Source organism: Nyctibius grandis, chromosome 2, assembly GCF_013368605.1.
Source record: "Nyctibius grandis isolate bNycGra1 chromosome 2, bNycGra1.pri, whole genome shotgun sequence".
Taxonomy (NCBI): domain Eukaryota; kingdom Metazoa; phylum Chordata; class Aves; order Nyctibiiformes; family Nyctibiidae; genus Nyctibius; species Nyctibius grandis.
In genome coordinates, this window is record NC_090659.1 from 19,170,173 (window position 1) to 19,314,351 (window position 144,179).

The 144,179-nt window shown below is 44.8% G+C and overlaps 1 protein-coding gene across 1 annotated transcript; it reads left to right on the forward strand.

Annotated features, from left to right (window-relative positions):
• The first annotated feature begins 28,088 nt into the window (after nucleotides 1–28,088).
• Nucleotides 28,089–86,001, forward strand: HUNK (hormonally up-regulated Neu-associated kinase). Its single transcript, XM_068395184.1, has 11 exons — nucleotides 28,089–28,355; nucleotides 47,572–47,864; nucleotides 56,849–56,904; nucleotides 62,430–62,565; nucleotides 64,423–64,550; nucleotides 70,077–70,212; nucleotides 76,074–76,242; nucleotides 77,357–77,440; nucleotides 81,471–81,502; nucleotides 82,805–83,001; nucleotides 85,358–86,001. Exons 1-11 carry the CDS (start codon nucleotides 28,089–28,091, stop codon nucleotides 85,999–86,001), a joined length of 2,142 nt encoding a protein of 713 aa, XP_068251285.1.
• The last annotated feature ends 58,178 nt before the right edge of the window (nucleotides 86,002–144,179 follow it).

A 144,179-nucleotide genomic window follows, 5' to 3' on the forward strand; every position in this document is an offset into this window, starting at 1 on the left:
CCTGTAGGGGGAAAAATTACTGTAAGTGTATCCCAGTGTGTTTCAAAATTGTCTAGTACAAGTGCTGGTAGCTGCAGTGCCTTGGTGCTCAACGGGCTAGCTGTGTTAGTGCTTACCTTGCTGTGCTAAGCTCCATGCCCATTCCTCTACCAAGCTGAGGTCTGGTGTGGTTGTGTCTGTGCTGTAATAAGGTCCTGGTTCCACATGCAGTGTAGACAAATCCTTGGGGTCTGTAGAATTATCCCTGGCAACTTTTGTTCATTGAGATTAAATTCTGATTCCTCAGGGGCTGAATGTTAGGATTTGGGTGTGGGAAAAGGTGAAGTAGGTTAATTACTGCAGCTTTAGACTTAAGTCTGGGTTTTACTAGGCTGTGGCTTTTCTGTTCGAAGCAGGTCTGCTTCATCAAGAGAATATGCTCAGTAATTTTGAAGTAAAATTTGACGTTGCTTCTATTGTATTATGCTACTTATAGAGAGAGGAGACAATAGTATAATTTCTTAACGAAAAGCACGTTCTTTTCATTATGCTTTTGTCAGTTTTAGATTTGCAGGTACTTGAGCTCGCACGGGTTTATTGTTTAAAGTTGCTTTTATAACAACATTAGGCATTGTATAAATATATGGTGTATGATACCCAGCATTATGTTATATATTTGTACAATATAAAGGCTGGTCCTTGCCTCAAAGACCATGCAATCCAGTGTGGCTCATAAAGCATTTAATATCATTCTTATTGTTTATGTAATATGTATTTAAAAATATCGTTCCATATTATTCTATATGTCTTATATTTAAGAGCTTTGACTTGTGTTGGTGCACGGGTTTAGTTTGTTCAGCTTGCTTACTTTTGTTTCTGACAGATGGGCAATAAATGGGCACGCCAATGTATGGAAATTGCTGTTGAGAACAAATCATGGTTACTTGATGTAATGATTCTTTTTGTACCAGCTGATGAAATACATGTGCAAGTCTTATTCAAGCTTGTTGAAATCTGAAATGGTTTTGAATTCACTATAGTTCTTGTCACTTTATACATAACGAAATACAAGTTTAACTGAATTTCAGTTAGCTTAAGCATTTAAAGAGTTATACATAATGATATGTCTGTCATTTTTTTCTTGCGGTAGCATTAAGTCTTCATCTCTGAAGATGTTAAGAATCCTAAATTTTGCTCAGTCTCCTAAATTATTAGCATTTGTGCATCATTATTGACAAAGAAAATGATTGGCAACAGTCATCCATAAAAATGTCACACTCCCTGTTCCTTGATTATCTGTGTCTGCCTATCAGTGTTTCTCTGACTCATTTGATAAGGATTGGTTATCACTTGCACATTATCACTCTGTAATTTACTGGTGTAATTTAGATTGCGGGGCAACTTTTTTTTACTAGAATTTCCTGGAATCCTGTGTTCTATAGAAAGCAAAACTGTTTTTTCTGCAATGTTCAGTATATTGCTGTGGTTTTATCTTCTTTATTAAAATAATACTGTGTATGTCTACCATGATATGTAAATATTTGCAATGTGATTGGCCCTCCGGATAGCCCTACCTCACATTACAAGGAGGGATTTACTTATTGTTCTCTAAATGTTGGCATCAAATACAGGCCACGCTAAAATCAGATCCCTGAAATCAACAGTCTTTGAGGGAAGAGTTTGTCTTTCCCTCCCTGTTTGTACTCTGGCAGGATTAAACTTGTAGGCCTGGCACCGTGGTTCTGTACTTGAAAGTTAAACCAATGCTTATGGATGCTGATATGTTCTTTTACTGATTGTAAAGTCAGGTATCACTGACAGGTAGACTGTAGTGGAACTGTGCTTTGAAAGCCTTTTGGAAACTTCATAGGACAGGGAGTGTTTTGCCTGCCTGCTTAGTGGAGTGAATCAGTGGGCAGAAGCTTTGGACAGAGCTAACTTTCAATTTGATTGTAAGTTCCACTGTAAGTAGACCGGTATAGTTTAAGGTCGTGGGTTCTAACCTGGAAAACCTTGTGAAGTTTAACAACTGGTCACCTTAGAGGTTGTCTCTTTTCCTTTGCACTGTTGGAGTGATATAAGTGACCGAAGTAAAACAAGGTGATTCTGTGGGCAGCCTTCTGATGCCGACAGCTGGATCTGATGTTTGCACTCAAGATATTCTAGCTGTGGGGCTTTCCTTTGCGTTCTCAATGAATACCAAGGTTTGAGCCTGATGTAAAATACTTCTTTCTGGTCAGGGGGTTACTTTTGAACTACTTATTGAGGCAAGTGGGAACGGGGCACTTTAGGGATTCCATCTGTTGAGCATTTAGATTTTTATGCCTTGCCATAATGTTACTACTGTAGACTTGGCTTTAGTGTTAAAAAAATACTTCTTTTTTTTTTCTACTGCTGATGTGACAGTATCTAAAACTGCTGTTGATGGATATCTAAACACTAAGGGTGTGGCTTGTCTGTATCTGATGTTTAGTGTAACCGTTTATTTTAATATTTTGCAGACAGGAAGAAGCCTCTGCCTTTAACAAAATATCTTGGATAACCATGTGGAAGTGGGACTGCCCACTAATCCCCTGCCTCCAATGGATCTTGAATATTAACCCAGTATTTACAGAGATTCCAAATCATGCAGCAAGATAATAAGGAGCTCACTTTGCAAGATCTCTGTGCAACTCTTCATTAAGTGAATGGAGGTTTTGCACTTGGAAGCTTATGGGATAGAATATGAACTTGGTAGAAGAGAAGCCGCTGTTCAGGTTTACTGTGCAATCTAGACCTGCTTTTGCCAGTAAACACATGAGAACACACTTCCTACTTTGCTCCTCCATAGTTACCTCACCATCCTCTTTTGGTCTGATGTGGAGGTTGGCAAGGTTATGAGACTAGACAAGGTTTTATTGTAGGTGCAAGCCTGAAGATCAATGTATGGCAGAAATTATTTCCTTCTCTTGTAATACTGTGGTACTGCTGTTCCTGCTGTCCGTCAGAGGCACAGAGACTGCTGAGAGCTAACAGCTATTAAATAAAGACTAATTCTTTTGAGAAATTCAGTGTTTAACTGTGGCTTAAGAGATAATGTGAACACATGGAATTTAGGACACAGAGCAAGGAAACATACAGAAATACGTATTATATGTGATTGATAGTTAATTGTCTAGCACATTACAGGGTTTATAAGAACAACTAACAAATGTGTTGGCATAATCACATTAGAATTAATTATTCAATGCTTTAGAAAACCTGCACAATAGAAAGCAACTTGTTTTTCTTAATTAGGAATCAGAAAAGACGGTTTTAGTGAATCATTTATCTGGGAAAAAAAAAAAAAGCCTGCAATTCTAAGGCAGCTACCATTCTGAGTTTGAGTCAATTTCCAGGCATGTGTGTAAGGCAATAGCAATAAAAATTTTAGAAACGTAGAACTGTTCACTAGTTGTACAACCTCTGTCTCTTTCTGGTAACTCTGTGATCCTAGTTCTTTATCCCCTTTCTTGTTAGGTATTTTAAAACAAAGTATTTAATTTTGGATTCAATGAAATTTGACTTCAGAGGGTTTTTTCCCACCCCTTCCATAAGTGAGGTGAGAAGAGGCAAAAAACTTTGTGTCAAACAGGTTAGGAATTATGTTTCTTGTTTTCTGTGTTTGCTTATTTATTTAGGAGAAGAAAAATCAGATTACACAGTCAACAGAAGCAGAAAACACTCTTTATGAAACCAGCTTTCAGCTTACTGTGTTTCTTGTGAGTAAAGCCTGGGAATATTCACCTCTTCCAGCACTGATACCTATTTTGCAAAATCAGTTCTAAATAGGTTCAAACTCTGATGTCCTTATTTATGTTCTATGCTTCTGAATTTCAGTGAGAGAAAGCTCCTACAGGTTTCAGTGGGTTTTGGTGATAAGTTATCACAGACCTCAGTTCCTCTGATCTGTACTTTGTACTCAGTTCCTTTACTCTGTACTTAACCTCCTACTGGCATCAGTAGGTCAGAAGCATTGGGGGCTTTGTCCTTCATGATTATCACAAAACCCATCAAGCTCACGTTAGGCCTCAAAAGAGTTTGTGCCAAACATCTTGCACAGAAACAATAAATAGCCGGCTCCCTATTGTTCCTTTTAGCTTCTCTCCTTCCCTCTCCATATTATCTAGGGCAAAAGGAGTTCTGGATTTTAAAGTCATTTATATTTGTGTATAATATGTTTGCAGTAACCAAACCTGTGGAACTTGTGTTAAAGTGGCTTGTTTTATATTGTCTATGTCAGGCATTCAAAAATATGTTCTGTCCTTTTTTCCTCCCCCGTAATGAGTGAGACTTAGAAATCACCAAGAACAGTAGATGTGTTTTGTAATTATTTGCTTTCTAACTCTTGGAAGTTGGCTTTTTTTGGTGTTTCTTCCTCACACTGATGAGAAAGTTAAATTTTTTTTTTTTAACATCAGGTGTTCATGTAGTCATCATGTAGTCACTACTTCAGAAGATAGGATTTTAAGGCAGCTAAGTGTTATGGGGCGCAATAAAATTCTAGGTACTAGCAGTGATACTTGATTTACTATAGGATGTAAACACAAAGTGCTTAAGACTAAGAAGGAATATGTAACTAATTAACTTTTAAGCATTTTTGGTTTTGCAATATACTGGTAAAAATTTCTAGTCAGATTATACTTGAGGGAGGAGAAAGAAATCCTGTGCGAGAGACAACAATTCTTTGGGCTGAGTTTGTAAAATGTGGCAAAAGGTAGGCATCTCAGTCTTCATGGGTGGACAGATTGCTGAGATTCACTTGATTCAGGTGCATATTTTCAGTAGGGTGCTGTGTTGATGCTGCAGCCCAACAGGGCTGTACAGGGGTGACAAATGTCAGGCTCTCGACATTCTACTAAAGTGCCCTAAGAGGGATTTGAGCACTTTTCCTTGGTACTATTGAGAAATACCGGTGGCACAATCCTCATTTGTAGCATCTATTTAGCTTTTCAGGTTTCAGCATGTTGATCTTGGGAACACAGGATAAGAAGGACTTTCTGGGCCACTGGCTGCAGCTGCTTGCAACTGAGGCAAATGACATTATCTGATTAAGATGCACCTAAAAGCAGAGCTTTGTGTCTTATCTTTCCCCATATGTGACTGCTCTGAACTTTAGGAAGAAGCTTTCACCTTCCAGATGAAATTTCTTCACATTAAATCTGTAGGCACGTGTTCTTTGTCCACTACTATCTCTGGAGCAAATGTTTTTTCACAGGCTTTACTACTTAGACTTAAAACCGGTTGTGTTTTGTTTTGTTTTTTACCACTTCTCTTACAGTCTCTGTTGTGGCCAGAAGATGGCACTTATGTACGCACTAAGAAGGGGTAAATGCAGCTAATATAATTTATCTTTGCTGAAATTGCGTTTGTGGAATGGCAGTAAATATCTTGAGCAAACGATAACTCACAGGATAAAAGATAACTTTGATCTCGTAGCACATGAGGGGCACAGATTCAAGAACAAAGTCTGGGGACTTGTTACTCTACATAGAAACTCTTTTATTTCTTTATTCAGTAATAAGGGTCTGATACGCCCCTGAATTCAGAAGGCAACCATCAAACAAAAATCCTGTGGGGTTTTTTTTTTGAGAGGAATAATCTAAAAGGAGTTTCTAACACTTTATTCCAGCTGAGATTTTGTGTTACACGTTAAGGCCTGGTCTAAAGATTTTTCACTGAAATAGCTTTATCACCTATGTTTTTTGTACTTCTTCTTGCCCTTCCTCCCCAAATTATGGTATTTATGTCCTTCATGGAGACTGAGTTGTACTGTTCTCTAGCATAACTAACTTCCCGTACCCATTTGTGATGAGCCATCCCAACATGAACTTTGTCAAACATCAGAGGCATTGCTCTAAACTAGTCTTGTTAAAACAATACAGCTCTTCCGTGTAGCCGCATTCAAAGGGATGGAGCTCTGAACTTGCACGTAAGAGATTGAGGGGGGAGGATATAAAGTGGCTGCAATTCATCTAAGCAGTTTCCCAAGGCTCTCAGCATATTTTTGTGCAGGTCATGGGGCCCACCTAAATTGGAGCAGAAACTGGAGTGGTTTGTCTGGCCTGCTGTGCATGGTAGGTAGTGCTGCCTAAAATCCCTGGACTCGTGCCTGTGGCACTCTCATGGGGTTGGGATGCAGCCTTCCTATAGCCCTGCTCTTCGAATAAACCTTTTATCAGGGTCTGCCAGGGGCTTGATAACGTTGTCAGTTATTACACCAACAGCCACAGTCACTGACCCTCATGACCTTCTGTCCCTGTCACCTGTCATTGCCCACAGCCTTCTTCCCACTACAGTTTTTTATTACTGATTTATTTTTCAGGATTCACTTCTAGACCTTTTGCTTTGCTCTCTATAAAAGCAGTAAGCATTCTAGTGGAGAGTGCCAGCTTGCATCCAGACTTCCCCAGCCTGTGAATCCTGTTTCAGTCAGAAAACTAAGTGTGAGAACAACTTGAAAACCTGTTCACCTGTGTTTTCATCAGAAAATCATCATATATTTTTTTAATATATATATGTATATGTATATACACCCACACACATGCATACTGCACCATGGCCACTAACAGATTATTTTCTACATTACATGCAGAAGGATTCTTGCAGAGGATGGTTCATCCCCTGGCTCTGGTGGTAGTTTTTTGTGATTCAAGACCAAATTAAGCCATATCAAACCCAAGCCCAGTCTTTGAAGGTCCAAGTACTAAGCCCCTAAGAGATCCAAAGGGCTACTGGGCTTTGTGAAGTCTGAAGACTGCAATCAACAGTCTGGGAAGGGAAAGCAGTTGGAAAATACCTCTGGTGTGGATTGTATGCCAATGTCAAATACGTGACCACTGGCAGGAGATAAAAGACTGTGAGCTGTGAAGGGAGGAAGAACTGCAAGGGGCACTAGGGGTGGGCTGGCTGGCTGTGTCCGAACTGGCCGAGGGGAGGCTGCAGTGTAAGTGCTGGAGTCCTGGCTCGCTGATGGTCCAGAACAGGGTCTTAGCTGGAATGAGGCACAGTTGTTATCCAGACTGCGTGCTTTCACTTATTTTTTTTTGTGGGGAAACCAGGTCTCAGTAGTTCTTTGACTGGATGGCTGTAGGTGCTTGGCAGTGAGATGTAAGCCTTCTGCTGCTGTTTTGCACTGTCTGACTGCATGGGTCATAGGCTTCAAGCAGCTCTTGCCAGTGTGAGTGTACCTGCTACTAAATACGTGTGTAATATCATGCCTTCTTTGACCAGGAACTGTTAGCTCAACTGTTGAACACTTCATTTGCAAAACTCACTGGGTTGGTTGGGTTTTCTTTTTTTTTTTTTGGCAAAGTAGAAATACTGTCATTTCAAATATAAATAATTAGCAAAACAGACCCTGCCAAAATAACTGTCACTCTGCATGTGTGAATCTTCCTCTCCTTAAAGAGAGAAAACAAGATGTATGATGGGTACGTTGTTTCACGTGCTACTCTAAAAAACTCAAGTACTCTGAAGAAAAGGGTGTTGTAAGAGCCCCAGCTGCATGTAACTGAGATCTGGACATAAGGTACTGTGGGAGTTGGGAGACCTGGCTTCTTTTTGTAGCTGGCTTACAGCATCCTTGTGTTGCTGCTTAGCCACTTGGCTATGGCCCCTTTCTGTAAGATGTGGGTGATGGGTGCCTCTCAGGAGTCATCACTGCTCACTTTGAGGTCCCAGGTGGATTAGCATTTATGAAGCAAGTAAAGGACTTTAAGCAGTCCGTTGCAAAACAAGAGGACATGAAACATCAATGCATATCAGTTTGTATTTGACTTTGCTTAATATCTCATGAGTTATGTTTATATTTCATTAGGTAGAGAAAAACAGCTTCTGAACCCATTAACTGAAATAAAGTCTATCAAAATAGCAATATACTGTTAAGGTGAAATTTTCAGCTAATTGCATAGCCTCCTACAAAACGTATGTAGGTTGTTTTAACTTACACAAAAAAATTCCATTGTGTGCATATGAAGTTAGTGCTCACTCATGCAGGGTGCTCATCAGTCAGGTCTGCAGAGGGAAGCCCTATGTTCTTCTGCAGAAAAGCAGTAGACTGACTGGTGTCAGCATAAATTCCTTCAGTGTGTCACATAGCACACCTAGGTGTCCTGTCACCATGGCTGAGGGGGAAATTCAGCCTAGGTATTTTGCTGAGACAACCAGAAGGTTCTAGTTAGGAAGGTGGTTTGTTTGTTGCTGAAGCTCCTAAAATAGTTGAAGAGCACTCTTGAAACACTACTGTGGATATAGGGTGATACTTGGTTACTTTGTGGAGGTACTGTAGTACCCAGGCCTGAGCAGTAGCACGTTAAGCACTCAAGCACAGTAATGCCTGCAGGGTGCTAGAAACTCTGGAGGATGCCCTTCAGCTGTGCTTGCTGTTCACAGTGATGGCAGACTTTACTTCTGATGGCAGTCTCAAGGCTATTGTCAAAAAGCAGCAGAGACTTACAAATGCAAAAGCATTTCCCAAAGCCACAAAAGCACTCGGAAGACTGTGTGCCACAGAAGTCCAGGTCTGTGTATGGGGAGGCAAGACAGGCATCTAGGTAAGGGACCCTTGTCATATGTTCTAGTGCCACCCACCTGCTAATACTGCCTACAGCTCCACATGCAGTGTGGAAGTGAGACAGTGGCTGCAGAGTCCCTCCATCACCCTCCTAGAATCATAGAATCATTTAGGTTGGAAAAGACCTTTAAGATCATCAAGTCCAACCAAAAACCTAACACTGCTAAGTCCACAACTAAACCATGTCCCTAAGCACCACATCTACACATCTTTTAAATACCTCCAGGGATGGTGACTCCACCGCTTCCCTGGGCAGCCTGTTCCGCTGCTTGACAACCCTTTCAGTGAAGAAATTTTTCCTGATATCCACTCTAAACCTTCCCTGGCACAACTTGAGGCCATTTCTTCTTGTCCTATCACTTGTTACCTGGGAGAAGAGACTAACACCCACCTCGCTACAACCTCCTTTCAGGTAGTTGTAGAGAGCAATGAGGTCTCCCCTGAGCCTCCTTTTCTCCAGACTAAACAACCCCAGTTCCCTCAGCTGCTCCTCATAGGACTTGTTCTCCAGACCCTTCACCAGCTTCGTTGCCCTTCTCTGGACTCTCTCCAGCACCTCAATATCTTTCTTGTAGTGAGGGGCCCAAAACTGAACACAGTATTCCAGGTATGGCCTCACCAGTGCCGAGTACAAGGGGACAATCGCTTCCCTAGTCCTGCTGGCCACACTATTTCTGATACAAGCCAGGATGCTGTTGACCTTCTTGGCCATCTGGGCTCACTGCTGGCTCATATTCAGCCAGCTGTCAACCAACACCCCCAGGTCCTTTTCCACCAGGCAGCTTTCCAGCCATTCTTCCCCTGTAGAGCCTGTATCGGTGCATGGGGTTGTTGTGACTCAAGTGCAGGACCCAACACTTGTTGAACCTCATACTGTTGGCCTCTGCCCATGGATCCAGCCTGTCCAGATCCCTCTGCAGAGCCTTCCTACCCTCAAGCAGATCAACACTCCTGCCCAACTTGGTGTCATCTGTGAACTTACTGAGGGTGCACTCGATCCCCTAGTCCAGACCATCGATAAAGATATTAAAGAGAACTGGCCCCAATACTGAGCCCTGGGGAACACCGCTTCTGGGTGCAGCCCAGCTCATCCCATGGTTGTGGGTGCACATGGTGTTCAGCCCCAAACCTTCCCCCATCTCATGGAAGGAGAGAAGTAATTTGGGATTTTCAGGATTTTAATTTTTAATTTCCTGTTAAAAAGCGCAGTGTTCCTCTCTGTTATCCTGTTCTTCTGCAGACTCATTATATATTTGTACTCCCTTGCCTTCTGAGAGCTTGCCATGGTGCTCTAGTCTGGTAATATTTGGGTTTCTGCACTCGCTCTGCTGTTGCTATGCGACCAACCACCAACAGCAACTTGCTTGACCCTTTCTTCGGATTATATTAATATGCAGGAATTAGTGCCAGCTGTAGTTGGTGATGTGTCCATTTGCAACCAACCTTCTCCTCCTTGCCTACCTCTTGCCTCTGATATTGCCTGAAGTGAGTTACTGGATATTGTTTGGTATTGGGTAGCATGTAAGAAGTGAATATTGACAAAAACAGGACTTAAGTAAGTGCCATGAGGTCGTCCTCACTTGCTGAAAACATAAAAACACTCAAGGACAGAAAATAACAGTGTGGACAAAGATTTGTGTGATGAGCCCTTACATGCAAATGAAAGTTAGAAGGCCAAGTCAAAAAAAAAATCTTTGGGACAGTAGATGGCCAATTCAAACACGTGAAATCTGCGTGTGTTTTTGTGGCATGTAAGGAAACCTTTCTGGGTAAAGGTTAAACTCTCTGGCCATCCTTTTGGTGGTAGCACAGTCCTCAAGATGGATTTTCAGAGGTGGAAGTAGCACTTAGGCAGTTGATTCCTATTGAATGTCAATGGCAATTTAGTACCTGATGGCTGTACCTGCCTTTGAAAAGGCTCTTTCATAGCAGAGGGACTTTTTTTGTTTGTTTTTGTTGTTTTTCAGTTGTTTGGGTTTTTTTTTTTCCAAACCAGAACAGTGTTTTGGGAAAGCAGTGGTTGGCATTGTAGTGACAGGAACCACTGAGTGCCCCGTGAGTCAGCTACCTTCCCTCCCCAGCACTGCCACACATCTTGAGCAAAGCGGTTTGGGTGGCATTTCCAAGTGGGTTCCAGCTTGTGGCATCTTTTTTCAGGCCATTGTCTATATCCTTTCTACTCCTAGAGGTGCCATTTGGACTCTGGAGTATGACTAAGGGGTTTCTGTAAGGAGCATTCTTAATGTATTAGCTGAAGTGAATTATTTATTTGAGATCAGTGCATTGTTTTCTGTTGACATACCATGTAAGCGGGTGTATAAATAGAAGCATAATACGTAAAACATGTCATCCTAAAGTTAAACCAGAATAAATTGATAACTCTGTCTTTTAATTTTAATATATTTGCAAAGTCTCTAGTGGTAAGTTAGCTGCAGCCACAGTGCCTTCATTAGTGTGATCCTTGTCCTGCACGTGTGGATACATGTGTTTAATTTTCCTAATGTTTACATGCCTGGGGATTTGTGTGTGATGAGAAACATACGTTGCAAAGATATTTTCCAATATATTCATTACTTTATTCTGTTTTCCTGTAATTAATCTATATCCACAAATATGAGATATGTTATAAAATATAGGTAAGTTTATAGTGGATTCTAGGAAAAATATCTTGTCGTAAGCATACAGGTATAGCTGGGAACATATTAATGTTGAATACTTGTAGTTCTAAATAAGATTTTTATTTAGATATTTTACTCAAATGTAGCAATTGAGACATACTTCATAAGTCATTATTTCTGACATTTTGGAAAGATTCTTAGAACTGTTCTGTATTTTTGATATTATACTGTTTGGAAATCAACCAGCTGGAAATGAGATACTTTTGGCATAGACTGTGAAGATATGTGTATTATGCTTTGAATGACCCTGAAGTTTGTTAGCATTTTATTTAGAATACTAAGAAAATGAAGCTCATATAATTATGCTTTTTGTACACATTTTTGTGTTTTGGGGAAACTAGGATTTAATATGGTCATGGGATGATGTGTTTATGTATGTTGTTATTGATTAATTGATTGGATAAAACCTTGGCTCGAGAGTCCAAACCTTTAACCCCCTCAAGTAGTAATGCTTATATATAAAAATCATCCTGTTGTATCACTACAGTTACTTCTAAAAATAGACTTTTGTAAGAATGGACTAATTTTGAATATTATGCTTTAAATATATTTATGTATGGCTTTGCTCCACTTAAAACTACTTATTCTTTTTTTTTTTTTCAAGATAAAGATCTAATTTTTTCATGTCATTTCTTATCCTGTATTATTGTACTTTAGGGGACAGACTAAAGGAGTACTTATATCGTAACTGTAAGTGAGTCAGAATGTTGCAGTGCAATTAACAACACGGTATTTCATTATAATTTTCTTGCTATATAATCTTCACTGTCTGTCAGTCAATTGATTGGTTTTTCATACCCACTTTGACTGTCTGGCACAGTAAAACACTTTGCTATTTATGCGAGGCGCTTGCAGGATTATTGGCATCAGAAGGAAGCTGACGATGAGAAGTATGACTGGACACTCATCACACTCTCTTTTCCTGCTCCATCTCTGGTCCTTCAAGGGCCAGCAAGCAGCTGGAAGCGCCTTGGGTCCTGCAACTGAACACTCCTGCAAAATCAGGCTTGTTACTGATGGCTCATACGAGAGCAGCAATTTTAAGCCGTGACAGTCTCCATTCTGAAAGGTTAGGAAAGTCACACAATATAGTGTGGGTACGGGAAAGGTCTGCCTTGGAAAAATAGGATGTGCCTTATGCTGTATGGAGCCATCCATAGTTTTCTCTTTGTAAATCGTTTATCTCTTTGCTACCCACTCAGCTAACACTTTTCCATGCTCTGATGGTTTGTTTTACAGAAGTCACTGCATCTAAGGAGTTGTGAAATTTCAATTACTTGAACAAGAGTGTGAGCAGCCAATTTGCCAGGCCCTTCCCAATGCCATACAGTATGTATGTAAGTAAAGAGAAGAAGGGCACAAGGTCATCAGAGGTTAGATCTCTTATTTTCCATAAATGAGATCGATAACCCTAATTGAAAGGTAGGTGAAGCAACTGAGCCATTGTCACTTCTCTAATATTTTGTTCCAAATTACACTCAGAAGCTCAACACCTTTGTAATGAGTAAACCAAGAATTTTTGCATTTTGACTGTGTACCTAATCACTAGGTATTTAAATATATCCCTGTATTCATCACATAAACACAGCTTTGTCCCATTTGTCCTTCACCCTTCCATGTTTTGCAGCTTCTTCTCATCTTCATTATAAGTCTGCTTCTCTCTCCCTTTGCATTTCCTAATGACAAGCTTCTGACTGGTCCTTCAGTCATCTTCCATGGTAAGGGAAGCTGGGTTTGTCAAGAGATAAAATATTTTATTAGATCACAGAATCACAGAATGTCAGGGATTGGAAGGGACCTCGAAAGATCATCTAGTCCAATCCCCCTGCCGGAGCAGGATTGCCTAGACCATATCACACAGGAACGCGTCCAGGCGGGTTTTGAATGTCTCCAGAGAAGGAGACTCCACAACCTCTCTGGGCAGCCTGTTCCAGTGTTCAGTCACCCTTACAGTAAAGAAGTTTTTCCTCAAATTTAAGTGGAACCTCCTGTGCTCCAGCTTGCACCCATTGCCCCTTGTCCTGTCAAGGGATGTCACTGAGAAGAGCCTGGCTCCATCCTCTTGACACTTGCCCTTTCCATATTTATAAACATTAATGAGGTCACCCCTCAGTCTCCTCTTCTCTAAGCCAAAGAGACCCAGCTCCCTCAGCCTCTCCTCATAAGGGAGATGTTCCACTCCCTTAATCATCTTCGTGGCTCTGCGCTGGACTCTCTCTAGCAGTTCCCTGTCCTTCTTGAACTGAGGGGCCCAGAACTGGACACAATACTCCAGATGCGGCCTCACCAGGGCAGAGTAGAGGGGGAGGAGAACCTCTCTCGACCTGCTGACCACACCCCTTCTAATCCACCCCAGGATGCCATTGGCCTTCTTGGCCACAAGGGCACACTGCTGGCTCATGGTCATCCTGTTGTCCACTAGGACCCCCAGGTCCCTTTCCCCTATGCTGGTCTCCAACAGGTCTACCCCCAACTTGTACTGGTACATGGGGTTGTTCTTGCCCAGATGCAGGACTCTACACTTGCCCTTGTTATATTTCATTAAATTTCTCCCCGCCCAACTCTCCAGCCTGTCCAGGTCTCTCTGAATGGCTGCGCAGCCTTCCGGCACATCAGCCACTCCTCCCAGTTTTGTGTCATCAGCGAACTTGCTGACAGCGCACTCTAATCCCTCATCCAAGTCATTAATGAATATATTGAATAGAACTGGTCCCAGAACCGACCCTTGCGGAACTCCGCTAGACACAGACCTCCAACTGGACTCTGTCCCGCTGACCACTACTCTCTGGCTTCTTTCCTTCAGCCAGTTCACAATCCACCTCACTACCCGATCATCCAGACCACACTTCCCCAGATGAACAGATATAGCTGGAAAAAACTCCAGCCAAGCTAGTGAATGCTGATCAAACTGTATCAGCTAATTGAATAAAAGATAGCGTCTCTTGCTAAAAATGATACTTTGCTTCACCTTTCCACTCTCCTGTTCCAACAACATAACTTCCAATTCCGATGGCAAAACTTTCTCTCAGTTCTCCCTGGAGGATCTGGTTCATTACAGAAGAATAATTCTAGTTTATGGTTCGTAATGCCAGATGGGCTACTGCGATGCTCTAGCCCGCCTTCCTGTTTGACACACAGCATCAGGCTTCTTCCTGTTTGAAATACGATGTCTTTTAGAAAAACATCTGATTTTGATTTAAAGAATTCCAAAGAAGGAGACTTTGCCATAATGCCTCGCTGGGTTGCTGTGGTGGTTAATTACCCTCACTGTTAAAAATATGTGTCTTATTTTATAGCTTGAATTTGTCTAGATTCAGCTCCCAACCACTGGATCTCATTATAGCTTTGTCTGTGAGCCTGTGTTCATACTTAGACATACAGACTATGAGCAATCACCCCCTCCCTTTGCTAGGCATAAAAGGATCAAGTTCTTCCACTGTAAAGTGTATTGTTTAGTTCTTTCTTCACTCTCATAGCTCTTTCCTGAATTTTCTTCAGTTTACCAACTTACTCCTTTAATTGTGTAGAGCAGAACCAGATGCAGTTTTCCAGATGGCGTTACGGGAGAGCAGAATACTCTGATCATTTAGCAGCTTTTTCTTTACTCCTCCTAGTTTTTCCTTTGTGTATGTATTGATGGGCCATGTTTTAAATGGACTACGATGCTATTTTTGATAGGCAGAAATACCCACCCAGTGCCTCAGTCACATTATCTCTTTTGGCCATTTAAGTTAAGAGCAGACAGGGAGCAGTAGTGTCTGGAAGTGATACCAAAGCCAAGGTTTTCATGAGTAATTCCCCTTCCCTGCCAAATCTTTCACAATACTTAGCGTTCATCAGCCACGTGGATAAATCAGTGCTGATTCAGGGGAGAAAGCATGTGTTTGCTATAGAAACAGGTGCAGAAATGAATAAACCTGCTGGGTTTTGTAATGATCAACCTGATATCCTGACATATTCAACCACATCTTTGAGTGATGCTGTAATCATGTAAATACACAAACCCAGAACTGTTTTTTTTAGTCTGTATTTTTTTTCTCACTTTCTCTAGAAAGTCTACCAGGAAAAAATGTAAAAGCTTTATTTGGACCCAGCAGGAACTGGCTTCCAGTTTTCCACTGGAGGACTTACGAGGATGTGTTGACTGGAACCTCTCTGCAGAAAATTTGTAAATAGCACTTTCTACACCCAAAATGGATTTGGTCATTCCGTACATATTTAGGGCCTAATTTGTAAAACTTCCTCACTAGGACTAGTCTGATTTTGCTAAACAGGAGTGTTCATATGAACATGGGTTACCTGTGTAAACAAATGTTTGAGAGATCACATATGCTTAGGGCTAGACTAAATGAGCTGTACAACACTGACCTAAAAAAGCCAGAAACCAGAAGGGAAAGACAAAAAGAGCTAAGACTTATTTTCAAGCCAGCTTCATGATTTTTGGAGGCGTGAGTAATGATTTTTAGACGCTCGGATTAGCGCTACTGAAGGAGGGCCTCCATAGCACCGGCTCTGCAGGTGAGCTGGCTGAGGAATCAGATGGGAATGCAAAATCCAACCCTCACAGTGGTGTTGGGAGGATGGTTTTAGTCTGCAGCTTCAGGATCTTCATGTGGAGACAAGGCTGGAGCCAAACAAAACCCTTTCCAAAACTGTTACCTCAGTACACTTGAGGTTCAGGAGTTCAGGACTGCAGCAGGGGTGCCCAGGATTATGAAGATGGTTTGGACATCCCCTGTCTGGCGGTGGAGCCAGCTGCCCATTGTTGAGGGGGTTGAAAAGATGCATATGGTGGTGGTGCCAGATCTAGGGCATCTCGGACGCTTTATCCAGATCCCAGAGCTGCAGCAGGGGAGCATGGTGCAGTGCCAGCTGCTGAGCACCGTGTCCTGCTGAACCGGCTGCAGTTACGGCTGCCAGGCAGAGCACTGTTGAAGAAACGGCTGTTTTCTGCCAAGCTTGGTAGTCTGCCAGCAACTTTCCTTCTGCTGACACTGGCCAACTCCTATCCTCCCTCTCCCCAAGCATTTGAAGCAAGTCCTCCCCTGACATCACTGGGACCAGAGCCTGAGTGGCCGCAGCAGCAGCCAAAGTGGGAGCTGGGCAAAGAAACTCATCTCTGTACTGAGGACACCAGTAAGAGAAAGGGCAACAAAATCTTGTGGAAAATATTATTTCGCCAGCCTTTTTTTTCTTCTTTTGAGAGGGAAGTTGGAGACGTGGGCAAATGGTCTAAAGTATCAGTAGTCCCAGGGCTCCTACTGTTTTGTGTTCTTTGTCTGAACCAACATGATAGGGGACTTGGGCTTGTTGCTAATACTTCTCAGACTGAAAAATAAGCAAGAAAGAAAAAAATAACCTAGAGAGAAACAAAAAATAAATGGGAGCTAACATCCTTTCGAGTATGCAGTGAGCATTGTTCAGATGTCAGCTCGTTTTGGCCAAGTTCCCCGTGAGGGAGTTGGGGGTGGCTTCTGGAGGAGCTCCTGCTTGATGCCATGGCGTAGCAGCCTCAGGCACCCAAGCTAGAAGCTGGCATTTGAGGGTGTTGTGTAACTGTGTGGAAAGGGAACCATGCAACATTGAGAGATTTGCTTGTGGACACGGGTGGGATGCAAACGAGCTTTGGAAGGAAGGCTTTGCACAGTGTGTCCCCAAGCTCTTGGAAGGAAAACCAAAATAGTATGGTTGACCAAAACAAAATAAAATTCATACTGCAGGAAACTTTCAGGTAATTAATGAAATAATTACACAAGAATATTGTGTATGGGCTACACTATCGAGAGAGACTCCTTATGAAATACACAGTCCCTGCATACCATGTTTGTTTCCAGGCATCAGTTCCTGCATCGATTCTGATGCCATGAATCCGAGACCATCAGTTTGGACCAGTGAAACAGTGTAGCTTGGACTGCGGCTGCCCGAGGAATTTCCTCTCCTCCTCCTCTAAGCGCTATCTTGACAGCTGAGACCAGCCAGAGAGCTTTTGCTGACACACCCTGAATTTGAACATCTGGAGAGTGTAAGCTCTGCTTTCTTTGTGAAACATCCTCAGCTCAGGAATTTACTTCTCCCAGTGGCCTAGCAGAGCCCATGTCCATTGACCTTCAGGGCACAACGTAAGGCCCATCTGTTTTCTTAAATTTTTGCCTGAGGGTCTGGCAGGGAGGCTCATGGTTCACTCCTCCTGAGGGAGTGTGTGCAATATGAACAGTGGCCAGCCTGGTATGTATCTGGATTTTTAAACAACGTGTATGTGTCCAGGCTTTTACAGGGAAATTAAACAAAAACATGTTACCTTACAGGCACTTTACAATAAATAAATTTATTGAAATAAATAAATCCCTCAGATTTTGCTAACTGTGCTGTGAGGGTTCTTCATGCTTGAGCGAGAAAGTGATCTCTCCCAGGCAGTCTGTTCTTGATCCTGCAAAGAAAGTGTATCACAACTACTTCCGCAACAACAGACTGGCACATATTATATGCTCCGGATTAAACCAACACTGAATCATTAAGTAGAAAAAGCCCATGTAACAGAAAGTCCTTATTACCACTAAAAGAATTCAGGGTAACAAAGAAACACATTTCTTTTCTTTTTTAAGTTCAGTCCCGTTATCATTTCTTTTAAGCATGCAAAGGAAAAAACTGCAAGCCTGGCATCAAGCTGAGATACCTGTTGACTGACGTATCTATGGACTAAATGGAGGGTGGTACAGTAAACAGGTACTAATTAACTCACGGAGGCTTTTGTCATAGATATAAAGCCTGGTGGGAATCAGATGATGTCAAAAACCTGTTAGAAAGTACTCTAGATGAGAAAGGGATCATGGTATGTTCCAACCAAAGAGCTCTGACTCTGCATAATCATCTGTTTCCGCTTGAAATCGGATGCGTTCCTCCAAGCTGTCCCTCTGTTCACCTATGCTCGGCATGGCCCCCTGCTTCCTGTGCAGCAGCGTCACATCCTTCTTTACGTTGTTTCTGCTTCCACTGCTCATCCTCTACACCTGCTTCAGCCTTTCAGTGTTTGCAGAGCTCTAGAAGCAAGGATCAAAAGCCAGATCTTTGCCTTTTTACTTGCATGAGCTGTCCTACTAAAACATGAATCTCACAAATAAAGAAACTGGGAATCGGTCCCACGCTTACTTTCATGTTTGCAGAACGCCGTGCACCCCTTTCTTTTTGCAAGTTAAAAATAGTCCCATATACATTTTTATGCTAATTGTGATTTGTTAGAGATTTCAGATACCAAGTCCCATTTTGGTAAAACCACACAAACCAAATTAATAATTTAAAATTTAATTCATTTATTATTAAGCTAATACCACTTTGGAAATGTTTCAGGGCTATGCCAGGCCCTGAATGTATGCCAAAGCATTCACCTATAAAAAAATTGTGTGCTTCATAATTGGGTTTCCCAGCTCTGAATTTTTGATGTGGTTTCAATAGTTAGGGAAGTTGCATACAGAGACACGACTGCAGCAAGTTAACCATGATTTGCAAATGAGATTTGCAATAATCATGCAGCAAGTCTATTCGTATACAAAGGAAGACACTTGGAAAATTAATGTTTTCAGTTGCAAAGCACCAAGATGAATTTTCATAGCTTAGTACAGGACTGCATTCATTTCAAGATTTTTAATCCAATTAAATGTATAAGGGTTCCCAAATACTAATTACATTAAATATACTAAGAAGATTTGTATTTGTAGCAGTTTTATGATGAGATTTGTGTGCAACAGTTGGAATGATGTCTGGCTGAACTTCTTTATTGCTTTTCCTCGCCACACTATGAAATCGGGAAGATGTATCACTCTTTTTAGATTTTTCATAGGTGAAGCGTTCCCCAAGTTAACAGGCTACATATCTAGTATGCTATGAGCCTATGGGAACCTGTTTATTGACAGTATGGAGAGGAGTTATTACTCTGTGTCTATGAAGCACCGAGGAAGCCTGGGCCAGAGCTGAGATGTGCAGAGCTGCTCTATGTAACATCCAGGTAACTCAAGGTAAAGCCAGCCTGAGCTGAACCATAAGCGGGTGTTTGACACACACAGTGCTGCCGATTGTGCCCTGCGTGTCCGCTCCTGCTGTACACCTCTGTGCAGCAGTCTTTACATACCTTAAAGGAAGGAGCTCAGGTTGTCGGGTCGGAGCTGGAAGGAACAGGACCGACTTAGTCCCCACACGCATCTGGCTGATGAGGATAGACACCTTGCTGCTCTCGTCTGCGGAGGGAAAGTCTGCAGCAGCAGGGCTAAAGCAGAGCTACCAAAGACAGTGAGAGGTTCGACCTGAGCACTTCAGATCTTGTCCCTAAGTAGTCACCCTCCCATAGCCCAATATGTACAGAGTACTTATCTGCAACAGTTTTGTGATAGTGTAATGTGTACTTTTACCGCTGTAAAACTCCACTTTCCAACAATTCGTTCAGTCCTAAAAAATGATTTCAGGCTTGAGGTTGGACTCGATGATCTTAAAGGTCCTTTCCAACCAAAAGGATTCTATGATTCTATGTGAAAACATAGAAATCTTAGTTTAGGAGTGAAATCACTGAAAAGAAAATTGGCCTGGTTTAGGCCAAACCAGGACAGAATCCCTAGTTTGCTCACATTGTAGCATGGATGTAAACAAGGCGTTTGGAACATTTCTTGCAAGGAGGCATTTAAATAGCAGACTTTCTTTGACTGAAAAATCAGCGATTACTGTAGGTGCAAGCACACTGCAGACACGGGCGGATGGTGCTCAGCCTGCAGCAACAATGGGAAAATCACCAGTCTTGTATTATACTCTGTGGTACTGGGATATTTTCTGACTTATTGCCAAGAAAAAGGAGAAGAGTAAGGAGATACAATCTTACAGCTTGAGGGCATCTTGATTCTGAATTTCCACTGTGGCAGGTTACTTGCTTGAATGTTGTCTGGCGCAACATTTACAAGATAATTTGGATTAGCATCAGTCCCTACTCGAATGTAAAGCTTCATTTCAAGTACATGCTCATCTTCATTCTCATTATGCATTTAAATCACTCTTAGAGCACAATAACAGTGTGCCAACGTGACACCATGGAGTGACCCAAGAACTCCACTGAAGGGGCTTTGTCAGCATTTGTAATACCTCACACTTTTTTCTGCATGATACAGTAATTCCAGAGATTCACAAAAGTCTGATTTCGTTTTTCTTTACGTGTTATCCATCACTCATATCTAAAGGCTTTTGAAAATAAGAAGTATTTCACATAGGCATAATTATAAAATACTACTGTGTTCTCTCATATGTAAATGAAACTTAAATTCAAGATCCTAAATTTTATGACACCATGTGCTGCAAGGAGGGTTTCACAGCAGTTTAATTTAAATTGAAAAATTGAACTTCTTAATTAATGAAATGTGAAAAAGAATAACAACATTAGTACAGCACCCCCCTGCTGTTTACTTTTATATTAAATTCAATTTGGTTTATGATACCACCAAGTCATCCCATGCTCTCAATGTTTATATTGGCTGCAGAGAACTATATTACAGAAGCCACAGGGCAGAGAGCAAACTGGAGAGTTTGATGGGAGCATAGCAAAAGTAGAGCTTTTGATGCTCAGACAGTGACAGATAACCCTGTTGCCAACATATTTCTGTAAAAGTCATCAAATAGTTTCAATGCTTACTTACGTACTTTTGCATATATATATATATTCTGAATATTTTTCAGATAAAATTTGTTCAATATTTTTCAAAGACAAGTTTTAAACTTATGAAAGCTTAACTGTGGAAGTCCTCTTCCTGCAACAACTGCATTCATTCTCTGTGATTACAAGACTACATGGATCTAGAAATACCACTGTCAGCTGAATGGTATCTGCAGTACCCATATATAGGCATGTAAGTCATAACATTATCAGCTGATAGTGGACATCACTGTCTTACTGAAAGAGCTGTCTTCACTGCTCTCCATGTTGCAGTATAGGGGAGAAAGGGGCTGAACCAGGTACGTTATCTGTTACTGTGGAAGTGCCAGAAAACTGAGGTTCTTGTCAGTCTGAACTCAGACAGGGATTTAAACACTGAAAAAATAAAGTCTTATAAATTCTTTAAGAACAAATATAAATACATTCTCACTTCAAAAAATATAATAAACTCAACTGGTTTAAATTAATATCCCTGTAATATCTGAAACCCAAATATTACAAAACTAGACAGCTGTCAAAAAAAAAAACCAAACCGCAAAAAAAACCCAGTTATTTTAAAGCAGATCGAAATACCAAAGAGAGCATAAGCAATAACAGGATGACTTTTCTTTTTTTAACCTAAGATATCAGTGCTAAGTCAGGGTTTCTCCTACAACCTGACTGAAGTCAGCAGTTAACCATTGACTTCAAAAGCCCTGGTGATGTGGCAGGTAAATGGAGCTTACCCACTTTTAATCTGACCAGAACAGAATTTACTCGTTGCTCTCACGCAGCATAACTTAGAAGTTTACCTGCTTTTTCAGTTACCATCATACCATTGCAAAGAGCTGAGATTTCATCATTCCTTCACTCAAGAACCTTGTATCCCTTCAGAAGGACAAGTGAGAGCAATTAATGTGAATCACATACGCAGGTGAGACGTAAGGAGAATTCGAGCATCCCAGGCGACAGCCCCGTGCTTCCGTGAGAAGTGCTTGGAAAGCTGCCACCACCACCTGCACCAGAAAAAGCAACAGCATGGTAAGGCGAAACATTTTGCTGACGGGCTCTCAGGCTCACAAATGTTTCCTTAGCAGTGCCATGTTCTGCTGCTGGACCAGCATTTTCCAGTTCTGTCCCCAGCCACATCCTCCTTGGATGCGGTACTGTAGCCTGGGAACTCGGCTGTAGCATTTGACCCCTTGAAGGATTCAGCCCAGGTAGACCTTGACACTGGGGACAGGGCCCGGGGGCCTCAGACTTCCTCATGGCTGTAAAATTCCCACTCTGCAAGCCGATAACACGTTTTACTACAACATTTTACAGTGCTGAAGACGGCAAAGGACAATACTGTCAGGGTAACTCTGAATTTCTTTGCTTTCATGGGTTTAAATCAAACTCTAAATTATTTTTAGTAGCTTGTTATTACAGCTTTTGCAACCTGAAGACAGACTACTGCCTTTAATTCATTAGTAATTTCAACAGTTAATCAGAAAATGTCATTACCTAGAAAGACTGCAGCTCAAAATAAAGCACACTGGAGTTAAATTTAAATTAAAGCATGGACAGAAATGAATGCAGCCTTTGATCCCGCTTCCATCCAGACTGCACCCTGATGGGCACAGCTGGACAGGATAGAAATTGTGAGAAGGCAGCAGTCTCGCCTGTTTAAAAGGATACTGTCAACTCATTAAGTCCTCAAGTTAAGTCAATTTAAAAAAAAAATATTCACTGGGTTCTTTCAGAGCTCTCCTAATGTTTGCTGCAATGGCCATTTCTTGCCAGTTTTGTTTTGAGAGAGGTTGATTTTCAGGTGTTTGACCGAAAAACATACCGTTAACATCTGCTTAATCATCACAGTGGCCAAAACCATGTTTCTGTTAGCCGAGTGGGAGCTGTGAGCCTAAACAAAGGCACGTACCTCTGTCTGTCTGCCTGAGAGCATATTCCTTTGGGCAAGGGAAGGGTCCAGTTTGTTTTGCACTGGGTGAGGTTGCCCCCTTCCCCAGGTGGCACCAGCAGGGAAGCAGGCGATGGAGGCGCGTGGTCTCAGCTCACCTCTCCTACGCCAGTAAGAACTTACCGATGCTCATGCGCATCCCTTTTTGGGCATCCATACTTACAGACGCCGAGGCCGGTGTGGGGTGGCTGAGACAAGCTCTATAGCCAGGGAGCGGAGAATGCAGGCCTGTGCCTGCTAAGCATCTCTTGCTGTGTAGCACATATTGCCATTTAAACTATGAGCTGGTCTCCTGCTGCTAACTAACGCCGTTCTTTACCTTACAGCTCTTCCTGCCACGCTGTCGCTGTTGAAACAGGGCTACGCCTTTCCTCTGCGCTCCATCGCTGCCTATAAGGATTAGCCACAAGCTGCATCCAGGCGTGTCTTCCAGCATTTTCTTGGGCAGCCATGTTTCCTATTTCCTTGTTCCAGTTCCCTGCATAGGAGACAGAGACACTTGGGAATTCTTGCATTGTCTGCCTGAAACGTGTATTTGGTCCATTACAAGAACAGCTATATAGCAAGTACAGTTGCAAACCCTCTTAGCGTAGCCATATCTTTAAATAACATAGCATATATCCTCTCCACAACTGGAAAGCAATATGTACTTTTTATTCTTCCAATGTAACAGTCTGCACTACAGCTTTTTCTTTTTTTTTTAATCTTTTTTTTTTCCCATACAACTATATCGTTAAAAACCTCACATATATCATGCTGACCAGAGAAGTCTGTGATGTAGACCCAGGCTCACCACCGGACAATCTCGCCTTGCCGCTGTCCTGACCTGTGCAAGGATCGGGTCGCCTTCCCTGCAAACACAGGGGTGCTCCTGGCACCTTCCCACTTCCAGCTTTGATTTAGGAAACACCAATAAAGTTCTTTTCCGGACCGCTCAGATTCGTTGGGAGCCAGATTTATCAATCCCAGGTGATTCAGGAGGGCCAGGAAGGTCTGATAACAGGGATAATTTGAGGATGACATTGGCAGAGCACAGTGTGGTGCAGGGATACCTGCGCTGCCTCCCTGGGCACTTCTACTTATGTTTCTCTGGTGGCCAGGTCAGCAGAAGAGTTCTCTTAAACTTCCTGCACTTTAAAAGCTTGGATCGCCTCACCAACCCTGTTCATAGCCCAGCAGCAAAACCACGTTGCCACAGCATTGCACTGTGGGGGAGAGCGGGGGCAAGACCTGTTCTGCTGTTAGGGACGTGTCATGTTGAAGTGTACCCCAGCTATAAGGAGCACAACTTCAGCACAGCAGCCATCAGTTCAGGCAGAGTGTCATGGTCCTGTGTCCCTATGCCTTCCCACAGGGGACCGAACTGCTCCCAGGATAGCTTGGGCTGGTGGTAGGTTAGAGAACACACAGACTTTTATTTCAGGTGGCTGTGTACTGTAGTATTTGTAAATGTATCCAGAGCATGGGATGAGTGTATATTTTAAACCCAAAATATTATTTATTGGCTTTGGAACTTTCCCTTCTCCAGTTTCTGCCAACTGGGTCAATGCGGGATTTCTGTTTTGTTTGAAATTTCATCTGAAAACGTATATATCAAGTGTGGTGGTGTGAAGCTGGTCCCGGGTTCTCAGCAATGGAACCTCAGCTCTGTCTTTAAAGAATCACAGAATCACAGAATCAATCAGGTCGGAAGAAGACCTCCGGGATCATCGAGTCCAGCCATTGCCCTGACACCATCATGTCAACTAGACCGTGGCACTAAGTGCCATGTCCAGTCTTTTCTTAAACACATCCAGAGATGGTGACTCCACCACCTCCCTGGGCAGCCCGTTCCAATATCTAATGACCCTTTCTGAAAAGAAATTCTTCCTAATGTCCAACCTGAACCTCCCCTGGCGAAGCTTGAAGCTATGTCCTCTTGTCCTATCACTAGTTGCCTGGGAGAAGAGGCCAACTCCCACTCCGCTACAACCTCCCTTCAGGTAGTTGTAGATTGCAATAAGGTCACCTCTGAGCCTCCTCTTCTCCAGGCTAAACAACCCCAGCTCCCTCAGCTGTTCCTCATAGGTCATATCCTCCAGACCCTTCACCAGCTTGGTCGCCCTCCTCTGGACTCACTCCAACACCTCAACATCTTTCTTGAAGTGCGGGGCCCAGAACTGAACACAGTACTCAAGGTGCGGCCTCACCAGTGCCAAGTACAGAGGGACGATCACTTCCCTAGACCAGCTGGCTACACTATTCCTAATAGAGGCCAGGATGCCATTGGCCTTCTTGGCCACCTGGGCACACTGCTGGCTCATGTTTAGCCGGCTGTCGATCAGCACCCCCAGGTCTCTTTCCGCCGGGCCGCTTTCTAACCACTCTTCCCCCAGCCTGTAGCGCTGCATGGGGTTGTTGTGGCCGAAGTGTAAGACCCGGCACTTGTTCTTGTTGAACCTCATGCCATGGGTCTCAGCCCGTCTATCTAACCTGTCCAGATCCCTCTGTAGGGCCTTCCTACCCTCTAGCAGATCGACACTCCAACCCAGCTTGGTGTCATCTGCAAATTTACTGAGGGTGCACTCAATCCCTATGTCTAGATCATCTGTAAAGATATTGAACAGCCCCGGCCCCAGAACTGAGCCCTGGGGAACACCGCTAGTGACCGGCCGCCAGTTGGACTTTGCCCCATTCACCATCACCACTCTCTGGGCTCGGCCATCCAGCCAGTTTTTAACCCATCTAGCCACAGGGAATATATTTTGGAGGGGTCGGTAGAAGTTTCAGGGAGCTGAAGTTGGATGGTGGAAGGTCGCCAGCTAAGCTCCAGGAATCTGTGGTGCGCGTCTGCTTCCCCAGTTTTCCTTCCCTGTATGCCTCCACCTTGCAGTAAGGGCCTTCATCCCACACTCTTGCCAGCCATCATCTCCATACACCATGGACACCTCCTCCCTCCAACTCCTCTTCTTTTCTTCCCAGCAGACTAGATGCTTTCTTATCCCTCCTGAGCTGCGAGGAAAGAGACAGGATCCGGACAAGGACATCTCTTAAATGTGGAGCGAGACCGGCATGACTCAAGACACAACTGGGCCAAGAGGGCTGACAAGGTGTGTGGTGAAGGCTTGTACCCCAGCTGCACCCCAACCAGCCCCCTGGCCCCAGGCGTGGGGTCATCAGGAGTTGGCAGGGCTCAGCGCCTCCGGCAGCGATGCCTCATCCCACGCAGGCAGCCCGGAGCTCCTCGCCTCCAGCCTCGCTGGGCAGTTGCCCACCCTTTGCCAAAAGCCAGACCTGGGTATGTTTTAATCTGATTAACTATGGCTTGGGAAGCCTGGACTGACACGAGGGAGACTACAAATCGTTATCCATTATGATCAACACGGTAAAATCATGACATTGCTCAGCGCTGGCTTAAACTAGGAAGTTTACCAAAGCGGTGATGTCAAGGAAAGGTGGTGTGGAAGGAGCACATGGCTAAGCAACCCCTGTGCCAGCCAAAATCCAATTAGCAATGCAGCTAGACTGCTCCAGTGGAAGGGACCAGAGGGGTATAGTTCTCCCAGCAAAGGGATAGAAGTGGAGTCGAAACAGAAGCAAAGGCTGAACGGACAGCAGCGTGGTGTAAAATGGGCTTGACACTTCTAAGGAGTAAAAGAAGAGGTGAAGAAGAGGTGGTAGGGTGTGAGCGGGGAGAGCTGCGCTAGCCAGCCCTCTACTGGGAAAAACAGCTTCACATGGGCGGGAGTGTGCTTGCAGCAAAGCTCTAAGCTGGTTTTTATCAGGTACAACTGCATCTTTACGGGAGGTTTTGCTGACACAGCTCGCACGTGCTAGGGTGCGCGTGATTTCTTTTTTTTTCAAAGTATTAACTAACACAGCTACGCGGGCAAAACTTGAAAACGTAGATTAAGCTTAAAGAGAACTAGGGGTCCTTGATTACTTCCTTGCTGATACCATGCTAAAGATAGGTTTTAGGTTAAAATCCTTATGAGCCCTGAGGCATTTCAATGAATTAACTGTTCTATTAGATCTTCTACAGCATGAGCTGAAGGTTGCTAGTATCCCTGACCGTTGGAAACCCAAAGGAGGGCAGAGCATCCCTGCCCATGGGGAACTCACAGCAGGGTGGCTCTGCCAGCTCTGTCTCATCTCCCATCCCTGCTCTCCCTCGCCGTGCGCCTCCCGTTTGCCAGTGCAGCCTCCAGCTAGGTGGAAGGGGGCTGGGCGGTGAAAATGGCAATATACCCGTTTCTTCTCCCCCCTCCACGAGGTGGAGGAAGATCGGTAGGGCAATGACTGTCTCCTGGACGCAGCCTGAGGCGGATGGGTGCCCAGTTCGCCTCCTTTCTCCCGGTCCACCAAGCTCCGGAGAGCATTTGGGGGATGCAGACTGCGGGGGGCCGGGAAGCTCGGCCAGGAGCTCCGCGCTACAAATCAGGAGCAGGAGAGGCAGCAGGATGCCGCCGGCAGAGGAGAGCCGAGGGTCGGGAGGCATAAGATGGAGAAGCGGGTGGTGAACGAGGCGGGGAGCGGGACCGGAGCCCGCCGGCGCCGCCGGAGCAGCGGGAGCGGCGGGGCGGACGCGATCGCGTCGCGGTAGCACGTTTCCCCGACACGGGGGTGAGGAAGGCTCAGGCGTGCTGGGGAAGGGAGGTGGGGAAAAGCAGCACAAAAGATCTTCCCGGGCAGCAATAAAACAGAGCCACACGCAGAGTCACGGCGCTGCCCCTGGTTCCGTTCCAGAGAGGGATGCGCCGCCACCCCCGGTTTGGGGTTCCGGGCGGGGGGATGGAGGAGGGGCCAGGCGGATTTGAAAACACCCAGGCTGCCGGGTTTGGACCGCATCTGCTCCCGCCGCGTGCGAGCGGATTAAATTACCGCAAATTCAAACTGAATGAGCCCTTTTCCCCCCTCCCTTCGCCGGTCCCTCCCTCCCCCGGCCCCCTCCTCCCCGCTCGGCGCGGCAGCCTCACGCCTGCAGCCGCTGCCGGCGCGGGGCAGAGCAGCGGCGGGAGGAGGAGGGGAGGCGCCGGATCCAATGAGGGGCGGCAGCCCGGGGCACCGCGCCGCCGGCTCGCCCCAGCCCCAGCCCCCCGCCAGCCCCGCTCCGCCCCCCGGCCCCTCCGCCCCAGCCTGGCCGGCGGCGCTCTCCCGCGAGCAACTTTCCTGCCCGCCCGGTGACCGCCCCGCGGGCCGGGGACAGGCGGCGCGGCAGGGACAGCGGCAGGGCCGGGCATGCCGGCGGCGGCGGGCGACGGGCTCCTGAGCGAGCCGCCGGCGGTGGCGGGCAGCGGCGGCGGCGGGGAGGCGCGGAAGGCGGCGGCGGGCGCGGAGGGCAGTTTCCTGGCCGCCTGGCTGAGCGCGGCGGCGGCGGCGCCGCGGGAGCGGCTCCGCGACTTCCAGCACACCAAGCGGGTCGGCAACTACCTGATCGGCAGGAAGCTGGGAGAGGGATCCTTCGCCAAGGTCCGGGAGGGGCTGCACGTCCTCACCGGAGAGAAGGTACCGCGCCCGGACCGGGGCTGCCGGGCACCCCTCGGGGGGCTGCCGGCACCCCGGGGAGTTAGTGGAGGGGGGGGTGAGATGGGTGTGCTGGGTCTCTGTGAGCCCCCCGGAGGAGGGGGAGCCCCACGGAGGGACCGACCCGGGGGCGGTGCGGGGCTCCCCTCGGCGCCCGCCTCCCGACTTCCCCGCGGCTCTGCCGCACGCTGCGGGCGTGAAAGCGGCGCTTCCCCTTCGCACACTGAGATTTCCGTGGCTGGAAATTTGGTTTCCTCTTGAAATACTTCAGTTGCCTTGACCTACCTTTTTTTCTATTTTTTTTTTCCCCCAGTTTATTTTTTTTTTTTTTTTGGTCACAAATGTGTTTTTAATAGTGAGATTTGTACTGCTGAGGACCAGTCGCAGTGTGCAGCCTAGTCGCGACATTTAGCGTGTAGGTACATACAGGTCCTTCTTGCTCATCAAAGCGATGGGAGCTGCTGCGTGTGCCTGCAGGAGGGGGCACAGTTCAGCGATTAGAAGTTGTTGGTATCACTGCACGGCCAAAGATGCACCCTGGATGTTTTTTTTCCCAGGATGCTGGGAAGTCCGCGGGGAGGGTCTCTGCTTTTTGTTTATTATCCAGAACCCTTCAGTGGAGGTTTTTACCCATCAATCAGGGTATGTCACAGCGTTATAAAGAGTAGTAGGGGCTTGGCTGGGCAGTAAACAGAGCAAAGACAAGCCCGCTAAGACCCCCCGGTGAAGAGTTGTGCTGCTCTTGTCTGAGCTATCTGACTTCTGCCTCTGTTTTATCAGATCCTTAACAGAGAGCTACCCAAAGCGGGACGCCTTATGGTTACTGAAAGCTCCTTGGACCAGTGGAGCTAAGTACAGTGTAATTTCCTCCAGCTCTAGCCGCACTGTAAATGCGCTGCTGGTACGATTGCATCTTGGTAGCTTGCATTCCTGCGCTCTTGGATCTTTTTCTTTTCTTTTTCCATTCCAGTAAATTTATCACGGAGTGAAATTTAATATAGGGCTCTGAATTTCATCATGAGAAAAATGATAAGATTAGTGATTATTATCATATAGGAATGCAAAAAAAAATTTTTGCTCTCTTCTGTTACCAAGCGTATGCTTCTCCTTGGTAACAGATACATCCAATGATCCTCCAGTTGATAAAAGGCACATGCACACACACGTCCTTCCCACCTCCACGTTTTTGGATTGCTACATTTATCTCAGTCTGTTGAGAGGGGAAAAAATAAAAAGACCCACCACACGTGCCTCTGTCTCAGCTCCCAGGCCTGCTGCCTTCCCCCCCACCATGTCTTGAAAAACACACGCTGTGACAAAGTGACAAGCAGAAACTAGGAGAATCACACTTCCTTCCTGCTGAGCTGCGGTGTCCGTCTTTATGGAAGGGCATGATGATCTCTGAGCTCTGTCTGACCTGATCTTGTACCAGGGGATCAAAGGAAGCTCTTGCTGTCGACTTCAGTGGATGAAAGATCAGTTGCATAGTTTCAAATTGACTAATCAAAGGTCCAGCTTCCCAGAAAATCCACCTATTTAATTCCAGGTATTTATGGATAAGCAATCTGAGTTAATGGATAGGAGATAAGAGTAATTAATGATTTGCTTCAGGTGAGGTCCTATCTCAGCGAGGTTCCTCCCTCTAACCAGAGGGGTGAATGCTTTCCATCCCACGCGTGACCCCACGTGAGAATTTCGCCCCAAGTAGAGAGCTGGTGGACACTCAGCTCTTCTGGGCATATTCCTCTGCTGAGCTTTCACGTGGCCTCCAGCCAAAGGCAGCTGAAACGTGCCCAAACTGGCTCTGCTTCACAGCTGCCGGCAGCTCTGCCTACATGGAGCCCACCACGGGCGACTGAGCTCTGCCTGTGATATGAGGCAGGGAAGAAAAACATCTGCTTACCGGGGCTCCTTTCTTTCGGACCGCGAGGCTGTGTCGGAGAGGAGGCTGAGGCTGGCAAGGGTGGGAATGGGATCGGGAGTGAAAGCACGAGGCGGAGTGAGAGTGGGCACTGGTGGCAGCAGGTCACGGGAGGAGGATCTGTGGAAAGAGGACATTTTACATAAGAAATGGTTTATCTCCATGGCAAAGTACTTGCACAAGAGCATCCTGATACATGAAGGGCCAGATCCATTGATTAAGTTATACTTGTGCCTTCTGAGAAATCTCGGTGAGAAGCGGGCCAGACGCTGGAGAGTTAAGTACGACAGCACAAGCGTCTGAGCCCAGGTGACACCGATGCTCAGCACAGACCTCCTCCTCCAGACATCAGGTGCCCAAAGTCAGGCTGGAGTTAAGGAGCTGTCTGAGACATGGCATCAGTAACTGCATGTGACAGTTACCTTCTGTCATGTCTCCCTACCCACCTCCATCCCTAAACTTGTCTTGTGGGAAAATCCCCCAAGAGTGACACCATGCTCCTCCAGAGGCTGGAAGAGGAGATCGCTCCGTAAGGACCTGATGCTGTCCCTCTTTCCACGGGGTGAGCCAGAAATTGGCCGTGTATAGTCTTCCAGTCCTCTCTCTTGCAGAGGAAAAGTTAATCTGCAGGAGTGTGTAGTTAATACGCTCGCAAGTGGAGTTCAGCGAAGCAAAATGTGGAAACAAAGCAGTCTCCCATGGACAGCTAGCTGGATCAGTGTAATTGCTGCATTTTTCTAAGCTGATGTTTTATGAGCCTGTTATTCCGGGATTAGTGCCTGCATGTATTTTGAAAGCAAAAATAATTGACATCTGATTTTTGTCTTGTAAAGCCGTTGTTGAGCAAGGGCATTGCCTAAATTTCAATAAAATCGACATAATAGTATAAAGTAGGGGTCTTACTACTAATGTCTGGTAGCTGTTTTGGCAGAGCCCGGACCCTTATGGTCACTGAAATATCTAACTTCAGTAAGGGGGGCCCGAACAGACTTTGATTTGCAGCAGACTTTAGCAACTCTGGAGGAGTTAATGCGCATTATTGTTTCAGAAAATTGTGTGTTTAGAAATGAAATCTGTGGATTAATGAGTCCCCAGCTAGGCTCGCCTCCATCGCACTGACACAATGCATTGTACAGAATCAAGGCAGTGCGGAGCGGATGCCAAAAATCTGCCATTACCTCACCCTGAAATTGCTAGAAGCTAAAGAGGTCTTCAGGAGAGCATGAGATGTGATATACTGTGGGCCAAACGCTGGTTACTTTACCAGGTGCTTTGAGGGCAGTTTGATGGACGATGCCTTTTGAGTGACCTGTGTGGGACAGGAACCAGCAGCTCCTACGGGCACCTAAGCACAAGAGGGTGAGCTAAGGTGAGATTTTCAAACCTTCCCTATGAACGTCTTTAGCATTGGACTTTAAATCAAAATCTTTTATGGTACTTCTTGCGGTTTATGTTGCCGTAATGTCAGACATGTTATTATTTTCTGGGCTTGAAAAATGTTTGGTAGTGCCTTATGCAATTAAGTGTATTTTAGCTGAGCGCAGGAGAATGTTGAACAGATTATTCTTTCCATTGCTTTTGAATAAAAATATCGCAGCCTATAATCTGACATTTTGGGGTAAAAGGCTGACTTGTCAGATCAGCTCAGGCAGTCTTTATTGCTAATCCTAAGGAAGCATAGAAGAACAAGCCAATTTAGCTTTAAATTGCAGCTCTGAAACCCTGCTGAGTTAGCTGTATTCAGCTAACTTTGGGAGCCTGTGCACAATGTACTCTCAGATTGTTTCAAGCCTTCTGCATAGGGCTCAGAAGGGTCAATCGCTGGGCGACGGGAATCGGGCAAAGGCAGATATCACAAGATAATGATTTTTTGCGTTTTTAGGGAGCTGAGATTATATTGCCATCTCTGCGGTGAGGATGGTGTGAGGCTCTGTTACTAGACTGAGTAGGTTATGTTATTTCCTGCAGCCCTGATTTAATGTCCAAATGACTCCACAATGTGGAGTTACAATGTATTGACAATATATTTAGCCAAAGTTCTTATAAACAAACTTGAACTGAGATTACATTTCGCTACTTTTAGGTGTAATCTTTAACACTGCAAAAAAGAGTCATTGAGTCAAGTTGAATCTTGATTTCTCGTCCACCAAAAAATTTGTTTATTGTTTTCTTTGGCGCTATTGTTCAGCTCAAAAAAGGTATATTTTTAGTTATAGTTAGTCAAGTGGCTTTCTGCAAGAGCGGCTAAAAATACAACTTACCAGTTTCTTCTATGAAGGCAAAGCAATTAATGTTAAAAGTGGCCTTTTCACAGGAGAGTTCATGTTCAGAATGCATTTGTGTATTAAAGGGGTAAAAAAAAATAAGAAGAGGTGTATTTGGGCACCCTGGAGGTGCTGGGGTGGGTAGGTGGGCAGAGCAGCCTCCCTGCAGAGGGCTGGAAATGCCTCTTTCACCCCGCTGGGCCCTCCTCGAAGGAGGGAGGTGTTTCCGAAGGGCACCTGCACGGCTCTCGCCTGCTAGCGGCACATTGCACTGCGTGCATTGTGCAAAATTACACACCAGCGTAGCAGGTGTGTTTCTGTGTGAACTTCATGCCCTGCCTTTGCCTTCTGAAGCGCTTTTTGATGAGCACAGGGGGAGCGGTGCAGCTCCCAGCCTTTTCGGTAGGTGTGGAGCCACTGCCAGGGAGCCCACGTGAGGTGGAGCGGGGGTCAGGCAGGTTACGTGGCTGCTGTACATCAGCCAGGCCTCCTAAAATGCTTCCTGTGGCCAGGCACAGGCTGTCAGTTTAGGCAGCGTTGACGTAAGCGCGAGTACAGAGAAGTCCATATGCAGCGGTATCGGTCCCTGGTCCTGCACCCCACCTTCCCCATTGCAAGCCCCCTCCCACTGCCGACCCCTCTGTCCCCTTCTCGGGTAGGATTGAGGAGGCAGCTCTCGTCTCAGTCTGTTAGGACCTGTTACCCGAAGCAACGGCTGGAGCGACTCGTTTTGCACAATTTCTATCTTCTAGCAACCATTTAAGAGAATATAGGCAGGTAGATATGGACAACAGTGGTTCCAGTAGGCAACGGCAGATGCTAATGATGTATATGGATACACTTTCGTGTGACACAGTGTTGATTTTGCCTTCAGTAAATTCACTGTTTTCCTGTGTCTTCCACGATAGACTGCAGGGAATGGAGACTTGGTGGCTAAAGGCCTTTGGGTGTGTTGGCAGGTGAGATCTTGCCCTGTTCATGCCCTTGGTAACCATGCTTCCTGCTGCGACATCGCTGCTCTTCATCAGGGAAACCAGCACTGGTGGGGGCTTCCAATCAAGGGCCTCTGCGCCGGGACCTGCCGTTGTCAATCTTGTCCATATCTCAAGATCCAGGGTTGCCCAAATAGTAGTACTGGCTTAAAGCCTGGGGAATTTGGTATGTACTCATATATAGTTCTAGGATCTTTACCTTTGTCTGATTTCTGAGTTTTGGGGGCCATGGGTGTGTGTGGGGGGACCACTTTCAAACCATCTTGCCAACCACATGGGCCAGGAAGTTACTTCGTTGAAAACAGGACTTGAGTTTCTAAGGCGGTCACCGGTCTTTCAGTTCAACCCTTTCCTTTTTTCTGCCCCGATTATCGCGAGGTTGTAGGTAAAACTGTGAAACTTGGAATGTCTTCATTGATTTCAGTGGCTCAGAGGGTAAAGCCACAGGATCTTAATTTGAAATTTTATCTGTTATCTTATGTTCTTCCTCCAGTGATACTTGTATATCAGTTTCCTAGATGCATTTGTTCTCTCACTCTAAGTATTTAATTAGTAGTTCTCTTCTTACCTGTTTCTCTGCATATTTTAAAATTTAATCTCTATCCAAAAAAAGCTTGTTTTGAAAAGTGCTTAGTGCAAATCTGCACGGTGGCTTTCTCCCAGGATGCTGTTCCCTTTTATTAACAGCTGCCAACTGTTGCACCTGGATGATATGTCGCTCTTCATTATATGCACCAAGGGAGTGAAATGAGGGTGTTTCTGCAGCCTGAATTTTGACATTGCCTTGCTTCTAAGTGTTTGCTTTCGCAGCTTTGACACTATTCTTTTCACAGAGGTTTGTGTCTGCAGGTGCATAATTTGTATTGAAGCCACTAAACATATGGTTTTGTTAACATACGATACTTCAGAAAATTATTTGAAGGACGCTCTCATGTTGCAGTGGCATCAGTGAGGACTTGGCTGGAAGGAGGACCAGAAGATAGGTTGCCATGTCAGCATAGTGTTCCCCGATATGTGTTATGGAGCATGCAAGAATTTGAGCATAAGGCAGAATAAACGCCAAACAGCTGATGTGCACCGACCTGCTCAGTTTGCTATATGATCACCTGCTAACAGTTCGTTCATCTGGAGAATAACCAGTTGCATCAGGCACTTGTTATAAAGCCATGCTCTTCCCTCTAGCCCTTTTCTATGTTGCATACTTGGTGTAAGTGGGAATAGGCTTTAATAGGCGGGAAAGCCTGTTCATTAGTGCAGTCTATCTTCCAGGAAGATTGCTTTAATATTTTTCAGCTGTAGTTTGCAACTTGTTCTGCAATGAGCTGAATTCATGCACATGTGGCAGTTGCTTATCCTCTTGAGATAATCTGCTTTCAAGTTTACATTCAGCAGTTTTAAGGACGTCACTAACAGTGCATGTCAGCAATGTGCTGCTTTTCGTATAGACTTGTTATAATTTTAGTGGCATATGCAGGATGGAGGGAAGCCGAGTGTTTAGGTTGAATTGACACCAGGTGTAGCTCTTATGCGACACTCACATCTGGATCCTTGTATTTGTTCTTGCAAGTTTTGTAGTTTTAACATATTTAATGATGCCTAAAGCTGTGTGCCTGCTTTTGTAGGCATGTGTTACCTATAAATGTCTCGGTAATTAAAACACGTCTTGCTTTCTACATGTTGCAGTTTACCATATCTCCTTTTATACCAATGAGCTGGAGAATGCTACCGTAGCTTCATGCGTTTCAGCGGATGTAACACATTAGGCATCTTTGCCCCTCCGCCCTCTTTGCTTGCCTGCAGTCAGGAAAATGGAGGTTATTAATGAGCAGCACTTACTTTTCACAAGGATATAACCCCAGAAGGAAAGCAGTCGTGAGATGGTGTGACAAATCTGACAGCTCAATTGTAATAGTCTGTCTAAAATCCAAACTGTTGTGTTATATGAACAATAATATGAAATGAGCTGAGAGTTTGCGTGCTGACTACGCTACACTTCAAGGTTATGGAGAAGCATTGAAAACTGTCCAAAGCCAATGACTGATTAGATACCAGCCAGAAGAAAAATTAGGTGGATTTCTGTGTTGGTGCTCCCCTAGCAGCATGGGCTACAACCCATGAAGAGCCAAAAACCCGAACCTCTCCATTCTGTGGCTCTGTGAAACTTCTGCTGCTGTGCTTCCCCGATGGGTTGCCATGGTGGCTGATCTCCTGGAGGGTACGAATGTAGTGATGCCAGTGTCTTCAGTGGGGCTGATGGAGGTCGTGCTCATGAAGAGAACTGGGTAGGTTTGTCCAGTAAGCTTTACTGGAGTAAGAGAGAAGCTGCCATCACAAGCACGGCTCTGGGGCCCACGCAGGGTGGAGGTACCTGTTTCTAAGCCGATAAGGTGAATCCCTGCAAAACCTGTGTGTCAATCTGCGTTTAGGATCGGTGCTTGCAGGGAGCAGGATCAAACCTCAGCCTCACGCAAAGAGTCTGGGAGGAGTTACTGTGGTCCCTCAGGGAGACCACCATGAACAGAAAGCTGGTGCTGCCCTGACCAAAGTTTCCTTTTCTGTCAGTGCTTTGCTCTGCTATTGCACTGCTGAGCTCTAGGACCAACACCTTTAATGCTCGGCCCAACAGTGCTCTTCTCATTTGCAGTGCAAGATCAGTGCTACTAGTGCCATGAGAAAAATCATTGCAACAAAGGGAACTAAAAAAAGATAAGTTTTATATAATGAAGTTCCTTTGCTCTCTGCCTGTTGTGGAAGATGATTGTCATGGAAACATTTTTTTTTCAGAGAGTAAATATATTTTCTGTGAATAATGTCCACAGAGCTAAGGGAGAAAACATATTATTTATATATAAAAACTTCATTGGAGACACTGTTTTCCTGGCTCCCAACAGTTGTAAATGTTTTAGCTACTGTGTTTTAAAACACTACAATGGCGAGTATTACCTGGGCCTCAAAAGCAGTGGCTCTTGGGTTTTTGTTTGTTTGTTTTTTCTTCCTTAAAGCTATAAAGCTATATTGGTATTAAAGTGCTTTAAATCAGGGACACTTAGCCTTCTGTAGGTCCAGTTATGCATTTGATCACTAAAAAGGGGACTGTTTAATATGAAACACATTATGATCAGGAAAATGGGAAGCGGCATTAGCCACCAGGTTTCTCCTGTAGGGATGGGTGTTGGAGGGATGTCATTTGGTATCGCTTCTCTGCTTTTGCTTCTCCACGCGTAACCTGAGATCTTCATCCATCTCACTGTGACAGAAGACGTTTTCAGCATGAGGAAGGCAAATTATGGTTTATCAGAAGCAGCTGGACGGGATACGGTTCGCTTGCGACCGAAGCATCAACTGTGCCTTGCCATGCCTCAGCTCTGGTAGCTGCTTCTTGTCCTGACAGCCTATTAGGGCCACATCTGGGTGGAGAGAACCTCTGTTTTCCAGCAGCTGTAAGCTGGCCTCCTCCATGAGGGGCTGTAAGTAGCCATCAGCTTCCGTCGATGTGAAGTAAGGACCTTGCTAGTTTGAATGGGTTTTCCATCTGCCGCAGTGACTGCACGTCAGGCTCCCCGAGCGCTTGTGTGACAGGCCCTGAAAAATGTCTTTTCCTGTTAGCTGATCGTACCTGGAGTTCAAAGAGGTTTCATATTAAGTGCTGGGCGGTGTTTCAGCATGTCGGTCTTACCTTATGAACGGGGGTCAAAAAGCCCTTTTCTGAAAAACAGCTAATATTTAGAAAGTGATACTCGATGAATATTTTACATGCCGATGGCAAGGCAAACCCATCTGTCCCAGGCATTCAGAGACACGCTTTCTCCTTGCAGGGGATGTCTCCAGCCCGGAGGCTTTTTTTGACAAGCTCATAAGGATTTCTTTTGGAACTTCTTTAGTGCACCCTCAAGTATCTCTGCGTCTGGCTTTCTGCCGCCACTACTTCCATCAGTGTCTGCATAATCTCTCTTGACTTGTGTAGATATCTTTAGAGGCCAGGGAGGTAAAAATGTGCTCCTCTCCCTTGGGGGATGCAGTTATGGCTAGCCCATTAATTAGTTGACCAAGACAGCACTGAAAGGTCACTGGAATTGATTTCTTTCCACCAAAGGCAGGACAGATCCCTTCCATGACCCACTCAAGACAAGCCATGCGTTCCTTGCTGTGGATGGGGCTGTGCTGTAGCCGCGCAGGTTCCTGCTTCCCAGGCTGCCGGGCTGTGCTCTGACCCTGTGGCACCTGCGCGTTGTACAAATCTTGCTGCTTTGGACATATAGCACCAAAGAAAAATGTAATTTGTGGGGGTTTCTTTTCAGAGCGGCTGGGTAGGGGCAGAATTGCAGCACCCGCCTTGCCTCAAAACCATCTCCTACTGGTCACTGTGCTCTAGAGGTCTGGCCGTTTCAGGTGGCAGAGGTGCTAGCAGGTAAGAATATGTCTTTTTTTTCAGCTGTTTGAAAAGGGAGCGAAGCAGAAGATGAGAGGGAAGGGGGCAGCTGGCTATATGGAAACAGTGGAGCAGAAGTATGTCCAGGAAAGGATAACAATAGTTGCCCGTGAAGTATGGCATGAAGTTACCTGTAAATACGATGTGAAGTAAAAAGAATGTTGAAGAGAAATATGGCCAAGAACGGCTCTCCTCCAGTGAAGCTGAGCGCTCTGTGGAAATGGACCACATCGGACAAGGCATTAGTTGTGTGTTAAATCAGCAATTACCTCCGCTCTGTTTCCTTCCTTCCTGACTGAAGTAAGAGGAAAGGGGAGAAAGAACTGCAGAAGTAGGCGAAATGCCGTACCGCGTGGAAGAGCACTAAAGTAGAGCGCGAGGAAGCCCTGAGGAGTCCATGCACACAGCCTTGCAATATTGGCAGTCTTAAAACCTTCATGCGGTCTGCCCTTGCTCTTAGCATAGCAGGAGCAACCCTGTAGTATGTCCTTACAAACACCAGCGCCTTGACACGTGAAAACTCTGTCTCCCCTTGGAAACGCTAATTTGATTGTGCCGACACAGTTGGCAGCAGAGCCGTGGGTGAGTTGGGCTGTCTGCAGCAGCATCAATATTTGCATGACTCCTCGTGGCACTTCATGTCTTCTGCGCTGGGAAGCTCCAGCAAGGATGTCAGAGAGAGCTTGCAACATTTCCATCCCTTGATGTGACTGCTGACAGCTCCCAGAGTGTCTTGCCTAGGTCAGCCCCCATCCTCCTGTGTCGGGCCTTGTCCCTCGCCGCTCTCTGCAGGGACCAGAAACTCTTTGTGTATGTACAGGCACTGAAGCCCAAAGGGATCACAGCAGTCATCCAGCCTGACTTCCTATAGAAGACGAGCACCAGTATTCTCTTCAGGAGTATCTGTATCAATGTTTTGTTGAGCTATTGCATACTTTAAAGAGAGGGAGGAAAAATTCAAGATCTACATTCGTCTCTATAAGATAAGATGTTTCTAGTATTACTTCACCACACCTAAAAAAACATGGATCGCGTTTATACCCTGAGTTTGCCCAGTTTACCTTTTGGGAAGTTAATTTTTATTTTATTAGATTAAAGAGCTTTCTGCTATCAGAAATCTTTTCCTCGTGTAGGTACTTGCAGAAAATCATCAAGTCAGTGCTTAACATTCTCCTAATTAAATATTTTGAGCTTCAGTCACTTACTACAACAAACAGTTCTTGGACCTGAGACTGTTCCTGAAGCTCTTTTCAGAACTCTTTCCAGATTTTTAACATCATTTTTTAATTACTGGCACCAGAACTGGATATAGTAATCTAATAATAGTCCCCAGTGCCTTGGACAGGTGTAATTAATACCTTTTCTTACTTTAACAAATACATCCTGCTTATGCTTTGAGGGATTATGGTTAAGTTGGCTGTGGCATCAAGAGGGCTTATGTTCATTTGCTTATCTAAAGTACTCCTGAATCCTTTTCTGCATTGCTGGGTACTGTCGTCTTTGGGTTGTAGGTAATGGTGAGATTTTCTTTTTATCCCCTGGCGATTTTATTCTTTCCATTCAAGCTACCTTGAATCTGAAGTATTTGAGTGAGCATACTCAGAGCTACTTTCTTGTTTAGAAGAGTTTATATTTCTTCAGGGGCTGATTTCAAGCTTTCCTGACTGTGTCTAGTCTGCCAACAGAGAGAGTGGCCTCTTGCCTACTGAGACATTTATCCTGTACTCGTCTCTACAGCAGCTGGTTTTATGTATTGCTAAGCTCAAAACTCTTGGCTTATGCTGTCAGAGACTCAGAAAAAAGAGAATACTTTCACAGAAGTGACTCCTCTCTACCTTTTTTGATTGCTGATTTTACTAATGTCAGAGCAAATGCAAAAGAAAAACTATATATTCACCTGTCCTACAAAGAGCAGATACAAAAACTATTAAAGACTGAACATTGACACTCAAATGTGAAGCAAAGCGATAATACTGCTTGTTTAACATAAAATCTCAATGCATCTCTGATTGTGTAGCTCCTGAGCAGCCTTTTCACAGTGCATATACGTGCACACACATGCACGTTTAACTCAGCCTCTGTCTCCCCTATTCCATTCGTAGCAGGCATACAAGGCAAATATAAAAGATGTAAGATGGGCATCACTGAATGGTTGTCCTTTTCTATCCTTGATATATAGGACAGGCCTTATTCTTGTGGAAGAGTCTGCCTTTACACGTTGCTGTGGGTTTGGACGATTGCTGGCTTCCTTGAAGTGAATGGCTAAGCTGTAAGTGGAATGGTTAGCAAGTAGTTCCCTTTTTTGTGACACTCGGAAATGCTCTGTGGTTTTCTTTGAAAGCTCTTCTTGAAAGGTGAATAGGATGCTAATGTTTGTTAGGGAACTGGGAAGCCAAGCAGGACAGCTGAAAGGAGTCCCACCAAAAATGCTGCTCCAGGAGCCTCTTCAGACAGTTCCTCTGAATTGGGTGGTATGGGCCACGAGGTCGTTTGGCAAATGCCTAACATCAAGCATGTTACCTTTCCGACAGTTTCATTGTGTTCAGTCCCATGGAGAAAGTTAAGTTTGTGTTTCTGTGACAGTGTCTTGACTCATCCGTGTCTGACGGTCCTAATGGAGGAGCTGTGCTTTCTCTCTATCCTGAGTGGGACATGTGTGGTCCTTTCTGAAGGTGTACAATTTATTAACTTCTGATATGCGTTTGCTTGGATGATCCTTTTCTTTAATGGTTTATTTCTTAAGATATTGGAACTTGCTATATAAAAAAGTTATTCCTTTGCTGTATTGTAAAATTTGCTAAGCTGTAACAGCTAAAGAAAAGAATAAATGCTACCCAGTGAATAAAGTTGGCATTTTCTAATCCTTGGATTCAGTTGTGAAAAGCAACTTCTTATATGCCTGGCTGGTTGGTTGCCCAAACTGAGATACCCTTGAAGGGATTGCTTTCAGGACTGTGCTGACAATTGTGCAGGCTTCAAAGTTAGGTCTGTTTAATATGATTTGAATTGACCACCCAAAATCACCAGCCAGTTTTGAAAACTAAGCTCAGATTTTTGTGGTGAGAACAGTGGTAAATACAAAGCAAGCTGCAAGTGATACCAGACAGCTATCACTGAAAGGAAGGAAGAAAAGAAAATTAATTCATTGCTTGAGCCTTCTTGGGGACTTCAATAAAGAGCTGGAGATGGGCTTGCACTAACAATGGCTGTAGAATATCTACATGGTCTGGCTCTTTGTCTCGATCTTCTGGCTAAGCTTAAACCAGACCGTAAAGATTTGTGGGTTTAGGTGTAGAAGTCCAAGTCTCAGGCCTTCCCACCAACTGTCCCCCCAGCTGCAGCCTGTAGCCTGTGGCTCTGAACATCATCTGAAGGGTCAGAGTGCACCAGGCCTCCCATGGCCCTTGGCCCAGGATGGTGCTGAGAGTTGGCACTGCTGCCTGGCTTGGCATTGTCTCCAGCAGGTCTGCCAGAAGTAGACTCTGGCAAAAAAAGAGGAGGAGGGAAAAAACAAAAAAAGGAATAAAAAGAATAAAAAAAAGGCAGAGAGGTTGTCCCTCCAATAGTTTAATAGTCCCTTCTGTAGTTAAAGTTGCTTTTCTTGTGCTATGTTGGTCTCTTGGCCAAATCCCACAGTGCTTGCTGGATTCTTATTCAATCCAGTTTCCTCTCAATTCAGCTGGAGCTCCCTTTGGCAGAGCTCTGCAGGAACTGCCTTCCTGCTATTTAAAGTTAGGAGAGGATTTGAAGAAGGAAACGATTCAAGTGGTTGGGTAAGTGGGGAAAACTCTTTAAAAAGTCCTCAAAATGTCATACCCTGATTTTGCAAGGTCATGTGAAATCTTCTGTTCTCTGTAGTGTTAAACATGTTATAACATTATTTGGCAGGCGGGGCCATTACTATGAAGCTGTTCTTCTAGATGTTATTGCAAGCTTCTGATGTGAGTATTTTTCAAGACCTCTTGACTTTGACTCGGCAAACAGGCCATTGAGAAAACCCATTTTCTGGCAAACAGGAAGGCTTGCTGCCATTGAGGTGCTTCCTTCTGCCAAGAGAGAGCCTGTGCAAAGACATCTGATCTGGCAAGCAAGAAACGTGAGGCTTAACTCAGACCTTGGTTCCCCAGGTGCTAACATACCGTGTGACTGAAGTCACTGCAGGTCATATGGTTGTTACTTGTTTTTTATTCAGGTGGAATCATGATGTGTCTTGACTGGTCGAAGCTTGAGATTCACCAGGGAAAGCAAGGTAGAGTGATAGATGTTTTTACTGTAAAACCATGGCTTGAATAAAGCTCTTTGCCGCTTGGGGAGTGGGGGGGAACCACCAACCAAAAAAACAGAAACCCAATTGCCTTCCATCAGTTTTGTATGTAGTTGAAAATAGGTTCTACAGCAGGCTTGGATCCCCCCTTCCCACCAATATTGTTATGTTTTTGTGTTCAGCTTCATCCTGGTATCCAACATTTGGTTTCTCATCAGCAGTACACTGCAGGCATACTATGCCTTGAATTTCTTATTGAAGCACAACAGGAGTTGAAAAATACGTGTTTTCAAAGCAGACTTCCAGCACCGAGGAGTATTATGGAGGGTGAGCCCAAAGAAAAAAAATCTCTCAGTAAGACTGAGCCACAGTCTGACAAAACGACACTGCTGCAGAGCCGTCAGGCAATGATCTAACTAGACCTTTGCATGTCTGCTGGGTAAGCAAGCATCGTTCCCTCACTAACAAAAGCACTACTTCTTGACCCGTGATTTTTCCAAGTGTCACTGGCAGGGTTATAAATAGCCAGCAGAAGGGGAGGGGGAGAAGATGACTTTGACTTATGCGCACTGAGCACCTGGAGGTTCCTTCTGCCTGGCGCAGCAGACCTGTCACCAGCTCCCTGGGCTCGGTGTGCTGTCGGGGCGCTGATCTGAGGAGCTGCCCAATGCGAAATGTGCCTCTTGCACAGACATATGGATGCTACGCTGGGGCATGCTTATGATGTGTGTGAGCCACCTTCCATGCTTTGTTTCAATTTCATATGTTGAGGCATGACTGTTTACAAAGAGGATGCCACATGTGTTTTCTCTGGATGCAGCAGTGATCTAGCAACCAAAGCCCTGGCTCCCAGATTTCTCCAGGCAACGTTTTGTCCTTTAAACTGTCTCTTCTTGCTTTTTCTCAGGGCCTTGCTGTGACTGTTTTTGTGCAGTTTGGTGCCAGTCAGCCCCCCCCGCCTCTCTCTTGCAGATTCACAAACCCTCCTAAAACACTAGCTGGCAAAAATCCTCCGCCCGTGTGTGTCAGATGCGCGCCTTTGTTTGGGTGATGACACGTGCCTGTATTTGCTGATGGTGGTTTAGCTGCTTGGTTCTGTAAGCAATGTCACCATCTCCTCCAAGGATCTGTGGAGAAGTGTGGTGCTTGCACTTCCCCCTCACCTCCACTTCAGTACACTTTAGCCCAACCTGAACTATTTTAGTACGATGATCGAGAGAAGCAGCAATTGCTCATATGATGTGTCACACCATAAACTTCAGGAAAGTAATTCATTTCAACAGTGTAATTCTAGGACTCGGGAACCAAAAATATGGCCTATTACTCATCTTTGTATCTCATAACACAGAATAACCTAAACCATTTATTTATTTACACAGCAAAGGTTTAGCCAAAAACCAAGAGCTGAATGTCAAGAGCCACTGTTGCTACATATTCAGAGTAATTACTTGCTTTGTCATTTATTTTTTTTATTTCTGTGCCAAAATTGGCCAAGAATTTAAGTCAGGAGACAGGCATGATGTAGACACAGAGAGCCCCTGCTTGAAAGTTGTGAAAGCAAAACTGAATAATTGACATGTCTTGAGTAGGCTGTGAAAGCTCGAATGTGTTTATTTTATGGTTACCTAACATCTACAGTATTTTCTCTGCTGAATGCTTTTTCCTTCTGCATGAATGAAATTTTCAGGTGTACACACATCTACACTGTACAGGAGGCTGCATATATTAAATGCATCAGGGCACATTCGGTCTTCACTTACCTTAGTCTAACTCTGGATGAACTCAAAGTCAGGGATATTTAGCTAAGTCAGCCGTGGAGTACCTGAGTGCAGAGTTGGATCCCTAGATTTCCTCTATATGCTTCAGAGTAAATTGTAAATCAGAGGAAAATCCAAGAAACTCAAAGAAGCAAAAAAACCTCACGGGAGCTCTGCCTGAGACTGCTGACCTCTTTGCACAACTCTTGTACCGTGGGATGAATTTCATTTAAGAAAGCAAAGTGATTCTACAAGAAAGCAAAAGCAAAAAGAACTGTAGTGAGAGGGAAAGGGTGTTGACTAGGAGGGCAGGAGAATAAGTGAAAGGAATAGTAAGGAAGAAGACTCGTGAGGAACAGAGAGGAACAAAAGCTAGAAGCTATTGTGGAGAACATCCATTTGAAAGTTGATAGGCTGCTTGTCTGTTTGGGTCAACTACAGTTTTTTTTCTTTAGATATATAGAGGTTTCTTTAAAGACCCTGACTTTTGAATAGTCCCTGAGACGGAGAGGGGGGTCATCTGTATGAGATACTTCTGGGGTGCCCTGTGCTGCAGCACAGACCTAGGAGAGGACGCAAGATCCCACATATGTCTGATCCAGGAGCAAGCAACGTTGCACTGAAGCTAGTTTCCTGCCTGGTGTGGGAGATGCAAATCTGCCGTAGCCTTACCTGGTGTTTTACTCTTCTTTTTCCCCTATGCAAAGCTGTTGCCGAAAAAAAAACTGTTGTTTCCACCTTTGTCAGCTCTATCAGCTGTGCCATTGGATCTCTCAGACCCAATGCAAGGGGCTTTGAAGGGGGAAAGGTAGCTTGGAGTCGAGGGTGGGTCTGAAAGCAGCTTCGCTTGTCTGCTGGGATAGGTAGGGAGTCTGATCAAGTATCTGTCAAAATCAAGGAGAAAATTTGTCCTTAAGGCACAGAAAGCTAATTCTTTGTGACAGTGAAAAAGTCATCAAGTAGTCACATAGTTGGCTCTGTCTTCTGGGTTCAGGTGATTGACCTCATCTCCACAGCCGTGCTCAGCCTGGGCAACAGATGTGCACATGGGTAGTAATGTGCTTTTTTTTGGTCAATGAATTGGGGATGACTTACTGATATGGATAACAGATTACTGCTCCATACTGTTAATACTCCATGTTTTGTATCCTGCAGCTGCGGAAAATACTAGCTTTTTTTAAAAAAAAATTTTGCAGAGATTGTGTTGTGCTGCCACCAAACAATCTGGCATCTCATGGTTCTGTAACCCATGAATTTGTTTGTCCTCACCAGAATAACTTATGTGGTTTGCTGTCTAAATAATCCATGCAAGCCTCTGCGTTCGCAGTTCTATCACATTAGATGGAAGAATGTACTAATTTAAGACTGTTTCCTTGGTGAATCACCTGAGGCTTTCAAAAATGGTGAAGTTAGGCTCTGATTTACCTGTTGTTTTATCTTGCAACTAAATGATCTTTCTTTAATGTGACTAGTCAGGAATGTAGCTTCCAGGCATTTATGGTCCTGATGCTGCTCTGGGCTTCACCCAAGCAGCTATATCTTGTGTGTGGTGTTCAGACGTACCTCTTTATCAAGGGTATTTCATCAGAACGATCTTTTCGCAGCAGAAATGTATCCAGCTAATAACGTACTCAGCAATACTGACTTCTGGCTCTTAGGATGGACTATAAAGTCCCAACTCCTGTAGTTGTATTCTTAAATTCCTTTGCTGATAAAACCTGACTTTGATTCAAAGCGTTCATGTCAAAGGGTATGGATCTATTTTTGTTGTCATGTTTCCAGACCATATTTTTTGTGGCTTTTGTTCTCTAAAGGAAAACCAAAATGTTTGCTAGTTTAACCTTTCCCTTGCTTGCAGCAAAAAAATAAAGGTAAGGCTAGTCAGACTGGGAGCTGCCATGTGCTTGATATGTGCTTGGCACTTTCTCAAGCTAGGAAGGTGGCCAGATATGTTTTGAATAAGTTTGTCTCCCTGTTGCCGAAGCCCACCAGCCCGCAGTACTGTGGATTTGTCACGATGTAGTTGGCCATAGTTGAAAGTGAGTTTGCTGTGAGTAGTTAGTTTGTCGGCCGTGAGGAGGGATGTTGTACGAGCTGGAGATGGAGGGAAGCCTCTTGGGCTTGTGCTGCTGTCTGTGTGTTAAGGCTAGGGTAAATAGAACTGAGGTTTTCCCCACATTTTTTTATTCCTTCTCATTGTGGGAGTAAGGTAATACAGGAGATCCTCCAAGGCTAAATCAAGGCAGACAGCAAAGATGCAGGTTCAGCATCTTTGTGCCTCCGTCTGGGGGGACAGATGTGGCGTTTTCTGTGCGTCGTGTTGGACCTGTACCCATGCAAACAAGACTCTTTCGCATCATGTAAAATTCAGTGTCACGCAGGAATACCGAGCACCGTGTTTCCCCCCCACTCATCCTGACAAACAAGCAGCTGTCACTTGGGTAATGATGGGTGAGCTGTGAGGTCTGAGTGCGTGCGGTGAAGGACTTCCTTTGTTGCAGAGCTCTGAGGAAATGAGGAGCCCGGGAGGAGGATTTTGTGGTGCCTTTTGTTGCTCAGCCTGGCACAAGCTGTTAAATCTTTGTCTGGTGCAGATGACCTGGAAGTCTGCAGCACTCAATCTAAATAAGAAATCTCAATAAGTGGCTATAAATTTGAGGCAGAAAAAGGCAAATACTTTTATTGTGGCTATTTAGCGAATCCATTAAAACAATAAAAGGAACCAGATTCTTTAGGCATAGAACAGAGCGATATCCTAGCCAGTCCCATCCTTTTGTTCTCATGTGGCGTTCTGCACCAGCAATGAGAAGGAAGGCACTTGGATAGGCGCTAGCATGTGCAGTGTTGTAGATTGTGGTACAGAGTCTCCTTAGTTTTACTATGGACTTTCATGATGGGCTTCTGTTGACTTGGACAGCTGTGAGCAGATGTGCCACTGAGAACTTGCATTAAAATAAAAAAGTTTTGCCTTCTTGGATTTTGCGGAGTTGCTCAGTTCTAGAAGTCACAAGGGGATCATTTTTCATGTACATTTTAAAAGAAGAAAAAGAAGTGTGCCGAGATAGTGGTACCAAAAATGATTTGTTTTTCATAGTATGTTTTTAATTTGTTTAATCATGCAAAACTAACACCTGTCTATAGTTTAAGAAACTTATCATGGAAGCATATAATCTAAAGTCATATATCCAAAGCCAGGAAAAGCCAAAAATGACACTTAGAACTTACAAACACCAGCCTGAAGGCTTTCTGGGAAAACAGATAAAATAAATGCCCAGCATTAAGTGTGCTAAGTGTTTGGATATGGTTAATGAAGTTGTCTCCTCTCCTTTGTTACCTGTTTCCTTGCAATAACTTATTGTCTGTCATCATACAAGGGAATAAAGAAAGAAATTGTCGGTGGGGTTGGAAAAACAGCTATTTCTGTGACCTGGGCAGTTGTGCCTGAAACCGTGGTGTATCAGTTGAGACTGACATCCTTTTGATTTTTTTTTGGAGGTTATTTATACAAGATTAAAGCAATAAATCATCGGCGTGACCGCTAACAACGCCCTCTCTTCTGTTTTTTCATTAGGTGGCAGTGAAAGTAATTGACAAAAAAAGAGCCAAAAAGGATACCTATGTCACCAAGAATCTGCGACGGGAAGGGCAGATCCAACAAATGATCCGCCACCCGAATATTGCTCAGCTGCTGGATATACTGGAAACTGAAAACAGCTACTACCTTGTCATGGAGCTGTGCCCTGGTGGCAACTTGATGCACAAGATCTATGAGAAAAAAAGACTTGAGGAGCATGAAGCACGCAAATATATCCGGCAGCTTATCCTGGCAGTTGAACATCTTCACCGGGCAGGAGTAGTTCACAGGTAATCTTAAAAAACCTCTCTGGTAAAATTTATCTAAGAGCCTCTAAGTGGTATTTTGGCATTTATTTGTATAGTAAGGAGACTTCCTTATAAAAACGTATTCCTTACGGCTTTTTTCGCCGATCTTCATGATATTTTTTAGATGTTCATATTTTAGAAAGTATCTGCAGAAAGCACTTAAGTGTGTAGCTTCAGGTGAGCGCACGGGAGCCATGCTGACTCCATGTCCTTAAAGGTAAGCCTGTGCTTTGCAAAAGTAGGGCTCTTTCCCTGCAAGTAGCGCTATTTTGCCTCTTCAAAGCTCTGTACCAACATTAACTAATGAATCATTTCACTGTTTCTTTGAGGAGGTGGTTGTGTCTGTTGTTTTACTGGTGGAAATACAGTGGTGTAGGGAGATGAACTGATTTGCCCAAAGCCTTGCAGTGACACAGCTGGGATGAAGCCTGAATGGGACCATGGAAGTCCCTTGCTTCTGCTTCTCTGCTCTTTCCATTTGTTATATTGCCCTGACAGGACCTCACAAGTTTGAAAACTGTACAATGCAGTTTGGAAAAGTACAATGCAGAGTATGCAACCCTTCAGTTAATCTCTCAGTGTCATCTCAGGAGAGATCCAGAGCTGTTGCAATACATCACTTTCTTTCTTTAGGACCTTTGTTCAATCGGTGTATAAGCAGGATGTGGATCTCCTTGCAGGAGTATGCTGTGGAGTTAAAAGTTTACCTGGGCTCCAGGGAAAACAGGACAAGCTCATCAGAGAGAAGTCTGCAGAGGGTTGCTGAATAAGGAGTCGCTACCTCTGCCTGAAGTCCCTGAGCAGCAAGTAGAGGCTGGGAGAGTGCAGGTGGAGGTATCACATGGGATTGCCTGTCCTTCTACCTTTCTCCACTTAGGTGCTCTTGGCTGCTATAGAGACAGGAGGACGATGGGCTGGGTGCACCTTTGGTCTGTGCCAGTATGTCTCCTCTTCTGTTCTTAGGTGTATGTATAGGATATTGTCTAAGAAGGAGGCTCTGCTTTCTATATTTTGGCCAACTGGTGTTAAGTCTGGACTCCCACATACTTCCCGTATGATGCTGAGCAAGTTGTGTAGGCCCTATCTTCTTGGGTTATGTAGGCGTGTTGTAGGAGCTAGACACCTAAATACTTTTGGGGACCTGAGTCTTAATTTCCTCGGCTGCGCTGACTGTGTAGAAGATGGAGAGATATTGTATACACCCGTCCACAGGGCTGCTGTGCAGGCAGCTGGCAAACTGCCTGAAGGAAGCCCACAGCCAGCTTCTCCAGCTGTGCCCAGCTGTGTGCTGAGCTGCCTACCACTGTGCAACGCTGTTGGGTGCATCTGGCTTGGTGAAACTCTGTGCGCTCTGAAAACTGCTTTTTTTTTGTCTTGAATCTCTGCATGTTCCTTGTGATCCATTAGGGATAGGTTCTACATGCGCATACAGCCTCGGGTGTACTGAGGTCTTATATCAAGCTAAACATCTGGTACCACTGTAATATAAATATTTGAGCAGCCACCAGATCTATTCTGCAGGTTCTCTATCAGCAGCTAAACTGCTGACCTCTTTAAATTATTAATCCCACAGTTTGAGGCATGGAAAAGGAAGAAGTCTACTTATTGCTTTAAGGTATCAATTGATATCTGGTATGTACAGAGAAAGAGGAAGGAAAAAGGTCAAAGTTTCTGAGACGGACAGAGGAAAACTCGGCAGGAACAGATGAGCATGTTTAGCTTTTAACAGCAGTATCGAGTTCAGCAGCAGCAGCAGTTCCTCCCTCTGAAAAATCCACCCTCTGCACAGTGGCTGAAGTGCTTAGGGGGGTTGGTAGGCTTGGCTTTGATTCCCTTCTTTTTCAGAGAGGATTCAAATACACATTTTGTACAAAAATAGCTCATTCACTAGGTACAAGCTAGAATCAACAGGGTACTGTGGTGGGAAGAAGGCAAGGCTTTGAGGTCCAGAGAGAACGTGAGCCCGAGTTCCCATACGGATGCTGCACGCTCACAGCAGTTTTGGCCCTCACCCCTTCTTTTCCTTTGCTGTCTCTGAGGTGTAAGCGCAACTCACAGAGACTGAATCATGAGGGACCTTCATGAGCAGAGGGAGGAAGCAGCCCTGGAAATACTGACATGCTCTGCTGCAGCTGGCAGCTGAGCCTGTCCATCCAGCCCCGTGGCGTCTGGATTAATCCTTACCCACAAGGCAGCATACTCCATCCACTTCTATTTCTCAAATCATAGCACAGCACAGAGCTTGTTCTTGGGAGTCTTCTGTCCGGGTAATGAGCAGGTCCAATTCTACTTAAACTGATAAATGTGACAGAATCACAGGCAGTATATCTGCAAGCATATTCTCTAGCTCTAACCATCAGTGTCTTGACCTTATTTTGCAAGCAAAGTATGTAGAGCAATGCAGAGATGCAGGAAAACACACTGGTGGCATGATCTAGATTTATTCTTCTGGCTCTCTGTGAGCAAGAGAGGGAGAAAGAATAATAGTTACTCCAGGAGTTGTCCTTTCAGCATACTTGGGCTTTTGACCATGGCAACTCTAAAAACAGGACTACTCAATCGGCAACTGAAGAGGGGGCAAAAATAGTGCAGAAATCTAATTCATTCTCACCCTGGATGAAATGGCAATGTTCTGTTGTTGTTATTGTTGATATTTTTAAAGCAGGTAAAAATAACAGCACTTTCATCTGTGTGGTGATCTGTGGGTGTTCGCACTCACTGTGAGTGAAACAAAAGACGGTGTCCTAGGCCAGAAAGCAGTCTGCTGTTTGTCTCTCTCCAAATGCTTTCATCATTCCCATTGAATGGGGCAGGACATTGAAAAGTGCTCACTGACTATTGTATTACAAAAGAATCATTGGTTTTGTCTGCATTATTCAGGGAATAATATAGATGACTTACCCTGTTCTATAACTCAGGATGAAAAAAAGCCAGGTGAAATAAGTTGCATGAAATTTGCTTACATTATTTGATGAATATCACTCGGTATGCTTCATGACTTAAAATCAAGACTCTGATCTTTGGACAAGGGCTGGGACCCAGAACTCAATGGAAATGCTTCTGTTATGAGGCACTGATGTGTGAATGGCCTAAAATTAAAAAACTTCAAGAAACCTCATTTTATTTAGAGAGGTTAAAAAAACCTACAAACTCATGTTTGGCATATAGTTGGATTTTAAATTATAAATATTCTATCTGCTACGATGGATGAAGACTGCAAGTTCCTGAGTGCAGGAGCTACATCTTTGGTGAGGGGTGTCCAGGGTTCAGAACTCCTTGGCTGCTCGCTGAAAAAAAATGCCGCTATTCTATATATAATTTCGTGTAATCATTTGTGTTTCATTCCTTCTATCAGAAGAGCTGGTTGGTTGCTAAAAATATACTTGCAAGAAGCTCAGCTGTGAATCAGGTAGGAATATTTATCTTTCCCCCTGACAGAGGAAAACAAACCCAAATGGCAGTATCTGGTGAAGCTTTCTCTTTTCAGAAGGTGTTTACATAGGCCTTCATGCTGTCAAAAAGCAGGATGAACAATAAGCCCCTTGGGAGGGTAAGGACAACAGAGAAAATGAAGTGAAAGCCTTGGTGCTTGCCATTGCATCCCACAGGAAATTCTCAACAACCCTTTTAAAGTAATTTTAACAAAATTCAGTCCAATTCAGTGCAATTACTGTCAGGATGTCAAAGAAAAGAATTTAATAATGTATTGGTAGCTAAGATAGCTTTCTGTATTCCCCCTTTTTCTGTCTTTATGGCAGCATGTTCATACCTTCCACTGCCATTTTGTAATTAAAAGCAGATCAGGAGTTTGAAAGACACACACGAAAAAAAAAACCTGAGTTTTTGAGCGGAGTTTATATATTTTTCCATGGTCTCCTTCCCTAGCAGAGTAAGGTGGTGCCATATGATCCAGTTGCTCAGGGTGCTACAGGATTCCTGCCTTGGTACCTGCTACTTTGACGTGTTGGCTTTGATAACTTCCATCCTATTAATTTTAAGTGCCAGTACTCTGGCTGCTGATGCAATATTTATGACAGATCCTGCACTACAGAACAAAGTCTCCTTTTGAAGTGCAAAGCTGGTTTGTCTTTCTATTTTATGTCAGATTTCAAAATTACCTTTGGGCATTCTCTCTTGGAGTACTCTGCTGTAAACAAACTAAACATTGTTTTAGTGAAGACAATAGACTGAGTTCCTCTTTTTACAGAGGCAAATACATTGAATTCAGTGACATTGTGACTGATGATAGGAGAATCAGGCTCAGTAAATAATATTTTGATAACAAAGCCTTTGAAATGTATATTGACGTGATGATGAACCCAAATCTCTGCAACCCTTCCAGCTCACCTCTGGCTCTTGCATGGGGCTAGACAGTGGGCTTGCGGGTTGGTAGTTAAGGAGTGATTTTTTGTGGTGCTGTTCTGATTAAAAACAAGATGCAGGAGACAGCAGCCAACCACTGCTGCTTTGCAGCTGCTAGCTGATAGAACCTTCCTTCTCATCCCTCCTCCCCCAGACAAGAAATGAAGTGTGAAGTGCAAAAACTTCAGTTTTGCTGTCTGATGCCTGCAATGGCACTGAATAAGCTGCTTTTCTAAAGCACGCTGAGCTGACAGCTGAAGCCTGGGGTAGCTCACTCAGTGAAGCAGGCTCATGTTGTTTGGTGGAGTCACTGGCTGGAGTTGGGGTTTCCAAAGTGGTCTGTGAAGCTCTAAGCAAAGCCAGAGAAAAATCAGCCCCGTCAACAGGAGAACAAACTCCCAAACAAACCACCCCATGAAGCAAGCATATTTTCAAATACGGGGAGCAATGGCTGTATGCTGCTAGCTTCACACGCTGACAAGGCATAAATATATGCTGATTCTCCGCATTGTGGTAACACAGCTTGATCTTTCTTGAGTGTCTTCAGTATTCATAGATTTGACTAATGTGTACCATAGTTAGACACTCTCAACGTCATGGAACTAAGCCCTCAGAAAAAGGTAAAAGTTTTCGTTCCTCTGGTTAATTAATTAATTATTAAATTAGTTAAATAAATACTTCAGTGGTATTTAAGCAATGAGGGTGCACTCTGGTATGTTGAAGTTTTTCAGCAATGAATGCCAAAAATTTGCTTAAGGAGAAAAAAAAAATAATCCTTTAGTCCCATTTTTTGAGGCGCCAAGACAGTAAGGAACAAGATCAGATTTACCTCAGGAGGGAAACTGAAGGTCTCCAGCAGCTACGTTTCCTCTCCCCACCTCAACCCCACGCAGCATGGCACATGCTGCTCGGTGCATAAGGGAGTGATTGTCCAGCCTTTCCAGTCGCAAAGAATACGCGTCCAGCTCCAGCAACCCGTCAAGGAGTGCAGGCCACATGCATAATTGTGAGGAACCTCGAGTCTGCAGGGACCGGCATGTGTACCTGGTGTTCAGTGCTTTGGGTCTTCACATTGACTTCAGCAAGGGTTTCAAGTGCTGTGTGTGTCGTAGCTGGTAACTCGCATTCTCTCTTGCAGTTTCCAGCTATTAAAAACATGCAAAAATCTCTACTGGCCAGGAATAAATAAGGTGGTATGTTTGCTTTTATTTGTTAAACCATTTGTGGTATAGCGCATGAAATTCAGGGTTCCCTAACACTTTGGGGTCCAATGATGCTCTTTCTCCATTGCAATGAATTAATGTAAACATTCAAACAAAGCAGCAACTCAGATGAGCTCTCTCTTGTAGAAAATAATTTTTAAGTTTGGAATGGGACAGAACTGACATAGTAAAGCATTTAGGAACTTTGGGGAAATCGGTCCTGTCTCTCTGTAGGGTGAGCTGATACATAATTGGATTGCACCACTGCACTTTTTGTTAAAAAGAGGGTAATTGGTGCATTGTTTAAAGTCTCTTAAAGTATTCACTGAATAACCCTTCTGTCCTGACGACACGTATCTTGTCCAGACACGCAGGCTGTAGTTGCACTTCTGCTGTCCTGGCCATGGGTACCTGCCATCTCTGTGCCCCGCTGCCAGCCTGCTGCAGGCGATCAATGCTGCCCGGGGGTCCTGCCCAGTGCCCGGCCAAGGGTCCACATCTGTGTAGCAGCCAGTTTCTCCAACTGTGGCTTAGTCTGGGGATTTTTGGTTTCATTTCATACAGCTTTTGTTTCACGTTTCGAAGGCTGGTTTGCATGGAATCTTCTCGTTAGGTTGTATCAAGGAGTAACAACCATGTTGTTACACCTTGGTGTAACAGCAAAAAAAAGTGCTTTCATACGGACATGGGTTGACAAAAATGTGGTGCATATGGGCTGTTAGATCAGTTACCACTTACCGGCAAACCTGCTGAGAATAGACATATGGGTAAACATCTTTAATTAACCAGGTCTGATTGCACTCTATACTGAGGCTATATTTAAATTTTTATTTTTTTCCACTGATAACTTTAACATGTCCTGTAATATTTACCCTTAGGGGTTTTTTTTAACCTTGAATCCTTTTAAATATCTTTTCTTGTGTTTATTTTTAGCCCTCCTGTCACTCATTTATTATTCTAATTGCCTGCATGTCTTTTCTCCTCAACTTACAGTTTTCATCTCTCCATTCCCTTGCCTTTATTTTTAAAGTCTTACCTCTTCTTAATGTTTAATATACTCAGAGCTTCCTAATGGTCTTTCTCCTTGCTTTGAGACATTGTACTGAGCATTGCAGTGTATGACCCAAAGCTCCATGTGCTTCTGTTGATTTCAGTTTAGTGGGGGTTTTTTTTGGTGGTGGTTTTTTTTTGTTTTTATTTTTTTTTGCTCTTTCCCATACTGGTTTTTTGGCAGCCTCTCCTGTTAAATTCCTGGCCTCGATATCTTTCTGGAGGCTAATTGCACTGTCTGTGAAAACCTCCACCTGCGAGCCATAAAGATGCGAGATGTGAAGAAATAAGCCCTTTTTTGGCAGTAGGGGGAAGCAGAAGTGGGTTGATCCAGAGTCATCTGGCAGGGCATGTTGTCCTTGTACCAAGCCACTTCTCAGCATTGGTGGATGCCCTACAAGGGAAGCTCCTTTTGAAGGACGCAGGGTGGTGGGTCTGCAGAGCTGTCACGACACGTGGAGTCTCCCACGGATGAGGAGGGGGATGCTGTGGATGCCAGCCGGGCTCATGGGGTGCACAGCCTGAAGCCGGTGCTTGCCCTCAGAGCAGGAGCAGGGCTGGAGAGCGGGCTCTTTGTAGGCTGGGTCTTGGTCAAAATACGGCCAAGTGTGGTTACATCTCTGCTGTGATATTTGAAATTAGCTGTCACTTCCAATGTGTCTGGTTTCCTCAAGTCAACACACTGGGTTATTGCCAGAGGAAGCCCAGTGTTTGGCTGGGTGCTCTAGGAAAGCCTGGATATCGCCCCTGAATACCTCAAATTTGCAAAATACTCTCCTTCGATAGATTTATATAGTGTTTCCCCTGTTTCTTTTTACACATGAAGGAAGGAAAATCTGCAAGAAATGCTCACTGGGGTGTAGAAACATCTGTTCAATTTGGAGAAGGTCCTTGTGGGTGTGTTGATGAAGCGAGTGGCATCCTACCTGCAAGTAGTCTTCTGCCTCAGGTTGATTTGAAACACAGCATGGGCATAAAATGAATTGGAGGGGAATGTTTAAGAAAGGCTTAGAGTTGGTCACAGCTATTTTTCTTTCTTTCCCAGATCCTTACTTGTGAAAGTGCTTTGTTTGGTTGGTTTGCTTGTCGTATTTTATTAAGCCTTACATCTTCATCTGTAATAGAGGCATCCTTCATTCCTCCTTTTGCCTTACAAAGGCAAAATACCATGGATGTCACTGACTTCCCATAATTATAGCTGATGGCTTTATTATCCAGTTTTTTCCGAAGCGTGCTGGGAGAAGCATCACTGCCCATCTGAGCTATTGATATCCTGGCATGCTAATTGTTAGAAATATTTTATGTCTGGATGGGGGAAACATTCTGGTGATAAAGACACAGCAAACTGCTAGAAGTCATGGACAAGTTGTGTAGCAACCTAAATTATATTTTCATGTTATACTTAATGCTTAGTCTGTACAGTTTGGGGCTTTGGGGTGTTTTTGTGTGTGGTGGTGGGTAATCTCTAGGGTATTTTTCTTAAGTAGAACATGATTTAGGAAAGCACAACCACATTCTTAAATGATGAAAGGGCACATGTGAAGTGAACAATGTACTGACATACATGTCAGAAGAAGGGTTGGTCGTCTTGTAGACGGAGACCACTTTCATTTTACCCTCTCTCCTGAAACTGGTCCGGGCTCTGATCTGTGCAGTGGCTCTGTGGGGTCAGGCAGGGTGGCACGGTGGAGAAAGCACTAATGTGGCACTCAGAAAAACTGTGTGGCTTCTTCTCTCACAGATTTGTTACTGGTCTTCTGGATGACATTGGGCAAGTCATTTCATTCCCTCAGCCTCAGTTTTCACCTCTAGCGTATGAGAATACCAGTGCTGACCACCTCTGTAGGGCATTTGGATGCCTGATCCCCAGGGAAGGGTGATTCTGGTCTCCTGTATAGTCAGTAGCAGAGGACAGATGTTTGACTCTTCAGACCTCTGCAGAAGAAGGTTTATTCTTCAGCTGCGGCCAGTGAAGAGCCTTTGGTTGTGAAGAGTAATGAGAAAGTGACCTCCAATTCCAAAAACATATATTTGAAATGTTTCCAGTGTATAAGATCTCTGCAAACTTTTAAGTACGTGAGAAATTTGAAGAACCTGATTAATTACAGGATGTACTGACAAGTGTTTATAAAGTCATTTTGTGCCTGAAGAATAGGTGTGAAACTGTCTATGAAAGCACTGGTAATTTTGGAGAGGAGAATGCATGGGGCTTTCTGCTTTGGATGTGGAACTGTGTGTGCCACTTTCTTTATACACGTTATTATATATGAATCTTGTAAATACACTGATGAGAGTGATGGGAAGCTGCTTCATTATTTTGGAGGCTCACTCAAAATATTTTATTTCTTTCAGAGACTTGAAGATAGAAAATCTGTTGCTAGATGAAGACAACAATATCAAGCTTATTGGTATGAAATGAGTTTGACAATTCCAGTAATTAAAATTGGTAGTTTTATACAGAGAGTTTTTGAGACTTCATAATCCTCCATGTGACATGCTAGCATTGCTGCAGAGAGGAGCTGAGAGAGTATAGATAGCAATCAAGCTGTTCCTGACAGCATCTTGTGAAAAAAGTGTTCCGAATAATTCAGCTTTAACTGGGTATGGGCATAATCCTTCATCTTTTAACCAACAGCTTTCATATTCAAATTGGGAACTTTTTAAAGAATTAAAGAATTGACACCACAGAAGTAATTTATTTTATTATCTTGATAACTTTGTATTTACTAAGGGTTGGATTCTGCCCCCGTATGCATATGCTTACGCTGAAGTCAGTGGGAATTACACACATTTTTAGCAGCTGGCAAAATTTGCTCCTATATTTATATTCGTTAAATTTGCTTCCAGCACCCTATACCAAATTGGTTTAGAGGGATGTTAAAAAATAAAAAAGATCAGCGCTGGAGTCCTGATTGTATCTGGGTATCAGTTGTACCGAGCACTCGATTCATTCAAGTTGTACAGACATTGTAGATTAATCATTGGTGGGTATAGTCTCTCACTGCCTTTGCATAACTCCCATTAATGTTAATGTGGGCATTGAAAAGAAAACATGCCCTTCATAAAAAAAACCCCACACATCTGTTTATATTTATCTCCATGCCTACACTTTTGCCAACAGCAGTGTCTGTGGTTGCAGACTTAAAAACTCGACTGACTTTCTTTCTTCAAAAGGTTTCATCATCAGAAAAGTGATGAAAAACACAACATTCAGGTCAAATGGACACTCACCATAATGTATAAAGCACATATGTCTCCAGACAAACAAGAGGATGGTTAATGACATCTGAAATACTCAAAATTTACTTAGGGAGTTCAGTCTTTGGAAATACTACCACAACTTTTAGTCATTACTCTGTAGCAAATCAGCCGACTCTGGGAAAGTAATAGCAAAAGAGAACTCTGCATTACCTCAGCTACGGGTCAAGAGGATACTGATACGTTACCATGAATCATTCATCAGCAATGATGGATACCACCCATTATCTTGATTTAGCAGATAAGTGAGACCAGATGGTTTGCAACAGTGCTATATGAACATGTGATAGATCTAAAGAATTTCTATAACTTCCCTGTTATTGGGTGTTTGATTACACAACAGTATGTGAACTTGACATCCAAACCCAGACCTAATCAGATGATACATGTACAATTAAAACTCACATGCCAAAAACCGACTTCAGAACTGTTACTGCAGTTTCATTTGCTTCAGTTGCATACAAAGGTCTCCCCACAGTGGGTGGTGTGGGAAGAATAGAGAAAAGAGACAGTTCGATCTTCCATAGCTTCGCTAGCATTGAAATAAATTGTCCTCAGGTCTGCAGCCTGATGTTTTAAGCAAAGCAGATTGTACACAGTATGTATTTTAAAGCAAAGCAATTAAATCCCACCGTCCAGAAAAATAAAGGTTGTTTTATTAGTAATAATTTCACTGTAAGTAAAAACAGATTTAATATCACAGTCAGCTCATGCCGTATCTCACTAGCAACGCTGGTGATCTCTGGTGGTTCACCCTGAAGAAGCAGTGCCTCTGTCCTTCGTGTTCTGTCTGCTGTGCTTGCGGGGAAAGCTGGAGCGGGGGCTGCCAAAATCGGCCTCGGGTCCTTGGGCAACCTCTCCTCACCAACACCTCTTTTCCAGGTGGTAGCAGAAGCAGAACTTGAGCTGCTGTGCAGCTTTCCATTGCCACCAGGGTTTCCTAGGACAAGGAAAATTTTCCAGCAACCGTCAGTGGCTGGTGGAATAGACCAGATAAATTATGGACCAGAGAATTTACTCCTCTTCCTCTTCCCTGCCTGTTCCCTCACTCAGCTCATTCAGCTCTTAGTACAATATTTTATGTAGTGTGTCTTTCTAGAAACATGATGCATCAGTTGTATCATCACATAGTCCTGCCCAGGAAGGTTCTTCAGGAGTGAAGAACATGGTTTGAGGAATTATCTTTTCATGCTTGGGAGAAGAGATGTTTAAGCTACAAAACCAGCTCACATTAACTGCTTTGGGGTGGGAGCTTGGTCTCTGTGTCTTGTGCAGCAGCAAACACACTAGTACCTGAGAAATATGTTGCTCTTGTAATAACTGTGAAATGAAGAAAACCAACCATAAAGGAAGAAGAAAAGGTGAAATGAAGATTAAAAATGTACCAGCAAGTGACATTGAAAGTTCATGCATTTCAGTGAGAACTGAATCCCTTGAGTCCCTTTCTTCACCCAGGTGCTTAATGGCACCTTGCTTTTGTTATTCTTTTTAGCAACGTGACAAGGTTGTTTATAATATGTTCTTAGACAGTCTTATTAGAAGAATTCCCTTTGCTGTGTTAGGTGGACTTATTCCTAGCTGTGTGTTAAGTCTCAAGTCTAAGAACATCAGGACTGGAAAAGCTGGAAATAATTCACTCCTCTTCATCTACCAGCCCATGGTGGTAGGTGTCTGAGAAAGATGCTTTGAAAAGCCACGCAAAGGCCATGCGAAGTCCTTGTCATCCTGCTTAAGGACCTGTGGCACCAAAAGGACCCTGCCAATGTGCAGCTCTGCTGAGCTCTGTGGAGTTCTGCTGGTCAACCTTGCCCACAAGCTCAGTGCTAAGGCTTCTATTATTTAATAACTCTTTCCCTATTCCAACTGCCACAGCTTCAGAGATAGCCGTATATCCATAGCTTGATGCTGATTTTCTGGAGGCGTTAAAAGAGTAGTAGTGTAATGCAAGACTTCGATAGTACAAACAGTGGGGGTGGTGGAGTTTCCATGTCATAATATTTACATTGGAAAACCAAGTGTGGCCTTTGATCTGAATTCTGTAATTAGCTCGGCTTATTGAAAGGAAGCCTAAGACAGAGGCAGGAATGGCAGTGAAATTCTCAGTGCTGGTGGTAATACCATTCTTATAAAGATCAGCAGTGCATCCTTGATAAAAATCACACTGCAATCATGATGTGTTGCCACAGTGTTATCAACAATATTCTGATTTCTTTTGTGAAAAAATCCCTGTCCCCAATATGCATGTGTTTGTGCGCATTCTGCATTTCAACAGGCACTAGAAAAAAAAAAGCAGAGTACACCAGCCTAGATTAAATGCATGAGCTGAAAAAAGTGAATAAGATGTTGGTAGTTTAAGCAAATAAAATAATGAAAACTTCTACTAAAGTATGCCTTCATTGACAATGATAAAAGGATGCAAATTTACACCGTCCCAGAATATAGCCCTTATATACTTTGTTTGTAAAGCATTATATTACAGTCAAGTAATTTTGAGGTGGTATGACACAGTCAGGTAAAGACCCTGAATAATACCGTGTAGAGATATTATTTCTAGGAGTTTTAAAAAGTATTTTACAGTTGACATAACCCATCTCAGGCCATAGCTAATAAATACATTAATTAAGTAAACAGATCCTCTGAAGTGTTTGTATGAGCCCCACGGATAACACATATCTAACAGTGATGATTAAGCAGTGTCCAGAGACAATTGTTTTCCGTCGGAGTCAGGGAAATTCTCTTGATCCTTCCTTCCATTTTGACAATATTCTCCAGCAAAACCCCTTTCAGCCTCTTTGGATGTTTGAAAACAGTGATTCTTGTCTCTCTTGTGCTTTTCTCGCTCTCAGAGATGCAGCCAGTCGAGTGGAAAGCCCTGCGCAGTCATTTGGGCCCTCCAGCTCACATAGTCATCTTTATAATTGCATATTTTTTAAGCATTATTTTTTTTGCCTGCTTTTGTAAGGGAACAAGGCTTTTGTGACTGCCCTGTCAGGGCACATCTGATACCTTGAGAAACTCCTGTCTGATTTCAGCCAAATTTAACATGAGGTAAAAGCTAAAGGACAGGCCATTATTTCAAGTCTTATGCAAATAAGTAGGCAGATAAGGGAGAGAGACCCAAATTAATGTCTCTGTGGAGACAGAGTATTGCATGGGCTCAACGGTTGCCAGCTGTATTTGGCCTGCAAGATATGATGCTTTTAGCCCATCCAGGCAGGTGGGTAGCACACCCAGAAATACGCTGTTTTACGAGACACATGGATGCAAGACAAGTCTACAGGAAGAGGATGCAGCAGTCTGCTTCTCCTGACTGCCTCATTTTTGTATGACAGTTTTCGTTTTAAACACACAAGCATTCTGGGAATTTTTAAGACGACTGGATCAAGAAAAAGCAAGGAACAAAAGAGATGTCAGTGTTCTTAATAGCAGCATTTTTGTTGTTGCAGCTGTCATCAATAACAAGTTATTAATAAATGCAAACATCTTCGGTTGTGACCTCCCTAGATCTGCTACTCCTGGTTGTGTTGCCCTGCAGCTAAGGCCGTTCTCCAGCCTGTCATCTTTGCCCTTGTCATCCTCCTCCTTGCAAGCTTGTCTCACTTCTTCCCCTTATCACATCAAGTTGTTTGACTTCACTTTCAAGACCCTTTGCAACCTCTCCTCACCTTCTGTGTCAGCTGTGGTTTCATAATTGCTTTCTCCCAAGCCAAGTGTGGGCTACCACTAGACAGGGTGGGCTTGCGCTCCTCGGGCTGCACGTTGCCCCCAGCTGCTTCTGATGCGACTCTGTCTGCCTTTCTTTCCTTGCTTAGTGGTTTAATTTTTGAGATCCTTCCCTAAACCCAGCTCAGCCTGCAGCCATACCAGCACTGGAGCAGATGGGGGAGATTTTGGGAACACCCGTCTCGGCGCCAGCCTGGTCTTGGGTTGGCTGACAGCACTTGGGAAACTGCAGCCTCCCTCAGTGCAGAGAGGCTGCCTCTTGTCTCCGATCAGCTCATGGTGCCAGCCTTTGCCAGTCCGTTGTTGTTATTGCCAGCAAAAGAGTGTCAGATACACCCAAGGGGCCAGAAATACAATAATTCAAGGCAGAAGTCGGGGAGGGGGGAGCCAAATCAGCACATTCCCCTTCTTGCCTCAAGACCTCCCTGTGTTATTTCAGAGCTGAAATGCTGACTCTGCAACCCTGTGCGTTTGTGCATCACCACAATAGTCCCAGAAAGCAACCCCCCCAGCCTTACATCTGATGGCTCATTTACACAATTTAGAGGAAAACGTTGAAGAAGTCCCACTTAAACTTGGCCTCTAAGTAACGTACTGCAGCAGTATGGAATCCACGACAGCCCAAGGTGGCATTCTGCCCCATGCACATCACGTAGTGCCGGGGACAAGCTCAAGTCTGGTTGTTGCCGTCCAGTTCCCAGTGAAATCTAGTTGCTTTGTGTGTGAAATTGATAATTGTGCATGCTCTAAGACTTTTTTATTGTTTGTGGAAATCTCTGGTTATTTAGCACCTCAGAGAAACAAATTATATAAAATTTTTGCACGTGGATGTTTTTTTCTTAGGCAGTTCATTGCTTAGCTTTTGGGAAAAATGTGGGGATTTTTCCTGGTGTTCTAGCTTGGTTTTTCTGTATCTGTCTCTTTCATAACTCTGTCTCTGTGCCTTTCACAGACTTTGGATTGAGCAACTGTGCAGGCATCTTGGGTTATTCTGATCCATTCAGCACCCAGTGTGGGAGCCCAGCATATGCAGCCCCTGAACTTCTGGCAAGGAAAAAATACGGGCCCAAAATAGACGTTTGGTCCATGTGAGTTACTTCTCTAGTTTATAATTGTTATTACTGTCATCGTTACCCATTGCTCAAATGAGAAATATTATTCATGTATTTGGCTACTCTGAGCAAGAAAATCTGTTTAATGAGCATGACTTTCTGAACTAAATTGCGCAGATATTTTGTTCTGAAATAGATCTTTTATGTACTTGTATATAGATTGCTAGAACATATAGCATAGAGAGATTGCTGTAAAGCACAGCTGTTGATCAGTGATGTTCAGCCATAGTAGAGGACATGGCTCTGGCACAAGAGGGCCAACAGCTTTTTTTGTTTTCCCCAAAGGATCCTCAAGCATTCACGTGGGCTCTGTGCACTATCCACAGTCAAGTCAGACAGGAAATGTGGTATCAAGTCAAGTCATCCCTTTGAAAGCACGGTCGTTAAAGGGGAAATAAAAATGGCCAGAAAACTTGTGAGCCTTTGTGAGCTTACTAGTGTTCAGGCAAAAGAATAGACAGAAGTCCCCGGTGCCAGAGGTAGAAGAAGCTACAAAGATGTTTTGAGGTCAATGAATTTGTTTGCAGTGCCGCTGTGGACTGTGCAACTCCCAGTACCCTCCTGTTGGCCATGGACATGGTGTCGGTTATCCTTGTCAGTCCCGGAGAGGAATTAGCTGAAATCAGTCAAATTTTAGCTTTTGCTTTAGTATCAATAGATTTTCCCTCACCAAGTGGGGATAATAACATTTGTATAAATTTCAGTGAAATAACAGAATTATTGGTAATTCCCAAGTTGAATTATTTGGAATGCTTGGAAAATGTGAAGTACTGTATAAGCACTACTACCTGCTAAGAAAGATTGGCCAGAGTTTATAGATTAGACTAGGACCTGGGTCAAATTTATCTCTCAGTTTGACCGGGTGGGTCCTCTGTTGCACTTCAAGGCTCTTTAGAACTTCCCCTGCTGAAGGCTAATTTGCAGTCTGTCCTGCAAGGACACCCACAGCTAAACCACCATATGGCTACTGAACTTCTCACTCCAGCAGTGGGCCATCCGTCCACATCAAGGGTGAGAGCACCAGCCCTGAAGATCACAGGCAAACAGAGCACAGTCATTCTTGTAAACCTTTTAAATTTCTCCAGTAATAATGTCCTGTTCTTTTTTTTTAATTTAAAAAAAAAAATATGGTTAACTCCTGCTCTTCCTCATAGCTGAAAAATGGTGTCTGTGATCACGGTTTGTGATAGCACACCGGTTTAGTTTCTTTCTGTTTACATATGTGTATTTAGCAGACTGGGGAAGCAAATGCCCAAAAGGGACGAATTCCACTCAAATTGAATTTAAAGCCCTTTTAAGAGGAAAAAGAACAAGAGTGTCCAACCCACTTTTCATCGCTAACTTTGATGGGCATAAACAAGCAGTAAGTTTTCCGGTCTGAAAAATGTAATTGTTTGCACCTGATCTTTGGGCTGCGCCAGAAGCTGTGGAGGTCACCTTTGGGCACTGAACCAGGACCTGCTATGTCCCTTTAGTGCGGGCAGTCGTTCCACATCCAGAGCAGCACCACAACATGGCCTCCAAAAGCAGCATGTTTATGCAGCCTGAGGAGAGACTTAATTGTGGCGTGGCATTTAGCCAAGGAGTTGCCTAAGAGCTGGGCTCGGTTCTGTGGCTTCCAGCTTATGTCCTACACATTGTGTGACCCTCCATGAGCAAACCTCTGGGAATTCTTGCCCAAATCATTGAGTACAACAGAAGAGAGAGCTCTTTTTTCGGTCTTTTTTAATAGCTGTCAGACATTAAAGATGAAGTACAGTCACTAAAACATAAGCTTAAGTTTTTCCTTGTTCCTGATCATTTTGGTTTCTTTTTCTCTATGTTTTCTTTTAGTGGGGTGAACATGTATGCAATGTTGACTGGAACATTACCTTTTACTGTGGAGCCATTCAGCTTGAGAGCTTTATACCAGAAAATGGTGGACAAAGAAATGAACCCTCTTCCCACCCAGCTCTCTACAGGTAATCAAGGAGGTGTGCTGGGACCTGTTCAGGTCCAGTTGGTCAGAACCATTGCGTTGAATTCTGGATTGTGAGTCATGCTTCCGACATGGCACGCTAATTGGGAAAAATACTCTTTTTTTCATTTTAGCCTCCAAAAGATCTGCAAGAGTTGCTGTAGTATAACTCCCTTTGCTTTGACTTCTGTATTTAAGCTGGAGAAGTGCCAGGTTGTGCAGAATATGAGGGAAGAACAAATCTGTGAAAATCTGTGAAATTGCTTTTGTAGAGTAGTTTGTCAGTTTTGCACGTTCAGAAGATTTTAGCGTAGGTTATGGTTTCATGAACACATTATTTTGGAACAACAAATTCCTGGGCATTATCATGACTAAAGTTGAGTGATAAGCTACCCTGAATGACCTCACATTTATTATGGAATAATGACTTGCACACAGAAAGTTATTTTGGGACAGTGGCCTGTGATGACCTGTGTGTTCACAAAACGCAAAATTGTTGATGTATTAGTATTAGAAATATTAATTCCTGCTTCAAAGCCATGTCACTAGGCAACAGAATAATTTTTCAGCTTATAGCAAGACCGTTGTCAGCATTTGGAACAAACTCTGTTTTGTAGTTGGTTTTTATTTTTGTATGCTAAATTTGTTGTTCAGGGAGAGCAGGGAGAGCTTCTGTTCTTCTATCTGGCGGCCTGTTTACAATTCAAAACAATTCAATAAAATTAAAAGATTGCAAATAGAAAAACAGAGCATATATTTTTACTCAGTACACTAAGGATGGCAACCATTGTCATGGGGGATAAGGGAAAGCCTTTGGAAGTTGTGTCACAGATGAATTCTCCAAGTACAGATTTACCTGCATATGGAAGAAATAGGTAGTTAAGGGTTTTCTCACACAGGCTATCTGTGGATCAAGGGGAGTGTGTTGTTCCTTGTTCACTCAGCATCTGTATGAAGTACAGTTTTCCTGCCAGCAGTTCATAATGCTGGCATGTTGTAAAGTGGTAGGTTTACAAGTGAGCTGGGATGCTGCAAGTCTTGCCGTCTATTTGATGCAATTAGTGTGTTTGGTATTTCCATTCTGGAGACTTTCCCATTAGGATTCAGCTGCACAAAATAGCTATTTTAATGTTCTAGCACACACACTAAAGCCCCAGTGAGTAAATTAAAAGAAAGATTGTACTGACTGCTTCGTGCTGTACTGATCTAGATGCCAAATCCTGCACCACTTGCAAAGTTACTCTTGAATTCAGGGACTTGCATGTCATAGTAAAAGTTTTCCAAGTTTGGCAAAAAATTTACCAAACATACCTCCCAGAGTGAGGCTTTTACCAGTAAAGAGCAGTTACATGATGGCTGTGTAGTGTCTTTGAACCAATGGACTGTTTCCCCAATCATTGTTTTCTTTCAGTCATCTTTAAGTGGGAGATTTCACTGACTTCATTGGGATAACACGTGTTAAAGGCTGAATCACCCACGAAAGGCCTGTAGAAGACCAGACCTTGTGTAGCAAAAAAGATAACATTACTTTTGACAGGTTTCATTGTACTGTTTCATTCATCCTACCATTTTATAATGGAGATTTTTGCAAATTTTCTTGCAGATGCGCCTCTGTAGCATTTGTAGGTCACTGACACAACGGCCTCCAGTGAAAATGTTATTTTGTTTATCCTGTGAAAACTATAGCAGCTTGAACTTTCAGAGATGATGGAAAATTAATGGAATAGGTTTAAATGCGTTAACCTTTACTCACTGTGAAAAAAGGTACGCATCAGTTCTTGATCTAAGTCAGCAGCCTTGCACATTCGCTGACATGGCAAACTGATTTAAGATGACATTTGTTCTTGCCACGATTAGGCTTTGGGTCAGTAGGTAGAAACTCTGCTCCTCTGCCCTGCCAATTGTGTTTGTTAACTTCTTACATTTATGGATCTTTTTCTTTAATTGGGTTTTCTTTTTCTGTAAATTCACATATAGAGTAGAGATTTTTTGCAGGGGTCTGTTTTGCTTGTTCAGTAGGTTGTCTTTCAATATTTAATTTCACAGTTACTGAACACACGCAGTCCCATCATAAAAGTAGCCAGTCTTATCACTAAGCAAGAGTATATTTTATTTGTATTAGTTAAAATGTTGGGTGACTGTGAGCGCCCAAAGCAACTGTGTAGCAACAGGGAAAATTTGGAGTTAGTGTTTCATTTTCCCATTTAGAAAACGGTTTTTCATTAAGCTTCTTAAAAAACACAGCTATCTGATTATTGATTTTAGGTGAGCAGAGTTCAGTTGTTCAGGAAGTTGGTACTCACCGTGCACACATTTCCTTTTTTATCCTCAATTTACTGCTTCTGTGTGTTTCTGGTCTTCCTTCTGGAGCAGAGAAATGAAGTAGAGACAACAAGAATAGCCATCATCTATCTGTGCCTGTAGTTTGAAGGAAGGATTTCATTAGGTGGACCTCGCTCATGGCTTGTGAAGTGACCTCATTGCGTTTTCTCCAGCTGGTTTTGTAAGCAACACCTGTATACCTAATTCTAACCAGGCACACCCTCACAGTGAGAGCAAGACACTAAGTTGGTTTCATTCATGACAAGGAACATGAAGACAGTAGAGGTTTTGTAATCCCCACTGAAGTGCTCTCCGTTTCTGGTCGTCACTGAGCTCAGTATGCTCAAGGAAGTTAGAAGAGAAATGACATTTCTCATGAAGCTGATCTCTCATTCATCAAAAGAGCAAAGTTTGCCTCAAAATTACACCATGGGCACAAAATTCCACCGAGTGCATGTCACCAGCTAATCAGATTAGTACTGTCCTTGAGCTCATCGTAAACGAGGCCTCACATAATGAGGCTCTGGCAGGGTGGTGGTTCACGGTGCCCTTTGTTTGCCAGCCTACTTGGTGCAGCAGGAAAAACGACATCAGGCGCAGTGGGACCAAAAATCGATTGGGAAGCCTCGTGTTTGCTTCCTGGGGGATTAATTTTTCTGTCCCACAGCCATGGGGCTAACTGGAAAAGGCTTCTCTCCTCCCCATATCATGTGACAGCTAAAATCGGCCAAGGTGCTGTTACTCAACTCCTCCACGTCACCCAGGTCTGGCTGGACAGGGAGCCTGCCGAGGGGGGATCTTCTCTCCAGAAGTAGTTTCTCCCAGTCTGCATCCATTGAGTTTTGTGGTGCTTCACAAGCCTCATTTAATTAGCTTGCCTTTTGCCCAGAGGCTAAAAAAAAAAAGATTTTTTTAAGGAGATGTTAGGTGATCTGGGGACCAAGGGTGGTGGTGATGGGGGCGGTGTTGGTTTGGGAAAGGGTTATTTACTTTGCTCTGAACCCGTGGGATGCATGTGGTTTCTGAGATAGGGGAAGTACTGGAGAGAGAGGAAATCCAATGGAAGAACAAGGGGTTTGTTGTTTGCTGTAACAGGGGGGTCTGCGCCTGAGAGACGTGATGGGGGGGCACTCGGGGCATGCCGAGAGCAGTCATAGCATCAGCTTCCAGCAGGTTTATGAACTTGAATGTGGGCTTTTCCTGCTGTTGCCACAATATTGCTGTCATAGGAAAAAAAACAAAACATTGGGAAAGACTTAAAGTATCTCACATAAATCAGTGATTTGTGAAGACAGAACTTAGAAAAAACTCTGTTGATGCCTAGCTGAACCAGTAAATACATAATCATAATTCTCTCTCTTCCACATATAAACTTCTTGATGGTAGGCCTGCGTTGAAACAGATAGCCTCTCAGGGCCCTCTCCAGCTGATACTTGATTTTTGCAGGATGTTGAACACTGAGGTTACTCAAGCTGTTAGAAGTTGGCACCAATCAGCTCTAACCCTGATTTATTTGAGCAGAAACCCTCCCTTGCTTGTCCACTGCCCTGCCCTGGCGTGTCAGCCCAGCCGTCCCGTCCCATGCTGCTGGTGGGGGGTGGTGCGGGTGGGCTCGGGGAAATAAAAATGCTCGTGGGAACAGCCAGACAAACACGAAGGAGGTCAGCAATCTCATAGAGGAGAATCTGTGAAGGACAGCAGCACTGTGCCTAGGTAAACATTTGTGCCCTTTTCAGATGAGGACATCATGGCCTCACGGACAGGCATATTATTCTCCTTAAGCTGGATGTGGGAATGGGAATTCATGAGGGTTTTGGTGTATTGCTGGTGGAGAGGACACGTCGTGGCTTCTCTGCTTCAGAATAGGGGACGATGTGGTGCCGAGTGAGCGTGCTGTGGTGGTGAGACCAAACGCCTCAAAGCCAAATGGGAGGACTGGCTCATAATTTTGCAGTTTTCTAGCGTTGAGGCGTTAGCAGGTCCAGTGTGATCTGCTTTGTAACACAAGCCTTTAAGGGGTTTGGTTTGCCTGCGCTGAGCTGAAGTAGCTGCATTGTCAAGGCTGTGCTGCAGCTTACCAGAAGACGACACCTCCCAGAGGACACCATCCTGTGCTGCCCCTGCCCAGGGCATCTGCGCTAGTAAGAAGATGAGTAGACACGACACACTCAGGAGAGCGTAGGAGGGGAACCACAGCTCTGCTGTGGGAGAAGGTAGAAAGCCCCCAGGGTCCTGTCCATCGGACCTGGAGAAAGCTATGCTGCAGCCATCACCTCTGCCTCTTGCTTGCCGTTGATTTCATTTGGGACTCATTTGGAATCTCACTTGACTGTATCTCTACAAAATCATTCTGGTCTTGGTTTTCCCAGAATTCAGTTTCTTTATCTTTCACGCAGGGAATTGTAGAGGACATAGTTACTCTTTACTATCTTGTAGCTGATAAACTGAATCTAGCCTTGATAATTTGAGGAATAAAGACCAAACCTAGTTAAAACAGTTTATTTTCAGCTCAGATATGCACTTCTTGTGAGTCTTTATGCAAATCACTTGATTTCATTGCTCCTAACCATATAAGAAGCACATGACTTAAAAATATCAGAAAAGTACTTTTGAGGGTTTTTGCAAGAAAATCCCAAGGGATGGTTGAATGTCACTGAAAGTTGCAGGTTCGGTATCTGAAAACAGAACAAAGCCCATTAATTTTACTGTACTCTTTTAATTTGGCTAAAACCTCCTGCAACTGATTGTAGCTTGGATGGAAGCCAGGAGATAATTTGTCCTTATAATGTCAAAGGGAGCCCAATTCTCCATGTCTTCCCTCCCAGCTCTGCATCCCTCCGCTCCACTCACCACCAGTCCATCTCTTTCTGCTTTAAATACAGATTGAGTGATGTGCCTCCGACCTGATTCCAGCCTCTTGTCCTCATACGAAAATTAAGTTTTGGCTAACCTGCTCGGAAACTTCAGACAAGCTCTGAAACAAAAGGCACTTTTTCTCCTCTCCTTTATGACTCTATAAATCATTGTTTATTTTACTTACTAATCCCTTATCTGGTTTTCCTTTTTGTCAAGGACATTAGAGCATACCATAAGGCAAACGTTCCTTTTTAGTATACTCTGGTCATGCTACACACCTGTAGTAACTCAACTACCGTGTTAAGTTATAAAGCATATGACATAGCTGTTGTTTTTCTTGATTTCTTCACAGCGGCCATAAACTTTCTACGATCTCTGCTAGAGCCTGATCCTGCAAAGAGACCAAACATCCAGCAGGCGCTTGCAAATCGATGGCTTAATGAGAATTACCCTGGGAGAGCACCACCTACTGTCACATATCCAAACAGGTACTGTGCAGAAGAGCGGAGAAAGCCTGCCAGGGTGTATATACATTAAAACGTAAAAGACCCTGGCGTTGCAGTTTCATTCCTTGTGTGACAGCATCCCACTGCATTTTCTGGGATTGCTTTAGTGACTCCATCCTAAAAGTTGTTAGGATTGGCCGTTGCATATGTGTTGCTTGAAATGGTCAAAAACAATACCTTAAATTAGAAGCTGGCATATGATACATTAATTGCAGGGTGGTCTGGGGTGCAGATCATATGATTAATTGTCTCCCACAGCATCCTCCTGGACAAACTGGCTGCCCGGGGCTTAAATGTGTGGACTCTTAAATGGGTTAAAAACTGGCTGGATGGCCGAGCCCAGAGAGTGGTGGTGAATGGGGCAAAGTCCAGCTGGCGGCCGGTCACTAGCGGTGTTCCCCAGGGCTCAGTTCTGGGGCCGGTGCTGTTCAATATCTTTATAGATGATCTAGACATAGGGATTGAGTGCACCCTCAGTAAGTTTGCAGATGACACCAAGCTGGGTGGCAGCGTTGATCTGCTGGAGGGTAGGAAGGCCCTTCAGAGGGATTTGGACAGGTTGGGTAGATGGGCCGAGACCAACGGCATGAGGTTCAACAAGAACAAGTGCCGGGTCTTACACTTCAGCCACAACAACCCCATGCAACTCTACAGGCTGGGGGAAGAGTGGTTAGAAAGCGGCCCAGTGGAAAGAGACCTGGGGGTGCTGATCGACAGCCGGCTAAACATGAGCCAGCAGTGTGCCCAGGTGGCCAAGAAGGCCAATGGCATCCTGGCCTCTATTAGGAATAGTGTAGCCAGCCGGTCTAGGGAAGTGATCGTCCCTCTCGGCACTGGTGAGGCCGCATCTTGAGTACTGTGTTCAGTTCTGGGCCCCGCACTTCAAGAAAGATGCTGAGGTGTTGGAGTGAGTCCAGAGGAGGGCGACCAAGCTGGTGAAGGGTCTGGAGGATATGACCTATGAGGAACAGCTGAGGGAGCTGGGGTTGTTTAGCCTGGAGAAGAGGAGGCTCCGAGGTGACCTTACTGCAGTCTACAACTACCTGAAGGGAGGTTGTAGTGAAGAGGGAGTTGGCCTCTTCTCCTGGGCAGCTAGTGATAGGACAAGAGGGCACAGCCTCAAGCTTCACCAGGGGAGGTTCAGGTTGGACATCAGGAAGAATTTCTTTTCAGAAAGGGTTATTAGACATTGGAATGGGCTGCCCAGGGAGGTGGTGGAGTCACCATCTCTGGATGTGTTTAAGAAAAGACTGGACATGGCACTTAGTGCCATGGTCTAGTTGACAGGGTGGTGTCAGGGCAACGGTTGGACTCGATGATCCCTGAGGTCTCTTCCAACCTGGTTGATTCTGTGGCTCCAGACCTTGGAATGGATATGAGTGACAGGTAGTTCATCAGTTCTGATCTTCTCCTTGTTCATCAGTAAAAGCCAAGCTACTTTTCCAGTAGAGGCTATGGCTGCTTGTGATACATATGTGAGGTTCTGTGGATTAGGTAAATATGCAAACCCCTGGTGAGAAAGGTCAGAGTTAAATGATCTTGCTTTGTTGGTTGTTGATCTTCAATACCTGTGCAATGCTGAATGCATGACTAAATGCAAAGAAAGAACAACTCTCATGGCCCGTCAAACATCCATCTAGGGAAAGAGAAAAAGAAAGAAAGGTACTTGTGGTCCACTTTGATTAGAAATAATCTTGCTTGACTTTAAACATCTGCAGTGTAGAGTCGACACATGAGCCAGCCAGCCTGGGCTCTCGTTACAATCAATGGAGAGAAATAAGGGCACTTTTTACAGAATGATTTATCTGACTTCTTTTTGATTCAGCAGTAGGATGATTTTGCGCCCAGAAGATCTGAGTTCCTCTCCAGTGACTGTAAATGGAGCTTCAGGAAACTCACTTGGAAAAATATGTCTATATTTGATCAGATAAAACCTCCTTCCTGTATCAAAGCCCTCCAGCTGTGTCTCGTACACAGTCTAGTACCTGCAGAGTTACTGTCGGAGTTACTAGCTTGCAGGCCAGGATCCTAAGTAACGCTGAGGAAAAGACAGCAACTTAAAGCCTAATTTTGGTGCTTAAAATTTGATAGTGCCCCAAAATTTCTGTCCTAACTTGCTAAGAGGAAAGACCCTAAGTTGAAGATCCTAACTTACCCCCTAACAGTTTATTCAGTTGTAGCGTATATACCAGATGTAGCGTATGCCTAGGGGTGTAACAACTTACTTTGTCTGAACGTCTGAACCACTGTCCTCCACCCAAAATGATTTGTGTTCACCAACCAGGCCATCTCTTTGTGTCAGTGCCCTGAATGACTCGATCCCATAGGCATGGGGTCCTATGCATACAACCAGCCTTCAGCATTCAGCCCAGGTCACAGCTTTGCTGGTAAGAGTGCCTCGCACCCATTTTCCCCTCTGCTCCACCACTAGCCAGATGAACAGGGTATGTTTCAGAGCCATGGGTCCAACCCTTGTGGAGCTGAGAGGCACCTGCAGCTCCCCTTGTACTGCTGAAGCAGGTGACGAGTGCTTGATCATGCTGAGACCTGGGCACAGGAAATCAGTTTGAGCCCTGAATCTCAGGACAGCCTTTAGGAGTTTTTGGAGACCTTTCCCTTTAACGTTGCTGTTGGCTGGCTTACGGGTCACAGCCCACACGCTCCAGGCTCCTACCTGAGTCACCTCCCTTATCCCTCTGCATTGACAGGGAATGGGGGGTGCCCTAATTTAGCAGCAAGCATCTCCCTTCCAGAGGTAGGGTCTTAACTTTCAAGTACTGCATCATGGAGAATCACTGTGACTATGCCTTTCTTTGACTTGAGGAGAATAACAGATCTCCCACTCTCAAAATATGGTTGAGTAGATGTTAAGCAGCATGGATGCCTGGAGGCATCATTCGAGCCATCCACTGAAATGAGGAGGGCAAATGTGAGGCTAGATGTGTGCAATCCCTAGACTTACATGGACAGAACATAAAGATAGCCCCTACAAACAACTGTTTCTCAAGGAATAAGAATGAGAACAGGCAGGCATATTATCTCGACATTACTGCCCCAAATTTAAGGGCAGTTAAGTTAATTTGGGTAGTATGCTGTCTGACAAAAGGAAATCTGAGTTTATGTGGTGCATTGGACTGTACTGAAGTATGGTACATATGTACATTGTATGGTAAAGAAAGGGAAAACAAGTGTAAACTGAATGAGTCATTAAGCTAATAAAATCACTGTCATAATGAGTCTAATCAATCTACTAAACGTGGCATCTGTTAAGTGAATGTAAGTGTAACTGTGAGCTGTATGGGTAATTTTAATTATCTTGCTGCGTGCGTCTGCTTTGTAGAAAAGAGGGAAAAAGACAAAAATAGAGTTTGAATGGGCTTTCACAATTCTTTTGCATTTGTAGGTACATTTTCATGCCTCTATTTTTGACTTCTTACCTTGCAGTTTTCAGGCTTTAGTCAGGTTGTGGTGGAAATGTCCCTTCTAGAGTCGGCTCATTGGTGCAGTTAGGTAGGTGACTTACAGAAGAGGCTGGCACAGAATAGCTGTGCAATGCTCTTTATTTATGGTGTGCCCATTAATCATTCCCCCCTAAAGGCAAGCGAATCAAATGGAAGAACAGAAGAAAATGCAGTGCTGAACTACAGAGAGGGCATATGTTTGCTCATGTGTATATGTGTATATGATCATGATAATAATCCTTTCCTATTATAAGCACTTTTAAAGGGAACATCAATGTGGAATGCTGTGCTTTGCTATTGAAAAAAATCAGTTACTTCTTTTCTTTATTTCTCATTGCACTGCATTTCTCATCATTTGGTCTGAAAATGAGAGAAAAGTAGATGCTCCTTCTATCCGAACCCACATTTTGTGTGAAGCTGTAAAGGATAAAAGCTGTACAGATTCTTTCTTTCACTTCATTTTTTGGATAGTATTTCTTTAGTTTAATTAGTTGATGCCCCAAGCTTGGCCTACCTAGAATTTGTCATACTGGAGCCTAATAGGGAGCATACTGTTCCAGAGCACTGGAACGGGCTGCCCAGGGAGGCTGTGGAGTCTCCTTCTCTGGAGATATTCAAAACCCGCCTGGATGCGACTCTGTGCAACGTGCTTTAGGGGAACCTGCTTTGGCAGAGGGTTGGACTAGATGATCTCCAGAGGTCCCTTCCAACCCCAGCCATTCTGTGAATCTGTGATTCTACAAAGTTTGTAATATTTAAAGACATGGCTAGACTCCTTTTGAGCTTGCCTCAAAGTACCACTAGAGTCAGCTTTGACAGAGTTTCTCCAAGTTTTTGTTAGCATGCAGATGTGGGTAAGATTTATCGAAATAGTTCTGAAAAATCCACTACTGAATTTGCAAGGAATCATTTCCTCTCTCAGTCATGCATTTTATAACACAAGCAAGAAGCTGTGTTATCTTCTTGCAGTGCTCTTCCACCACTTTGGGCATAACACCCGTTGTTCCCAAGACAAGAACTTGGTAGGAAAAGGGAGAGTGTGGAGGTAAGGCGGAAGAACCGCAGAAACTGCATTTTCAGGAGAATACTCTCCCAGGCTTTTTATAAGCTTGCTTTTATTAAAGAAATTCCCCGAAGGCAAGCAAAAATTTCCCGTTTTGCTGAGCACTTCAAGTAGAAATTGCTTGAATTTCTTTGCTGTCCTGGATGCTTTAACGTGCAATGGCCAAGATAAGTTTTGCTTTTGAACTTAAAAAAACCCCAACCCCAAGCATTCCTTAGCTGCAGAACGAATGTTAATAAGCATACCAAATAAAGGAAAAGAGTTATCAGAGATTTTCCAGACTGTATTTTATGTCTTGTCTAGGTCCTCTACGTCAGACCCAGACTGCTGTCCAGGCATTCCTCGCATCAGAGGTTCACAGGACAGGGGGACAGCAGGACAGGAGTAGGAAAGGTGGAGAATGGTCCTTTTGAAGGGGGAAAGCAGGTTGTAAAAAAGCCCACAACCTAAGCTGCCCTAAGTTGCCTTAGCAAGATACTAGGCTTGGTATTAGGAGCAAGGAACATCTTTTAGAAACCAAATGAAACCCAGCATTTCTTTGGAGATGGATGGGAGTTGACAGGTACATCTGGGAAGCTGGCCAGTGCATTTAGAGGCCTAAATAGGAGCAGAGTTCTTTGGAAAATCTGGTTTTAACTTAGACTGAGAAGATGCTTTGCCATTTCCGCAAGGCTGCTGTACTCCATTTCTCGACTTGGCTGAATCTGTTACAGACTTTATAGAAGAGCACAAACATAAACATGTCTTGTACTTGTGCTTTTAACTGACATGAATATAAGCAGCAGTTTTAACATTTGGAGAGCTGCTGTAATAACCCTCCCTGTACATCCTCTTTCTCCAGCGTGAAATTCCCTAGCTACTTAGTGCGTGAATATTGTATATCAGGTGAGGGGTGAAGCTGAATGCAGTGATGTTTGATTACAAGGAAAGGGTCATTTCAGAAAGCCAAATGTAGCTGCCTGAGTTGGATTTTACCTCTTTTCCTTCAAAACCAGATGGATGATCTTGACGATCTTCACTGGTCAGATGTAGGGGAACAAATAGTGGCGTCCTGAGCTTCACGGTGCCATTTTGCATCAGGGTAGGACATGGTGAGGAAAGTGCTGTTTGTTCAGCTCTCACAGCTTCCCGTGGTGACCAGGGTTCCCGAATAGTCTGCCCTTTTTGTGCCTGCTCGTGGGAGGAGAAAGCTAATCACTCCCATGTTATCGAGCCTTTCAGGCCTCTTCTTTGCTCTCTGCCACATCCTCTGTGGCTGGCACGGCTCTGTCACTGGGAGGATGGTACAAACAGTGTGTTCTGCCTCTTTCTCTGTGCAGGATTCACCTTGAGGACCTCAGCCAAAGCGTGCTGCTCCATATGACCGAGAAGCTCGGCTACAAGAACAGCGACGTCATCAACACTGTGCTCTCAAACAGGGCGAGTCACACACTTGCCATCTACTTTCTACTTAATAAGAAGCTGGAGCGCTACTTGGCAAGCCTTAGGGTGAGTACTGCTTGATGCCAGTTCTTTGGACAAGCAGGTGAGGAGGGTAAAAAAAGTGCTATAAGTTTCCCTGCTTGCTGGCATTTGATCTCAAGGCTTTACCCAAGGGGGTTTTTTTTGGCTAATTTTGTAGCAGTAACTATGAAGGTCAAGTATTTCTCACAAACTAATAACATTATTTCAGGTAAGAATTCCCCAGGTTGCAGAGATAATTGCTGATAGGCTTTATGTCTCACAAGTCCCTGTTTCCGTAGGAGATCACCTCCGACTAGGCAGTTACCCTATAGAATGCAAACTGTTGCCATGCAGAGCCCTACTTGTGACTTGTGGTGTCCGTATGTTGAGATAATTCTGCCGCTTGAAATATCAGTAACACAATGTAATTTGATTCAGGAAATCAAGAGGAAGCTTAAGAGCTATTAAGATTTTATTTTGTTTTTAAGTGAAAACTTTTAAGTGAAAGTTTTACATGAAAAATAACATGAATATGAAGTCTCCTAATCTCCCGCCGACCTTCCTGGCCCCTGAGTATGGGTTGGAGGTCAGAAACCCTCCTGACAGATTTGCACAGCAGCTTTCTCTGGGGCAGGAGTCTGCTGCCACACATCACCCTTCCTTTCACATCCAGGGAAGCTGAGCTCTCCAGCCACGTTTTGCATGGTACTTGCTCAAGTGCTGGGATGGGCACAGCGCACAAAGACAAGCTGCACGCACTCTTCCCTTGGCCTCTCCACATAGCTGCATGTGGGTCTGGTGAGGAGTCTTAACTAGTTGAGGGTCTGTAGGCTTCTATGTGACTGCACGGGCAGGAGGGTGGGTTGTATGGAGTTTTCTTCTTAATGTGTTTGCTTCTTAGAGAAATTATCCCCAACAGTCTTCCGATCTGACAGCAGCTGCTTAGTTTTTTTCTTTTCTCAGTTCTTTTAGCAAGCTTGTTTTAATGATGATGCCATCAATTATATTTAAAATGTAATGGACCAAAGGCATCATCTCTGTAAGCTGATGCACCTCCACTGAATGCCAAGAGTGGATACGCTCCATTAAGCAGTAATTGAATGTTAGTTTTCTCTAATTATCTTACATACTTTACTTTTCTGTGCTTCTCTCTCCACAGAAGTCTGAAGGCCAGGACAATATTTGCCACAAGAACCAACTCTACCAGATAGAAAAATACAAGGCAAATAAAGACTCCTATGAGGTAAAGCTCATTAAAGTTCATTAAGGTACTTTGAAAGCAGACTGAATTTGAGGATCCCTGGCAATTGGGATTAAGGTGATGGGTTTCTGGACCTGTGGAGAAAAAAAAAAAAGACCTGTGGTCTTGCCTGTGCAGGACAAATAATCGCCCAATTTATTTTCAAAGGAACAAATAGCAACCCCCTAAGGTGGAAGTGTAAAGGTGACTTTCAGCTTTTATGAAGAAAATAAAAGTTTTAGTTGCGCTATTTAGCAAAATAATACAAACTTCTTCAGGGGGCTCCGTAGTTTCATTCTGGGGTGCAAGTTGCTGGTGTTGTAAGAAGATCATAACTGTGTTGAGTCTCAAGGCCTTGGTGGTGTAGAGCAGAGAGCTGAGTGACAGCCAGGGTGACCTTCCCTGGTCATCTGGCATTCCTGGTGTCCTGGGCCAACCCTGGCCTGACTACCAGAAACGGTGAGACTGTATTAGCACAAAACTGCACGGGTTAGTATTTTTGCTTCTTAGCGGAAGTAATGCAGAACTAGCCCACTGCATCCTGAGGGACGTCCCTTGACCAGAGAAAAGATTTAACCAGGTTACCTTTTGCTCTGTCGGTCTCCAGTCTTTTGCCTGCAAACAGAGAAGGTAGTTTGTATTAAAAGAATACATATCAGATAATAGGAGTCTTCTCATGGCTGGATTTTAATTCCCTGGCTGATTCTTTACCAAGCACTAAAATTACAAGAGTCATATGAGCTGTGCAAGTCTTACCTACCAACACAAAGAGCAGTATTCCTGAAGAGTGTACCCATTTCAAAAGCTACTCTTCAGTGCCGGATTGATGATCTAATTGCAGGGGCAGATTTGTGTCATGGCTGGGTTTGTTTATTTTAAAGATGGCTTGCAAGGCAAGCTGAACTGCAAGCCAGATGGAAATATCAGGGCAAAGTACTTATCATTCTTTTCTTACATAAATCAAAAACCACCTTACTTCAAATGTACCAGCAGTGGGTAGACTCAATGAATATAATATTTCAAAATGCTCTTTGACAGTTTACTTCAAGCTGTTGCAGGGCAGCCTTCCCCTGGAAACACAGGCAGGTAGCTGGAGGTGAATGCCGCAGATGATGTCAGATGCCTGTGCACCTCTGCGTAACTGAGAGAGAAACGCGTGGTCTGGTTTGGTGGTGGTCCTGAAATCCCCACACCCCGACAGGGGAACTGGGGTTTGACTTCTGTAAGGATAACTGAAAACTAACAGTAGCGCCACTGCATGGCCCCAGTTTGGTTTGTAGGCATGCTTAGGGATAAATGCTCCCTCCAAAGCCTCTCCTAACTCCTAACTCGGAGTTAGTCCCCGTGGAGCTATTTAGAGGATGAGGGGGGTGTCATTTCTTTCTTGAAATAGTTACCTTGATGCAATCACAGTGCAGACACCGCAATAAGAAGACAGTATATTCTCTTTCTGCATGGGCATAGGTAAATATAAAGCATGTTTGTATTGCTTTAGCTGTATTTGCACAAGTAAATAAGTGTGTTATACTTACTGTGCCGGGGCAGCACACATGAGTGAATACAGACCTTGGGATGCTACTGCCATTTGTAACTATGGCAGACATCTCTCCTAAAATGCCTTCATGTGGATGGAAACACAGCCCTGGTAGTGTCTAGCTCGTGCCACTGGGATCAATGGGTGCCACTGGGACTCAGAGATGGGGATTTCCTAATCTTAGGCAGATTCATGATCTGTATATAGAGTCCCCTTCTCACCCTCCATTTCCAGAGGAGAACTGGGAAGCACTGGTCCCTAGGCAGACACTGCACAGAGAGTGTAGCTGTACGTTGCCATGGGAATAGCAGGGAGAGAGCTGGTCAGCTTCAGCTTCAGCAGCCAGTGGAATTTCTTCCACCTCAGTCCAGCAATGTGAAGTAAGGACTTTGCCTCGGGCGAGGGGCTGCTTGCCAGCAGCACCGCCTGTTGCTGGGGCAGGCACCAGGGCACGTGGGCAGTGGTCATGCCTGGCTCCTCTTCTCCATTAGGTTTCCAAACATGGGGTGGTGGGATCAGCGTGCCAGGGCTGAGGGTGCTGGGAGCTGCTGTGGGTGGTGAGTAGCCAGGCTTTTTGGCAGGCTGATTTCATTTTAGTGCTTGGGGCAGATGGACAGTGCAGGGAGGAGGGAGGGAGGCAGCAGTCTCTCTCTCTCCATCTCTCTCTTTTTGTTGGAGAGGCCTTAGGTGATGAGCAGTCATCCCTGCATTGAATCTAGGGGACCAGCACTGGGGATACTTGCCTCCCACAGGGTAGCCAGTGGGCTCAGATTCGGAGAATTTGCAGTTTTTAAGAACTTGTGTCATTGTCCTGTCACTATTTTAGACACAGCCAAGGCAAATACCCTTTATCTTCCTTTCAAATCCATTGCTGGGACTAAGAGTAGGTTTTCGGGTCAAGGTCAGGACAGGAAATAGCAGAGGATGATGTAATGCCAAACCTATTCAAGTCTAACATACCGGTACAACTCCTGCATTGTGCGACAGCATGCCATTACATGGCTGTGCACCGTACAGTGAAGAGCGAACTTTTATAACTCCCTGAAGGAAATCTCCCTTTCATTTTAAAATATAATAGCGTGTGGCACCTTGGGAGTTTAGGATTTTGGTCATTTCCCCTCCAACAAACATCATCTAAGAGAAACAATCTTAGTAAATTTTAAAAATACCATTTGCAACATTCATCCAGGGTAAAGTAATTCATTGCTAACACTGGATATGTGAGTTTTCTTTTTCTTGGGTGCCGTAATTGTACGGTATGACTGTGTTACTGCTGCTTCTAAAACATTACAGCAGTGTGAAGGCAAAGTCAGGGGCACTGGGCAGGTGTCTCAGGGCAGAGCAGTGAGGAGTTGCGGCTTAGCACTTGCACCGTTAGGCTAAAAATATTGCAGCATTGAAACGTCCTGCGTTCCGACAGATGCTGCAACAACCGACATGCAAATTCTTTCCTCACCTATCCAAAATAGTGGAAAGCCGCTAACAATCTTGATTGGCTCCTTTAGGCTTAATATAGTCACCACTTGGTCTCAATCTCACCTTTAAAAAAAGATACTCAGTAGAGCCCTGTCTCTGCTGAACTTGGCAGCAGAGTTTCAGAGCATTGAGGAGAAAAATAGTGTGGTGGGCTCAAAATTAACTGTACAGCTCCCACTGACTCTAACATCACAGGGTCTTATTCACACAGCACTGTTATTGCTATTGTTGTTACTACTGTTGTTATTACTTCGTCATCGACAGTAGTGACTGTGGTCGCCAAGATAGTGCCTGGGACCGATCAGATGTTGCATTGTTCCAAGCACAGCATGAGCAGGGAGGAATAAATGCTCCATGCTAGAGGTGTTTGCAGCATCTAATGGCAAGGGGGAAGACATCAGGTGAACGAAGAGGTATCACACGAGCAAAGTGATGATGGCTCCATATTGCATTGGTTTGTTTCTGTGGAAGGGTTAGCCAGCTTTAGCTAGCTAAAGGGAAAGAAATTGGAGGGGATAAGGGATGGACGGAGAGAAGGCTGGGGACAAAAAACAGTGCGCAAAGAGAGACTGAGGTGAAAACAGTGAGGAACTCACAGAGGGTGTCTGGTTCTTGTTCTCCCAAGTCACCTAACCACTTCTGTAACAAAACTAAAAACTGCAGTTCGTGATTCACTGAAGCTCTTCCTTCCAACTCTGTAACCTCTGAAATTTAAAAGGTTAATGAGCCCAGAGATGCCCAAACACCGTGTGTGGTGGGGGCTGGACTCTGTCTGAGCTGGGAATCATCAAAACAGGTGCTGTGTGGTTATTTTCCTCTTAGGTGTCTTAATATGTTTCCAGAGCTGTTTAGTGGCCCAAGAGAACCCAAGATATCTTCTGCATCTTTCCTTCCATCTCGCACATGTATGCTCATTACTTTGCATTTTAGGGGTTTGATAGACTTCATGTCAATGAACTTGCAAAAGAAAATCATTGAGAGAGCTGGCCCTTTGGCGGTGCGTAATTATGAGAAAAAATATAGGCCTCAGCACATAATTGGGTGAAGGAACTTTCCTGCATTTTAAAAAAAACCTTGTAGTTACAGTGACTTTTCAATAAGACACAGCGAAACATGGATATTAGGAAAAATTTATTCACCAGAAGGGTTATCAAGGATTGTAACAGACTGCCCAGGGAAGTGGTTGAGTCACCATCCCTGGAGGTATTTAAAAGACGTGTAGATGTGGTGCTTAGGGACATGGTTTAGGGGTGGACTTGGCAGTGCTAACAATTGGATTTGATGATCTTAAAGGTCCTTTCCAACCAAAACGATTCTATGATTCTGTGTTGCTTAAATGAGAATTACAACCACACGAAGAAGGTCACATAGATGCACCTCTAAAGAAACAACCCCAAAGCAACCAAGCAAAAGCCCCACTTCTTTGAGATTGACATCTAAAAACAGATGACGCAGATGTGTTCCAGAAAGGTGAGAGATTCTTGAAGTCTTTGAGGGATAGCAAAATATGGGCCATGAATTTGATGCCTGATTTTTAGAAGTGAAATAAGACTTTTGGCTCTCCCTGAAATCAATGGCAGGGTAGGAGTGTTATGCAGCTTTCAGAATCTAGTGATTCATGTTGACAAAAGATACAATGTTTTTTCACTGTAAAACAGTGCTTTGAAAATTGGATTCCTCTTCAGAGTCCTGCTTCCAGGTTCTGTTTTTCCTCTGTCATCACTGGATGACCAAACCTATCTTTTAGGATGTATGCACTTGCAATCCCACCTTCAGCTGCCTCCCCTGTCACAAAAAGCAGTTAGGGTTCAGTGAAGGGTTGGGTCGGTAATTTTCTCCCCCTCCACGTCTTGTGCAGTTGCAGAGGTGCTGTAAGAGCAAGGGCCATATTCCTCTGGATCTTGTTTGGACAGAATATAAATGACTCAAAGAGTTTAAAGTTCTTTAAAGCTTTGCAGCTTACCTTCTCAAATGTCAGAGGAAGTGCAATAAAGAGAAATCAAAGACCTTTCTTCGATGCTTAAATAGGGAGGCAAATTTTAAGTATGAAGGAGCACAAACCTATATCTGCTTGCTCCAGCGATGCCTCCTAGGACAAATGGCTTCTGAAGAGAAACCTTTCCTTTTCCTTTAAATTTCCAAAACCAACTTTCACACTGCATGAATGTCAGAGCAGATGGGAGCCAAATCATGTCAAACAGATCAGAGGAAAATGAGACATGGAAGATTTAGGTTTTCTGAGTAGCCAGGATAAGTTCCTAAAATGTATAGTTTTTAATTCAGCTTTGGTAAGTGGTGTGCTTATAAGTCTGGGGGTTATTTAAACTTCCCTTAAGTAAACCCAATTGTTCTTGTTTGTTTTACAACTTAAAGGACAAAAAACTCAAAGAACAAGAAAAGAAAGGGGAGATTCTTCACCGTCAGCTCCCAAAGAAAACTGAGAAAAGTCCAGTTTCATATAGACAGCCTTCTTCCTGTCTTATCTCACAGATACAGAACACCAAGGCTCTGCTGAAGGACCGGAAAGTCACCAAGGCTGGAGGTCCAGAGAAAGGTCAGTGGGAGAAATACCAGTGGTGTGTCCCTGTGTGCATGTGCATGCGTGGGCACGCGAGGTATCAGTGAGAGTGTCTTGTGTGTTGTGTGTTTGTTAGTAAATAGTTGTGGGCTTGCATTTGCTGTCTGCTCTGGAGGTGGTGTGGGAAAGAGGACTGGATAACGTAGTCAAACATTGAATGAAACGTCCTGAGGAAACCATAACAATGTTCAGCAGTCATGAATCCTCACTTTTACTTCTCTTTTTATTTGACAGAATTCCCACAGTGTTTTAAAAAAAGCTTTCCTTCCTTATTTATACGTACTTACACAAAATCATCTGCACTTCACACTGGTGCTTTGAAAGCATCAACACCCACCTCAGATCACTGACAAACCAAAGCCGGTAGACAAGCCTCTTCCTACCAGCAAATGCGTTTTGCTAAGAGATGACTAAGGGGTAGCAGGGGAAGAAATCCCTGACCCTGAGGAGAGTGCCAGTAACAGTGGCATCCCTGGGAGAAGCAGTGGGCAGCAGCTGATGGTGGAGGAAGGGGAAATAGGCAGATGAGAGGAAATGCAGGTGGGACTGCCAACCCCAGCAAATTTCAGGCAGCGAAAGGAGGGGGAAAAGCATTAGCAGGAAAAGGAAAAGACGAGCCAGCCCGAGGAGAGCAGAGCATTAATCACGCAGGGTAGGAGGCAGCCTGGGAGGGATGGGTGAGCGCTGCTTGCAAAAGGAGGTGGAAGAAAGGAGTGGAGAGGAAAGGGGAGTCAGCGGGGAAAATGGGGTGTCGGTAGTGCACACATGGATGGGAGACATTGAGAAGCAGGAAGGTGAGGTAGCTGGCTGTTACACGAACTAAATGAGGGGAGATCACTACAGAGCAGCAGGGGGAAATATGGCAATGTAAAATTTTTACTGTGGTGTCAGGGGGTTATTTAGAGTGGTGGCTTATGGTGGTTTCATGCTCTTTCTCGTGACTTGATAACTTATCATTTGACGCTTTCTACCTGAAAAAAAAATGTCAAAATAGTGTTCGTCTGGCAGCACAGGCACCTCTGCTGCAAGGCAGCAGTAGTCCAGAGAGCTGGTCAGAAATGGGACGTAATTTTTTTCAAAAATGTAAAAAAAACCATTTAAAAATGCTCATTTTGTTCAGATTTGTTGTTCCTTTTGTGAAGGAGGCACAGGGGGAGGTAAAGCTAGTTCATTTTTTTTCCTCTTTAGGTTTCTCCTTGCTTTTTTGAACTGAAACCTGAAAATCATTCAGATCTCAGAGCATTTCGCTGCTTATGGAAAGTTTTGACACTTCTTAAATGAAATGGTCAAATAATTTTGACCAGTTTTAGAAAGAAACTAGTCAGATCAAACCTCATCTGCTTTTCCCAGACAACTTTCAATGCGAGTGATTTCATCCTGTACGTGCATTCAGGTCTCAACCCCCGTCGAGACCATCCCTTTCAAAAGAAATACGTGTGAGATTTGTGGCTGTGACCTGAGGGCTGGCAGACCCAAATTATTTTATATCCCTTTTAGATGGTTTTAGACCAAGGGAACTCATGGACAGTGATTAACTGGCGGTCCACTACTCTTTCAATTAGGGGGAACCTAGCAAAGCAGGCTCCTTGGACAGCTTCCCGTAAAGGCAGCAAAACGTGTTCACTTGCGACTGGCTTGGCATAAGCAAGTGCCAGCATCCTGTAGAAATCAAGCAGATCTTCTCCACAAGCTGTTTTGTTTTACTGGGCCAAATCCTGCAAAGATTGTTCCATTTATATTCAGTCCTTGCTGGAGGAAGATTCTCACTGAAGTCGATGCAGCAAATCTGTTCCAACTGTAACAGCCTGAATCTGGCCAGTGCAGCTACTCCATATTTACATGTGTGAAACTAAGAACAGATTTTGTTCCAAAATGCAAGGAAAGACATTAGGGATTATCTCACTGTTGTCCCCTGTGTCTCTAGGTATGTCAGTGAGTACAGTACGCAGACCCTCTTAAAACCGTGCAAACTTGTGTAAGAAAGGAGAAATGTGAGATGTCTCAGATGTGGCCTTAGAGGACATAATTAATACAAACAGCTGAAGACATCTGTGGTTTCCCGTTTCATGTCTTTGTCTTACTCAGTTTAAGCACTCTTCCTGCCTGTGAAGAAAGTGACAGATAAATTGCCCATGAAACAACAATATAAGTATCAAATGAGAGTCAGGGAATTAGGCTCTGAGTATATCCCTAAGACCATTAGCTAGTGCATTTGTCACACTCTTCTAAAATTTGTTAAAGGTGATGCTGGACACTGTCTGCCGTAAGGCAGAGAAGGCAGTGCTATTAAATGCAATCTGCTCTTCTTGTTCCTTTTCTGATTGCTTTGCAGACTCCAGCGGTGGAGTAAGCCCTTTCCATGAACCTCTGGCAACCAAGACGGGCTGCGTCACTTCCAACTCCCTGGAGTACCTTGAAGTCCAGCAGGCACCCCCCAGAACCCCTCGGCTCCTCAAGAGGCAAGAGTCCTCACAGCAGGAGCCGGCCCGGATCGGGGGCCGGGCAAAGGACTCTCCTCTCATCCTGAATATTGTGCACTCCTTCGAGTCAGTTGACAGAGAGGACCAAATAGACCAGGTTTCCCCCTCTCATCAGTACAGGATTTTAGGCTCGCCGATGAATTTCCCTTACAAAAGCTCGAGTGAAAGGACACTGTCCCCTCTTTTTCAGCCAGGGAGTACATCCCCTGTCCACCCCACCCAGGTCTCTTTCACATATGAAGAAAAGGCGTATCCGGCAAAGGAGGAAGTGTCCCCTACTCAGCTGGTTTCCAACAACCCCTTGGGCAGCCCTAACTGTGTTAAAAGCAGAGGCAGATTCCCCATGATGGGGATCGGACAGATGCTGCGGAAGAGGAACCAGACGATGCAGTCGGTGAGCGACAAGCCTCTGGAAGCAAGGATGCCTCAGCTGCAGCAGATGAGCCCCACGCAGATTTCCTTCAATGCAGCAGACGCTGTCAGCGGCCAGTGTTAGTCTGACATCCCAGGATTTGCACTGCTGTTCTCTGGGACCTAACCTTTTTTTACTTTTAACAAGAAGGGAAAGCCACAGGCATGTTACTGTCACTACGTAATACGCTACAGTGGTCAAACGTAGAAAATCAGAGGTCTGCCTGTAAGGAAGGAGTTGTCCTATATATTAAAGTTGAAAGAAAAGGGCTCTGCTTGTGCTGTTAAGAAATATTAGCATTTGGCCTCTGACTGTACAGTAAAATATCTGGAAAGAGCTACGTGAATATGTATTTTCACTGCTCTCATCTAGTATTGCAGTAAAGTTGATTGGAACAGCAGCGAACATTAACGGTTTGATTCATCAAGGTAACCTGCATGGTGCCATGAATGCCGGTCCCGTCCAGGATCTGTGGTAAGACTGTCCGTGCCCCATCTGCCCGTACCACACAGTACGTGGTACTGCTACAGGCTTGTTCACATGGCTAGACAAGTGGGAAAACTCAAGATGCTATGTCCAAAGTCAACTTGCTAACAAGCACTGCCAAGAAAATTAAGTTGGTAGAAGCTTGAATAAGACACGAGTGATCTAAACATTCAGAAAAAGTGGGAGTATTGCAAGTCAAAGCAGATTTTACTGGTTAATTACATAAAGTAGCTAATAACTGAATCATTTTTTTTCCTAAAGAAAATGGTGATTTAATGATGGCACTCAGAAGAAACACGATTATTTAAAAACAAGTTTCATCACACGGAAATTTACCGCACTAGAGGCCTGTTCCTTTCATATGATGGGTCTGCAAGCAGATGCTTCAAACAGTAATCCAGATTGCATCATGCTCTGTTTAAAACAATCCAACCATCTCCGATTTTTGTAGCCGTACTAGTTCCATGGCGCGCCTACGTGCAGGACTGCGTTAGCCCCCGTTACAGCAAGGCAGCATTGGACACACCTGAAGGCTTTTCTGAGAGACTGCAGTGAATTAAAAGACTAATAAGGGACACATGAACCTGTACCAATGCCACTTTATACTGCAAGATTGGTAATGCAGTGGTTACCAAAAATTCAGTATTGTTATGAGCGGTGAAGATTAACTTTCTAAAAGGCACTATGTTCTGCATACTGGTTTTGTTTTTCTAAGTAAATGATACATCTGAGAGGTTGGCAACGTTTTTTTGGTTCTGTTTTTGTCTTCAAACCGTTTCCTATAAATTAGAAGGTTTAGCCAAAGACTACTCTTTTCTTTCATCTGCACTGCACTCGTGTATATGTTTGTGTGTACAGGACACCTCAACAAAGCTTGTTCCCAGTCTGGTTCCCAAGCAGGCAGCCCTGACCTGCGTGTGCCCCACTGCCACCCACCCACTTAATGCCATTTCAAAACCCAGGCAGCAGAGGCATTGTCTTCTTCTTTGGGTTGTTGTTGGAAGACAGGGATTTTGCGTCAAGACCATCAGTAGGAATCCAAGCCCTATACTTATCAATATTTTTGCAAATGATTTTGTGGCCCCATTGCTTTGGTGTCTCTGCAAATGCTGAGAGTTTCCCCTGTTTGAAAAGCTTTCCTTCCAGTGTCATGAGAAAGATACACAGGGACTGGGGAGGAGGGCCAGCAGAGGTGGGAGAGAAGTCCCCAGCAGAGCCAGTGGCTGAGCACATGTTCCCCATTCTCAGTCTTACACCAAAATCTGCAAGAAAAAAAATGAACATTAAACCAGATGATACTGACAGAACAGATAACTGGACTGTTCATTGTTTTGAATGCTTGCTGGCAAAACTAGCAGAGCGTGAATGCCCGGAGCACCCTTCTCAGCCCTGCAGATGGGACCTTCACCTCGGCACTGAAGCTGCCCATCAGTTCGGTAGGGGGGAGTCCATACGCATCTTGTTGTACTCCTCAATGTAGCGAGGACACCCACCTCCGGGGTAGTTAAGCCACCTGTAAAATAATATACGTAAAAATCCCAATATGGTAAGAAAGACAACCCTGAAATAATTTTACTCATTTTCAGATTGAAAAATGTCATCTTCTGTTGGTACAGAGCACCTGCATCCCAGGGTCCATTTTAGCTCTTCCTTTCGTTTAAAAACATCAAAGCATTTTCTTTTTCTTCACGCTAAGAATGTGTTCGCGCTGCAAAGCTAGTGAGCGCGGACCACTGAAATCCCATCTTTTGCACGCGTCGGACTTGCGTACCTGAACAGATGGCAGATACTGACTTGAATTACAAACTCAGGTTTATTTGGAACCCAATAAAAGGTTGGGGGAGGCAGGAAAGAGACATGTATTTTTGTGAAAGCCCAGTAAATATGTGTAAGAATCAGAATGAAAACAGAAATGTTAAATCTTTTATTATATTTATAGAGAATATATGAGTACTACACTGCTAAAACATAATCATGTATCCAGCTTAGACAGTAGCTATGTACAGTCAAACTGCAGTGACCATAGAAGGGACTTGCTGAAATACAGTAGTGGAAATTCCAGGGGAAAAAATTGTATTTGTTATCATTATTAAATACATGTACTTTTTGAACAAGATTGCCATGGACTGCTGACTTTGTTTGCCAGGTCGCTATGTAGCAAGGATTATCTAAATATGAAAACAACCAGCAAAACGGTGAAGGTGACACAGGATTACCAGCACCTTACCTTCACCCATCAAAGACTATCCCTTTGAATCTGGCTGCCGACTTGCCTATAAACCCTGAGTGAGCTAAAAGGCACAAGGTGGGATTCTCTTGCTTAATATGAGCCTTCTGCGAGTTGTGCGTCCTAGTCTCTGGTCATTATCCAAGCTCTGTTTGTCACCAGTGGAGGCTGACAGGTATCTCCAGTTCTTCCCACCTTAAAACAGAGGTCCAAAATGACGGGAATGAATTGCTCCTCAGCACTGCGTAGATGTATCCAGATATGAGGGAGGGAATAGGGTCGGCCAGTTCAGATGAGAACCCAGCTTTTACACAGCCATAAGAAGTCACCCCAATATAAACAAAAGCATTTGCTGATCAGCTTTCTGCACCTCTGGAGTTAGCGTCTTCAAATTGTGAGGACTAGTTCTACCTTTGCTAAGAGTAACACAGCCATGCAAACTGGCAATCAGCCTTGCAGCTGTAGTTGGAGCATTTCTGTTGTCAATCCCACAATTCTTGTAAGTACTGTTTCTTTGTCCTCCTACCTTTGTACAAATCTGTTTCCTAGGACAACTGATCCAAAGACCTCCAAAATCAGCTGAGGTCTTTTGCTGGTGTTTGCAATAGGCGTGGCACCAAGCCCGCAATGAACCTGTTTGATAGATCTGAAAATAGGCCTTACAGGTCAGGTTGTGCCTTGGGGAAAAGAGCACTGCTGAGCTTTGATCCAAGATGGAAGCACCGTGGCTTCATGGGCCTTCTGAGGTGCTTTTTACGTGCAGAACCCAATGGAGTCAGTGGAGCAGCGGTGAAGTACTTAAAGAGGGTTTGCAAACTAACTGATCCACTGGTTTGTCAGCCACTTGCCCGGAGACAGCCCAGCACAAATCTGCCCAGGCCAGCAATGTGGCTGTGGTTAATGTATGGAAGAAGGGAAAGGAGAGGGGGTAAAGATTCAGTGGTCAGTGTAGCTTTGCTGTACTTCTGCAGGGCAGACTGCGTGTCAATGGCAGAGCATGAGGCTGGTGGGTAAGCTCTCAGCATCTTGCTGGGTCTAGGGTCTAGGGCTGCTGCTTGTGGTAAGGGAGTTTTGGCGTGGCACGGATACACCCCTTCCACAGCTGGTGTGACAAAAACCTCCACCCCAAGGGGAAGCTGCCTCTTTATTTGTTTGATTTGTAATTAAGCCTTTAAACTTCACTGTTTGAAGCACCCTAGGCTCATAAGGGCCTCACTTATCAAGAAGTAAGCAGAAATTTTCAGGGACGCTGTTGCTGTGTGCGGTAGTTTGGAGTCTACCTGCCTCTTCCCATCTTCATTAATACTCGGTGGTCAGTTTTCTTTTTTGTTTCCCCCTCCACGTAGCTTCCCTGGAGCATAACAGAACTGCTGGGTGCAGCACCGGGGTCTGGTTTTCCTATTAAGAAGTTATCATAGCGCTGTGGACTGAGAGCTACAAATCACTGACATGCAGAAATACGGCCGTGTGGCAAATTCATTACTAGGTGCGACTCCTACGGTCTTTCAGCAAGCTCCCTGCCTCCTGGTTATGTGCCTCGGTTGCATCGGAGGCAGTCTCAAGCTAAGGAACAGCATAGGGGAATACTGGGAGAGGGTTCAACTTCATGTCATCGCTTCTCATTGAGAGAAACGTGCTCCCTGAGAAGTGAGTATCTTATTTGCAGTAGGTTTTCTGTCAAGGGAGCTGCTTGAGCATTGATTCCTTAGCCACATACAGTGACGTGTGTTTCCCAAGGCATGTTTGCATTGCCTGTAATTGTCTTTTGCAAAGATGGCTTGCAGATATGTATAGGGGGAGGACAGGTGATATCATTTTGAGTCTTTTCAATGTTTAAATATCAAAAGAAGCTTGTAATATGATGCTGTTATTGAGGTACAGGCAATTAGCTGTTGTTAGAAACAAGGGGTGTCAGGATAGAGCCTAGCATAGGATTTGTAGTTCACCTGAGCATCCCTGCTGATGCCAGGGCAGTGAAATGCCCAAGAGAGAAGAAATAAGAAGAGGTTTATTGGTTAAAGGTGAGGTAATTTAAAATGTCCGTTAATATCTAAAAACAGGACTACTGCATTTCTGAGATATAGATCATAAAGAAATATATTTATTAATGTTTGTATGAATAGCACTCTTCTACCTATAATGTATAAAAAAAAACCCTAATTCCTTGTATCTACTGCACCAGAAAAGATAGACTCAATTTAAAACAAAGAAAAGGAAAGCCACCAGAGGCTCTGTTTCAAAAGAGCTTCCTTCTTTCTGTTTCACAGAAGGAAACGGAAGTACTGTCCTGTGCTTATAGCACAGGGATGACTGTTAGATAAAATGGTTTTTTTCCCTCCCATCTCTACCTGCCCCCAGACAATTTGTTTCTGACTTGCCCATGTGTGGACTTGGACCCATGTTTCCTGTGCACCCCACTGAGCTGATCTGTGTTTCCTCTAGCTGGTCACCGATCCTTAAGTCTGTGAAAACTTCAGATTTCAGAGACCTCCTTTGGTTGAAGGCAGCCAGGAGGGCTCAGACATCATTCAGGAGACTGACGGATTGGTTGGACAGACTGATCTGGAATCCACGACAGAAATATCTTTTTCACCCTACGTTGACCTGAGTGTTATTGCAGGGGGTATCCAACACGTGCTGATATCCAACCCATGGGGTGTTTACCCCAGAAATTACTTGGGCGCTCATGCAGCAAAGCTCCCGTCCACGTGCCAGGCTATCGGGCAGGCCTGACACCGCGATTGCTCAGTCTACCATGCTGGTGCATTGGTCTTTGGAAATTATGGGGGTTTTGGTGCCTGTTGCCAGGCTCCACTTTTAAAACACTGTTTTAATGCAGCTGAAATGTTTCTGTCACTTGTGAGGACAGGGCTTGAGGGGGGAATACAGCTTTGTAATCGCCAGGTTCACAAGTTCTTGCAGCTTCTGTCTTTGAGCAGATCTCTGAGTACAAACCCTTCCCCAGAAAGCCTTCAAAGCGCCTGGGGTGGCCTTTGTGCTAGGAAGTGGTCTGTCCATCCCTATGAGAGCCACCCACATTGGACCAGACCATAAGTCTTTGAAAAATGGCAGCAGGCAGATTATTGAGAGGAGACTGGGTTGTTTTAACAGCTCTATTCCCCAAAGACCCTGCCCTGAAGACCCTGGCACTGCAGGAGCAAGGGATTTTGGGGGCAGGTGGCAGAGCCACCCCCCCACACAATGGCTAAGTGAAAGCTGGGCATGGGATGTGGAGCTGCTGAAGGTTTTGAAGGACGAGACAAGTTTCTGACGTGATCTTACTGCGTGTGATCAGCACCCAGCGGCATTGGTGGGAAGTCCTCCAAGGCAGCGCCCGCAGGCCTTGGAGCTCATCCTGCAAAAAGGCCACCATCGCAGTTTGGGAGCAGGGCAATGGCAAGCCACCCTTGAAGGTCACATGGAGCAGAAGCCCCCTCAAAGACGACGTCTGTAAAACTGGGAGGAACTTCTGCCCTAACATCTTAATTGGGACACTTGCTGTAAGCCCCCAGCAAAAGGTTCCTCTCTCACATTTATTGATTATCGCTTTCCAAAAAGCGATTAAGTAAAGTGTTAGTGCAAAACAATTTTAGAGGGGTGAAAAAGTCCATTTTCACAGCATGGCTTCTGAATGGAGGTGTTAGCTGTCTCAACAGAATATGTCTTAAATCAGTGCTTAACTCTCCAGTCCCTGCAGAGGCCACCAATTTGTGACAGTTTATGGATTAATTAGATTTTACTTTGAACCCCAGGGCTATTGATAAAAACTTCAGGCTTTTTACTGGTGGGTTTAAGGCTTACCTTCTTAACAACCACGCACAACACAAACCTTCTTATTTAGTTTCTTAAGCATGCAGCAAAATTGCAAGTTGCAAAACCAGCCTTTATTTATGAAAATGATGTCGCAGTGGGTGTTGCAGCCAACATTTTATGCGTGCAGCTGTTTTTGTCAAGCCCCTTTGAAGAGGGGAGAAGGGAAAGAGAACAAGCCTCCATCCTGCCGCTCAGCAGGCGGTCACATGCAGGAGAAGGTGGCCTTTGGGCTGGGTCCTTCAGGTGCCAACTCTGGGAACTGGCTGAGGGCAAGGGGGAAGGTGAAGACCTGTCTGGGGGAGTGGGCTGACAGCAGGAAGCCCAGGGGGGCAGCTTTCCGATGGGACTGTCTTGCTCTTTGCCACAGCTAAAATAGTCCTCGGAGCAAGCAGGTTTCCTGCGTGCTTTTTGGCACCTTCCATGGGGCACTATTTACCATTTCCCCCCCGCCCTGGGCTTGCATCTTGGCCTTGGAGAGCACACCAAACCATATCGTTCCTGTGGAGCAGTTAATAAGAGCTCCATGGGGCTTCCCCTTCCCTCCATGCACCTCATGCAGTACCTGTGGAGGGTTTCCTCCTCCCAATTACTGGCCTGAGCCCACAAATGAGGTGACACGTGTGATACACTTCAGCAAGTGCAATTTGCAGGTTTAATGGGAATAAAACACAGCAGCGACTTAGGCCACCAAGGTCGGCGTGACTTGGGACATGCAAAGGAGGGTATCTCCTCGGTGGGAAGGTGCTGCTGCCGCCAGCTGATGTCTCGAGCGGTGAGTGGTGCACGGCGGCTGGTGCAGGGCACACACAGGGTGTGCGAGCAGCTCAGCCGGGCTTAACCGGGATGTGGACCTGATCGGTGCTGCCTCGGGGAAACTGGAGGCAAGCGGAGCCTGGGAAATGCTGAAGGAAAAGTTAATAAGTGACACTTCCCTCAGAGATGGGTGTCCTGAAGGGACAAAAGAAAAGATTTCATTTACAGCTGAGCACAAATGACCTTGGGATAAAATCTGAAGCTCTGAAAGTACTGCTGGATGCTTGCGTTACTAGCACAGAGCAGGGTAGAGCTCCTTCATTTGGGTTTGTTTTGTATGTTAGGATGTATGTCTTGTATGTTTGTATGTATGTACTCTGCTACGTACTGGAGTTCATGGGTAAGTCCCATGCCTCTGCTCGTGGTTACGTGCAGCAACAGCATGGCAGAAACCATCTCAGCAAGGACAATCGTGTTTTGCTTTCTCTGAGAGTCACCACACTAATTATTAACTCAGACAAAGAAAAGCAGAGGGCAGGCAGAGGGAGGACAAGGAGTAGATACGGGACAGCTTTCCTGCAGCTGGAACCTCACAAAACCAAGGCTGCAGCTGGACCATCCACCCCTTTCTTCTCATGCCCGCCACCCTCTTCCAGCTCTGCTGACCTGTTTCTGCCCTTTCCCACACTGGGGCTGGTTTTCTGACACTTCACAAAGAGTGACCTCAGGAGGTGACACAACTGAAAAATAATTAACTTATTTGCTGGGCTGGTTTTCAGCTCCCCCAAGTCTACATTCTTTCTTGCATTGGGGAGAGGATGGGAGCAGATGGATGGGATGGGGGTGCCTGTCACCCTCCTGGCCAGGGCAGCCCCTGTGACCAGTCCAAGGGTCTGCAGAACTTCACGCTCAGGTACTTTGCTCCCAGGTGGGACCTTGCATGACAGCTCATAAACAGAAATCAAAGGCCTTTTCCTTCATTTAAATGTGAAGGCAAATTTCAGATGTGAAAGTGCACCAATCTGCATGTGCTTGCTTCAGCAATGGGTCTGCGTCAGCCTGCGCAGCAAAACCTGCTCAATCTTTCATGTTCATGGCCCCAGAGGCAGGAAAATCTGTTTCTCCTGTGTGGGAGAAGGAGGACACAGTGAGCTTCGGCAAAGGTGTTATCGCAGTTGCCAGGAAAAGGGCCACGCTCCGTCTGTGTGCAGTGATGACTGTGACAGGTCACCAACAGTTCTGGCCCAAATCTCTCAAGAGAATCTGAATGTTTTTAATCTGGTATTATAATTTCTGCAGCCTTGAGGTTCTGCCAGAGGCTACGCTGCAGCTAGGCTAGACGGCTAGGTGCAAAGCCCCAGGTGAAAAAATGTTGATGCTTGGGCAGTGAGTGTGTTTAATATCAAGCTGCCAAACCGATGTGTCCTGGATGATGCTGTAGATAAGAGGAATTCATGTGCAGAGATAGGGCTAAATAATTATAGTTTACTTATTTTTTTCCCCATAATAAAGCAGTGCAACCTCAGAAAATAAATATTTTTAAACTGAGTACAAACTGCACAGAAATAGGAGAAACCACAGTTTTTTTTCTGACTGCAGCATTAAAGACAACTTCTGCCTCACCAGTGGCTCTTGCAGTCCCAAACCTCTGTTAGGCCAGTTTTGATGACTGCATAGCTTCTTTATTTTCAGGGCACATGTAACAGGGGAAGGCCCCGTGGTCTTCTGGGGCTACCACAAGACAGGTGACATATGGCCCAAGTATGAGAACACAGATTGAGATAAAATGAGAATGCATCTGGTGCTTTTCCCAAAACTGAAACCAGTTCTAACCTTTCCCCTTCCTGAGTTTGGAAAATAGATGGAACTGATGCTTTTAAAAGCATGCCTTATCCTTTCCAGCAGCTGTGTTTTGGGTTTCTCTGCTGAATCAGCAAACTTTCAGTACGTGCGCCACAACGCTCAGTTCGGCTGGACTATCTCCAGCGCAGTTTCGGGGGCTGGTGCAATATCTGAAGGGTGGACAAGGAGCTGAAACAGAGGGTCCCTGCCAGGCAGGGCTGCATGGAGACTGTTTCAGGCCTAGCCTAGGCAGAGCAGCTGCAGAGCTGCTTTAAATCACATGTAGACACGTGCATCCCTAAGGGCTTGGGTGCCTCTGAATGCAATCAGGAAGAGGTGAGCTCCACAGCATCTCTTCTGGGTGATATTCAGTACATCTCATAGCCAAAACTGCACTGTGGCACTGTGGACAGATATTTCAGTGTGTCTGTCCTATCAAGGAACCACTGGGAAAGGGAAGGGGACAGTTATTCAAGGTCTACATTGCCTGTCTTTACTGTTTGTCTATGGTAATGGAACTGAGGCAAATCAGAGTCCCGGAGTAGGGCAAGTTGTCTTGTAGATCACAAGGACACTATATTACCATGCCCCAGGGGCCCCTTTCACAGCATTTCATTTAAATATTTCATCCATGGATGCATCTGGATGTAACCCCTCTGTCCTTTCCCAGTGACTGGGTGAGGATTTGAACCTTCGACTGTGCTAGGAGTTTCACGTGGAGCTGTGCTGACGGCTCTGCATCAGCAGCACCTGATTAAAAAATGCTTGCCTTGCTATCCAGGGGTGCCTCTGAACACAGATATTCGTCACTGCTGTTTCACAGAGTGCCTGTCAGGTTGTAGATTTAGCTCCTCCAAGGCTGCTGAAATGCACAGAGCGTTTGATGCATAAATCCCTGCAGTTGTTAGCCACCTTTCCCTTCAAGTTGTTCCCCTTCTCCTCTGGGTCCGATGTCATGTGGACTTGCTGAGGGGGCAGGGATGGGGCAGGGCTGCCTGTGCGAATTCAGCAAAGAGATGCCAGCGCTTTAGTGCAGTTTGTCTCTGAACTGGCAAATCCCATGGATGCTCCAAATTTTCTTTATTCTGAGAGCTGTGCTCTCTTTTCCAAATGGAAAAGATGACATATTTAGGTCTGCTCTCCAGAAGGATGTTTTACCTACAGCTGAGTGCAGTCCCTCAGTTTGCCTGTGCTGAGGCACCAGGAAAAGACTCACGTGCCTAAGATATGTGCTAGTCTCAGGTCCAAGACTTGTGTCCATGCAGAGCTTGGCAGAGCGGTGTCTGACCACCACACCGCTTGGGTGCACAGCGATATACCTCCATCGCTGGAGGTATTTAAAAGATGAGTAGATGTGGTGCTTAGGGACATGGTTTAGTGGTGGACTTGGCAGTGTTAGGTTAATGGTTGGACCTGATGATCTTAAAGGTCTTTTCCAACCAAAACGATTCTGTGATTCTATGATAGAGCAATGAGAGATGCTTGTTCTCCAGCCCCCGAGTGAGGAGCTGGGCTGGCAGATGGCCTGGGGCTGTGATTAGAGCGTGTAACACACTTACCGTGTCTGTAAGTGACAGCCAAATGCTCGCTCCCCTGCCCCCAGCCCAGGTTTTTCCTGGTTGTGGTCTTGCATTTCAGATTGTGTGCCAGGACCGAGGGAGGACATGCTTCTCCCCGGGGGTTGCACACCCAGACATGCTGCAGCTGCTGAAAGCCCTGACATGGAAACTTGAGGTCTGCCTGCACCCATCCTCATAGACCTACTTTGGGACCCTGTGTACCTGCAGCTCCCACCGATTTCTCTGTCTTTTGAGATGACTCCCTGAATGATCCATTGCAAGGCTTGACATACAGTGCAAAGTTTTCCATAGGATTAAAACCCTCTGTAGCATGAAGAATGGGAGACCTTGCAAATGAACCTGAATCCGACTGTTCCTCCAATGAACGAGCTCCGTCTCCCACCACCTCCACCAGTGACAGGGAACTGATCCATGTCATATGGACTCTTCCACTTCGGGAAATCCCACCTAAGCACCTGGCCTGCATATTTACTGTTAGCTGAGAGGGAAAAACCTCTCTTTGCCTTCAGGCACTGCACACCAGCATGAAAACAAGGCTCTTTCCAAAAAAGCCACCCAGCACCTGTTGCTTAGTGCTCAGCTGAAACACTAAGCCCAAATTGGTAACTTTGCAACAGTCTCCATAGTGATTAATTGCAGCTTCGCAGACAGGGCGTCGTGACTTGGCAGGAGAAATCGGATGCAGAAGCAGAAGGCCTCCTTGCTTGTAAAAAAACAGGGAGAGACACATTTGATTCAGCAGACCTGCTCTGTGTTACTGCTGCTGTTCCTCAGCCTCTCCAGGACTGCAGAAGGGGCTGAGGCGGAGATGGAGAATTCCCCCTGTAACCCAAACGAATGATTTCATGGAAGACGACACTTCTCTGCCTACTGCACCTGATCCAAATGCATAAGTGATGAGAAGGCGCAGGCTGACAGCACCGGAGGATGAAAATCCTCTTGGCGTTCGCTGATGCATGTGCTGAGCGATCCCTCCAGGAAACAGGGATGTGGCATCCACCTGAGCCCACTCACTGCCTGTTTTGTGGGATACTTGGGTGAACTTCTTACGAGAATGATTTAAGGATGGTCGAACATTACGGGGAAGAAAGGATGTCATAAAACAAATATCCTCCACTTTTTCTGTCTTTGCAGATGCCTTCTGGGAGAGCCTCGCATCTGTGTACGCAGGCAACTGCTCCTCTTTCCAGCTCATCCTTTTCTCTGGATATTTTCTACTTCTCAAATTGTGGTTGCCAAGACAGCAGCTTGCATGGGCAGTGTCATCTTCAGAGAGTCCTGTCTCATCTTTATTCAGTTTCCTGCAATCCTCTTTGAATGAAGACACCAAATTCCTAGCTTGCAGCCAGATTAGAAAACCGATTAGTTACCTCTGCATCCCATGTTAGAAGGATAGGATTATACGGCAATTACAGAGGATCAGATTCAGCCTATTTAAAGAGATGCTGATGCCTTGGAAACAATTTTTACAAGTATTTTACACTGAACATCCTTACCTCAAATCCTTTCAGGCATGTTAAGTGAAATCTCAAAAGTTGGTTTCTTATAACCATTATGGTTTGTATTTTGTGCTCAGGTGATTAGGGACAAGAAAAGCAAACTGCTGGCAAACCTTGTCATTGTTGGTCTCAAGTCCCAGGCAGCACCATGGTGACGGCACTGCTTAGGCCCAGGTACTGACCTGGAAACATGATATAGCTGTGTGCAGTTTTTTTCATCTTTGAAAGAAAAAGTAATTGATGCATTGGAGCGGCTGCTGTGCCTTCAGAGTTTTAAAGAGCTACTGACTATAGAGTGTTTTTTAATAATTACTAAAACAAGCTGAGGGTTACAGTCATGTATTCAAGCATTTTTAATATATGTGAATATTATTGTACATGAATATATAACTCACAGGTAAGTGTCTGTTACCTGATTCACACACAAAGTAAGTGGGAACAGGCAGGCTTGCAACATGATTAGTTGTTTTCCGTCCCTCGGTGTGTATGTCTGTCTTCCCTAGTCACTTCTGCCCTGATGGCCAGACTCAGCTGCAGTTCACAGGGATGCAGCAGTTGCAGAAATCACATTGTTCCTAGAAGTTTCACGAAAATGCACAGGGAGATAAAGAAGGTAAAGCCTGTACCCTCACAGAGGATGGGCTGCAGGCTGCACTCAGCTTGCAACAGAAACCGGCGTGCCTGCTCAGGACATAGTTGCTGTGACCACCGCAGCCATGGGAAAGCTTCAATCAAAGCCTGTGTCCTCCATGGGCTCCACAGGCCCCGGCCATCGGGCTGATCTGTGGGAGGTTTGTCTTAATTACTCCCTCTGCTCATGCAACTACTCTTTTTTCATTCAGTGGTGCCTCCATCCCACTCCCTTTAAAATGCAACCAGCTACTCCCACTGGCTATTAAGTTTGTCTTCTCAATCCTTCTCAAATCCCTGGCAAGCAACAAGGGCTTTTCTTTTTTTCTTTTTCATTCAGGTTTAAAAATCCTTGTGCACAACTTCTCTGTATTTGTCCTTAATCTATGTTTATTGTATAAGCTACTCCTCCAGGAGCAAGTAGCTATGGGGCTGTAAATATGTCCTAGGGAGGTGTTTTTTTCCAGTGAGAGAGAGCCATGCTTCTGACAGCCATGGAAAGGGGGATAAGATCAAATCTGACTAATGCCTTCTCTGTTGCTCATCAGGCTGGTAACTGAGACGCATGTGCTGATGTTGACCAGCACAGGCCACAGGAGACATTCTTAACCCTGCACTGAGGCACACCTGCACTGCACTGAGCTCATTAAATCAGGCAGTGAAGCTTCCTTCCCAGGTAATGGGGAGAGGCAGGCTCCTGCTCTGAGTCAGCCCATGGAGGAGCACGACTGAATGATCTGCATTTGCCCTGGGAAGGAGCCGACCTGCCTCTGCTGACTGAGGGAGGTGGCTGAGTACCTCCATATATACCTTCGGAGAAGTTGCAGCTTCTAGTAAAATCTGCTTCTTTAGCAACGTTGAGTCAAGTGCACTCAGGCTCCCATTCAACGGGCCTGGTCTCCTGCGGCTTTATTCCTCCTTTATTCCTCAACATGCTGCTGCATAAGCAGTACAAAAATAGCCTGCCTTCCAGCAAGGAGCCTTTCCAAAGCTGCTGTGCTTGAACAGAGGGCAACTGGAAGGGGTGGGGGGAAGAATTTTTTATTTATTCCATGTTACTTGTCTTCCAGTGTTTTTTTTTTTCCTCACTTCTTTGGGAACAGAGAAAGGGGAGAAGGTTGCCATGACTCAGAAGGGCTGCCTAAGAGCAAGCGACCTGCAGAGACTGGGGAAGCCAAGGTTCGGGAAAGGGATTCTCACAGCCAACTGAGACACCAAAACCATAATTTGTTTTCACACATGAGACCGGAGTACCTTAAGAAAGAAACACAAAAAAAAAATACACTCAAAAGCACAAACACTACAGGAAAAGCAATGATCCCAGCAAAGTTTTCTCTAAAAGGAAACCTAATGATGATGGATGCATCAGTTCCATGAGCAACCATCTGTGCTCCTCCAGATAGGCATCTTCTGAAGCAGAAAGGGTGGGTTTCTCCCACAGGACTGGAGCCCAGAAACATCTGAAACGCAGACTCCCTCCTGTTCCTCCCTTTCCGTAGGAAGGAGCTGCATATGCACTGAATGCCAGCAATGCTGCCTTACAGCAACAAGGGCAGGGAACAGCATGGGGTTTGCTGGACAATAAACATCCCGCTGGCACATTATCCTCCTGTGAAGTGTCACACAGATGATCCAAGAACAGTGCTGTTTTATAGCAGCCATTCCCAAGGAGAGAAGCCAAATCTACCAGATCTCTCACCCCCAAAGAGGAGTGGGATACCAGTCCTTGAAGTATCTTGCAGTGCAAGCAGAACTGGTGCTTCTTCATGTTTCACGCTACAGGATCATCCTCCCTCAAATCAGAGAGGTGGGAACTTTTAAAAAAAAAAGAGAAAGTAGAAAATAAATAAAAGTATTTTTAGCTCAAATCCCCACCTGAAGGAAATCGGTGATGCTTCACTGAACTCAGCAGAGGTAAGGTAACTTATGGCTTGCCACAGTAATGAACCAACAGATCTGATCTTGGATTCAGATTCTGACCCAAACATTGGAGATTTTCTTTGGGGTTTTTAACTGTTTCCCTGATGTAATGATATAAAAACTAGCTTAAACAAACAATAAGAATGGTAGTTCTTGGTTTTAATGGTTTGGGTTGGTCAAGTGGATAGAAGGACTCAAGTGGGTAGAAGGACTGCTCTTATCACACATCTAAGGCATCAGAGGACTTGGCAGGACTCCAGGTCTTCAGTGGTTGGTGTTATTTACGTGCATCTTTGTCCTTAAAACTGATGCCTGGACTACCTGTGAAAATAGTTGCTCTGCAAGATTTTAGAAAGTTTCATGATTGCTATTTTTTCCCCTGTAATTTATGCTAATCTGAGAAATAACTGTATTTTAATGTTTACATTTATATTTTAAAATCCAAGACTTCTGCTGGGGTGCCTTAGCTAAGAGAAGCAAATGTTGTTTGTTGTGTTAGCTGATGGTGATACTCTCTCACCACTTGCATGTACGGCAGGGCCCGGGAAGAGGTGAAAGCGGGAAATGAAAGGAGGCGGGGGGAACTTGGGACAGAGCAGCTCTGCTTGTCTGTAGCAGGCAATGTTAAGGGAAGAAGAACAGTCACGGGCTGTAAAGTATCTCCAAATGAAAAGCAGACTGCTAGAGAGCCAAAATTGAAGAAAAATATGTGGACAACCAGAGCAGGGAGAGTTGCTGCTCTGTTGCTAGGTGATAGATCTGTTATCATGCTAATGACAATAAAGGATGATAGTGGTACCAATAAAGCATCTTTCATCTGAGAATTACCAAAGGTTCTCCAGACAGCGAGGCTGTATTATTCCCATTTACCACAGGCACAGACAGAGATGAATTGATTTGCCAAAGGTCACCCAAAGCAGCACTGACGGATTTCAGAATAAGAAATTGTCCTATTTTAGTTCTATTAGGCCAATGACTGCCATAAAACCTTTCTTTGCAATCAATCCCCCCCACTTCATAAATCACCCCCATGTCCCTCTCTCCTGAGGGGACACCCTCCTGCCTTGTTTGTATTTCTTGTCCTGTTTAGATTACAAGCTCTTCTGGCCCTGGAGCATAGCTTACCAAGGATTGTGAAGGGCAGAGCAAACACGTGGGCTGAGCTGTGCTGTTTTGGGGCTGCGTGAACAAGAAGAAAGTACGGGGCCCAGCTGGACATAGCAGGTGTGCAATATAGGATGGGACTGCATTATGAGCCCCACAGTGGCCCTGGGTGGGCTGTGATCTTGGGCTGTGGCTCCTTCATCAGCAGCCTGGGGCACAGGCTCCCTGAGACCCTAGTCTGGTACGATGTCTCCTTGCAACACGTGAGTTGGTGTCTCCTGGTGGCAGGTCTGATATCTACCAAGCTCTTGAGCTGCCCCAAGAACAGGGTTGCTTTTGCTTGGGACATAGGGCGAGGAGCCCTACGCACTTGGCACTTTTCCATCCTCTTGCACTTGGGAGCAGAAACATTGTGATAGGCCTGAAAGCTTCACGTTAGGTGGCACTAGCTTGCTGTCCCTTGCTTGCTGACTTATGACAACAAATTGTGCTAAGCACCCGTTTCTCCCAGATACTCTGACCAGGAAAAATTCAAGGGGCTCCTCACTGACAGCATCTGTGTGACTTCAGGGTGAAGGGCTTCTAGGTTGCCCCTGCATGACTTTGTGTTAGACACTTACCCACACCACAGCCCATGAAATGCCAAGAGAAATGTGAAGAGAAATGCAAATATTCTTCAACCCACCAACTAACAGCTCTCCCTGACTATCTGCACGGCTCTTCCCCACACTGGGGCTCCTTAGGCATGAATCAGTAAAGGCATGAGTCAGGCATAATTTTTCTGTCATTGTTTCCAGTTAGAGATCATGAGGGGAACACAAGCGAGCCTAAATTCTAGAGCTTGCAAGAAAATAGCATTTCTGATTTCCATTTGAAGAACAGAGTTTCCACAATGATGAGGAGCAGCCTGCAATTTCTTGACGAGCTGATGTAGTCTAGCGAGGAGAGCAGGGTGGGAACACAGCAGGGATGCCTACACCGCCGGTTTTACTCTGAGTCATTGTTCCCTCGGGGGTCTGGGCTGGATGTATATCCCACCAGGTGTTTCCTATGGTGCTTCCACAGCCACAAACCCAGCAGCTCCCACTATTTCTAAGAGGAGTACTGGGCCCCTTGCAGGCATAAAAAATAGGCTTTTACAATCTTTGTTTCCTTTTCTTTATGTGTAAAATGGGGACGCATCTCATTTATCTCTGACTGTCTCTGTGAAAGTTTAGCTAGTCTTTCTACAATACAACAGAGACGCAAATTGCATTCGCGGTAGGTGCTAAGCGTTTTAATGACTCTTCTCTCCTGTTTTTTCTGCCTCTCAGAGTCTTGGCAAGTTTCCTCAGTCTCACGTATTTCAGCGCAGGAGGACAGAGCCCCAAAATAACTGAAGCGCAGGAGCCACACAGCAGCTTTGTGGTTTTTGTTCAAATTATGTAAAAGACCAAGACACTTTAAAACCTCAGGGCATGACTGTAAAATAGATCCTACTGGACTGCTACATCCTCCTAATTGATGTAAGGCTGCCACTGACTAGCTAAAAAAAAGTCTACATTAGCCCCAGTCCAGCAAAACATGTTATAGACATGAACTTAAGGTTAACATGTGCTTTACTGGATTGAACTGTTTTCCCTTTCCATGGGAAAGAAAAAAACAAAACACCAAAAACCCAAAAATCTGAACTGGCACTTTTTTAGGTGAATGCACACCCTGCATTCACCAAGCAGGGATATTAGGAGCAGTGGAGTGGGGTAAAGCCAGCTAAGAAAAACTCTACTGGCAGCCTTACAGCACTTACCACGTAAGCACTGCTCTTAGACTTGATGCTATGCATGAGCGTGGCTTGCAGGGGAGCCTGGAAGCTCTGCATATGATGAACTCTTTCCAAAAGGTGGAGATGCCAGATGGATGGGTAAAGCGAGCACTCTGAAACTTCCCCTGTGCTGCTCCTCTGTGGGTGATAGCTCAGTTCTGCAGAGAGCAGCTGCAAACGGACGCGGTGTCTTTGGTGAGACGCATCCTCTCTTTCTTCCCTAAGCTTCAGGGACTTGTCCCCATGGAGAGTATGCTGGCAGCAAGGCTTAAGTAGGTAGTATTTTAACAAATGAATTTGGTGAGATACAGCAGTCACTTCTCCCAGCAGCTCTCCTGACTCTTGAGTTTCCAGTTTCGTTGCACACAGTGCACCCCACACTCCACATGGCCCGGGGAGCATGATGGGGAAGAGGCCATGTCTCAAGCTGCAGCTGGGAAAATACCTTCTTGCAAGGTTCCGTGAGCACTTTCTCTAGAAAGGCTTGTCCCCAGCAGCAGTGCTATGCCAGGACCCTGTGACCATGTCCCATGGGCCAGGCCCAGCACCTGAGCTCTCCCGTGAGCTGTCAGAGGGGACAGGGCGAAATAGTCCTACCAAGGAGTTAGATGCAGGGATGGGGTGTAGAGGGAGGGAGGTGGAACAAGCTGATCTTAGACAGAATTGTTTAAAACTTGGCAGTTGGGATAATCTGTGATAATAAAACTCCCACACCTTCACTCCCAAATCATGACCGAGAGAAACAACGCTTATTTTCAAACCAGCCCTGCAATCCAGATAAGGATTCTGCGCAACACCCAGGAACAAATTTATATTTGGGACACTAGGAGGAGGTTAAACAGAAAAAATAACCCCAAGCCTACACTACCATTTTCTGTTATTCTCCAGATTTGGATAAAAAATGGTATACCCAAACTGGTTCAGAATTGCTCCAGGTTTGCACCAGTTGCTCAGTGTGGGGTCTGGACTGTGTTGCAGACAAGTAAGGAGCACCTGAACAGTAGGACCTGAACTATTTGCCTTTGACTTGCAGCCAAGGCTTTCCTTAGGTGGCCCCTTTCCAAAAGCAGCATGAGATTTCTCTCTCAGCAACAGCCCTGGTGGAAGGCAGACTGCTAGACAAGGTCCTGCAGATATATCCCATATAAATCTGTTTCACAGCCAAGCTCTCTCCACATCCCACCTTTCCCTTTGGCAGCCCCCTTCAAGCCCCTCTCCAACAGCAGCCCTGGGCTCACTCTTAACCCTAAGGCTAATCCTAACCTCACCTAAACAGTAATGGATGGCCAACCTTTGGAGAGGGTAACCAGACAAAATACATCTCACTGCCAAGCTCTCTCAGCAACCCACACTTCCCTTTCCATCCTGGTGTCAAATGCAGCTCCATGATTTCTCCCTCTCTCAATGCTAACCCTAACGCTAACTGGCAATTGACTTATGGGCAAGGAGCCCCAGGCGTTGCCCTGGGCAAAAAAATACCTTGCATCCAAGTTCTCTTGGCAGCCCACGCTTCCCTTCCGCAGATGCCTTCTCCACCCCAAGACAATAGCAACTCCAGCCATCTCCATTTCTTAACCCAAACCCAAACCCAAACCCAAACTCCAAACCTAACACTAACTGATGATCAACATTTGGACAAGGTGCCATAGACATTGGCCAAATTAGAAAAATAACTCACAGCCAAATTCTCTTGGCACCACACTTCCTCTGAGCAGTCCCTTTCCATCTCCAAGCCAACTGCAACTCCAGGCTGCCTTACTTCCTCAACCCTAGCCCTACCCCTAAACCTTATGTGAGGAACAGCCTTTGGACATGGGCCTCCAGATAACCCATACAAAAAGTATCTCATAGCCAAGCTCTCTATCAGACACCTTTCCCACTGCACACAATAACTGTACTTCCATGCTACCTCCATCCCTCAACCTTAATCCTAACTGTAACCCTCCATGAAGGCTGACCTTTGGACAGGTCATCCATACAGCCCAAACAAAAAAATCTTACAATCAAGCTCTCTTGGCAGCCATCAGTTCCCTTGGGCAGCTCTTTTCCATCCACGTGAAAGCTGAACATCCACGCCCTCTCTGTCTTTCGACCATAATGTTAATGGCCAACCTAACGGTAACATGAAGATTTACCTTCAGACAAGGTCATTTAAATGTTGCCCTAAGGAAAAATATCTCACAGCCAAGCTCTCTGAGCAACCCGTAATATCCGTGGCCAGTCCCTTTCCATCCTAATTCCAACTGCAAGTCCTTGAATTCTTCCTCTTTCAAATGTAGTCCTAACTGATGATCAAACTTGGGGCTTTGCCCAAGTTGAAAAATATCTCACAGTCAACCTCTCCTGTCAACCCACACTTCCCTTTCTACCCGTGCTCTAATTGCACCTCCAGGCTTTTTCTGTCAGCCTCTCTAAACCCAAAACCTTATCCTAACTCTAACGATAATTGATGGACAGGCTTTGTGCAAGGCCCTCCAGACACAGCCTAGACGCCACACAGCCGAGCCCTCTTTGCAGCCCATAGTTCCCTTCCTTTCTCACCAACTGCACCTCCAGGCTTTCTTTGTCTCTCCAGCTTTACTAAGGGCTTGGTTTTCTCCCTGACCCCTCTTGTTTTCTCCCTGTTGCACACTGCAGCAATGGCTTCAGGATTTTTTACTCCTGATGTTCATTTTTTTCACAGATGCTGAACACACTTCCACATGAAGGTTGAAAGGTCTGCGTGCCTTTCTGAACAAACTAGGGTTTGGTTGTCCGTATCACTCAGGGTCTGGGCACTTTGTCCCAGCCTGTCTCTTCCCATCCTGCATTTTCAGTATTTTGACTGAAATCTTTATCAGTGACCAGCTGTCTGCGAAGTTTTAAGCTGCCAATTTTTCAAGGCAAAGCTATAAATTCTATTTTAAGGTGAAACCACTGAAATGAAGGATAGGACTCGTTTTTCCTCTACACAGCACCTGAAGCTGACGTGGCCCACAAGTGTTGATTGCTTTCCAAGCTTGTCGCTTGAGTCTGCTGTGAAAAGAGAGACAGGGGACAAATATCTGCTGGGAAAACAGAGGCAGGGGTAGGATTTTATAGAACTCTTGAGGCACAGATGAAGCTCTGGGTGTGTGTCGTCCACATGCACATATCTGCTAACCAGGATCACCAGGATTTGGGAATCCTAGCACTTTCCTTTGGGAAGATCCCACAAGTTGTGGGAAAGAGTTAAAGAGCCTGAAATAAAAATACTGTTTGTTTAAATATTTGGAAGGAAACAAAGAGAACAGGATTTTAGAGGAATGAACAATGCATGCCTGTCCCAGCTAAAGCCCTGTGAGAGAGCTGCTTGTTGCTTTAATATATTATGTGGGTAGCTGGAATTCCTGGAAGACTTCGTCAAGGACCAGTGAGGAATTTATGCTAAGTGCTGTGCAAATACCCACAATGAAGGTGATTCCTCTCCCAAGGATACTGCAGCCTACAGCAAACAAATGGAGAAGAACAGAGTAACAAGGAGTTAATTTTGGTTAGTGTGATAAACTGTCTTCTCCGCATCCAGAAGTTGTGTCTATTTTTTGCAGGCGCTGCAAAAAAGGAGCATTTATGTGGGGATTAGGAGGAAAAGTCTAAATTAGTTTTACAGATGCTTAGAGGGTTTTTCCCCTCAGGTACCATGGGGAAGTCAGGCAGGGTCTGTTAATACAATGCATGTAGTTCTCCTCACGGGCCCCTCAGAGATGGGAGATGACCCACCGGCACTGAAGTGAGACGGGAGGCTGGGTAGGGGCCACCGGGCACCTCGCGTGTGATGGTGGTGAAGATGGGTGGCCAGAGGGTGGGCTAGATCCTATGTTCATCTCCCTCAGATCCCCACAGGGACCATGTAATATATCAGCCTGCTTTGCATCAAACAGCTGTCTGACAACAGCCTTCCTGAAAGCAAGGAAAAAAAAGAAAGCAGAGAGTCCTTAAAATTCAGGCACTGGCTCTTGCTTTTGTCAATTGCTCTTGTCAAAGCCCATTTGTCAGAGGCTCTGCAGGCTGTCACATCACACGGTCAGCACCCGTGGCTCCTCCGCTGTCCCACAATAACATTCACAGCGACGAAAGACTGAGCCATTCTTCCTCCCCATCTCCTTGTTTTTTTTCTTTATTAACCAATGTTCATTTATTAAACTGGCATTCATACAGTAAAAATTCCTACAATCAGATGAACGTGCTGTCTTCGTAAATGATGATGCAGTAGGTCCAGATCCGCCCTAGTATAAAAGAGTCCACATAGCAATAATACAGCAGCAAAGGATGCGCTAGAAACATCATTTCGGTGATTGCATGGATTGCAAAATGGTGCCACTTGTTTCATTAACTCGTGTTAGCCTTGCACAGCCACACACATGCCAGGCTGCCTTGAAAGAGAACTGAAAGGCGTTATGGTCTCAGCTTTCCCAGCAAGTGATGGCCCCCGGCAAATGTTTCTGAATCCAAATGTCTTCTGTTACCTAAGCCTGAAATATCCCTCCATGGTACCTCATGTCTGTATGTGCCTCTGGCTGATTTCTACTATCTATTATTTCTGTGTCCGATACTCATGTTTTCCTGAGTTTGATAGGTATAATACAGGCATAATGATATTTTCTGTTAATTCTGCACTTGACAGGAGCATGCAATACTGCTCTGTGTTGGTTGGTTGTTTGTTATTTATGATGGTAACTTTTTCCTTGGAGGAGGAAGGATGGCAATTCCAATGGCTTGTTATAATTCACTGTTCATTTTTTTCCTTTAAAATCATAAATGAAGGTGGGGGGTTCTAATATTGCACTATCCTACTTTTAGAGGTCAAGTTCCTATTAATCTACAGTTTTGTCTGTGGAGCAGCTCGGTGCCAATGGGATAATTAAAGTGGATGGAGCCTTCCAGATTAGGCAACAGCAGATAATGCAAAATTTAGACGGGGAAACTTGCAATGTGCCACGTGCCGTGATCTGGTTAAAATCACTGGGAGGCTTGCGTAAAGACTGAGGGCCAGACCCGACGCTGATAAAAACCACCTCAGCAGAGTCAGCATGATTGGCATTGAGTAGGAACATGGCCCAAGTGCCAGGTGGCCCAAGTGCCAGGTGGCCCTAGGACAGCCCTCAGTCTGCAAGATGCTTACCTGCTGAGCATACGGGAGCTCTGCCCTTCCCATTTGGCCCACGAGAGTGGGTTTCCTTGTATACAAGCATAAGGAATGAATTGCTGTGAGGGGGTCTAGTTGCAGAGATGTGTCTGTCTGAGCTGCCGTGAGCCAGGCTGAGTTGATTTATTGCCCCAGCTTGCAGCCCTGTTTGCCTGCCAGACCCCTCAGGGCAGGGCTGGTGGGCTGGGTGGTGTGCTACCCCTTGGCCACCTATGATGCGAGTCACCATCAGACCCAATGCCACACCACCTCCTTGGTTACCCCTGCAACAGGGGCGACAACTTTCATCAATGGCCAGAGCAAGAGTGATAAACGTTTAGATGACCCCAGCACAGATGACCAGGGCTGGAGGCAGCCCTGTTTATCAGTAGTTAATGCTGCTACAGGTTTCTTTCCCAAAGTCCCCATTCAGAAGGGCCTCTGTCAGGAGCCATCACCTCCACAGCAAGATGTTAAATTACTGCATGCAGAGGGAGAGTGTTGTTTTGGACAGCACATTATGGCAGCAAAATGGACAGAAGCCTCTTTACCAGCTGATTTTATGATGTTCTCCTCTAGGCATCAGGTGTGGAAAAGCCATTCACTTCGTCCTCAGCACAGGGATTTTTATATAAAATGGATGCTACACCATATATAGCTATGTCATGATGATTGTAGGACATATTGGCATTACACATCCCACTTGACATGCCCTATGAACGTGGGCTGAGTAATTTCAGGTTGTATTTAAATAAAAGTGACTCTATTTTTCCTGCAAGCACAAGTCAGTTAAAAATATCCTATGGTTACTGCTTTGAAAATGCCTTAAAACCAACTTAATCTGGTCACAAAGACAGAGCGATGGTGACAGTCACATTAAAATACTCAGCGGCAGAGCATGCCCACACAGAGGTCAGTCCCTTCACGTCAATGGGAGCAGACCTTGCCGTGAGGAGAGGTAGGCTGTATTTCCCCAGCCACCACAGCCGCCCCACTGACCCCACCAGCTGCCCCTGCCGCTTCCTGGACCGCTGGTGAAGAGGCAGATGCTGAAGCCTTTGTGGAGGCATGCCCAATGCTACCAGAGACTAAGCACAGGACAGAAAAATCTCTGCCTTTGGACTCTCGTAGTACGTGCTTGAGCTACAGATGTGCTGTCCATCTCCGTCCCCAGGTCCGGTCCAGTCCCAGTGCCTCAGCCCCCCCAGGGATGCAGACCTCCCTTTGGAGGCTCAGGTTGCAAGTTTACAACCTGTCTTCCCTGTGCTCCTCACCTTTGACTCTCCTTGCTAAAAAAGCCAACCCAGACATAATCAGGGCTCTGGGTGCACAGTGCCAGATGGCCCTGAGCAGCCTCGCTTGGCACCCCCATGCACACCCCTGTCCACAGGAGCCCCATTGGCAGCTCCCAAGACCTGTCTCATGCTGCATTGCAGGTCACCTGTGCCCACGCCTGCTCCCCCCGCCCTGCCTCACTCACTGAGTTCCCTGGATGGACAAAAAGAGAACGATTTCACATTTTATCATGGTTTGTATGATATTAAAAATCTTGTTGGGAGAGCTGGCTTTCAGCTTTTCAGTTTTCCTTCCCTTCTGTTCATTCACTTACAAATACGCTTCCACTCTTCTTTTCCAACTTTGTCACTAAAGAGGATAGAAAAGTTGCCCCCAGGTGAGGGTATCCCATCAGGTGACTAAACAAAGCAGTTGGTTATCATCTCTCTGTCACTGGCACAGGACGCTATGTCACAGGATAGGTAATACAGAGGAAGCTTTCAGTGAGGCTGAACACCACTCATCTCTCTGATGGATGGTACAGCAACTGCCAAAGTTGCCACTGGCCTTTTTCCTGTCATTTTACCCCTTCTGGCAGGACATGACTGTTGTTCAGAAAACATCCCAAGCACTGAAGATATCAACGCAATTCCACAAAGTTCCTGTTCCCTCGCCCGGGATCCCAGGTCCCCAACAAATGTTATCGAAACCAGAGACAAACACACTCCGATTAGTTTTATATGCACAGCAAAATCTCCTTCCTTATTAAACAGCTGAAGCAGCATTCCCATGCTGTTCCCATCTGCCTTAATCCCCCGTGACGAAAGGCTACTGAAATTGCACGAGTCTTTCTAGAAACCATCAGGCAGGATTAACCTCCCCCCATCCCCAGCCCCTCTCAGGGCTGCCCCTCCATCAGGGCTGGAGGTTGAGCCTCTTTCAGCGAGGACGGCCTCGCAGACGCTCCTGCGTGTGCTGAAAGAGGCTCCTCTGGTTCTGATAAATACCAGGGCTTCGGGCCAGTGCGTTTGTACTCTTGCTATGGGGGATTCCTCCTGCCAAATACTCCACACACCAACATAATTTATGTGCTGCAGTGCTAGCTGGAAGTCAGTCAAGTCCTTTGCTCGTCTTCCAGAAAACGAGAAACAACATTCTGTCCACCTGGCTGTGTCATCCCTAACCTTGTGCTGCGGTAATTTGCGGGGAAGAAAGCTTGCAAGGCGGCTGGACCCTTTCCAGTGCATTTTGGCAGCACGAGATACAGCGTATGGGCCTGGAGCCACACTGCACGTTGCACAGGGCTGGCCAGCTTGGCCAGGCAGCTCTCGCGTGTGAGGCAAGGGCGAGCACTGGTGAGGTGCTCCCATGGCTTTGCTGCGGCAAGCTGGTAGTTCAGATGTGCCCGCAGCTATTGCACGGCTTCAGGGAGGTCATGTCAGTGTTGTCCTCAGTGAGCCCTAGCAGTACAAAGAGCAAACCCGGTGAATTTGCAATGCGGCTTTGTGCTCCCTTGTTTACCAAAAACACTTCAACATTTTATACCAAGGTCCTGCTTGTAGCTCTGTGATTTTTTATTGAGAAGTCCGGGCGAATTCCCAAGTGCCTTGCTCTACTGAAGGCCAGAGGAAAGCTCCTGCTGACTTCAGTGGCTGTATCACTGTCCTCCAGTTGCTCCATGCCCACTGCAGGGGAGGACATTAAAGGCTGAACATGGTCCTGATTAATATTGTTTCTGTTACTATGCTCATAGCCAGTCTTGGTTAAAGCTTTCATTCGCCAGCTAATTTTTAATCACTGACATTAGGTTTGTCCATAAAACTGAGAACTTGGTGGTTGAACCCAAGAGGAGTTTCCCCACACTGGTGACATTCTGTGAGGGTCTCCTTTGTCTAATTACTAAGGTCTACTGTGCAGAGTGTTTATTGCCATCTGAAGAATGGTACTACAGGCCTGTAGACTGGTGCTACAGGCAGGGCTTTGGGTTCTTTGATAATGCCTGGTTTTATAAGACACCAGGCGTGACGGTAATACATGGGAAAGGTTTATGTCGCAGGGGCAAAAGGGTTCTGGGACAGGAATTAGCAGGGCTCATTCGGAGAGCTTTAAACTAGATTCGAAGGGGGATGGGGTAGTAGCTGGGCTTGCACCACTGGGGCAACGCTCTAGTGTTGAGGTAGACCAGGAGGCCTCCCATCCCCCTGGGGTGAAATCGGTGTGCTCAGCTTGCTCCCTGAAATGCCTGTACACCAATGCACGCAGCATGGGGAATAAACAGGAGGAGTTAGAAATCCGTGTTCGGTCGGGGGGCTATGATCTAGTGGCAATTACAGAGACTTGGTGGGACACCTCACATGACTGGAATGTGGTCATGGATGGCTATGTCCTGTTCAGGAAAGACAGGCCGCTAAGGAGAGGTGATGGAGTTGCTCTTTATGTGAGTGAGCAGCTAGAATGTATTGAGTTCTGTCCAGGGGCGGATCAGGAGCGAGTTGAGAGTTTGTGGGTGCGAATTAAGGGGCAGGCTGGCAGGGGTGATACTGTTGTGGGTGTCTATTACAGGCCACCGGATCAGGATGAGGAGGGTGATGAGGCCTTCTACAGGCAGCTGAGAGCAGTCTCTCAATTACAGGGCCTGGTTGTCATGGGGGATTTCAACTACCCTGATATTTGCTGGGAGGCCTACTCAGCCAGCCATCCTCAGTCCAGGAGGTTCCTCCAGTGCACTGATGATAACTTTCTGATGCAAATGGTGGATGAGCCAACTAGGAGAGGAGCACTGCTGGATCTTATCCTCACTAACAAGGAGGGTCTGGTTGAAGCAGTGAAGGTTGAGGGCAGCCTTGGTTGTAGCATCCATGAGATGGTAGAGTTCAGGATCTCATGTGGCAGGAACAGAATAGCTAGCAGAATTACAACCCTGGACTTCAGTAGGGCCAACTTTGGCCTTTTCAAGCAATTGCTAGGGGAAATCCCATGGGACAGGGTACTAGAAGGTAAGGGGGCCCAAGATAGTTGGTTAGCATTCAAGGACTGCTTCTTCCGAGCTCAAGATCAGAGCATCCCAACAAGTAGGAAGTCAAGGAAGGGTACCAGGAGACCTGCATGGTTAAACAGGGAACTGCTGGGCAAACTCAAGTGGAAGAAGAGGGTGTACAGATCATGGAAGGAAGGGCTGGCCACTTGGGAGGAATATAAGTCTGTTGTCAGAGGATGTAGGGAGGCAACTAGGAAAGCTAAGGCCTCCTTGGAATTAAACCTTGCAAGAGAGGTCAAGGACAACAGAAAGGGCTTCTTCAGATACATTGCAGGTAAAGCCAACACTAGAGGCAATGTAGGCCCACTGATGAATGAGGTGGGGGCCCTGGAAACAGAGGATAAAAAGAAAGCAGAGTTACTGAATGCCTTCTTTGCCTCTGTCTATACTGCTGGAGACTGTCCTGAGGAGCCCCGGACCCCTGAGGCCCCAGAAGAAGTCAGGATAGAGGAGGAGTCTGTCTTGGTTGATGAGGGCTGGGTCAGGGACCAACTAAGCAATCTGGACGCCCATAAATCCATGGGCCCTGATGGGATGCACCCGCGGGTGCTGAGGGAGCTGGCGGAAGTCATTGCTAGGCCACTCTCCGTCATCTTTGCTAAGTCGTGGGCAACGGGAGAGGTGCCTGAGGACTGGAGGAAAGCGAATGTCACTCCAGTCTTCAAAAAGGGCAAGAAGGAGAACCCGGGTAACTATAGACCGGTCAGCCTCACCTCCATCCCCGGAAAGGTGATGGAACAACTTGTCCTTGGTGCTGTCTCTAGGCACATCAAGAATAGGGGGATCATTAGGGGCACTCAACATGGCTTCACCAAGGGGAAGTCATGCTTAACCAACTTGATAGCCTTTTATGAGGACATAACCCGGTGGATAGATGATGGTAAAGCTGTGGATGTGGTCTATCTTGATTTCAGTAAAGCGTTTGACACGGTCTCCCACAGCATCCTCGCAGCTAAACTGAGGAAGTGTGGTCTGGATGATCGGGTAGTGAGGTGGATTGTGAACTGGCTGAAGGAAAGAATCCAGAGAGTGGTGCTCAATGGGACAGAGTCCAGTTGGAGGCCTGTGTCTAGTGGAGTCCCTCAAGGGTCGGTACTGGGACCAGTTCTATTCAATATATTCATTAATGACTTGGATGAGGGATTAGAGTGCACTGTCAGCAAGTTCGCTGATGACACAAAACTGGGAGGAGTGGCTGACACAACGGAAGGCTGCGCAGCCATTCAGAGGGACCTAGACAGGCTGGAGAGTTGGGCAGGGAGAAACTTAATGAAGTGTAACAAGGGCAAGTGTAGAGTCCTGCATCTGGGCAAGAACAACCCCATGTACCAGTACAAGTTGGGGACAGAGCTGTTGGAGAGCAGCGTAGGGGAAAGGGACCTGGGGGTCCTAGTGGACAGCAGGATGACCATGAGCCAGCAGTGTGCCCTTGTGGCCAAGAAGGCCAATGGCATCCTGGGGTGTATTAGAAGGGGTGTGGTTAGCAGGTCGAGAGAGGTTCTCTTCCCCCTCTACTCCGCCCTGGTGAGGCCGCATCTGGAATATTGTGTCCAGTTCTGGGCCCCTCAGTTCAAGAAGGACAGGGAACTGCTAGAGAGAGTCCAGCGCAGAGCCACAAAGATGATTAAGGGAGTGGAACATCTCCCTTATGAGGAGAGGCTGAGGGAGCTGGGTCTCTTTAGCTTAGAGAAGAGGAGACTGAGGGGTGACCTCATTAATGTTTATAAATATGTAAAGGGCAAGTGTCATGAGGATGGAGCCAGGCTCTTCTCAGTGACATCCCTTGACAGGACAAGGGGCAATGGGTGCAAGCTGGAACACAGGAGGTTCCACTTAAATATGAGGAAAAACTTCTTTATGGTGAGGGTGACCGAACACTGGAACAGGCTGCCCAGAGAGGTTGTGGAGTCTCCTTCTCTGGAGACATTCAAAACCCACCTGGACGCGTTCCTGTGTGATATGGTCTAGGTAATCCTGCTCCGGCAGGGGGATTGGACTAGATGATCTTTCGAGGTCCCTTCCAATCCCTAACATTCTGTGATTCTGTGATTCTGTGAAGAAGTAGCTACTCACCCTAGAAAGGAAAACTCATGATTCTGTTGATTTAAATTATTACAATTATTTATGAAACCTTACCCTCATAGACAACAAATGTTCAGTCCACAAATTGTATTTTCTCTCATGCAACTGCTGTACAACACACAGAGCCATGAACTTGACTGCTCAGGAAAAGTGGAGCATGTTCCTGTTATCGTCACGATCATCCTAGTTGCAGAATGGGATTCAGTTACTCCTAAGCAAGTTATAAATACAGCCAGCTGCGTGATCCAGACCCAGACCCAGAGCTGCTCCATGGGGTGTGTGGTTTTCCCTTCAGCTCACAGTAGGAAAGAGGGGCCAGCAGCAAGTCTGAACCCTGAATTTCCCTGGAGTCTGAATGTATTTATATCTACAGATGCAATTGTGCTCTCGCCTCTGCTGCACGTAAACAAGAGCTAGACATATATTTTGAATCTGGACTTGAGCTCTCCACAGACACCGTCCTATTCAGGCTGAAGGTCTGAACCGAGCTCTGCAAAAAAGAGACTTCAAGCTCCAAAAAGCAAGTGTCAGGGGGCTGTAAGCTTTCTTTTGGGGAAGGCACTAGATGAAGTACGAAGGAAAAAGAGCAAAGGGTGATGCAGTACTGAGCAATTGCTGGCATTCGGCTACGTTGTCAAGTGAGCTGGTGTCCCTTGCAGAGATCAAGGAGTGGGATAAAGGCCCTGTCCATGCAGAGGGATGCGAGGGCAGAGGAGGGAGGGAGGCATTTGTGTGCCCTGAGGATCGGTGCTGCACAGAGACAATAAAGAGTCGGGTGGGCCAACGTGAATTACTGCACGTGCAGCAACTTTCAGGGGTGGAGGGAAGAGTAACCCTCCGATGGACCTGGACCCTGCTTTGCCTTGAGGAGAGGAAAGAGAAGAAACAGCAAAGCAGCTGCTACATCAATACCAGATCCAAGCGTACTGCTTCTTCATCCATCAGAGCAGAGGTGAAGTGGGGGCCTCAGCTGGACATAACTTTCTTTTAACCAATTCCATTAGGAAACACAGATCGTTAATTTTGTCCCTCTGTACCAGGAGGAAGAACTGCGGAGCTGCTTCGAGCCATAGCTCAGAGCATATCCTGTCATTGCTGTGCTGCAGATTGGATTAAGACCCTTCCAGGCTCTGAAAACTAGTCACGACTCCATACAAGAAGGCATTTTACGGTGAAATTAATTTTGATGTATATATATTTATTTGATACAGATATATATACACACACATATATGTATGTATATATATACACAGACATATTAAGGGGAAATGAAAATATGCCATGTCAGCTGCTTGCAAAAAGAAGTGTTAATTCACATAGGAAAGTCTCCTGGGTGTTTAAGCAAAGCCAAGATGCTAGCTGAACAACACACCCCAAACAAAGAGCTAGCAGCTCTTCAAAAATCACAGAAGCGATCAAAGGCCCTCACGTCTTATTATTTCCACACACACGTTCATAATTTAAATGGACCAATTGCTTTTGACTGATTGATTTCACTTCTTTGAGACACCATACCTCTGGAATTATTCAGGACATTACTGCATATAATACTATGCTAGAATAATTGTTCCATTTAGCTTTATCCCCTTTGCTTGCAAAGTCTTAGAGGATCTTAAAATACTCAATATTTGTATGTTTGTGTTGGCATGTTTGGTTTATGCATCTGAAGGACAGCATGAAAATGCCATGAATGTAATGCTAAACCAAAGAATGTTTCAATACACAGAAGTCAGGAGAATTCAGATTTAATACTCTTACAGCATTGTTAATATTCTTAAGGTGCAGGTGTCCTTAGGATCCACACTTTGATATCCCAAGACTTCATGCCAGGATTCAGCTCACCTAAGTCAGCAAAACTTTACTTGTAGAGTTAAGGATTTAACTGTAAATAACAATGCCACAGACTCACCCCGTGATCACATGCTACATCTCGTCCAGTTTGTCTGTCAAAGAGGTTAAGGAAAACAGTGTTGGTTTAATAGACAATGGTGCAAAACTCAGCTTATTTATAGAAGAACAGGAAGAGGAAAATATAAAAAACACAGACCATCCCCCCTATGTCAAGGTAGGGTTAGTTTCTGAATACTTAAATATGAACTTAAAGGAAGGAAAAGGGTGTTTGCACTTGCTATAGATTTTGTGTGGTGAATGAGGATGATGTCAGGGTATTTGTTTGGCATGTTTATTGAGGGAAGACAGATTGCTCATACCTTGCTGTTGGAATTGTTTGGATTCCCCAATTTGCTTGCTCTTTCTGAGTGGCTCTTTGGAAGACAGGGAAACCTGCCTGAGCTCCACCCTTCATTATGGAGAGAGGAAAACTGTAACTAGACAGACACTTTAAAAAATAGTGTCCTGAATTTGTCAGAAAAGCCAGCAGAGAAGATGAGAGGAAAGGCTGTCAATGGAAAACTCCCTGGCATTTTCACCATAGCGTTCGTTGTCACTATTGCATTTGACTCCAAAAGGCCTGCCAGCTATCCCACCTCTAAAAACAGTCTAAGTCAAAACGTTGTGTTATTTATAGTTGTACAGTAAAGAAGGAATGTCTATGAAGTCTCTCAGGAGATGTAAATTCTTATAGTTCTTTCAGCATTGATGAGCAGCCACGCCAAGTGAGGATGTACCAAAATGTTAAAGATTTAACTGTACATTGCCAGTTGCATTTTGGATTCTTTGCTCTTCCAAAATTCACACAGTCATTCTGAAAGCTAACATATGTCTGTGGTTGAAAGGATTTCCTAAAAGGCCAAGGCTCAAGTGATAGCTCTAGCATACTTCTGACTGGTGTATTTTTGCTAACATTGCTGTATTGTACAGCCATGTAATGCAGAAATGGCTTCCACCATACACATGAGAATCTATGTAAATTTGAGGCTGTTTTAACATGCACCAGGTTACCACTGGCGTGTCATCTGTGATGAAAAAGTGTGGCTGCCTTTGCTTTCTGCATTTTGAAATTTTCAAGTGCATGACACGTGCCAGAAATTTCTGCTCTTTTGCCATCTGCAGTTGGGAGAAACTTCCATAAAATTATTCTCATCCTACATTTTCACGGAGTGATCTTTGCTGCTTTTTGCAAGGTTTCTCTGTGGTAGTAAAGCCCCCTCAGTTTAGCTAAGGCCTGCAATGGCTGGACACTGGCATGGTCTCCTTAGTGTGACAGAAGTTATATTGACGAAAATGTATTTTATGGCTACTGAATAAACATCATTAAGAAGTGATCTGTTGGTGGTAAAAGATACCTTTATGCCAGTTCAACAACATCTGTGTTAGGGTCCATAGTAATGCAACTATTTTGGTAAAAACCACACTCCTCATCAAAACCTTATTACCAGAACAGAAGGCCAGCACCCAGCAGCCATCAGCCTCCTTACGGCTGATGGGCTCTCCCACTGCAAACTGATGAAGGAAAAGGAATTATCCCTTTTTTTCTTGCTTCTATTTTGGAAGGATTTGATTAACATTTAAATAAAAAGTTTAGCACTTGCCCTGTGTCGTATATCATGCACATCTGCAACCACCTCCTGTTTAAGTTTGTTGACTGTTCAACCTTTTGCCTTTCTTTTTATAGTTCTCTTGGTAGCTTCCTTACCTCATTAGGCTTTTGAATTCTGAAATGAAAACTTGATGCTTGACTTCTCTGTCCCACGTTTGTTTTTAAGCCCCTTCTGAGGACATTAAATCAAGATCAGAGCCAATAACATTCTTCTTTAGGAGCACAGAGTGACTATTTAAGGTGTTTGGGACCTCTATATGATCATTTATCATAACATTATTCCAGTTCAAATGCTTAATTATAGCATATTTTCAAATCCCTTTCCAGAAGCTCTATAAATACCTCAGCAACATCTAAAGACCAGTTTAGCTGCCGATAGCTAAAACTATCTTTTCACACAGACTGGCCTTTCCTTCCTCTTCTGCTAAAGGAGATTCTGTTTACATCTGTGTTTTGCCTCTAGGAGACCATAAATGTTGGGTCTGTCCTTTGGTGGGCGTTTGCTGGGCTGAATATCTTGCTTTGCAGACATAGCCATGGCTCCATCTTGCTCTTCCAAAGTGGCAGACAAAGGTCCTCCAAGGCAGGTGAAGGTGGAGATTGAAGATTTTCCCCATCCAGCCCATGTTTCTCCACATGTGCTTGGCTCTGTTCTCCTCACTGAGGGAAGAGCCTGGCTTCAGTCCCTCATCACTTCCATCTGATGTGCAGTGCTACACACAAAATAAGGGCATAGCATATCAGAGGAAGACACACCTATGTGACAGTGTTGCTCTCAGTCACAGAAGAAGAAGAGACTGTTGGACAAGGATCCCATGGCCTTAAAGCTAGCAAAAGGAAATAATTTCCCAGTAACACACCCTTTACCCAAAGAACATAATACCACAAGTATGACTGAGCTGCAAGTTTCACTATGAGTCTAAAAATGGTCAGATGTGGAAAGTAGCCACTGTAATGGTGGAAAAGATTTTTTTAAAGACTGCAAACCATTTAGAATTCACCACCTTGGTCAACTACTAGCCAGAGCAGCCAAGAGGAACGATCCTCTCTTGGTAGGTTATCCCTGCTGTTGTTGTGGGGTGTGTTTGGTTTTGTCCCAGTGGTTGTGGTACTGCCCAGCCCCAGCCCCACACAGCTGGATGCATTGACTTGCTGGGCTCAGACTTGGGCAACAATCACTCTGTCCTGTCAGCAGTGATTTCAAGATGTTTTTGTCTGAAAATCAGTGCCACGGGGAGACATTTTGGTGTTCAAAGCAGGGTGATTACCAAATGTCTTCCCTCTTGTTCTCTGTCCTTTGTAAGTGCAATGGAAACCTCATGCAAAGAAAGAAAACAGGAAAGCTTTTTCCCTTTCCCAGAGCACTGCTGTGAGGAAGACTGCACGCTTTGTGGCCCCAGGACATTTGACCCCCTTTGGTCCTTTTCAGATGAGCTCCTGAGGTGTCCAGGTCTCTACCTGCACCTGGCCGCTCTAGTCCCTTCAGTGGTTAAAGCCTTCAGTGGTTAAAGAAAGAAATTTTAAACCCAACTTCACAGTTCAGTTGGACTTACTTGCTTTCACTTTCTAGAGCACTGGAAAGCAACTTAAAAACAGACATTTAACACATTGGATGAGTGATACTTATAAGACTCTGTGCTAGACTGGAGCAGAGCCATGAATATATATATTGACAAATAGTAAATTCATTGAAAAATGTGGTGTGGTCTTTCTGGAATCATCAGTGGCTTTAGAACTATCTGGGCTGGAAGTACATTTATTTTGGGAAGAGATTCATAAAACTGCCTGGAGGTTGGGAGATGGGAGTCAACTCTCCTCAAAGAGAGGCAGGAAAAGAACTACATTTACCCACATCCCAGTGAGTCGTTTCAGCCTGAAATGGTGAGAAAAAGGAGACGTTTCTTCTTGCAGTTTTTAATATCCTAGCTTTCCTTTTTGTTTGCTTTTTTTCCACGAGCCTAGAAATCAACATTTCGTTCAGGTTGAAGGGGTTATTTTGTTCAGAAAAGAATGCCTTCTTTTGGTTTTCATTTTTTTTTTCCTCACAGAGAAATGAATCTGAAATCTTTCGTAACTTAGTTCGCTCCAGAGGGATTTTGAGCTGATTTGCTTTTGGCTGATGTACCGAAAAATCACTTTTATTTTCTTAGCCCTAAGCAGCATCCAGTAAGGTCTTCTGAAATGCTCTGTATCTAGTCGTATCATTTAATGGTGAATTTGAAGAACTAAAAAGAAAAAAAGAATATTTTTCTCTTTCAATTTTATTTACAATTTAATTACAAATCCTCTGCCTTTGACAGCTCTGCCCGTTTGTAGCTGGTACAGATGTAGCTGCACCCCTCTGAAAAACATAAAGATAACATTTAACATACTGTGCAATGTTTTCCTGCAAAGGATAATACGGAATCCAAATCACCACTACAACTAACCTATGTGTCTACTACAAAATTTTTTATCACATGGCAGTAGTAAAGAAACAAGAAACCAAAGTGGCATCAATTATGGGAATAAATAAAAATTTCCAATCATGCTCTAACATAAATGAAACACTGAGGCTTTCAAGGTGACATATGTTTAAGAATGAAACCATTTATGGAATAAAATGTGAGGTTAGAGCCAAGTGCTTGCCCTTTTGGTTAATTAATCGTAGTCCCAAAGACAGGAAACTCTGATCTCAAGTGAAATCAGGCAAGGTGGAGCAAGTGACTATGCTTATGAGGACTACAGTGTTGCCTAGCTTGGCTCATAATTTTAAAATCTTTAAAATGTGTTTTGTAACCCCCAGGCAAAATTGCGTGGTGGGAGGCGCACCGGGACTCCATGGCCTGGGAAGGCCCCTGCAGTGCCAACATGGTGACGCAGGGCACATTCTCAACCTCAGCTGGAATCAGATTTTGGCAGTGGTTCAAAAGTGCTACAAAACCTGTATGTGCTTACACAACCCCTACTGAACATAAGAATACTTAAAAATTTTAAATTAAAAAATCCCTCCTACTGCTAGGAAAATGTCAAGCTGCTCTGCTTAAAACTTTGGTGGCAGCTAAGGGGATGATACTGAAACCTCACACCCACTTTACACCAGTCCTGCAAACATTTTAAGGTAAGTTTCAAAGCTCAGTGTGTGGGCAGGTCCTACTGACATCAAGCTGCTTTATTTTATAATTTTCAAGATTCTTTTATACACCTTTCTGAGAGTCTAATGCCAAGCTTTTTCCTAGTTGGACATCTAGCAGGTGTGATGCTTTCTCTCAGGCCTGATCTTGGTCTGTTCTTTCTAGTAATTTGCTGTGATTTTTCTGGGCAACTGTGTTGCACCTGGCAGGTGGAACACGTCATCCCACAGGATTTCCAGAAAATGAGGAGAAATGTTTGTGCTGAACTGCAGAATAAAGAGAAGAAATAACCCTTGCTAGAAAGCCAAAATATGAATGTGTTGGAGTCAAGGATGACACCGTCTCCTGGCCCTATTTTGCCTGGCTCTTTTCCAAGACCACCCACTTTCAATTTTTGGTCTACATGATTGGCTAGCACCCAGCAGACTCGCTGTAAATCTTTTGCCCCTTTTAGTTCCCCAAACCTCCGCCTGACCAAATAGCTTTAAAATTCCCATCAATAACTCTGCAGTTAACCTAACAGTGAAGGCGGGTTCCCTTTTTTCACATGCATTAGCAGACCTGGAAAGAGCACAGGTATAATTCAAGTGTCGTCCACTTTGGTGGCCCATGCCAACCTTGAAGGGAGGCCCTCAGTTTCACTGGCTTCCAGAAATGCCACCTGAGAAGCTGTCGATTTTCTGAAAGACTCTACCTCAGTATGCGCATTGCCAAAACTGCTCGTTGGTGGATAAAATCCTAAAAGAGACACCACAGCAAAGCCCATAAGAGGAGCTGGTGAGACGTCCTCCATCGCTGTAGCAGAGCTTTTGTGTGGTTATGAGCCCCCACCACCACCACTTACAGCCAGAGAGCCAGGATCAAGCTTCAGAGGGGCCACGGCCACGGTTCCCAGGGCCCGGCTGCTACATGGTGGGCAGGGTGAGACTGAGCAAGAAGCTGGATTTCAAATTTCTGCTGCCTTCAGTGAAGTTCAGGATTTCATCTTTTGTATTTTACCTCCCACTCAAAAATCTCTCTCTCTCCGTCTTGGTGTCACTACATCAGCATAGCTGGGGGACATTAGCATACTCCTTAGCATATTGTGGTGACTTTGGTATGTACAGTCACCTGATTGATTGCAATTAAAAGCAATTTCCTATTTCTGCTTAAGCACATTCAATATATGACCTGATATATACAATCAAGGATTTTAAATCCTATGGTGACTTTCAAATAAACTCTTAAGTTATTTGGACTGTGTGAGAGTTCACAGGACTGAGACCTGTATAGGTGTGAAACACTGAAAATACAAACACAGACTTAAAGTACTGTCTAGAAGTTTTATGCTGTTTTGTGGTTACTGTAATGTAACTCTATTCAGAGCACACACAGCTTTGTAGGATGTAAACCTCCTGAAGCTGCTGGACCCAAGAGGGAATTTCTCATCCTATCCCCAATTGCTATTTATTGAAGACTTCAAATTGAGACAGAAGAGTTCTGGACCAAAGTTATCCAGAGTTTCACTGGAAAAAAATCAACTTTCTACTGGATATTCACTTATAGAAAATAAGCATACACAATTTCAGGCTAGAGGTTACTGCAGAAAATATTCCCTGTCAGTCCAGACTCTCCTCTTCAACCTGCTTTCTTTTTCCATACTAGCAGCAACTAGGAGGAATTTGGTAAAGCCACATATTGTTATCTAGCTGTGAGTTTAAGTCTGAAGCACAGGACATGGTTGCCGGATCTTTAAGTCAGGTGTGTGTAACACCTGTCTACGAGCTGTGACTTTATTTTTCGTTCGCCTTGATAACAATTAATAGCACACCGTTAAGGAAGCCTTTCTCATTAGTAGCATGAGGAACATCATAAAGATACAGCTGGGTTCCAAATCACAGTTTTTATTGCGTAGGTATATAAACAAGCACAGCTTAGCTCCATAGGCTGCACCCAACCTCTGGTGCCTTCCACAGTGGAAAAACTGAGAAATGTGGCAGGGGCCCACAGGCTGCTCAGAGGGACATGTGCAGACCCCGTATGGACCCATATGCCAGACGCGTGACGCAGGGCTGTGCACAGGAGCTGCTGGGGCTTGGCTTCCCCTGATCGTATCCAGACCTGGCTGTACAGGACTGTCTCGGTTCTGAATTTCTGAAGGCTTTGATTTGAGTGGAGCCAGTCATCCAATGTACTGTAGAGTTCAAGTTCAACAAAGCAATGTTTAAGGCCCCCTTGCATGTTTAAATTGAGAGGGTGGGTTTAAACGAAACGATAGGACAAATTAAGAAGTGCAGCATATACACATGTATACAAAGTGAGTACAAATGTCCCAAGTGTGAATGAAGAAGGAGAGAGGAGTAACAGTATAGCAAACATTTTTAAAAAGAGAATAAGAAAAAAGCAGAGAAGTTTTGGCAGTAGTGTTTCACAGTACAAGGACAATAAAGCCTTTATCTCCTTAAGGTGGTTTCCAAGTGCACCACCAACAGAAACATCAGGGTGTCTTCTTCTGAGACAGCTGCCATGGGGCTGGGGCAGCCCTTGCCTGAGGAGGCCCTTGGCGGTGGGCAGAAGATGTGGGCAGGGTGGTCCCATCAACAGATACAAAGGCAGAAGCATCACTGAAACATTTGCTTGATGGGACATGATGAGATGCCAAGAGTCCCCGCCCACCCTGGGTTTGGGGGCAGCCACTGGTGCCCGACACCCTCCCCAGACAAGGGGTGGGGGCTGATGGGGCGAGGCCCTCTTCTGCTCCTGGCATCCGATTTTCATAACTTGCCAGATGCTCTCCAGGCTCTGCAAGACACTCTACTCCCCACCGAGATCACAAGACTCCACTGCAGTAGAGACCGGCCATGTCCGCAGGGTTTTCCCACACCACTTTGCTGGGTCTCCAGGTGTCCTTGGCCACCCTGCCCAGAGGAAAGCAGTGACCCCAAGCAGCTGCTTTCTGCTTCAGCTTTGCAATATTTTAATGACAACAGACCACTTTCTTGCAGGCTTCCTTGCAGGTGAACAGAACCAAACATGGAAAGAGTCTTCTGAGGAAAAGGAGCAAAATTATGAGCAATATTAACTCTGCAGTCATCTTTTGGCATTACGAGTTTTTTTATATTTTTAAAAAAAAAAAAAAACAACAGGTTATCAGGTGCCTTTTGGAAAAAAACAATGTCCTTGTACATACTTGCCTAGAATTAGAGCAGAAAAATATTCCCAATGCTTGTATTTTACTTCAGGTCAAGATTCTACATAGCGGAGCAGAACAATGCAAATGATATATATAGATAAACAGCCAGTGTTCCTAATGTACAGACCTTGGAGTGAGGGAAATTAATGACAACTCAGAACCCTGTCCCTCTCCAATTTCCTCCGTTAATGCACATGAACCGGTTAGAGCACACAATTAGGAGGAGGCTGCCTGTTTTCAATTAGGTCAGAGGAGAAGACCTGCCTCTTTTCTAAATGAATTGCAGATAAATCTTGCCAGGAGTTGGCCTCCTTCTGTCCGGGCTTGCGTAAATCAGGGAAGGCAGCTGCAAGCCTGCAACGTTATACCAGGGAAAGCAGGGTCCAGCCTGCCCAGGGGTCCCATCCCACCCTGGAAGAGCAACCGTGGGTTAGTCAGGCCAGCTCTGTCATCATTTTTCCCCGCCATTTTCCACCACTTCTTGGTTTATAATGGTTAACACATCTGTGTTTCATTCCCTGTCTTCAGTCTGAAAGGGGCCGGGGGGAAGGTGGTCTCTCTTTCAAAATCCTCATCAAGAAGATGGAGGTGCTGGAGTAATCTGAAGGGGAAGGGCAAGTTATTTTTGTTGACAGGATTTCAACAAGTAACAGTTCTGGCTAATTACACTGTAATTGAATTGGCATGTTAATACACACTTTGAGGGACTCCCCTTACTTTTTTATACATTACAACGGGATTTTGAAATACAGGCTGTTTTGCTTTAAAAACAGAAACATAGCAAATAAAATAGAGCAACTGAATTAATTTGCTAAAATCTCTCAGGCCCAGGCAATAATAGTTACCACTGAAAATACACATACTCCCATATGAGGAACACTCAGAGAAGCTTTAGGAAAGCAGATAACCAGGGCAACAGGACACTGGTCGCTCAGCAGTAGCCACAGTCTAGTTTCTCCTAGCAGTTACCAGAGAGATTTTTCTGTCCTTTTAATGACCTAAAATCTTCGGTTTAGAGTGATTTTTTTCAAGCTCATTTTTAATAGGAGAGAAAATAGCTCTGCATTCATATGGGAACCAAAAATCTCCATTTCAGATCTACATTAAAGGGAATTTATGAAAGTGCAGCCTCTCCCCTCTTCTTCCCCAACATCCTTCAGAAGTTAGGCCAACTGGTGCTTCAAACTAATACTGGGAAAAAGCTTTCCTCTTGTCCAGCATATTCTAAAATTGTCCAGTCCTTGTTCTACAGCATCTGGCATTGGTCACTTCTTGGAGTCAGGCTACAAAGGATGAATCTGAACCTAAAGGAATGGGAAAAAAAGCTCTGTTTGTATGAGGACATATTAACATTGTTTCTATAAAACGCAATCTCTCCAGTGCAGTAAAAGTTTCATTTGAGTGCCTGTAGGTGTTCAGCTTGAACTGCATGCACAAGAACACTGTGAATGTGGTTTGGCTTTTCTGGTCACACAACAGCTAAGTCATCTCAAGTGCGGGAGACCAACATTAGGCTTTCCTCTAATAATAAATATATTATGTGAGACCTAAATATATGACATTGAAAAGCTGCTCTGAATTCCAACATCCCTCACAAGGTACTGTGATTTTAATGTGACACCATTTTAAATATGATACAATATACTGATTTCGCCTTTTCTGTAATTGCTTCCAACGGCACCATCTCCCAAATGCTCTTTCACACAGTAGGTCCTTCACTTGCTGAGTTAAATGCCACCCAATAGAATCTCAAAGGAAAAGATGCACGTATGCAAACCAACGCCATGTGAAAATACGGTGTTTCTTTTGTCATGAAGTACAGTGAAATGTTTTCTCCACAGAAGGACAACTGCTAAATCTGTGGCATGGTCACACTTAGGAATCAGACACGCTGGGGACGTGTCCCCATCCTTACCCAAAGTGCAGAAGTGCCTGCAGTCCTGAGCCCTTTGGAGTCCATTGCCCAGCTTTATACTTTACTACTGCAGGGCCATGACTTAACGAGCTGACCTGACCTAACACCATGGTAAAAGGATGTGTCACACTCCTCCTTTCAGTACTGAACAGTCAATATTAAATCTCACATGAACAGAGTCTCTGAAAATGATGGATGGAAGGGAAAGAAAAGAAGTTTGGGCCTTTTGTGTGACTTCATGCATAATGACAAGACCTGGCTCCTGTGCTGAGTACCATTGCAAAGACTCTCTGAAAATGCATTCAAAACATATTTTAAGGGCCTCAAAGGTGCACAAAACTTTTGTGGATCCTCTGCACAGGGATAGTTTCATGACCTCTGATTTTCCCCTAGAAAAAGTGACTAGACATGTCTCTCAAAACACTGCAGCATTATTACAGTGGGATGTGTGGTGCAGTTTGATGTATGTATCCACTGATAGCAGTGGAAAAACTTCCATTCAATTAAATGGGCTTGAAGCCAGGCCCACAGTGAAGCCTTGTCTGTAGCTGTTACTGTGCTGGTGGATTCTATAACAACTGTATCATAAAACACTTTACAAAAGAGTCATGAACTCTGGAAAAGAGTAAGGCTTATATATTCTATTTAAACAGAGGAAGTTGCTCAGTGACTTGGCAGCAAAGCATGACCCCCAGTTATGGGTAACTGAAGCCAACATCAGAGAAACTATATAAGCAGATAGTTAATATCAAGGCTCACATCTTTCCAGTCTGTTACTGATTCTTATGAGTATTTCTGAGCAGACCTACAGATGGATAAGAGGAAAATGAAAGCGATGTGTGATGAGGGTGACAGACCCCTGCATGCAGAGAGCCTGGGCATAGCTTTTTGCAGTCTGTCAGGTCACTGTTTGAAATTGCATTTTCAGTGAAATCAATAGCTAAATTCCTCTTGATGTCAGTGGGGCCAGAGTTTCCCATTCTGGACTCATAAAATGTCAAAGGGTGAAGTGAAGTAGCTATCACAGAAAGAAAGAATGCAAATATAAATAGAATGGGGATAAATTAATAGCTAACAAATATTTTCTCCTAGTCTTATGGAAGGTCTGGAAGAAACAAAAACACTGTAACGAATAAGTTAATCCCCAGGTTTCTGGTTTGGGATGATAAATAAATGTCTGAATAAAAGGAGAGAGGAAATGAGAGGTAGGAACACATAACTTTTCACTCAGAATGGTCTGAATCTTGGCTAGGAGAAGGCTATAATGTAAAACAATTTTCTTTTATTCTCAGGCCAAGGTTTGATGGAATGGAGGCTTTAGTGACGATACTGCCTTAAATAGGTGCCTTTCCTGGCCTCTTCTTTCCACTCCTGAGCAGCAGCACACTATGCCCTTACTGCATTGACATGACTAATTGTGGAGCCATGCTGTAAACAGGCTCAAATATCTGATCAAGTTTAAAAATAAAAGCTCTCCAGGAGTGTTTGGAAGTCGTTGAGAAGTTGGTGATGCTGTCAGACTTGGCATGGGCATGGACCCAGTAACACCAGGATGCTTGATCCGTCTTTGGATGTTCCCTGGATTTGCCTCCTTCTCCCTGTCCTCCTGGTTGCGGAGGCAGGTTGGGCTTGTGTAGTATGATCAGGGCAACAGGCTTGGTACATGGACCTGCATGAGCTGTAATCAAGCTCAGGACTGCCTGGCATGCAATCCTGATCGCATGATTCACGTATCTTATTCTCTCTTTTCCCATGTATTAATCCTCCTTTTTGCTGTGCTTTGTTCCTTCCTTTCTCCACCCCACACTTCTTCCAAATAAACAACCCACCCCTAATTACTTTTTCTTCATTTTGCCCAGTTTTGCTACATCCGTATCAAATCTGGTATTTCTCATACTGGTACCTATTGTCCTTATATGGTGTTTCTGGATATGGTAACCTATGAGCTGTTGGCCTTGCAAGGTCCTACTCCCCAAAAGATTCCCCAATGCTTCCATCCAGTTATCTGTGAATTCTGGCCATTGTGCACTTAACACCTCCTTAACCACCTGCAAAATCCAGCCACCCCTTATGGCGCTATCTGTAACTTTTGTCAGCTTCTCACATTGTTATCTCTCGGGTCTGGCAATTTCTCATGTCCTGTCCAGCAGTTTCCCACGTCCTGTTCACTTAGCTTAACTTCAGACCAGGGCTCAGTCAGTGGCCTCGTCATCTGCCCGCAGCTCTAAAAAAGAGGAAGGAAGAGGAAGATAGTGAGATAACATTTCTCAGTCATTCACTATCAACCTGGGAGACTGTACTGAGCTGGGCTCCCCAGGGATCTCTCCTGGAGCCAATGCTACTCATTCATTAATGGCTGATGAGATAAATAAGATGCCTAACAATTATGCAGATACTACAAAGCAGTGCAGGACTGTAAGCCATCTCAATGACTGGCATAGAATTCAGATTAATCTTGTTCAGTCGGGGACCCAGTCTGGGAAAACATTAATTGCGATCCAGTAGGGACAAGTACACTGCTCTGTGTGTCCATAGGGACCATCCACACAAATACAGGACAGAACAACCGGCTGTGGAGCAGTTTTGCAGAGAAAGGTTGGGTGGTTCAGCGATTACAGGATGAACTTGGATCAGTAATGACAAACTTCTGAGAAGAAAGCACCCAATGGTGAGAGGTACAGACAGGAATGCCATCCATAAGACGAGCAAAAATAATCCTTTCACTCTGTTGGGTCTAGTTGTGAAGATGTCGGTTGGTCTGCTCTGCCTAGTTTTAGGGACAGTTCTCCAAGAAGGGTGTGAGCTGGAGAACGCTTCAGAGGAGACCAATGAGAATCAGGTCTAAGAAACAAGACCTGTGAGGAAATGTTAAAGGAAATGAAAATGTTTAGGCTAAAGAAAAGAAAAACTAAGGGAAAGTTGCCAGCAATCTTCAAATACATAGAAGGTAGCTGCACAGAGGAAAGAACAAACTTCTCTTTCATGTGCTCAGGGCATAGAGGAAGAATTAATGGCCTCAAGGGAAGAATTAATGGCCTCAAGGGAAGATTTAGGTTAGTTGTGAGGAAAGCTTTCTAATGAGCTTTGGCAAAGCTCTGGACCAGCTTACCTTGGGAAACTGGGGAAGCTCCAGCAGGGAAAGTTTTTGAGAACAAGCTGAAGTAACATCTGTCAGGAGGGGTTAAGTACAACTGATCCTGCATTAAGTTGTGAGATTGACCTCTTGAGGTCCCTTCCATCCCTGTCCTCAGTGAGCCCATGAAAGTTCCCACAGCAAGATGAGAATTTGCTCCGTATATCGTTAGCCCTTCTGATCCAAGCCATCAGCCGCAATCAGGGCTCTTTTGGCTGTTTCTATTAGGAGAAGAAATTGATGGTGGAACTGGGGATCTGTGACAGAAACCTATTTGTTTGCAAAAGACAGACAAGACCAGTAGAAATCCTACAGCAGAAACCAACTTCTTTGCATACAGTTTTCAGGCTTCTTTCAGCCAACTCTCAGATCAAAAATATCCCCAGAGGAGTTTCTAGCTAGTGTATTCCCAGTGCTAAGTCAAGCTGCATCTGGTGGGTTTTTACTGCCTTCTCTTTGAATTCTTTCCATCTTTCTGTTCTTCCCCTTTTAGAGACACACAAGTCTTCACCTTCCATTTTCCTCCCTGCATCCCATCATCCCTTTGTATATATGTTTTCATTTTGGGAGGGGATGCCTGGTAACATACAAATGTTTCTTTCAATCTGTTCTTTCAATAATTGGATAAGAAGGAGGTTACTTAAACATGCACGTTTAGAGAGATTTAATTCAAATCAAACCAATATTATGAATGACTAAAAACTCCCCACAAACTGTAAAATGGCAACATATGCAGGCGACAAAAATTACTTAGTGTTAGTCATGATTGTGAATGATGATTTAGGTGGGAAAATTGTGAAGAGGAGCTTAACAGAGCTCGGTGAATGAAAAATAAGTTATTTAGTCTAATACTGGCAGATGCTGGTGTGTGCATGGAGTCTTGAAATTATGCAAGTGAACTCTGCTTAGAGTGGAAAAAAAAACCAAAAAGTCAGCTGCAAAGCAGTTACTGTTAGTGGCAGATGTTCTATTCCTGTTTAACAAGTACTTTCAGGCTTTTTTGCCTAAAGAGCAGTGTCTCTTTTCTCACACTAATGGAGATGGTTCTTTTAAAAACACCAAGTTAAGCAGCAAAGAATAAAACATATTTATTCTAAATGGAAAGGCAATTACCTCAGTGAAGTTCCCCTGGGCATAAAAATCTACATGTGCTACTCAGTGGAGCTACAGTAACCCGCTTTTGCAAGTCATTTAGCACATAGAATTGAGTTGTTTTTAATTGCTTGTTGAATTACCTGGGGTTGAGCTTTCAGCCCTTCCAGTTGCAAATTGGTTATAAGCTGAAGTGGGAAATACAGAGAAGCTATGGGTTTCAAAAGAAGCCTGTAAAGTGCTTTCCTCTTCGTATAAGGAATTTCCAATCTGAATTGGAATTGTTCTTCCATCGGAAAAAAGAAATTGCTGGGGATGCACCATTCAGACGTCTAAACATATTTCTCATTCAGGTTCTCCTAGATGGAGGGAGAACAGCTTTCGGGTAGTTTTGTCTTAGTTTCTACCTATCAAAGACAATAGATTGCCTCAATGTTGTCTCCAGCTAATATGAAGGAACAGGTTCGCACTCATAATAACTAGTTTTGTTTGAAATATTTTGGCATATGAAAAGATGAGATTAACTGGGATTTTTAAGTGGGTGGGTTTTACTGAGTTAACTGAGGATCTTGGTTTGGATGTTAAGAAATCCGTTCTGACCCCTGCTGTTAGTTTTGGGGAAAATAACATTGTCAGCAGCAACAGCAATGCAATCCTGGAAGCTGATCTGGAGAAGAAATGGTATCACCACAAAACGTCAGTGAGTTGAAAGCCAGCAACTTGAGGCTGAACCAGACCTTACTAGTTTCTACAGTACAGTGACTGAAATTCCCCCCAAAGTCCAGGGCAAACAGCTATGTGTTAGCTTCATCAGGCCCTGGCCAGAGCCCTGCAAGGGAAATCTCCTTTACTGCACCTCCCACATTGCTTCTTGCTTGGGGGCCTCCAAGTCCCTTCCTCTGCTCTGGATCTGAGCATGCTTCTGTAGAAGCAAGGCAAACCAGCTCCTGTCACTCCTTTGTGACCAGAAATAACAGTAACTGGATATTTTGCCTCAGTCTCTTGCTCTTTCCATGCTTTTTTTTTTGTGCAACAGTGCCTGAATCTCAGAGAGTTCAAACATCTCAACCTTCTGTGCCCCTGAAAATATCTTCCTGTGTCCTTTAAACAGTCCCCCTGTCCACAGCACTGTCCCTGTGCATTTGCACTGACTCTGTGTTGGGATAGCAATGATGCTCTTGTGCTGTTTCCACACGTAAGTAATGACAGGCTTTTGTGTAGTCCTGATGTGGAAATTCACCCTCTGCTTAGCTACACAACGATGAAGAAGAAAAAAGGAATGTGTCATGAACTAGAGGAACAGGACTGCTTGCAGACTGGAAGATTTTTAACATTTCGAACACCAGGGAAGCTGGACCCTCAAAAGCAACCCACACCCATGCTTCAGAGCCCTATAAAACAAAGCTGTGATGGCAAGTAAAAGCAAAGCCAAGCACTGAAGATACCACTCAATACTTTGCAAATGTGCATGTTTTGTTCTGTCATATTTGTTTGCTAAATTCCAGCCTGATGCAACTTGAAGCAGCTGGGACCTTTAAGTCCTGTGGTAACCCTGGCCTTCCTAAAATCAGAGCTTTCAGCACCATGCTGTTCCTGGTCACCACAGGACTCTGTCTCTTTTTCATCTGTCAAGAAGGGCTGTGTAGCTGCCACCAGAGCCTTCAACACCTCTGGGTCTCCCCAGTTGCCATAGTCCTGTACCTTGGAGGAAAGCTGACGGGCTGACTCCTTGCTCTGCCCTTTTTTATCATGGGAGAGACAAGGACAGACCCTCCTTCAAGTGCTAAAGCTCCATGCTTTCATTATCTTTGAGCCTCAGTGATTGTTTACAGTGGATTTCTCCAAGTGCTTTGTACCCAGTGTGGGTGACCAAATCCCATCCCAGGGAAGGTGATATCAGCTGTTGCTACATGCCACAGCTAAGAGCACACTGTGAATCCTGCTTCGTCTTGCTTCATCCCAAAGCTGCTAGGATTCTGCCACCTGGCAGGACATCACCCATTTAAACCAGCCAAGAAATCTGGGATTACACCTTGTTTGCTGCTTACAAGCAATGAGGCTTGGAAAGTGAGTCAGAGGAGTATAAGCATGTGGTCTCTGCTGGAGGAGCACAGATGCTACACAGAGAGCCTACACACTGAGGTCCAAAATAGGCTGTGACAGGGAGCATCATGAAACAATAACACACTGAAGGCAGAACAACCATAATCAAGTGTTGAGCTGAATACAGTGGAGGGGCAGCCAAGAAAATCATAGTCTCCATGTGCTACTGCTTTTGCCAAGCTAGCTCCTATAGCACGTGCAGCATACAGACTCTCCTGGCCCTGCTAGGCTGTGTGTCACACTGAGCTGCTGATTCCTGCAACAAAAACTCAAGGAGGAATAAGTCCAGTCAGCACATACATTACATCACACTTTTATTTGCATTTTCCCCTGGAAATTTTAACGGGCATTCTTTTTCCGGTGTGATTCAAATACCAGTCTGAGGAGGTCATTCAGAGGAAGGATTTGTTCTTTGCTTAGCTGGCTGCAAACCAGCATTAAGCTTCGGACACGGCTGTGCTTTAGGACCCAGCTAATCCACAAAACGTACTGTTTAGATGTCCTGCACAAAGCTGTGGCCTCCTCTTTCACAGTTCTGCAGTGAGTTATCCGCTGGAGTAAGGCAACAAGCTATTTTTTTCTGTGCTGACGTAGACATGGCCGGCAGAGACAACGGCACAGCAGCACCCGCAGGTCACGAGTTCTGCTTTTCACTCTGTGGCTGATTAAAAGCTCATAGACATTGCTGGAAAGTCTCCCATTGACTGTGATGGTCTCTGGAGCAAACCTGCACACAGCATAAATGCTGCATAGTAAGCTGCAACTGCACATCAGACAATGTTTGGAGCAGGGATAAAATCCAGGCTCATGTCCTCGGTTCAGCAGATCATTGCTACAAGCACTCACAGGGGAGAAAGGGTGTGTACGAAGTCAAGCAGGAGGAGATTTACTGAATAGGAGGGCCTAACTGTCCCATCCCATTAGCCACGTCTGCTACCACACATATGCTCTCAGCGCAGTGATGTAGTAGCGGCCACGTAACTCCTGAGTGCCCCCTGCTCTCCACCCTCACAACAGCTGCATCCAGCCCTACACGCCTATAGATATGCACCCATGGAAGTCATTTCAAGCCTGTTACAGCTGTGACCTTGCAGAGTCCAGCTCAGCAAGCTGGCAGAGCTCTGAAGCTGCTTTTAATGCAGAACGGGTCATTGTAAAATTCTTCTCTCCTTTCTAGTTATGTCTTCCTTACAGGAAGTCTTTGACGTGGCTTTGGTCCAGCTGGCTCTCTGAGGAAAGGAGAGTCTTTCCACACATAAACCTGCTCTGAACTTTATGATTTTTTAAAAAAATTTATAAAGTTAAACATGTCAATTGTCAGTTGGTTTAATGAAAGCAGGGAGAGGAAAGAGGTAGCTTTAGGCATGTGAGACCTCTTGTTCTTAAAAACAGAATGGAACCTTAAAAACGATCAGTGCTGCATATGGGCCCAAATGATCTCTGCAGGCAATGGGAATGCAAATAGAGAGGGTTATTTTTAGAACTCAACAAGTAATCAAGTTCCCATTTAGGCTGGGCTGATCACAAGCAAATTAATAGTTCCTTCTATTTCAGAGTACGGTGCCTTGGGAAGTCACAGTCCTGCAGCGGCTAGCCTTTAAAGTAGTTGCAGCCCCTCTGTGGAAGTTAATTCGAGGACAAAGGGAATAAAATAGGAAGCACACCACTTTGTTCATATGTGATGTGTGTCTTATCTGTTACAGAAAGCATTATCCCACAGGGAGGAAAAAGGACTGATCTTCACTGGCACAGCAAGGCCTTTCTACCGATGCTTACAAAAGGTCTGAAGTAGATAAAAACCTTCCCCAAAATCCATCCGGATCATCCCTGCCTGGTAATGTTTTCAGACACTTTTATGAGGAATGAAAACTACAGAGATCTCTTTGAAAAGAGCTGATAGTGCCGCTCTCTCCAAGAAAAATTACTCCTGAGGCCACTTACGGTCTTAGAAATATTCCTTTTGGTCTAGCGCCATAGGTACAGATGGACTAGCAACAAAATGAATATGACTGTGACTGCAGTGCACATATCTGGATGGGCAGCAAGGGATTTTTAGTGACAGAACAAGGGATTTCATGGAAAGCAGACATCTGAAATGGGAAAGGCCAGATTCAGCTCTGGCGTAAGCAGCACAAGTCTAAGCCACCCAAGACTCCATTTGTTTTAAGTGCTTCCCAAAATGAAGCCATGCCTTCCTTGGGTGTGCAGCTCTGTATCCCCGACACAATATGAGTGCATAGTCTCTGCTGGGTCCTACCAGACCCCAGGAGCATAGCCACGAGATCCTACATTGAGCTGTGTGGCTCTACACTAGCTCTCTTGTGACTAGGGAAGAAGTTGCCTTTCCCTTGGGCCCATCAGGGAAACAGGGCCCATAAAAGGGAACCAGAGACCAAAGAGCACTTTGTGAGCTTGCCTCTACCACCACAGTAAAGCCGGTGAATTCCTGAGCTCGACAGAATTTCACCTTACCTTGTTTTAGCCTCTCATCCGAGATAAGCCAGCTAATTCAGTCTGCAAGTCTGACTAACTTGAGTCAGAGACTTTTGTACCCAGACAGACAGCGTAATTACGTAATAATTCAATTTAATTTCTGTTGAAGATGTATTCCTAGAGTAAATACAATTAGTTAGACATGTAACAGGAATTCAGGATGGGCATAACATAGAAATTAGTTATATTGAGTGGTCTTCCTGGATGTTTTGTAGCTGTACACAGATGACAAAGACATCTAATTTAGTGACTGAGGACTTATCTCAAAGTCTTCTGCAGGTGAGGACTGACATAAAAACGTCTATAAATCTGGACGTCTATAAATCCATGGGCCCTGATGGGATGCACCCGCGGGTGCTGAGGGAGCTGGCGGAAGTCATTGCTAGGCCACTCTCCGTCATCTTTGCTAAGTTGTGGGCAACAGGAGAGGTGCCTGAGGACTGGAGGAAAGCGAATGTCACTCCAGTCTTCAAAAAGGGCAAGAAGGAGAACCCGGGTAACTATAGACCGGTCAGCCTCACCTCCATCCCCGGAAAGGTAATGGAACAACTTGTCCTTGGTGCTGTCTCTAGGCACATCAAGAATAGGGGGATCATTAGGGGCACTCAACATGGCTTCACCAAGGGGAAGTCATGCTCAACCAACTTGATAGCCTTTTATGAGGATGTTACCCGGTGGATAGATGATGGTAAAGCTGTGGATGTGGTCTATCTCAATTTCAGTAAAGCGTTTGACATGGTCTCCCACAGCATCCTCGCAGCTAAACTGAGGAAGTGTGGTCTGGATGATCGGGTAGTGAGGTGGATTGTGAACTGGCTGAAGGAAAGAATCCAGAGAGTGGTGCTCAATGGGACAGAGTCCAGTTGGAGGCCTGTGTCTAGCGGAGTCCCGCAAGGGTCGGTACTGGGACCAGTTCTATTCAATATATTCATTAATGACTTGGATGAGGGAATAGAGTGCACTGTCAGCAAGTTCGCTGATGACACAAAACTGGGAGGAGTGGCTGACGCGCCGGAAGGCTGCGCAGCCGTTCAGAGGGACCTGGACAGGCTGGAGAGTTGGGCGGGGAGAAATTTAATGAAATATAACAAGGGCAAGTGTAGAGTCCTGCATCTGGGCAAGAACAACCCCATGTACCAGTACAAGTTGGGGGCAGACCTGTTGGAGAGCAGCGTAGGGGAAAGGGACCTGGGGGTCCTAGTGGACAACAGGATGACCATGAGCCAGCAGTGTGCCCTTGTGGCCAAGAAGGCCAATGGCATCCTGGGGTGTATTGGAAGGGGTGTGGTCAGCAGGTGAGAGAGGTTCTCCTCCCCCTCTACTCCGCCCTGGTGAGGCCGCATCTGGAATATTGTGTCCAGTTCTGGGCCCCTCAGTTCAAGAAGGACAGGGAACTGCTAGAGAGAGTTCAGCGCAGAGCCACGAAGATGATTAAGGGAGTGGAACATCTCCCTTATGAGGAGAGGCTGAGGGAGCTGGGTCTCTTTAGCTTAGAGAAGAGGAGACTGAGGGGTGACCTCATTAATGTTTATAAATATGTAAAGGGCAAGTGTCATGAGGATGGAGCCAGGCTCTTCTCAGTGACATCCCTTGACAGGACAAGGGGCAATGGGTGCAAGCTGGAACACAGGAGGTTCCACTTAAATATGAGGAAAAACTTCTTTACGGTGAGGGTGACCGAACACTGGAACAGGCTGCCCAGAGAGGTTGTGGAGTCTCCTTCTCTGGAGACATTCAAAACCCACCTGGACGCGTTCCTGTGTGATATGGTCTAGGCAATCCTGCCCCGGCAGGGGGATTGGACTAGATGATCTTTCGAGGTCCCTTCCAATCCCTAACATTCTGTGATTCTGTGATTCTGTGATTCTGTGACATAAAGAATTTTCAAGTCTGGTCATCTGCATAGAAAACAGGGAAAATATGGACAAAAATACACAATGAGCAGACTGAAAGGAATTTGTGGTAAAGCTAAATCACCATAACTTTTATTTTAGTTTTGTTCTGCTGCTCTGAAAGTCAGGTGAATGAGTTGATAGATACTGGAAAGGCATTTTTTGTGTGTCTGTGTGTACATATAGGTACATCTCTGCATGTGCTAATGTACAAAATTTGCCCAGAACCTGCTTCTTCTCAGAATCAGCACCCCATTAAGCTCAGGGCTAAGTGCAATTTCTATTGAATAAAAGGATAATTACAGTTCATTAGTAGACTAAGCACTCTGTTCTCTTTCACTCTAGAGTATTGCCTTTTCTTTCTATTGAAGCAGTGCAAAATCGTGTTTTAAAAAAATCAAAAATATTACAGTATAACTGTAAATGCCAGTAAGGAGAAAAAAACCTAACACTTTTAAGCCTAGAGAAATCCTCCTGTTCTTTAAACTTTGTGGGTAAAATCATGGACTTACAGAAGCCCAAGGCTTCTCCCACTCATTTTAGCAGGGCCAAGATTTCAATATGCTTTGTATATTCTCAGTGTGTATAACTTGATCCCTTCTAAAGAGATTTATAGCAGGCAGGAGAAACTACAACACTATAAAATGTTGGTGTGTACATACAAAGTGAATCAGTAGACACAAAAGATTTTGACACTTAAGGTCGGGTTTGAGAATGTAGCCCGTTATCGTCTTGAGGAAATGCATGTAGTAAATCCTGATAATTCCTGTAGAACTGCTTGCACACTTTTGAGAACGTGGTTTCTGTGTATTATACTCTATGCTTGCCTAGAGCCAGAATCTGCAATCGGCAGCAGTTCTGTCTGAGTAAGGACTTCCGACTGCATCCCTGTAATGCATGACAGAATATTCTGTTCCTGACGTATTATCTCCACAAACAGTAAGGATAGATGTTAAATCTGGAAGCTTTCAGTAGGGAATTCAATTGATTTTCCATACACAAAAATATTACCTATACATTGAAACACATGAGCTCTGATTTGCAGGGAATCACACCCCTGGGTACAATGCAGAGTTTTAAAATATTGTGCCATGAATTTTGCATGAAGAGGAAACATGATCGAAGAAGTCTAAAACAGTCGAACTGTGACTTTTTAAACAAACAGCCCAGCATTAAATGAATATGTCTGAGATTCCTCCTGGCAATAAAAGACAGAAATCATGTTGACTGTGCTACATAGATAGACTCAAAATTAATCTTGAAAAAGATCTTTAAGCAACCTAAGTTTCCTGGCAGTTATGAAACTCGTAGTTGACTATTGATCTGGAATAAAAATTCATTTTTAAATTTCAGGATTTCTTGTGAAATGGAAAGGCCAGTTGACCGGCAGGTTAGTGTAAAATTGGCTCTGGATTCGCTTTCATAGCAAGTCAGACACAGGCCACCTTTGACTGTGGCACAGGCACGGCAGTGATCTGCGCCTGGCCTTTTGTCCATGAGTTCAGTGCCTGGAAAACAGTGACAGCTTTAGCGGAGACATTTCTGAGAATTGTCACATTCTGCTTGAGCCTCCAGCCCTTTTCTGCCCACCAAGCGAGGCCAGCCATGCACGGCATGGTGCTGCGGCAGCCTGCCTGCTGCTGCGTCCCTGCAGGTGGTCGGGAAGGGGCTTCCCTAGGGAGCAGGAGCCCAACATGGGGGGTTGTTCTGGACCAGAGCCCTAACAGAGGAGATGCTAATGCTTCATTAAGCAAAAAAATAAATTGATTATGAATCCAGCTAGCATAAGCCAGCATTTTCATTTCAAATGGCCCCAAGGAAGCTATGTAATTGCCGCTTGCTGTTATTAGGTGTTTCAGGGACACACGATGTAGTGCGTAACGATGCCTCCAGCTCACTGGGCATGCACCTTTGAAGTGACTGTGCAAGTTGTGTGCCCCTGTCTGGGTAGAAATAAGCTCGTCACCACTCTGTGGGGGCCAGGCATCTGCACAGCCCCAGGTGCCATGGAGCTGCCTCTCCAGCCACTCTGGCTGGCTGTACCTTGACTCCAGCTCAGGGAGGTAGAAAATCTGCGTGCAGGCAGCACACAACCAACCCACCCGGCAACGTGCCATCTTTTGATGGCCTCGGCCCCTGCACTGTCTCTCCCTTGCGCCTGCCTCCAAGACTGTGGGGCTGAGTGCCTGGCCACGGGGAAAGAAATGGGCAGGCCCGTGAACCTGGTCCCCCTCCCTGAATGTAGCTGGTGGGTAACCTCCGCTGTGACAGGCAATGGCAGACTGGGACTAGTGGCTTTGCTGGCCCCGCATCCTTTGCCCCACAGGAGGGAGCGCCCAGGGGGATTTTCCCTGCTCCTCCCCACACAGTGGGCACTGCTCCAAGCCAGCTGGGGTTGCAGTGAGACCATGGGCAGCCAACATAGGGTCAACAAGCTGGCTTGGCTCTGGGGCTGTGTGGGGTGGACAGCCGCCGGGGAAGCTCGCCCACCCCAGGGGTGAAGCTGGGTTTTTCTGCAGATGAGGACAAAACAAGTCATGTTGGTTTCAAGGCAACACGTTCGGCTCAGATGGAGACAGCAGTGGTGGGAGGCTGGTGGGGAGAGAGCCAGGCTCAGGTGCCACAGTGCAGCAGTGGAGGCCTCTTCAGGCCATCCCAGCCGCCATGACAGGGGAGGGCTGCAGCGGCAGCTACTGCAGGTCCACAAAGGACCAAATCCGATGCCCTCTCCACAAAGGCACCCCAGTGAAGAAGCCACTGACTACGAATGATGTCTGATCCCTCACAAAATAGCAGGTAGGGCAAGTGACTGTGCAGACGCCCAGGCTTCCCACTGCAGCCTGGTGTGCTGGCAGCCCCAGTGCCCAGGGCCCGTTGAGTGTTCTTGCCTCCCCAGGGGAGCACCGTCCCTGCAACGAACCCCAGGGCATGGCCAAGCACTTGGTGGCACTTGAGGCTTACCCCTCTCCCACCCCAAATTTCACTAAAACTGGGTTTTATGAGTCGCTGTGCTGCGGCACTTTATAAAGTGCCAATTGGAAGTGCAGAGGGCAGTGACTTTGTAGGCAGAGTGGCCATTATGCGCTTAGCAGCGTTCAGGGCCCTGAACATTAGGGTCTGTTTTACAGAGAAAATAAAGACAGGTCAGAGGGGTGAGGTTATCCTGTCCTCACTGAAAAATGCACCATAACTTCTTTAAATACTGTCCAGTCAGTGACCAGAGAAACCTCACTGAAAGTGACTCTTCCAGCTCTTTCAGCCAGATTACTTTTCAAAGGTAAAATATACAGGCTGATAATAAAGGTATTATTCTGAAGTGCTGCCTATGCATTTACCTAAATGCCTATAAACTGTCAGGCTGTAAAAGCAAAATGTTTTATTTAATTCCAAAATAGACTTGCATAACCTTAACTTTCCAGCTTGGCAAAAGGAAAACCATGCGTATAAAATAGGCTATCCAAGATCCAAAGACAGTACAGTTTCAGCCTCAGGCTTTTCCACAACTGTTGTGCTTGGGGCTACAATTAAACTTTTCAACTTCAAAAAGAAATATTTTTTAAAATGAGAGTAATCCTCCAAATTATTCTGACACAAGCTAGAATGTTTACTTTGCATAAATCAATAAGGAATATTTCTATACCGCTGAAGATCTTTAAACAGGATTCAAGGTGCTGTGAGAAATTTACCATCTACAATAGTCAGGGCAAGGCAGCATGGAGAGTCTTTCAGTGACAGGCAGAGGTACACGATGGAATTAGTCAGGGGAAAGATTTCTCTTCTTCTGCTTGTAGGAAATGGATTTCCTAAGATTTTAGAGCTATTGAAACACAGTTCCAAACACTTTAACGATCTAGGTCATATATTGTGTACATGATACTCCCTTGCATATTTTACAAAGGATTAAAACGATTAGTAGATACTATAAGAAGTTGCTGACATGAACAGTATGTGTTACAGATGGTTATAAATGCATCAGCAGGAGCTTGATTCTAAAGATCTCATTGACCAATGGTGTCTATCTTCCTTTTATTCTAAGCACAGTGAAATACTTTGAGAGTTGAGGAAGGTTTTCAGTCTAATCAACACTTAGGCATTGAACAATCGATCATTAAATGAACAAGAGAAAAGTTATCAGGGCAAGTGTATAGACTTTGAATATATGAAAGCAGTGTGATCAGAAGGACTGTCCCAACACCCACCACATTCATGTTTCTGGGATGGGGCAGAAGCACAGCAGTACATCCATACATACAGGCTCTCCGCTAGCTCATCTTGCCAGGAGTGGCAGTTCACAGGTGTTTAGGGAAGGCATACACAGAACAGGGTTTGTAAAACGTGCTCCTTCCCCAGCAAACCATCTCTGCTTCCAGGGGTCAGAGGGTTAGAGACAATAAGAGGCACTTTAAATCACAAATTTAAAGAAGTCGAGGGTCTTTCTTTAAAGTTTGCTCTAACTACTTACTTCCCAGATAAATCCTTCCATACTTTAATTCCCAGGATACTTTACTAATTTTCATTTGTTGAACTATTTCAGTTCAATCCGAGTTTAGAGCAACAATTTCTCTTTTGCACTGAACTCCCCACTTCTTGCCCTGCCCCAAGATCAGAAGCAAACTGTGATGCTGCATACACAGGGTGACTTTTGGCTAGTTTTTATTTCTTGTTCACACAAAAATGAATGACAAAGCTGTGTTCTGAGGGGCCTGACCCACCCCGGGTTATGTGTTCCCCTTTACCTCAGTGCAAGCATGACTGTCCGCACAAGTGGGACATTTGCCCCCACATGACTGATCAATTCATATACCAAGAAAGGCCGATTGCAAAAACAGTTTAAAACATTCGGCCTTTTCAAAGTAGTACTTCTTTCTGCTCTTGCCAGGAAAGAGAAGAATTATGTTCCCCTTTATGTGACAATTTTAAAAGAAGTTAGTTCAAAGCAAATGGTAAAATGAGCTTAGAGGAATTCCTGACTCTATCACAGAATGATGTATGTAGCCTTTTCAAATATTTGCAATTTGTGAGAATCAACAAATTGTCTAAAGAATCAAACTGTCCACCAGACAAATCATTTCGGGTTGACATGATATTATGGTTTCCTTGGGCTCCATCTGCCCTTCACTGGGTTGTCTTATGCTCATCTTGCAAACTCTCTGGAGTGAGCAACATCATCTTACCCTCTGTTTGCAGCGTCCCCAGCACAAAAAGGTCCCAGCTAGGGCTGGAGGATGTTGTCATCACAAAAATAATTGCAAATGTCAGATTTACAGTGGAGCCTCCATAGCCCTTCTTGAGGTTACACAGCAATGTTTTCCTTAACTTTGCAGTCTGATTTGTAAACCACACTTATGCTGGGCAGTTTCTGACAGAAACTTGGCTTTTAGCAAGGACTTCAGGACATGTATTGTTGTTATTATACTGTATTGAAATGCCTTCTTGAACAGGGGTGGACTGAAGTCCACACATACATGTTTTACGGTAGGTGTTTTCTAAAGCCCACTTCCCTGGAAGATGTGTTGCCTGTCTTACTCCTCTACAGGCCCTAATTTCATGTGTTTGTGAGCCAGATTGTTTCTCTGAGGTGACACAGTTCCTCTTTCAGAGTCTGCAGTGGGCTCCCCAGCCCCATTGTTTAGTGCCCTCGGGGAGAAAGTGTTGAACCCATGCAGAATGAACCAGGCTTCCTACCCTGGGCCCTGAATTACTGGAACGGCAAACAAACACTGTACTTTGTGTTATTCATGAAAAACAGGCCTTTCCTCAAGATCCCTTCTGCCAGCATCAGTGGCCAATCTGAAGCATCGACTGCATATGCTATGATTCTTGCTGGGATTATTACTAATATGCATTATAATAAGAAAGCTGTTCACTATTCTTAATGAACAGAGAGGATTTAAACATCTCCATTCTAGAGAAAACAGGTGATTCATCTCTCTTACTGGGAGGAAAGACTGACATATGCTGAGCATATTGTACCCTCTCTAGTGAAGTTATAAAGCTTTCTCTGTAGGCAAGTATCACTAAGAAGAAAATGCCTTCCTTTGCTCTCCCTTCCCCCCAGTGGAAAACCATTTGATCCTTTCCTACGCTTATAAACAAAGCTGCCTGTGTGCAATTGAGAAGAGCTGTTCAAAGATGTGAGATGTACAACTGAAGTCAACCACAGAAAGAATGGCTGAGGCTTGGCTAAATTTAATTAAAGTCATTCCCTTACTTAGGCTGGGAACCCAGACAATCTAAAAATACTTTGGCCCTTTTTCTGACTCTGATTTTAGGCATGTGCTCTGTGTTTATTTCTTTTTGGTGACAGAAAATGTTACCTAAGAAGTTGTTGGTTTTAACATGGGCTTTCCACAAATCCTTTTCTGAAAGCTGGGGCATACATTATACAACAGCTGGGGAACAGCACATGTCCAATGCATTGGTAAGGTATGTTGTAACCTATAGTCATTTGTCTGTTGAAAAAATGCAGGTGCCCGGTTTATGGTGGGATTTTTTTTAGACTGCAGGCTGGTTGAAGCAATATTCTTACCCTTATTTTTTCCAGCTTGTCACACATTTCTAATGCCATCAGCTCAGCTTCTGCAAAATGGTCCCGAAAGAGCTCACATCCAAATTTTCTCTTTGAGCAGAAGGACTGGATTAACAAAAAGAATGCTGC

Bases quoted from the DNA above. Each gene is read 5' to 3' on its own strand.
- HUNK (XM_068395184.1), top strand. From the start codon at position 28,089: ATGCCGGCGGCGGCGGGCGACGGGCTCCTGAGCGAGCCGCCGGCGGTG. The intron at 62,566-64,422 runs GTGAGTTACTTC...GTTTTCTTTTAG, and splicing joins AAAATAGACGTTTGGTCCAT to TGGGGTGAACATGTATGCAA. The intron at 77,441-81,470 runs GTAAAGCTCATT...GAAAAAATATAG, and splicing joins CAAATAAAGACTCCTATGAG to GCCTCAGCACATAATTGGGT.